General features: G+C 34.8%; 3 protein-coding genes and 1 long non-coding RNA gene across 7 annotated transcripts; all 4 read left to right on the top strand.

The window, feature by feature from the left end:
* Nucleotides 1-75,073: 75,073 nt before the first annotated feature.
* On the top strand, nt 75,074-106,751 carry LOC109606566 (histone H2A). 4 transcript variants are annotated; one of them, XM_049967263.1, is made up of 3 exons: nt 75,074-75,197; nt 76,606-76,720; nt 106,380-106,751. In XM_049967263.1, exons 2-3 carry the CDS (start codon nt 76,612-76,614, stop codon nt 106,637-106,639), a joined length of 369 nt encoding a protein of 122 aa, XP_049823220.1. In that variant the 5' UTR covers nt 75,074-75,197; nt 76,606-76,611; the 3' UTR covers nt 106,640-106,751. The 4 variants fall into 4 exon arrangements, with proteins under 4 accessions (XP_049823220.1, XP_049823219.1, XP_019879535.1 ...); XM_049967262.1 differs by lacking the exons at nt 75,074-75,197; nt 76,606-76,720 and adding an exon at nt 95,575-95,713 and having other exon boundaries at nt 106,265-106,751; XM_020023976.2 differs by lacking the exons at nt 75,074-75,197; nt 76,606-76,720 and adding an exon at nt 103,109-103,247 and having other exon boundaries at nt 106,265-106,751.
* A 14,304-nt stretch (nt 106,752-121,055) lies between these two features.
* LOC109607218 (activity-regulated cytoskeleton associated protein 2-like) lies at nt 121,056-122,070 on the top strand. The gene has a single exon (XM_020023737.2). The coding sequence runs from the start codon at nt 121,061-121,063 to the stop codon at nt 121,808-121,810; it is 750 nt and encodes a 249-aa protein (XP_019879296.1). The 5' UTR covers nt 121,056-121,060; the 3' UTR covers nt 121,811-122,070.
* Nucleotides 122,071-125,350: 3,280 nt separating this feature from the next.
* On the top strand, nt 125,351-125,845 carry LOC126265537 (uncharacterized). The gene is made up of 3 exons (XR_007548030.1): nt 125,351-125,404; nt 125,457-125,552; nt 125,611-125,845. It is a non-coding gene; the product is annotated as an uncharacterized LOC126265537 (long non-coding RNA).
* A 14,165-nt stretch (nt 125,846-140,010) lies between these two features.
* Nucleotides 140,011-140,784, top strand: LOC126265595 (uncharacterized). The gene is made up of 2 exons (XM_049967521.1): nt 140,011-140,295; nt 140,464-140,784. The coding sequence occupies exons 1-2, from the start codon at nt 140,011-140,013 to the stop codon at nt 140,782-140,784; spliced, it is 606 nt and encodes a 201-aa protein (XP_049823478.1).
* Nucleotides 140,785-144,179: the final 3,395 nt, after the last annotated feature.

Here is a 144,179-nt window from a genome sequence, read left to right as displayed (position 1 = left end):
GGAACTCCTCAATTTTTTAACAATTTTATAGCTGCTGCCAAATTAATAAGTGGCTATGATCCAGAAAAGTACACTTTTAAATCAAGTAGTTTCCTTTACACATGGGAACTACTCTTAAACAAATTTGCAATGTAACCACAAAAACGGTGATAAAAAAAAAGTTCACTATCAGGACCATAGTGATCAGGTTTATCCGCTCTTGGGAACCATACCACATTCCGCCATTGTTTTACTTGCTTGTAACAAGTCATATTAAGTAGCAAATCCATCTACAATTAGGACAATTAGGAACTGGCTTTGTTTGGAATCATTTTGTGGAGAACGTTGTGAGAGAATTTAAGGTAGAGAGATAATTATGTACGAAAATGTCATGATTTATTAATATTATTAGTAAAAATAGTAAATGGATTCTTCTTCTATTAGGAACCATTCCATGTTCAATTAATATTAATAATATAGGCATAAATTCCCCAGTTTTGCTAATAGAAAAAAGAACATCTAAATGGAAGAGCAGCAAGAAAACGGGGATCCGCTTCAATCTAAAACAAGTATCAACAATTCAGTTCCATTGAGAACTCGCAAGAAGAATATCATTCAACTACAACCAGATCAAATAAAAGAAAAATCATGCTGACGACAGTATTGGTTTTCATGAAACGAATGAAATGAAGTTTATGTCCAGAAGAAATTCAAAATATATCAAAGTATATTAAAGGAAAACAACCAAGGAATGAATGCAATTTAGAAAATGACGACATATCTTCATTAGTCTCAAACAATTCAGAAAGATCAATTTATTTGGTAAATTTCAAAGAACTGAAGAAGTCAGTTCATCAAGAGTTTAAGAAGAACAATTCATTGGACAATTTTGAAATATGAAGGAAATGCTATAAGAAATTAGCAACCATCACTGGAACTGTTTGAATAAACTGAAACCAAAAACCATTACACGTATATTAATGCATCCAGTAATAATATACTCCAATGTTTGTGGAGCAGCAGGTTATAAACCTTAAATTGACACTGTTGCAAATTATATGATTTATGATTAAAAAAACAAAAATGACAACTTCTTGTCTGCTGAGCAGATTTTTATGTTTTTAAGAAATGGTGCCCAAGCTTTATAAAGTTTTATGGTTTCTTATGTTTGTAGATCTCAATGGCTACTCAAACCATTTTGGTATGATATCCACTTGTCAAGGCAAGAAGTTTTGTTTCATGGAATTTCATGTTTCCACATAACAGTGCATGTTCAGGTCCAGAATGTTCAGTTTTAAATATTCATCTCGTTGAACATTCTTCAGATGGATTCAAACTTTTTATCGTGTATTATTGTACAAAAATTCTTCTGTTAACTACAGTTCGGACTAAAGATAAAGAGGTTTAAAAGAATCCTTGGATGTCAGACCCCATGTCACATCACACCTGAAACAAAATTAAATAATAAATAATACATTATTAAGATATTACAACAAAAGTAAAAATCTTCAGTCAATATTTCACATTTGTTTAATGTGGGAGATATTTTGGTCCTCATTGAATATTTTAGTCAATAATTTTGTATTAGTATCAATTTTCTTTTAGTTTCTAGTATCATCATTTAATTCGAGTTCGACACTTTTCCATTTTAATTTTAAACAACGTGAGTCAGTAACTTTTGAAGTACGTGGAATAGAATAATCTTTTAATATGATGGTAACTAAGAAAATCTCGTCAAAAAGGGCAGCCTAAATTACATTCAGCTTACTTAGTTGGACTGGGACAAATTAGTCCTAACACATTAATGCTAATTTTTACATCCTGTATGATAAAGGCACAACAATAATATTTTTAAACAGCATAAACCTTAAGTTAAAAAGAGGTACTCTTGATGTCTTGAATATTATCGATATTGTGACGCTAGTTATAGAAATTAAGTTATTAATTTTGAAAAATATATGATTAAATTAAAATATATTAGTTTATTTAAAATTTATATATTTTTTAAATATGGTTAAAGAAGTATTAAAATTTATTATTAATTACACAAAATGTTCTGAAGAGAAAAAGAAAAATATAAAAAATAAAATAGATTAAATCTAATTGTTACATTTGTAATATTTTACAACACTTGTATTAAAAAAACGCAGAATGTGAAATTAAGCAATAAAACTGTAAATTATTTTAAAGTAATTGTTTGGCCATATTCAATTTCTTATTTCCTGAATATAATTAGATTATTTTTTTATTAAAATGAGTTATTTTCTTTTTAGCCCAAAACACCAAAAATATTAACTAAATAACTAATTTAGATTAGTAAAACATTTTTTTAGAAAAAAATTATTAAATTAACCCTATTTTTTATATTTCAATAAATGTATAAGTGCTTTCAATCTTACTACAAGTATACAAAAACGTTTAGTTGCTTAAAATTAAATGGTTTGGAATAAACAAAGTAACAATGTTACAATATATTGATAATAGTAAATCTTAAACCAGTAACATTTTCGCAAGTCTGATTGTATAAGATATAATATATATCATTTGAAACATTGCCATTTTTCTACAAGAAACGAAAAAGGAAGTGTTCACTTAATATTTTGTGTAAACAAATAAAATTATTCATTTGAAATATCATGATTCAACTGATTGTAAGAACCAAATCAAAATATTTGTAAAAACTTTCTTATTTAAAAGTAGTTAGGGCAAAGCGGTTTCTGGCGCACTGACCAATCACAGCGCTCGCCCCTCCCCTTTTGTGTGGATGCCACGCCCCCTGCTCTGTTGGAGGTGTGGCCTATTGTTGTAGACTAATGAGATGTAAGGGGGGGTGTTACTTGTTGTGTATGGAGACCAATAGGGAATTAGTTTTATTTGCATTCCTGGCCAATGAGAACTCTTGAAATTTTGCAAAGTTAAGTTGTCGAGCAATGGGAATGCGTGAATAATTTGACATGTGACTTATCCCCCCAAAAAAGTTGATGTCACTGAACATGTGTGACTTATATAGAAAGCCCCGCCCACTCAACGACGAATGAGAAGAAAAAAAAGCATAATAAAACACACACAATTATTTAAATACATTTATTTCAATTATTATTATTATTAATTACACACATACACAACCTTCAATGCTTCCTTTGACATAAAAAATCTGTATATTAATTCTTTAAAATTAACTAATTCAACATTACTAATGTAAGGTACAGCACACACACAATTATAATAATAATAATAATATTCCACAGTCTTTTCCTCCACTCCAACACTACCATCTTCAATGTTTCCTTTGACATAAAAAATCTGCATATTTATCCCAAATCCTATCACTTATGTCTATTAATTCTTTAAAATTAACTAATCCAACATTACTAATGTAAGGCACATAATTATAATTATTATTATTACTTATATATTCCTGACAAGTATCTAATAATTGACCACAACCACAAGAACAGTACAGTGCTAAATTTACAATATAATCAAATTTTTCTTTACTTATTTTTTCTTTCAGTTCCTCCAACTCATCCATCCATGTGTTGTTTCTATCAAAATCTGCTGCTCTTGTTGCTGCTGCTGTTCCTCTTCCTTTACATCTGTTCCATTTTTTTAAAAACCTTTCTAAATTATTTGTTTGGCTTCTAGTTCTAATATTCATGATAATTTCCGCACGCACCTTTATCATGCACTAACACCACCACCACCACCGTCGCTGCTGCTGCTGCTGCTGCTGCTTCTGTTGTTCTCCTTGTGCATATTTGACTGCGAATGCAATTAATACGTACCGGAGTACCTTGAAGCACGTACACCTGTTTATTAAGAGCAATGATCCAGACACATAATAGAACAAGTTGACCTCGATATTAAAATGATACGTTTATTTCTTGTCCTACTACTTCGTTATAGTTATTTATATTGATCGATCAGATCATTGGCTTTTTGAATACATATCCTTATGTGAAAACAATTGCATGTGTCGGGACCGTCGATGGCGTCTGGAGTGGACCAGCAACATCCAGTAAAGTGAAATTTCTGTTGATGCTGTTGCTCCGATGACTCCCCATCATCATAACAATGTTCCAGTTGTTTTTTAATATAAAGCAGTTTATTTTTTATACAGTAACACAATGATTTTTCTTTCTCCGTTAATAGTTGTTCTATTTTGCGAATCGTTTCACTCACTGTTTCCATGCTTGCTTGGTTCATCATACAAATTTATAATTTTAAGTTTCTTAATTTCATCAACAACTTACGTTTCAGTACATATAAATTAATGTCTTGTTGAAGTTTTCTCAATTTTCCCAAATGTATTTCACTTTTAAATATCAATTCTCTTCTTCTATCAGTAGTTGTAGTAGTAGTAGGATACATCAAAAACATACTGAGAAAAAAATCAATAAAGCATCATGTATTTATTGAATTCGTTGAACTTTTGTTTTCTCCCCACCACAGATCTTTACACTGTCATGAGTATTCTTTTCCTTTGCACAACCAATTATTCCTTTTAAGAAATTCGTAGAAATATTTCACCTCCATTTGTGGGCAGTAGGGAGGTGATTTAGTTCTAATCAATCAGCTACGGTGGCACTGTGATTATAAGTTTTAATTAATATATCTAATTTTGGACATCCAATTTCCTCAATATTAAAACTTATATGCCCATAATTTATTTTATTTAAATAAGTCTTTTCACAAGTACCACCTTTGTAAGCTATCTTCCCATTCACAGACTCGGCGGTACGGCAAAGGTCCTCCAATATAGAAAAAAATTCATTAGATTCCAAATCATCTTTGTAATCTTTGAAATGTAATTCATGCAGGTGATTCCTTAACCATACCGCCGTTCGGCGATCTTTATCAGACAGGGATCTGAACGAACCCACTTTAAAGTAATGTAAATACGTACGTTCAGTATCCGTGTCTAGTATAGCCAATTCTTTGGGAAGAAACTCTTTGTTCACGTTGAACCCATCCATATCTATAATGTACTTGATATACATTTTGCTGCTGTTGCTGTTGCGGTTCCTGTTGCTGTTGTTGTTGCGTTTGCAGTTGCTGTTACTGTGGCGGTTCCTGTTGCTGTTGTTGTTGCGGTTGCAGTTGCTGTTGTTGTTGTTGTGGTTAGCACATACGTATGTACATACACTTACTGTGTGAATATTTTTTATGATAGTAATTCTGTAAGTCTGGGCTCGCTATTTATATAGAAATATGGTCCACAAAAAAGAAAAAAATTAAAAACCAGTGTAAATTGGATCCATAACTTGATTAATAAATCGTACAGCAGCTGCACTTGCAGTGTACTGCTTTAAAATCTGGTTTTATTAAAAAAAGAAAAAACGGTAGGTAGCATCTGGGAGAGCATGCAGATATAAATTGAACACATTTTTTAGAAATGAATCAGTTCGAAGAGAAACAAATATCCATCGACAACAATTTTGCAATTGTCTGTATTTGAGTTTGTATCTGTCTGTGTTATAAACATAAAAATGTAAGTATTTTTTCTTTTTATTATTTTTTTTTGTGTGTTTTATATGTCTCTTTAGTTACAATAAATATTTGTAGAACAATGAATATAAACGCAATTAATTCGAAGGTTCAATTGAAGAAATATTCACCAATAAGAAGTTTGGAAAAACAAAAAAAATATATTATAAGGGATATGCATATAGTGGACAGTAAATATGGAAAAACAGTACAAGTTGAATTGGATGATGAAATAGTTTATCTACCCAAAAGACTAGTACCCATAGTAGAGGCTGAAATCTCCAAATTTAAACCTGACAAATATTCACTTATATATAAAGCAGACTTGCCTCACAATACGGTTGATATTGAAATAATAGAAAATTAATTTATTTTTAATTGTAAAAATATGATATCCAATAATAATAATATCTGTGAAATTAGTAATGTATGCGATGAAATAGTTAATACAATTAATCATGCAGTTACTATAATGAGTAAATCACAAATTGAAAAATGGAAAAAAATAATTAATAGTAACATTAAACTAATATTGCAAACGATAAGACAAGAAGATTTAAGTATTAGCACAAAAAGAAAGTTATATGCTAATATAAACTTAATGAAAACATATAAAAAACAATTGATATTTAAACAACATGATGCCACGAGATGCGATAAAAACGAAAAAAAAAATCGTGTTTGTTGGCAAATGTTAAACACATGCTTTAATTCTCACATACAAACAGGTATTATTATTAATTTGCAACATAAAGATGTTATTCATTTTTTCAATGATAGCTTTCTTTTATTTAGACGTAATATTAAAAAATTGCTTAAAACAGGATAATAAAATTAAACTCCTGTTTTAGCGGCGCATTTCTTAATTCTAATGGGGAAAGTCAAATTAAATATTTCAATACTAAAAATGAGATTTTGGATTTAGGGTCTGACTTAAAAAAATGGTTTGTTGAACATATTGTAGATAAAATTTTGAATAAATTAGAAGAGTTTCAAGAACGTGATAGTGGATGGGCTTTACATAGGATTTTAAACCTTGAAATAAATGTGAATAAATATGAAATGGGAAATGGTGGTTCATCCTTTTTACAACTACCTAAATTCATAAAAAATAGAAAAGCTTGTATTAATGTTCAAAATTCAGATGAATTTTGTTTTGCATGGTCAATAGTTTCAGCTCTGTTTCCACCTCGAGGTAAACCATATAGAACATCCTCATATCCACATTTTGATGAAGTTTTAAATTTATCTAACATTGAGTTTCCAATTTCAATGAGAGCCATTGAAAAATTTGAAAAAATGAATAAAATATCTATTAATGTATATACTTTAGATGAGGATGGGGGTGGTAAGAAAAAAAATAGTTCCATAATGGTGGTTCCGTGTCGTTTGACTGAAGAAAAATTATATAGACATGTTAATCTATTAATATTTCACAATAAATACAATCAATCTGAAATTGATGATGATGATGATGATGATGATGATGATTTACGATATCATTATGTCTATATTAAAAATCTTTCAAGATTAGTATCGTGTCAATTATCCAATAGTCACAATCAAGTGCACATTTGCGATCGATGTTTAAATTATTTTAGTAATACAAATAAATTAAAAGACCACATTGAATATTGTAATAAAAAAAAACAAATATAAAATAAGTTTTCCAGATTACAAATATATAAGTTTTAGAAATTATATTAATAAGGAAAAAGTTCCATTCATTATTTATGCTGATTTCGAAACAATTCTCTCACCATTTACTGATGATGATGATGACGGTGAAAATTTGATTAATACTAGACGTTATCAAAAGCATGAGTTGTTTAATGTAGGATTTTATGTTAAGTGGTCATATGGACGATAGTTTATCATTTTATAAAAGTTATCGTAGCAAGAGTGATTGTATGCTCTGGTTTAATAACCAACTGAAAACAATTTCTCAATTTGTAAAGGAAAAAATGATACATATTGAACCCATGATCGACAATAATAATTTATCATCATCATCTTCTTCTATTTGTCATATTTGTCAAGTTCCCTTTATGCAACATTCAATTGTTGTTCGAGATCATTGTCATTTTACAGGAAAATTTCGCGGTGTGGCTCATCAACATTGTAATTTAAATTATAAAACCAAATTTATGATTCCAATTGTCTTTCACAACTTAACCGGTTACGATGGACATTTTATAATAAAAGAAATGGCAAATTTTGATAAAAAAATAACTGTGTTGCCTAAAAACAAGGAAAAATACATTTCTTTTTCAATTGTTGACGAGAATACAAATATTACATTTAGATTTATCGATTCATTTAGATTTATGTCAACAAGTTTGGCAAAGTTGGCATCAAATTTAGAAACGAAACCCATTCTAGATACGGAATTTGCGAATGTATCTGATGAAAATTTATATTTGTTATACAAAAAGGGTCATTTTCCATATGACTATTTGGATTCATATAATAAATTGTCGATGGAACATTTATCATCCATCGAACATTTTACAAACCACTTAAACGATTGTAATAGATTTAGCAATGAGGATTATCTACATTGTCAAAACGTTTGGCGTTCATTTAACATTAAAAATTTAGGTGAGTATTCGGACCTTAACGGATGTATTTGAAGAGTTTCGCAATAATTGTCATAAAAATTATAAATTGGATCCTGCACACTATTATACATTACCAGGATATTCCTGGGATGCTATGTTATATTATACTAAATGTTCGTTGGAATTAATTCAAAATGTCGATACTGTGTTGTTTGTGGAGAGGGGGTTGAGAGGTGGAATCAGTCAATGTTCTCATAGATATGCGACTGCTAATAATAAATATATGAATGAAGATTATGATTCAGAGAGTCCAAGTAAATTTTTGATGTACTTTGACGTAAATAACTTATATGGTTGGGCAATGTGTCAACCTTTACCCTATAGAAATTTCGAATGGATCGATGTCAATGGTGATTTCGATGTTTTACAAGTTGCCGACGATTCGGATATTGGATACATTTTAGAAGTTGATTTGGATTATCCTCAACACTTGCACGACACACATTCCGATCTGCCATTTTGTCCGCAATCTCTTATACCACCAAATTCAAAATTACCTAAACTACTTGTCACTTTACATCCTAAGAAGAATTACGTCATTCATTATCGAAATTTAAAGCAAGTGATGCGTTTTGGTCTGGTGCTGAAGAAAATTCATAAAATTTTAAAATTTAATCAATCTTGTTGGCTAAAACCGTACATCGAAGTAAATACAATGTTTAGACAGCGAGCTCGAAACGATTTTGAAAAAGATCTTTTTAAACTTATGAATAATGCAGTGTTTGGAAAAACAATGGAAAACGTACGAAAATATCGAAATATTAAATTGGTTACATGTTGGGAGGGTCGTTATGGTGCCAAAAATTTGATTAGTAGCCCCCGTTTCCATAGTCGCACCATCTTCCATGAAAATTTAATGGCAATAGAACTTAACAAATTAGATGTGGTATTTAATAAGCCCTTTTACATTGGCATGTCCATTTTAGACTTATCAAAAGTATGTCTTTACGAATTTCACTATAAGGAAATGATTCCTCATTTTAATAATAATAATTTAAAATTATTATATGTCGATACAGACAGTCTTATATATCGAATTGAATGTGAAGATGTCTATAAGGATTTTATCAAGTTAAATTCAAATTTATTTGATACCAGTGACTATCATGCAAACAATGTTTACAATATTCCTTTGACTAATAAAAAAGTGGTGGGTTTAATGAAGGATGAATTAAATGGAAACATCATGACTCATTTCGTTGGTTTGCGACCTAAAATGTATTCATTTAAATTTATTGAAGGTAGTAGCACTAGCAGCAGCAGCAGCAGCAGCTGCTGCTGTCATGATGATAGTAATAACAAATCTGTTAAATGCGTTAAAAAAGCTAAAGGAGTTAAAAGTAATATTATGAAAAATTCTATAACTTTTGATGATTATGTGGAATGTCTAAATAAAAAAAATGAACTATATATCAATCAAAATTTAATTAGATCAAATAAGCATAATGTTTATAGTATTACACAGAAAAAAATTGGTTTATCATATTTTGATGATAAAAGATATAATAATGTTGATGATGATGATTTTGCTACCCTATCTTGGGGGCATTATAGTATAGAAACACATGTATAATAATAATAATAATAATAATAACAATATATGTATGTATTAATAAAATTGTTAATAAAAACACTGTTTTTTTTTATATATCTTTACACATGTATAATAATAATAATAATAATAATATATGTATGTATGTATGTATTAATAAAATTGTTAATAATAACACTGTTGTTTTTTCTTATATCTTTATTTAAATTATTTACAATATTCCATATCCAATAGCACTTGATCCTTGAAAAATATCAAACATTCGGTGAAACAGAAACTTTCAAGACTGTCATTAACATTGGAAAAGACTTCTAATGCCTTAATCCAAGGTACATCACCACCATCATCACTATTCTTATACAGATCATTTAAATTTCGTAAGACATTATAATAATATTCGTAGAAATTAAGATTTCTTAACAGGTTCACCTTTTTTGCTACAAGATGTTTGTATGTATTTAGAATTTTTTTCACATCTGACACATATAAATCGAAAAATATGTTGTATTTTTCACATATTTTAATTATTTTTTTATGATGATGATAATGATGTTGATCATTGGTTAATGAGACACAAACATAAATGCTTTCGTTAACATAACATTCTCTCATAATGTTGTTGTTGTTGTTGTTTTTCAGTTGTATAAAGTCTTCACATATCGCCTCCGACAATATTTCCATGAGATCATCCCATTCTACTGTAGTAAATGAAATTTTTATATCTCTGTTAAATTTATCCTGCAGTTCTATAACAATTCGAAAATTATTGAATTTATTCAATCCACATGTAAGTGTAAGTGAGTTGTCTGATTGATATCATAAGTGGATTTTATAAAAAGATTTTGCGATGGATCATAATTATCATCACCATCATCTTGCAGGTTTTCATAATCTCCTCTTCTTTTTCTTCTTTTTCCTTCTCCCCCTCCTCCTCCTCCTCCTCCTCCTTGACTCATACCATCACTTTTAATATCACCACAAGTTTGAAAAGCAGCAGCAGCAGCAGCAGCAGCATCAGCATCAGCAGCACTATCCATCATCATTATTATTATTAGTATTATTTCTACGAGCGACGCTACTAGACTGTGAAATAAATCTAAATAAAATTATTAATTTTTTCATGACCCCCCCACTTCCCTTCTTCCACCACCCCTCTCTCTCTCTCTTTGTTTACAACAAATCGTTTTTATTAACCCAACTGTTTTGGTTGGTTGGTAAACCAAACCATTTCACGTAGGCCTTATTGCCCTTTCGTTTAAGGACTTTTTCCACAAGATAAATGTCGGGATATTTTGCTAGTTGCAATTCGTGTTCGTAAAATCCACCCATTATTCGATCTTGATGATCGTCTTGCAAAATATACGTTGTAGGATGGGTCAAATTGACTTTTTCTACGGTGAAAATTTCGTTGGACCAATTCGGTGTGTAGCCCTTGTTGAATGCCTCTCGGTATTTACTAACACGCACTTTATCACCCACTTTAAATTTACTTCCGCGATAGATTTTTATGTGATTAAATGCAGTTTTCAATAGTGACTGTTCATTTTTAGTTGTGACATCTATCGGTTTCATTCCAATTGTAATGTGTTTAGTTGAATTGTACTTTAACACGATTTCGGGTAGAATTTTCAACCATTTGTAGTTGCCTTGAAAGCTAAATTCTTTTCACATTAACGATTTTAATGTACGATTAACACGTTCGACTACCGATGCTTTTTTCGAACTGTACGTTGAATAGTGATTAATTTTCAATTTGCTCATTAACATTTTAAAATCTTTATTATAAAATTCCTTACCCATGTCGGTTTGTAGATTGACGGGGACATTATTTGTTGAAATTAGAATTTTTTGCATTGCCTTTGTTACGTCTTTGGCGGTTTTATTCTTAACCGGAACGGCCCATACAAATTTAGAGAATACATTGATAACAACCAAAATATAGCGAAATCCATTGTTTTGTCGTGCATACGGTATCATTTCCACCAAATCGGCCTGATACAAATCATTTAAACCTTTCACTATTACATGTCGTCTTTTAAAAGTTTTCCGTGCCGGTTTGTGTAATTCATTAATAATCTCACGTTTGTAACTGCAGCTGTGGCTGCTGCTGCTGCTGCGGTGTCGTTGATAATTTTCTTTTGCTTTTTCATTTTTTTTTTTTTTTTTTTAATTATTTAAGGGTAAGTTAATAAGCAAAGTTACCAGTGATCTTTGACCTACGCTACCTGGTCTCGAATGCGTTATTATGATAGATTGTCCTTTTTTAAATTTTTTACCGATAATATTTATGAGGGGGTTGTTTAACTTTTTCCCATCAATGTAGAGGGTTAGTGTAGATGGAAATATAAATGCAATTGATTTTATAGTTAAATCCAATGGAACTTTGAACTCTGTCAAACCGCTACTTAACTGAACGTGATAATCATTTTGTTTATAAGGGTTAGCCGTCAACGTTCCCTCGAGTGCAATAAAGTCAGTGGAATGGGATTCTATGATTTTCGGTTGTTTCTCAATTACAATTAGACGATCGTGTAAATCCTTTAGCATTTTCTCAAGACTTGGAATAATGTTTGTCAATTTAGAGTCCATTAATGATTCCACATCGGATTTATCGAGTATTGATGTGGTTAAATTTTTAATTTTATCATCAATTAGTGATTTAACAAAATCTTCACTTAACATTGTCGATGTCTGCTGTTGCTGCTGTTGCTGCAGCTGCAGCTGCAGCTGATGCCGTCCAAACTTATCAACTGACATTTTCTAAATGACTTAATGTTAATGATTTTTATTCAATTATATTGGCTTCTTTTAGTTCTTCAATTATGCTGTTTATTTCGTTGGTATGATTATTATTTCCAGCCATTTGGGAAGCAACTAACAATTTTAATCTTTCCACCAATTCATTTGGATCATCCCAGTGTACATATTCTATGGGTTTTTCATTAAACCGCATTAAAGTACCAATTCCCTTTCCTTTTCTTATTCTTCTTTTTATTATTCTTCTTTTACTTTTTTCTCCCAATCCTGCTCCTTTATGATGATGTATTCTTAATTTCATCTTTTTGTGCTGTTTGTCTGCTTCAATCTGTTCCTCTGCCAACGCGTTTAACATTGGTTTAATTACAAATTTGTATTTGTCACCTCTGTATCCAGCCACTTGCTCGTCTTTTTTAAAGTTCCTTTTATGAGCATTTGTTTCTAAAAGTATTTCTTGAAAATTCTTTATATCCTGGGGTGAAGCAGAGTTTTTCGGTTTATTTAAAAATATCAAGTCATATAGACCGGGAGTCCCTTCATAAATTTTATTCTTAATCGTTATATTGGGACCTTTAAAATCCATTTCTAAATCGCCAAATTTAAATTTATCAGTTAGAGGATCGTGACTTAGATAGTGATGATCAAATTCATGATTGGTGTCCCTAATAAATCGAGATATATAAATTTGTGGTAATTCATGATATTGTTCCAAGTATTCCATAAAAGATTCTTCAGGTATAGATTCAATGATTGATCTACTATTTGGATTTCATCATTATCATCATCATCGTAAATGTAACTTCCCTCATTGTTGATAGTATTATTATAATCATCATAATAATCGTCATTATCTGATTCAGGTGTATGTGTAAATGTTACACTATCATCTATAAATTGTACTTTCCTTGGAGAAAACGTTTGTTTCTGTTGTTGTTGTTGTTGTATTGGACTTGTTCCAACATGTTTTGTTTTCTTATTTTCTTTTTCTTTTTTTCTCATTTCTTTCTTAGGTGTAACATTATTATTTTCTTCTTGTTTTATATATTCCTGTTTGACGGTTGAAGATGATGATGATGATGATGATGATGATGGTTCAACAGATTTTGTAATAATTTGACGTAATGGTTGTAAGGCTCGTTCAATATTAATTCGTCCCGATTTTAAAGCATTCAATTTATGTCGAATTTTCTTGCGCACCTGCACCAATTTTTTCGTAATAGTTGTTTTGTCACGGTCTTTATCATGCTCCATGGCAACAACGTTTTTTCTGAATGAAGACATTTATGTATGGGTATATTATTTATAATAAAAAATACTATAATGCAATAAAAATATCAAATCCCTTCCTATAGCGACCGCAGTTCAAATCAAAATCTTTACAGATTACCAAAAATCCATGTTTTGTTGTTGTCCAACACTCTGAACACATATCGTAGAATATTTCGAATGACATGTCCGTATTGACGTGATCATTATAAATATGTTTTAAATTCATATTGTCTTGTTTGAATAACACCAACATGTTCGCATTGTCACGTAAGTACAAGATGTTTGGGAATGTGAGCGTAGGTTTGCGTTAAATAAAAGGAATCGATCAAGTTATGTCGACCCATTGCGAAAAAATCTCTCATTACACTCTGTTTTTCACATGCCACATCGTTAAATATGAAAATTGAATTTTTTCTCGCTTCAGAAGGCCTCATAATATTTTCGTTATCGTTAAATTCAAAGTACTTAATATCTTTGATGGGTGCGAGTAGTTTTTTCAAATATTGATAGATGGGTTGGTAGAGTGATTTTGAATAGACATATACATTTTCAAAACGTAAGCCGTTAATGTGTTCCAACAAATTTAGCATTAGGTTGGTTTTTCCACAATTCGAAGGTCCCGTAATTATACATCTGATTGAGTTGGGAAACAGCACACCGTGACGAGCAGGTGGTGCAGGTAAATGTTTGTCTTGTTTTGCGGTGATAAAATCGTCAATTTTTAAACTATACGGCTGCTTAAGTAAACGCATTCTAATAAACTAAGATTTATTAATCAACACTGTTATATATACACTTTTTTTCATTTCATCACTAATCAGTGTGTGTGTGTGTGTGTGTTGGGGTACAAAATAATATAATAATAATAATAATAATAAAATGCGATGTGATCGCACAAATGAGTACACTCGTAGAAAGTCCGCAGCTGTGAAGAAACGTACTGCTGCTGGTGTTGATGTTGCTACTAGGACTGCAACCACAAAAAATAAAAAACAACAAAAAACAAGAACAGGTTACGGTTTTCTAAACAAACTTATCGATAAATTGCCTGTTGAATTACACATTCCCGGTTATAATTATTGCGGTCCCGGTACGAAATTGGAGAGCAGGTTAAGTCGAAACGATAAGGGAATAAATCCGTTGGATGAGGCTTGTAAGGCGCACGACATTGCCTACTCACTGAATTCCGATCTTTCCAAACGACACGAGGCCGATCGAATATTGGCGCAGAAAGCAAGTGAACGGTCTAGAGCTTCTGATGCAAATTTCAAAGAAAAATTAGCCGCCTTTGGAGTTAAAGCAGCCATGAAAGCTAAAGTTAAACTTGGTATGGGTATTATTAAAAAAAGTGGTGGAACAAAAGTGAGAAGAGGAGTAGGTAGCGCAAAAAAAAAGCGTAGTCAAAATCGTATTAGCAAAGCTGGAATAAGAAGAGGAGGTGGTGGTAGTGGTGGTGGTGGTGGTGGTAATGTTGGCATTTCATTTCAAAGTGCACTGAAAAAAGTACGTCGAGTTTTACGTAAAAAAAAACCGAACGATGTTTCTTCTGCAATCAAAATTGCTCTTAGAGAGATTCGAGACAGTAAAATAAAGAAAGAAAAAAGAAGTAAAATGTCTAGAATAATTCCTATACCAAAAACGGGAGGTTTTCTTCCGTTAATTCCTCTTTTTGCCGGTCTGAGTGCATTGGGAGCGTTAGCGGGGGGAGCGAGTTCGATTGCCTCGGCCGTGAATAAAGCCAAATCAGCTCAAGACCAGCTAAAAGAGAAACAACGCCATAATGAAAAAATGGAAGTGATCACTATGGGAAAGGGTTTAGTTTTAAAACCACATAAAAAAGGCTTAGGTCTTTTTGTAAATCCCTATTCGTGTTATGCTGGAACTGCAACAGAAAAAAATTTTCCCTAGAAAGATTACCAAAACGTGCTCTAACAAATCTAGATTTGATTCGATATGTTAAATTATTAAAAATTAAAAATTTTCGAGGTGTCTTTATGCGAGACAATTTACCAAATAAAATTCGTAAACTCAAAGAATGCGGTATTGTTAATCTCGATTGTGAACAAGGACCAGGCACCCACTGGGTTTCTTATATAAAAAAAAATAAAGAGTACATCTTATATTTCGATAGTTTTGGTAATCTTAAACCACCCAAAGATATTATTGATTATTTTAATTCATCCGATTTTACAACAACAACAACAACAATTGATTATAATTATAATAATTTTCAGAAATCCAATGACTACTACAATTGCGGTCATTTATGTTTGGAATTTTTGTATAAGTATTCTTAAAAATATAGTTTTTGTTTAGTATATAATTTGTGTTTTAAGAGAGAGAGACAGAGAGAGGGAGAGAGGGAGGTAGAATGAGAACGTTCAGTTTTACAGGCACCGAATCTGTTTTATCAGCAGACTTTTATCCACCCTTAGATCTTAGAGAATACGAAGATGTTGATGATGAAGATGGTGGTGGTGGTGGTGGGGGTGAAGACTTTGCTTTAGGCTTTTTAAGTTTAGAAGTATACAATTCAATTCCCAACATTTATATAGGTAAAAATAAATTTTATATAGACAATCATACGCTTGAAATTCCAACAGGCACCTATGATATTAAAGACATTAATTCAAATCTTTTAAATCAAATTGATCTGTTAAATAAAATACATAAAAACATATGATTTTGTCGATACATCCCAATTTAAATACATTGAAATGTGAAATAAAATGTACACATGTTGTGGACTTTTCCAAACCAGATTCCATCGGAGATTTATTGGGGTTTGAGAGTAAAATCTTGGATGTAAACAAACTAAACGAATCGAAAAAACCAGTTAATATAATGAAAGTGAATGCAATCAAAGTACTGTGTAATATTATAACTGGTTCCTATGATAATGGTGTCATGAGCCATATTTTACATGAATTTTTCCCAAGCGTAGGTGCTGGTTTTAAAATTATAGAATCCCCACAAAATGTCATATATCTTCCTTTAAATACGAAAATTATCAACAACATAACATTTAAATTGGTCGATCAAGATGGTAAACTGCTCAATTTTAGGGGAGAAACGATAACATTAAGAACTCATCTGAGAGCTGTCGATCGATTGAAAAGTAAGAGAAAACAAAGAAAATGGTTATAAAATATAATAGATCTCAATCTAGAATTATTCAGACACAGTCATCTGAAGGGTTAACAACTAATAATATCGCTTTTTTAATATCGCTGGGATTCAAAGTTAAGAAGCAGCAGCAGCAGCAGCAGCAGCAGCTTCAGCATCAGAATAAATACCATGGATATTTTAACTATAAATAAAACGGCATTTTTCGACAATTCCATCATTAATGCAGAAAAACATTCACATCTACCATACATTTCCAATTCTTTTAACAACAACGACGAAATAAGAATTCCGATTCAACAAACCGACTTGTACACCTTGCCTTGGGACAGTTACATTTATATTGAAAGTAAACTTTTGGACGATCAAGGTAATCCCGCCAAAACAGCTACATTTGTAAACAACTTTTTTCCTTATCTATTTGAAGAATTGAGATATGAAGTGGGAGGTAAGGTCATTGATCGCGTTAAAAATTCAGGAATTACTTCCACTCTAAAAGGTTATGTTTCATTCAATAGAAACGAAGCGACGCGTCTGTCGTGTGCCGGATGGGCTGAAGAAGAGAGCATTGTAAGTGTTGACGATTCAAACACGGGCTCTTTTAATTTAAGCATCCCTTTGCGTACACTCTTCGGTTTCGCTGAAGACTTTAGAAAAATAATTGTTAATTTACGGCAGGATTTAGTACTAATTCGTAGTAATTCCGATTTAAATGCCATCTATAATACTGACCCGAAAGAGAAAAACAAAGTAAAAATTAATAAGATTATTTGGAAAGTTCCGCATATCGCGGTGTCGGACGTTGAACGTTTAAAATTACTATCGACCATCGATAGTGGTAGAGAATTGGAAATTGGTTTTCGTAATTGGGAACTATTTGAGTATCCTCTTCTACCAAAGACTCAAAGTCACACGTGGAGCGTAAAGTCGGCAACGCAGCTCGAAAAACCTCGATTTATAATAGTTGGATTTCAAACAAATCGTAAAAACAATTCCCTTATTAATTCCAGTATTTTTGATCACATTAATTTAACTAACATTAAATTGTATTTAAATTCAGAAATTTTCCCATATGATAATTTACAAATAAATTTCGATAAAAATCAATATTCCATGTTATATGAAATGTATTCAACCTTTTAACAATCCTATTATGAACGATCAAACGAACCTCTATACAATCATCATCAATATAGAAGAATTTGTCCTATAGTCGTTATCGATTGTTCAAGGCAAAATGAAATTCTAAATACCGGTATGGTGGACATTCGTCTCGAGTTTGAAACAAACAAAGATGTACCGGATTTAACATCTGCGTACTGTTTAATTCTACACGATCGCATTATGCGATACTCGCCGCTAAACGGGAATATAACTACATACACATGGTGGTGGTGGTGCCGGAGGCGGTAGCGTTAAAGATGGTAGTGTAATAGTAATATTATTATAATTGTGTGTATGTGTGTGTTGTACCTTACATTAGTAATGTTGAATTAGTTAATTTTAAAGAATTAATATACAGATTTTTTATGTCAAAGGAAGCATTGAAGGTTGTGTATGTGTGTAATTAATAATAATAATAATTGAAATAAATGTATTTAAATAATTGTGTGTGTTTTATTATGCTTTTTTTTCTTCTCATTCGTCGTTGAGTGGGCGGGGCTTTCTATATAAGTCACACATGTTCAGTGACATCAACTTTTTTGGGGGGATAAGTCACATGTCAAATTATTCACGCATTCCCATTGCTCGACAACTTAACTTTGCAAAATTTCAAGAGTTCTCATTGGCCAGGAATGCAAATAAAACTAATTCCCTATTGGTCTCCATACACAACAAGTAACACCCCCCCTTACATCTCATTAGTCTACAACAATAGGTCACACCTCCAACAGAGCAGGGGGCGTGGCATCCACACAAAAGGGGAGGGGCGAGCGCTGTGATTGGTCAGTGGGCCAGAAACCGCTTTGCCCTACTTTTAAAATTTATTACAAACCTAGCTTACTTACTGATTTGTAATGTAGTTCTTTTTCATGTATAAACAAATATTTAAAAACTATAAACAATTTGGGATTGACCTAAGTGAACACATTGGTGAAAAGTATATTCATTTAAGATTTTACTTCAACTAGTTCAATTATAATAAATAGGAAATAAATTCTACCACTCAGTTCACGGCAATACATTCTTCTAGATTGTTGAGACATATACATGTTATCGTAAAACACTAATGTAACAAATTGAAGTGTAAGAGTAGACTAGTGTGAATTATTAAGTATTATACTTTGATATTGTTTTGTATAACTTACTTCAAATATCCTGTGATATGTGTGTTTTCTAAACCACACAAGTCACATATGTGGCAACATAGATGAAGTTACTCATCTAATATTTTGACTCGTGACTCATTTGAATATCAAAAAACAATTCCATTAATTGGTCTTAGGTTTCTCAGATATTGATATCTAAAACATAAAAATTATGAATATAATAGAAATAAATCTGTTTGACAACCCCAAAAATAAAAATGTAAGTAAATCAATTTGATTTTTTAGTTATATTTGTGATGTTTTACACAGCATGCATTAAATAAAACACAATATGGAAAAGTAAACAATAATTAAACAACCTATAAATCATTCTACAAAAATTATCTTGTTACAAATTTGTAAATCATAGAGTAGATAAATTTTAAATTTTACTAACCTGGATAATGGAGTACATGTTCATCAATTATAAAATGTCGAAAGCATTTTCATTTACTGGCTATGTCAAAAAATTTGTCTGTACATATATTACATATTTCACGAATCTTCCAAGTGCTGCACGGATTTCATCTGGTGTCACACACAATTAAACTATTTTTACCAAGTAGTTACTTATTGATTTTTGTTACACTGAACCGGCCTGTCGTCTACTCTTTATTGAATATTCAGAAGAATATTGCATCCAACCTTGCCATACTTAGTAAACATTTTCTTGTTTGACTAGACATTTTAGTTTGAAATTTGGTATTAACCAAGCATAATTATACCAATAACCTTGCAGAATCCTCGACTTTAAGGAACATTTTTTGACGCATGGTTTCGCGCTTCTTGAAGAGTTTACAGTGTTGTCGCTTCGTAACGGTGAAGATATTCGAATTGTTCTTTGTAAAAGTTTTGTGTTCTTTTTTGTTTTTTAGTAAGTATATTCCTTCTTCTAATTTAATGATTAGAGTTCATTAATTAAAATATTTTACATTACAGGTTATATTCCTGTGGTATTTCTAAAAACAATGTATTATTCTTATTCTTCTGTTAATTACATTTTTAATTTATTGGTATGCTCATTTTGTATATTTTGCTTTACAGATTATTTTTATTTTTAAAAGATTATATTTTTATTCCTTTGGTATGATCGTTTTTAATTTATTGCTACTCGTTTTTTTTTAAGTTATTTTACTTTACTTGAGTGCTGTATTTCTAAAACATTACATTTTTATTACCATTATTTTTTGGTACAATCTTAATTTATTTTATTTTATATATAGTCGTATTGTATTTAATTTAAAAATGTGTTTTTTAATTAATTTTAAATTTTAAATTTTGTAGAGTGGTTAAATTTATATTATTATTTAAATCATATTATTGTTAATTCAGTTTGTAACCATGAATACTTCGATGTCATACGGGTGGCGTGCTCATCAGGTAAGATATAAAATGGTGTTTTTTGTCGTCCACCTACGCATTGTTCAGTTATCATAATAAACCATGTGTATAAACTATAAGATACCTTTAATGACAACAATATTATGTATTAAATAACCAATACTGTATTTTTAATTATAACATCGGCGCAAGAAAGGAAGATGCTTTCCACTAGTTGTAAGTTTCTTGGGACAAATGAGATATTAAACTGAATAAATTTTTACGAAGAAAGGAAATGAAAAGAATGGGAAACGTAAATATAAAAGGTCAGTCTCATATTTATTGTAAACTAATTTTGCTTTGTATGATACCGATTGTGAATTTTTATAAATATAATTACAACTGTCCATTTTTGTGTTGTAAAAATATAAATTTTCATTAATATGTAATATTATTTAATAATGTAAATAATATTTTCATAAGTAAATGATGAACATATAATTTAATGTATAACTAACTAATATATAAAATTAATTTGAATAACATATATCAATTTTTGGTTTTTAGCATTTAACCAAGAAACTAAAAAGCTTCTTACCACGTTGAAAGTCCCTTAGGACAAATAAAAAATTAAACTGGCATGTTATTTTATGAAGAAAGGAAATGAAATGAATCAGAAATGTAAATATATAAGGTCAGTTTCACATTTACTATAAACAAATTTTGCATAGTATCATATCGATTGTGTGTTTTTAAAAGCACAATTACAATTGTTCAGTTTTTTATGGTAAAAATATAAATTTTCATTAATATATGGTTAAGTAAATGTTGGACATATAGTCTAATAAACTTTAAATTTTATCTTATTGTACTTAAAGTTATCTTACAAATTTTGACTGTTCACAATTGTTGTGCAAATGTTTAATTTAAATATGTATGATGAGCAATTATTTTTGGCTATTTAAATATGATCAGTTATCACCAAGGTGTCTTTTCTGTTTTTAATATTGTCACAATTGGTATCAATCTTCAGGAACTAATTCCAACAAACGTCAACCAATAAACCTGAACAACTATATATATGAAAACTATGGTCACAAAAGCCTCAACCTTTAGAATCTACAATATTTTTCTCTCATAATAATTTAGCGTATGAGTTGTACTATTCTATATTTTTTAACTTAAATGTAACTTGAAATTTTAGCAAAAGAGAAAGTTAAATGAATTAGAAACACAAATAGAAAAGGTCAGTTTCACATTTACTATTAACTTATTTTGTCTATTATTATAGTGATCGTGTGTTTTAAGAAGCGCAATTACAATCGTCCAGATTCGTATTGTAGAAATAAATTTTGATTAATGTATGAATAATAGGATATAAAGATATTGGACATATAGCCTAACAATTTTGAAATTTTATATTGTCATATTTAAGCCAATATTACAAATTTTAACTGTATATATAAATTATAATATATTCTTTCAATTTATCTATTATATAAATGATAGATTACCGACTGTTAATCTGTCGTTTTAGTTTGATTAAAACAGAATCATAATAATACGCTTTATTACAACGAACGTACATTAACCCTCGACATCTAAAGCTTAATTGCCCGGTTCTTTCTTAAAAACTGCCCCGATTACCAAATGTAAACAAATCCTTCAGATTTGCTTACGAAATAAAATAGTCTAAATAGATGTGAGCCCGTCACAAGTTAAATTAGTGTATTTAACAGTTTAAATAAAAATTTATTTTCTACAATTTACACCGTCAAGTATAGATGCTTTAAGTACAAAAGTTTCTGCGAGACTATGGTCCACCCTTATGGATGGTCCTATTTAAGATAGTGAATGTTTACATAAACCCCATTAAGAGGTATTCTTAATTGGTAAGCGAAAACATTCCCATGCCTAAACCACTTAGATATTAGATAACTATATATAAACTATTTCTAACATAAACACTAATACATTTAACTCGCATCGGTCCATTGGTGAACATGATGACTTAAGCTAACATAAATAATTAATATTGATTTTTGCTTTTAACATTGGACTAAGAAATTAAAAAGCTTTCCATCAAGTTTCTGAGAACAAATGCTTTGCTCATTATTATGTTGATTGTGTGTTTATAAAAATACAATTTAATTGATTATTTTTAATTTTAATAAGCTTAGTATTTTAAATTTTATAATTTTGTTCTAATATTATTTTTTTAATATTTAAAATAACAATTTTAATTTTGTTAGAAAATTGATTATCTATAATTTTAACCGAAAAAAATTGTAATGAAAATATGTAGAGCAACTCTTTTAGTAAAAATGTGTATCCCTTTTACGTATTTTAACTGTCATAATTATTTTCAGATTAATTAGAGGAGAATTTGCTCCGAGGGTCAAGTTTTTTAAGGGGTTAATTACCACAAACCATATTTTGATATCCTTTTCTTCAGACTTCACTCAAAAAAATATATGTTCAACATTTTTATTTCAAATGGAATAATTAAATTTAAAGTTTTTCTAAAAAGTTCTTTCAGCTTAAAATTCTTATATTCTTATTATATATAATTTTCAAATTTGTTTAGTTTAAACCGTATTTGATGATTTTTGTTTATATAATCAATTAAATTTTTTATATTTACTTTTATTCTCGGATTATGTTGAAAAATTTCACCAATTTTAAATTTTCATAGAGAATATCAAATTTGAAAGCATTTTAACAAACTTAAAGATATTCTTCAAGTAATTTGAATATGTTCAATATTCTTTTAGTGATTTTTGAAATTTGATGATTTTTGTTTATATAATTAATTGATGTTGTTTCATTTTTATCTTTATTTTCGTAGTTGAAGTTGAAAATTTTACTAATTTAAAATTTTCTTACTGAATTTCAACTATATTAGTGTAATATACATATTTTTTTAATATATTTTTCAAATAATATGAATTTTTTCAATGATTTTTGAAATTGTAAAATTACAAAGTAAAATTTGTCTTATTTTACTTTGTAATTTTACAAAATTTTACATTAATTTCTATTAATTGTTTAGTTACTTCAAATAAAAAAATATTAAGTAACACTAAAATTTAATAAATTTATATTTTTCTATTTATGTCTTTTAAATTTTACCTTTGAAAATAATTTTTAAATATTTTTTATAAATTCTCAAGTACGTAAAAAGGTATATTAATTAATTTCTATGAATTGTTAAGTTGAGTTAGTTTCAAAAATGCTAAATAAAACTGAAAATGTCTAAATTAATATTTAGTTTACCATAAATAGTTTATTTATGCATCTTTTAATATTACTATTAACTATAATAATATATAATAAAAATTTTAGATTATGAAAATATATCCTGCGACGAAAATATTTCATTGCGACTACCTTCGAGTAGTTCCCCATGACTTTTGAATAGGTTGTGTAGACTTGTCATACATTATTGAGATCTTTTTATTTTCTCTTTTAAAAATTAGTATTCGAAATATAATTAAAATTAATCATCTTAAAATATTGTTACAAATTATACTCAGTTACTAAAAATTTAACAGTTCTAAAATTTTCAGTGTGTTGTATTATGAGTTTATTTTTTATGTTTTTTTGTAAATTTGAAAACAATAATTCAAATTTATTTTTTTATTTTTAATATTAATTTTTGATACACAATTTTTAAATTGGGAATTAAGACATTCTCTCTACAGTCACTTCCTCTTGAAACATTTAGGAGTTATTTCAGGTTGTCTTTGACTCATGTTATCGTTCTTCTCCAGAATCACAAAGAAATTTAAAATTTGTTAACTACTTAAAATTAGAAGATAATTTAGCAAATTGAAATATATTAATAAGTATATAGTTACAATATTTTCTAACGTTTGTGATCTTTTTGTGTTTTAGGTATTAGGATCACTTACTCGGAAACCACTAATCAAGTTTTACTTTCTTCCATCACTCGAACCAATTGATTGTGTCAATCTACTAGCACATCAAAATAATTGGGAGATTTAGGGTTCGAACTCTTAGAATAGAATATATTAATTTGGATAAGCACGAGTTACTGCGCCAGTTGTTGACTTTCATAAGTAATTTTATGTACTCTAGTTGGCAAATTTGTAACAATGTAATTTATTCCTTCAATAGTACATATCCACTTGTGTACTGGTTCATTTGTCTCAACTAAGGTTTATAACCTGCTGCTCTTTGAACATTGGAGTTGATGAATTGACAATTATAACAAGTATCTAATTGTTGAATTTAGTTTAAAATATAATTGTTAAAGGTTATCCGTTACAATTGTTATGGTTTATTTATCTCTTATGAATTAGTTGGATTTAAGATATTTTCTATTTACCTTAGGGAAGATTCAGGAGTTCCTTTTTAATGTGTTTTTGGTTTAACATACGACACTCATTATTCCCTTGTACGTAGTTTTACCTCTTTTATTAGCCTATTTACTATGTTTATTACTGACTTCGAAATTTCCTCTTTTCGATTTCGCTTTGAAAACGTTAGTGCTGGGGTTTTTAAACGATCGTCTCTTAAGAATAGAGTTGTTACTTCCTCTTGGGGTAATAATGTATGATCTATTATTCTAGCGTAGAAGTTGTTGGTTAACGATAGGAATCCATTTCAATGATTCCCGACTGCACATAATTAATTTTTGTTCCGTTTATTGCTAAACAAAGTGTAATTGCTTTTGCTTTTCCTGCTATAGTATCCGGTCCGAATAAATTTGTTGACTTCTTCTGTTTTGCCCTCATACTCTTGTTTATAGTATATAATGACGTATCGACGTCATACAATTTTTGATTGTTGTATTTTTGGTTTAAAACCAGGCAACCAAAAAAGTTCGTGCGGTTTTGAAGGTTAAGAAATAACACAAAGAATGGGTTAAACTTAGATTTATTCTGAAAAATAATCACCCTCAGAAAATATTACACGTTCCCATCTAGACACAAGAGCATATATCACAATTTTGTAAAAATCTTGCTTATGAAAATTGAAGAAGTGTATCATCTCGTTTTCCAAAACTGGTTAGTACGGAAGGTGATATAGAACTTTGTAGTTGCGCTATAGTTTTCTGGATTATTCTTGTTGTGTGTGGTCTTGCATTGTCCTGCTGGAATATCTTAACCATTTAATGCGAGAGTTTTTCTTTGAAATGAGCTCAAAAAAAGCATTTTTTTTTAAATTATAGTATTGATAAAGTAGAAGACATAATTAAAATTAAAAAACAATAAAAAATTGAAAAACGTTAATTTTATAATAAATTAAAAATTCAACTTTGTGTGATAAATCTTAAAACAAGATGTTGTGTATGAATGAAAATATCGGTTTTCTAACTTAATGTTTATTAACGTAATTAAATTTCTTTGTTATGGCATAAAACAATATAATAAGACACAATTCGTACAAAAGTGACATTATGCTGTTTTTTACTAATAACTAAAATTATGTGATAGTCAGAGACCTCTGTCAGGTAACATTGTACACTAAATTAAACGCGAGCTATTCAAAATAATATACATACACGACACAAGGTCTCCAACATAAACCCACGTTGCAGTCAGGGCTATAATACCGACTTTCACGCTGAATTTTCTTCCCCTTTTCATTTTGTTTACTGCAACAAACGGCACATCTTTTTGTTGGAGCTGATTTTTTTTCGGTACTTGGAATTGGTTCCAAGAAGTGACGTTCTGTCAATCTTAATGCTCTTGCTTGGACAATCACCTTTTGATGTACATTGTAAATCATGGTACATTTCTACATATTCATCGATTAGTAGTAAGCGAAAATTTAAGTTACTCTATCTATCACCTCCCATGGTGAAATTCTAGTCCATAACTACTTGTGGTTTACTCTTTCTAATATTTTTCTTTAAATATTTTATGGAGTTGCTGCCATGTATGGTAGAGAGAGAAAACACATCCCTCTTATCCTCCCATTTCATCACCATTATTTTTCTTTTTCGATATGCTGATAAAAATCCCGGCCCTACTTTTTTTGAAACCGTTAAATTTTTAGGATTTCTTTTTCTATTAGCTATTTTGGTTCCTTAGGTATCGGTGGTATGTAATGCTAATAGATTTGCTAATTCAACGGACGAATAATGATGTTGTTCCCCGATAATTGTTCCTTTCCCTATATATATATATATATATATATATATATAGGGAATATATATATAAGTGATGACCATATATATTCCGATGGATGTTTGTTTTGAGTGAATAAAATTCAGTAGATATTTTAACTGATTTATTACACTAATCGTTGGTAGCTTACAATTAGATTGTTACAGTTTAACAACTAAAAGGCAAGTGCCGATGTTGCATCTGCCGGATTCGACGCAAGTTCGGTACGTCCGGTTGTCCAGGGTAAAATGCCTAGTCAGACTTAAGCACAGATTCCAGATCCTTAAGAGTAGGCCTCTGCTTAAAAAGGAGATGGTTGATGCGCCTTCTTTTCTTAATTAATATATCTGTAACAATTACTAGAAATATAATTATTATTAGGGTGGCCCAAAAAGAGTAATGAACTTCTTTTTGTAAGTGGATGTCTTCTAACGGTTTGAGTTCAAGTTCTGCAGAGATGTGCATCTCGTTCAGGTCGGCTATTCGTCGAGCACTCAACGGGACGGAACGAATCAACGGTGTCCTCGTCAATATATTTGTGTTGTTAGTAGAGAATTTTTTCGTCATCAATCAGGACATCGCAGGGGCTCGTTACTATGAAGGCATTACACACGGGGATGATTTTATCTCCAATGCAGTCTTCATTAAGAGACGTAGCTTTGTATACTAAGACTCCAATGGTTTGAAGCTGGCACCTGATTGGGTGTTTGATGTATGCTGTCAGACAGTATTCTGGTTTGTCGAGTGAACACTTGGAAAATATCTCTTCGGTGCAAATAAATTCTTTAGTCCCTTGGTAGCAATTCTTAAACGATTTGTCGTTAGAATAATATTTTGTCGGTGGAATAATCATAATATCGTCAGTAGAAGGAAAGGAGAGAATTTGGGATAATGTGTAACTTTATTTTGTGAGAATAGGAAATTTTAGAATTATTGAGATTGTCTGATCCGAAATAATTACAGTAGTTTTTGAATTTTCGATAATTTCATAAGGGTGTCGTTCAGAAACTGGAAGTTGTTCCTTTGAGTAAAGTGACATCAATGACGATTCTATTGAAATAATTTCATCGAGTTCAAAAATTTCTATGTTACTGTATCTCAATCGTGAAAATGAAGTAGTACGAAAAAGCATTTCAATGAAATTTTGTAAATGATTATAATTTTGAATTAGCAATTGAATTCTTGGCGATTCATCAAAATCGTGTCGGTATTCTGACCAAATATTTTTAGAAATATTAAATGTCTGAACAATCTTGTTGTATCGATCAGTGGTTTATTCAGCAATGAGAACAAGACTGTTAATCTGATGATTCAAGTTATTGTTGGCATTCTTCAATGTTTCAAATTTTGTGTTAATTAAATCCAGATCTGATTGATCTAGATTACCAGTAACAAATTTAATTGTGGATCCAAGTGCATTGATTAAACCTATTTTATTTCTATTTTTTGGTAATTTTTGAAACGAATTTCTTAGATTTTGGAGAGCATAATCGTGAAGTAAATTTAAAAATTGTGAACTGGTATTGGCAGGGGGAATATTAGAAATGCTGTTTTAGATAGTGGAAGTGTTGATCTGTGTAATGATCTTATGAAAATGTTTTATTTATCTTTGTTGTCCGATTTTTTCTTCATAGTAACCGTTACTTTAAAGACATTTGCTATGTAGGGCTAGAGTTTGAAGAGCTACCAGTAGAAGAATCCTGTTGACAGCGGCAGTTTTGGATGTTGGTTTTGAGTGAATAAAATTCAGTAGATATTTTAACTGATTTATTACACTAATCGTTGGTAGGTTACAATTAGATTGTTACAGTTTAACACATAAAAGGCAAGTGCCGATGTTACTGCTGCCGGGTTCGACGTAAGTTCGGTACGTCCGGTACGTCCGGTTGTCCAGGGTAAAATGCCTAGTCAGCAGACGTAACTTGCGGTGCCTCTTGGAATTTCCTATTTAGGTGAAAATATACTAGCCAAATTTTGTTGAGTTTTGGCTATGGATGTATAGTGGGGTCATATGTTGCATTATTTGCAAAATATAAGTATTTTTTTATGAAAATATATTTTCGATGTGACATCAACTTGGCATAAAACGGTGTGAAAATTGACGGTCTTCTAGTCCAGTACAATTTTTCTTCTGGTTTTTGGACAATACTCATAGCAATGGTAACGACAAAAAAAATCCTCATTTCTGAAATGTTGGTAGACCATGTTTTATAGACCACACATTCAGTGCCACCCGACCATCAGGTGGTTTTCTTGGCAGTTCACATACCTAGCCGGTATGTCCCTTGACTTGGTGCAGGTGTGTGTGGGACGTGGCTCTGCACACTTCAGGCACCTGTACTGCCTATTACGGTTGAATGTTGCGTAACCCCATGCCTGGCATCGGTGGCATTGGATAACGCTTCGCTCCGTTTTGCTCCTCTCCCAGAAAACTCGTGTATTGAGGACATGCCTCACTTTAGTGCAAGAGTTCGTAATAACTATATATAGGAATCGGAACTGAGTTTTAATTTTGTCGATATTGTGTATCTTTATATTATAATCTTCAGTATATCTTTTGGTCCGAGTGCGGCGTCGAACGAACAAAGGCAAAACTAAAAAACTAAACTAAAACTAAAATATACTTTATTCGTCTTTTGATAAAATACATATCATTGTTTCGTACAACTCGAGTCTCCTGTGGGCATTATGTATCGTATGCTCCGTTCTTGGGGAGGTGGGTTACCGAATGGAGTCCAGGGTTGTCCACCATCTGGGAGAGTGGCTTGGCCAATTGCCGGTGTAGTGGTATCTCTGAGCGTCAACAACGATTTTGAATGTAGAATAGGTCCATGACCCCCCTCACATGGTCGTAGCATTTCTGGGGGCATTTTGTTTCCAATATGAATTAGGTAATGGGATTTGTAAACTAAGATAGCAAAAACTGTTGTTGAATGGCCCGTTCTGTAATGTAGTGTGTTCGGCAAAAAACCCGTTGAAGTATTTTGAGGGAGATTTCGCGTTGTTCGGATAGTGTTTTGTGATTTAGTGGGTGTTTTAACGTTTTAAGTAAAAAGTTTTGAGTGTGCGGAAGACATTATGGTGGGAGTTTATGAAAAATTGGGAGTTTATAGTAAAGGGATTTGTGTTTGTGATTAGGGTCAATATTGTGGTTTCTGACGTCAGTTATGTGTTTTGTGAGTATCGAATGGTGTATATGTTTTTCATAGAATTTATTAGCCTCTTGAATGATATAATCCTGTATATATGGTATTCTAGTTGTGTCGTGTATGTGTCGAGTTCTGGTTCTTCGGGGTGGGCTGATTGCCATTCTCAGCATTTTGTTTTGCAGTCGTTGTAGTATGTTTATGGCAGTTATTGAGGTTCCACACCAGATGGGGCATGCGTATGTCATGATGGGTCGAAAGACTGTGGTGTATAAGTTAATTTTGTTGTCTCTACTCATGGAGCTATTTGCAGAGATTAGAGGGTATAGCGGCATGATTGCGCCAAATATTTTTGGTCTGATTTTGTCGATATGGGGTCTAAAGGTCAGTCGATTGTCCAGATAGGTGCCTAAGTATTTCACGACTTTTTTGCATGGAATGATGGTTCCGTCTATAGTGGATGGAGAGAGTATTATTGTGTTAGTATTTTTTTGAAAAGTTGATTATTTCTGTTTTTTCAGGATTTATTTTAATTTTCCATCTCTCAAAAAACGCAGTGAGCATGCCCAGATGGATTTTAATCTGTGGAGTGGTAAACTGTGAGCTGAAGGACGAGCTGTAGATGGCAGTGTTATCCGCGTATAATGCCAAGTTAGTGTGGGAAAACTTATGGATGTTGGAGGTATAGAAGTTGTAGAGTTTTGGTGCAAGCACCGTTCCCTGTGGGACTCCTGCCGAAATGTTTTGTGTTTCTGACAATTCCCCGCTGATTTTCACCTGAAAGGTCCTTCCTCGTAGATATGAGTCGGTTAGTTTGACCAGACATTTTGGCAGTTTTAGCTGGCCCAGTTTATACACTAGTCTATCCAACCATACAGTATCGAATGCTTTCTGCATATCTAAAAAGAGTGCAACTGTGTTTCTCCCGAAGTTCCAGTGCGTCTAAGTGTGCTCAGCAATTCGCACCACCTGCAGGACTGTGCCATGTTTGGGGCGGAATCCAAACCGCTCGGGTGGTGTTATATGTAGTTGTGAGTCGGCTGTTTCCAGGCGTCGCAGTATAACTCTTTCGGACACTTTGGAAATAGAGCTTAGCAGCGATATTGACATGTATGAGTTGGGGTTATGTGGCGGTTTACCGGGCTTTAGTACAGGGATAATCACAGCGTGCTTCCATTGTTCTGGGAAGTATTGCAACCTAATAATACCGTTGATAATATAGGTTAGATGGACCAGTGTCTTCCTTGGTATGTTTTTTAAGAGGATATATTGGATGCCGTCTGGTCCTGGAGCTTTGTTGTTTGGCAGCTTTCGCAGAATTTGCTGCACTTCACTCGGCCTTGTGAGTAGTTTAACAAGTTCATTGTTTTGAATTACCTTTAGTTGAGCCTTGTGTATATTCTGAGCCATTTGTTGTATATAGTTTTGCTCCGGTGCAAGGTTTGTCGTATCAGTTTTATCTATTTCTGCGAAGTTTGTGGAGATGAATGTAGCTTTAGATTTGTTGGACATGTGTTCGATGTTGTTATAGAGGATGGTCGGGTATATAGGACGTTCGCTTTTTAGCTTCCTTCCATATCTCCATAAGGAACAATCCGTGACTTGAAGCCTGCCCAGAAGATCCCGTCACACGTTATTTCTGTGTTGCCCGATTTTATATGTAATTTCGTTTTTGAGCCTATTCATTATTTGTTTGTCATTGTCGAGTCTGTATTTGTGCTAACGTTTTTTGTGGTAGTTTTTTGCTTTAATAGCTTCTGTTATGTCATCTGGAAGATCATCTGCTGGTAGTTTGGTTTTTGTTAGCTTAGTAGTTTTATTCCTGGCTATCTTTAGATTTAGTGTGAATGAATCCACTTTTCTCTTTAATGATTCCAGATCAGTGATGTGACCACTTAGGACCGTCAGGGTGTTTAGCTCGTGTCTGTACATGTCCCAGTTCGTTTCTCGGAAACAGAATTTGGTTTGTTGTAGGACATTTGTTCTTATTTATTGGATATTAATTAGCACTGGGACATAGACGAAGTCTAGTTCATGGACTACAGTTGGTTCCGTCACTCTGCGTACTCCATTATTTATGACTAGGTCTATTGTTGATGGAGTGCCCCCGTTATTGGGGTAGTGCGTATCTTCTTCAGGAAAAAAAAGGTCAACGTCCGAATTGAGTATATAATTGTACAGGGTGGCTCCGTTGATATTGTTTCTGTGGTAGTTCCAGGCTGTGTGCCGAGAGTTAAGGTCTCCTAAGATTATGGTTTTATTATACTTTTTGCAGAGTTGGTCTATTTGTGGTGTAGAAAAATTGTTGGATGGAGGGTTGTATGCGCACATTATTACGGTTCTGTTGGCTAGTTTGATTGATATATTCTCTACATAACTAGGTATACTATCTATTTTGGAGTGCGCGATGGAGTTTTTAACAAGGATTGCAACTTCTCCGTGTGTGTGACGGGTGTGACCTGGGTTGTATTGCCTGTCTTCAATGTGAATTTGATAGTTTTTAATTTTGAAATTATGTCTGCTGAACAGTTTTGTTTCTGTTATCCAGATTATGTCTATTTTATGTGTGTACAGAAAATTAATTATACATGGTATTTTGGTATTAACACTGTTAGCGTTCCAAGTGCAGACCTTCAACCTAGATGTCATAATTGTTTACATCAAAGATACAGAATTGTAGGAAAGCCTGGAATTTTTCTTGCTTGGTGTTAACGTTGGACATTCTTGAGGTTAGGTCGCGGAGAGCTTGCGCCATCGCCTTCATGTTAACTGTGTTTCTGGCCACCGAAAATAGGACTCCCATGTCCTCAGTGGCATCAATGTCATTTTGCTGATGCCCAGTTGTTTGTTGGGCGTTGTGTGCGGAGCTGGTATCTATACTATCTTCGGTTTTGGGTTATCCACTTCGTTTGTTGGACGTTACAGGGGTGGGTTAAGTACTCCATTGGTTCCCCTGTTATCACGTCTGGGCAGGTCAGTTAATGTTTTTGGGCCGGTTAATCGTTGACCTTTTGGGTTGTATTTGTTGTGTTTACGGCGTTCCTCTAGTTGTTGCAGTTTGTATATCTATACAGGGCATTTGACACTGTTTGCGGTATGTGCCTCCTGACAGTTAGCGCATTTGGGGGGTTCTTCCCTCGGCTTGGCACAGGTCTTCGTCTCATGTTGATTCACTTCAGACACTTAGGATCCTTATTACAGTTACTAGTGGCATGACCCCACAGTTGACATCGATGACACTGTATCATTTGCTTTTCGTTTTTCCTTCTCTCCCAGAAAACTCTGGTAAGAAGGATATATCTGCAAGTTGTGTTCAGCCAATCGCAGGTAACTGTAGAATCTGTGGACGACCTTGTAAAGTGGTCTTTTCATGGACCTGAGATGATATACTTGGTGTACTATGATATAGTGGTTTGTTTTTATGTCGTTTACTATGGTGTCTGTGTCTGGCTCACCATTGGCGGCTATTAGATGATTTTCTTGTGTTTGTCTTCGTTTTGTGGGTTTGCGGGTTGTTCTCAGTTACACTGTCTTCCGTGTCAGTATAATCAGAGTTTCTCTTCTATTTTTGTATTTTTTGGTTATGTCGTGCAGAAGTGGAGACAATCTTTTTCTTTTGTTGAGTAGTACTCCCGTTTCAATTTCGGGTTTGTTCAGTGATTTCAGCTTCTCAAAACGATTATTCAGCATCAGTTTGTCTTCCATGACGATGCGCTTTGTCATAATCGTATTTAATGACGTTATTTTTCTCGGTTTGAAGAATTTATCATTGATGATGTTTTCTCTAATTTCAGTTTACGACGGTTCTAGTGGGTTTGTTTGGGTGGTTTCTACCGTTTCAATTATATCGTAGTCCATAGTAACAGGTGTTTTAACTTTTTGTTCTCCATCGTATTTTGATTTTTGCTTTGGTGAAATTGTCGTGTTGTCATTTATAACTTGTATTTTGTTATTGTTTACATGGTTGGTGCGGGCTACCCTAGTTTCTAATGCTCCGTAACTGTTATATGTGTTGTTATCGGGGCTGGGACCTTGACCTGGTTGCAGAGCGGTGTACCAGAGCCTCAACCTGCATTAGGCGCTGGGGTGTGGGTTGTTGGAATCCAGACTTGGTTGCACAGATGTGTCAACAACCTCGGTAGTCACAGATACTGACTCCGAGGAGTTATTCCCGAGGATTGGGGGGTGGAGGCTTTCTGGTTGGTTGTGTAGGGCACCTTCAGGGTAAATTTTACTCTTCACCACATTGATAAGGTATTCCCTTTTTGTTATTTGGTTTTTCTCGTAGTCTGACATATATAGATCAGATTGGGAAATATTTAATTTTGGCGTTTGTTTGTTTACGTTTCAGCTATCATTTATTTTGCCTGGGGACGTAGCAGATGATAGAGATACATTGGTGGTCGAAAATTAATTTTCACGTTGAGGTTCGTATGCGAAGTACAAACTTGAAAACAGAATTATATTAAAAGTTGGTAGAATTGTGGAGAACATTAGCGAACTGGAATTAATTTTAGGAACTGGTATTGTTTGGTAAAATATAAATTCAATCACGTGAGTGACTGGTATGAAAAGAATAAAAGTAATGCGATTATTGCAAATGTAGGATTCCTCATTGATAACATTCTCTAATTGATAAATGTTATCCAAACTTAGCGAAATAGGTAATTTTTGTGTTATCAAATCGAATTTATATATTTCTGAAAGCAAATATTTTTGGGTGATAATGGTGAAATTTAATTTTTGGTTTTTCTAAAAAGTTATGAACTCTTCTATTTCGTGAAGTTTTTGAAATATCGTTCTGTAGATATTAATTAGTTGGAAAATAACATCTCTAACCACGATGTAACCGTATTCTTCGTTTTGTCTTTCATTACATTTACGTAGAATCAATAATTTTAATTCTAGTTTATTCTGATGATGAGAAATTTGATTTGTGTTATTATTGAAATTATTTATGAGAGTTTTCGAGATACTATGAGTTTTTAGGATTTCGTTTTGAAGTTTAATTTGGTTATCGTTTAGTTTATTTTCAAAATGTTCTCCATCGCTAGCATCTAAATTACCGGAAATGGCTTTGAAAACAGAACCTAAGGGATTGACAAATCCTTGTTTTGATCTATTATTGTAAATATTGTCTATTTGTAGAATTTCAAAAATTTTGTCTTCTCCACTTAGTTTTATTATATTGAGGATTTTGATATAATTAGAATTCCTGAAAATCTTGAAGACCGGGTTTTGCCCTTTGGCACTACCAAAGGGCATGCGCTTAAATTCATAATGCCCATTTTCTGCGTTAAAAGCTGTTTTAGGAATGTCATCAGGATGAACTTCAATTTGATGAAAACAGAAGGCTAACTCTGAAGTTGTAAAATAATTAGCTTTGCCTAATTTATCAAAAACGTCAGATATTTGTCATCTATGGTTTTCACGTTTAATTTTCGATAGTCGATTACTACTCTCCATTATCTTTTTTCCGGACGCGTCAAGTTTTTTCGGAATAATCCAAATAGGAGACGACCATGGGGATTCTCTATGTTGGATAATCCCTTGCTTTAACAAGTCTTGTATTTGGTTTTGTCCTCCTTGTTTATGTATAAATGGATACCTATATGATTTTGTGTAAATTGGTATCTTATCCTTAATTTGAATTTTGTATTTTACTTGGTTAGTGAAAGATAAATTGGAGTTTTCGTTGTAGAGTATATCTGTGTATGACTCCAAACGTTTTAGAATTTCTTTGTGTTCTTATTTGTTCAGATGGTCAAGTTTTAATTTTGAAAAATGTAGTTTTTGTTTAATAACATTCTTTTTGCTTCTTATTTGGTTTTATTATACAGTGCCAAAAATGCTCTTCGTGTCTGGATGTTGTAAGAGATGGATGCACGACAAAGACAGAAAACTTTCTGCAACTCTCAGAGACGATGCGCCGTGCTAGTGCGCGCTTGCGAACAATATAAATTAATTTTTGCGAATGCATTTAGTAACTCTCCATATGCGTAGGTTAAGTATATCAAAAACAAAAATAAGTATTCTAAAAATAAAGTTCTTTTTTCAAAATAAAAATGTATCCCAAAAATTAAATAAAATAAATCAATGCATAAGTAAAAAAACTAAAAATAAATAAAATGTTCAAAGACACCGACTCGTCTGCGGAGACGAACCGCATGCTAAACGCAGCAAAACCAAATGATCCCCTCCAGTCAGTCCGGCCCGCTCACATAATTGCATGTATATCTTTCTTTTTTGTTTACAAAGGGGTATTGATGTTCCGTCTCAATACGCGAGTAGACACGTTCATCATTTTTGATACTGTATGTTAAATAGTTGAGTGGTTTCCAACTTATCTAATTTTTCTGCTCTGATTTATAAACGCAGAATTTTTTAGTCTTGTCCGTTTTGTTTAAGATTGTAGTTATTGCCATATAATTTTTGCTTACTGTTAACGTCTCAGGAATTTCACAATCAAATAGTTTTGTATATGGAATAACGATTTCGCCTTCCTTAATGTGTACGGGAATTTGTATAGTTTTTTGTGTTCTAGCGGTAATATAATATAGCATTATCCGTGGTTTATTCGATCGAATGTACGTCATTGAGATACTACAAAATGGAGTTTCTAGAAAAGAATTTTCTAAATCTAGTTTCGCTTTTAATTTTTGTAAAATATCGACTCCAATAAGTTCGTCAAAGTATTCATGAAATTTTAATAAATGAAATTTAATGTCAATTGGATGTGGAAAATCGAAAATTGAAAAAGCAGGAACTGATTTTGGTACAATGTTTTCCTGAAAAATTGTCGTTATTACTATAGGATCGTTTTTGATCATTTTTGAAAAGTAGTTGAAAGCAATATTGGTATCGAGAAAAGAATTCGAACTGCCAGTGTCTATTAGTAGTTTTAAATTTAATTAACGTTGTGGAATTCAATTACGTCCATTCGTTTATGTCTGTGACTTGTGGAAAATTTTCATTCTCGTTCTGAGAATCTGTAGTATTTTGTGGAATTAATTCTAACTCTTGAGTTTCTGTTTGATCATTTTGATAATATTGTACATTACAGTCTAATTCAGTAGGGTCGTAATTATTGGTTAATTCTGTATTATTCAATGTATGTCTTTTATTCGGGGTTGGTTGATAATAATTTAATGGTCTATTTTGTTTAGTAGAAATAGACATAGGTGTTGGTTTAACAAAAGGTATGTACAGTCGCCAGCAGAATGGCATTACCACCCTAAGGTCGAGTTTCGTTTGCGACGCGAACAAGCGGGCTCGCATAAATTATCCCAAAATTTACATTTATTTGTATTTTAGTAGGTAAGTAACATTTTGTGTGACCATCTTAACGCAATAATTGTAGAATACTTCTGTAAATTTAAAGTTTTTGGTGTAGATGTATAATTATATTATTATATAATATATTATTTATAAATTTACATCGTAAAATTGTTGAGTTATATATATTTTAAATATGAAACGATATAATTGGAAGTATCTGATGATCTTTATACATGTTATATTCCTATTCTCTTAATAAAGTTTTGTATATATTTTACTTACCGAAATACTAAGTTCTCGAGCTATTTGAGATATATTATATCCTTCATCACTGAGGAATATAATTATCATACGTGTCTCATCATCTATATTTCTTTGCATTTTAGGATTTGTGGTGAAGCCCGTGTTAAAGAAAACTGTGAACTATGATACATTTTTGTAGATGGTTTAGGTATTTATACATATTGGATTAAATTTTAATACCTGTCGCTATCGTTTTATAGTTAGTTTGATGTCAATTCTGAGTATTGCGTTCAAAAATTTTTGCGAAAAATTCTTATCATAATTCATTTTCGGAATCGGTCAGTCTGAGTTATGTTCCTACTATTCAGATACACAATTACGAAAGGCAGTAGTGGTTGCTAATATAACGTAAAGCGTAAAAAAAAGCCGCTATATAATTAGAAGGAGTCGTTTTATTCAATTCCCTGAATAGAGTGAAATCATGACCAATGACCGCATAATAATTTATTATCCCAATTGCTTACAACTAAAAAGTATGACTATATTTTATATAGTAGAAATAATTTTATACATTTTTATTAGTTTTTATAAATAGGGCTATTTTATTTAATTTATGTCTACCTGAGATAATAATTTGCAAAAACTAAATTTTTTCAAGATTAAACAAATATTTCTAAAAATATGAAATACTTATTATATCGATAGAAGTAAATATTTTGACCTGGTACCATTGACCCTTTGTTACGTCTACCTGGGTTTTATGGTTATTTTTTTTGGGGTTCTGGGCGAGGCTTAGCGAGAGCGGGTCGCAAGGGATTTTGTTTGGAAAGTGGTAATGCCATTCTGCCGGCGACTGTAATTTCTTTTTGATTGGAAAACATATTTTTGTTGTGATGATTGCTTGAAAACTTGTTGATTTGTCAAAAATCTTTGTTGTACTGGTCTTGTCAGTAAATTAATTGGTTGCGAAGGAAAAGTCTGTCTTTGTGTGTTGGAAAATTTGGGTTCATTATTCCAATTTGTTTAATTTAATTATTTTTGTTGGAAAACTGGTTTTTCTTGTAAGGAACGTTTTAAGTTTCGATAAGGGTGTGTTGTAATTCTTGATATAATTTAAATTTTTTTCCTGAATGATAAACAGTGACACTTCGTTTAAATCATTCGGTCGCATATCGCGTATGATTGTGCCTAATGGTTCACGAAGGTCTGTCAAAAAGGTTCTTAATGTTAATATTTTATATAAGTCTCTCTTAACACGTTTTGTTTTTGGTGTATTATTAGGGATATCTAAATATGAACACAATGTATTCAAAATTTCAAGGCATCTATCATAAAATTGTCTAAGTGACTCGTTATAATTTTGTTTCATTAGAATTAAATCACGTTGGTCTGAGAAGTTAGTGCTAAGAATATCTTTCAATTCTAGTCATTTTGAATATTTGTTACTATTCTAGCTGTACCGGTTAATTTATTTAAAATCGAGTTTAAGATAAACTCATTTCTAAAGTTACTGACATCAGTTCTGTCATAAAAATTATTATTTATACTTTCACTGCATTTCGTCAGTTTTATTATTATTGTTAATATTACTTGTTTTATTTAGTTTACTTAAACTATTGGATTTATTAGAATTATAATTCAATTCTTCCAATTTTGAATTTAATTCTTCAATAGTTTTATTAATATTAGTCATAAGAAATTATTCTTTTAAATGAAATTGTACTCACAATAACCTAAACGCAATGCAAATATACTATGGATTTCTCTGGTCGAAGTCGGATTATTGAGTCCTCCTTCCGGTTCCCGGAGTTCGGGAAGAACAATTATTGAGTTGTCCTTCCTTGGTTTCCCTGTAGATATCGATCCAGGGCAGGTCCACCGAAGTGAAGTCGGATCTCAAACATTATCGAATCTTTGCTGCTGGTACAGACGGACGTTATATGGATAAAGTCCCCGGAACACCAACTTTGCCGTACTTTTCTTGTTTTTGCCGATTAATCGAGAGTCACGAAAAGAAATAATATTGGTTATTTCTTCAGCAAATCCTACCACGACTGCGCCAATTACAAAGTTCTAGGCGGTAAAAAAACGTACAAAAGTTTAGTTTATTGGAGTACAACTACCTTCTACTGAATACAATTATAAACTATACTAATACAACAAAACATAAAGTGTAATACATGCATAAAAATACAAAGAGGCTATTGTTATTGATACGGTAATTCGTAAACACAGGTTTTTGTTTTGTTTTGGTTACGGTCATTTTTATCAAAGCTGTTTTTCTGCACAATCGCGCCACCTCTAAATTTCTGCTTGAACTTCGGGTTCACATACATGGCGGCACCACTTTCGCCACTCGACTTTTGACTTCTCGCGTTAATTTTGATCTTTAAAGCTTCCGCGTTGGGTAAATTGTCGCGGCACTCAATCGCACAACGGAAACTTTCAAATCTACTCGGCAGGCTGTATAACAGCATAATGGAGAGAAGATCGCCATTTATTTCGATTTCCATGGCTTTCAGCTTATCCACGGCATCGAAGAATTGAGCGAGATGCACCTGAGGTAGTCGTCGTCTTGCATTTTCTGCTGTGTGAACCTTTTGAGTAAGGCTGCCTTTCTTGCGGGGTCTTTTGAAGTGTAAATAGATTCGAGTTTGTCCATATCTCGTAACTGTAAACTGTAACTGTAAACTGTAACTGTAAACTGTAACTGTAAACTGTAACTGTAAACTGTAACTGTAAACTGTAACTGTAAACTGTAACTGTAAACTGTAACTGTAAACTGTAACTGTAAACTGTAACTGTAAACTGTAACTGTAAACTGTAACTGTAAACTGTAACTGTAAACTGTAACTGTAAACTGTAACTGTAAACTGTAACTGTAAACTGTAACTGTAAACTGTAACTGTAAACTGTAACTGTAAACTGTAACTGTAAACTGTAACTGTAAACTGTAACTGTAAACTGTAACTGTAAACTGTAACTGTAAACTGTAACTGTAAACTGTAACTGTAAACTGTAACTGTAAACTGTAACTGTAAACTGTAACTGTAAACTGTAACTGTAAACTGTAACTGTAAACTGTAACTGTAAACTGTAACTGTAAACTGTAACTGTAAACTGTAACTGTAAACTGTAACTGTAAACTGTAACTGTAAACTGTAACTGTAAACTGTAACTGTAAACTGTAACTGTAAACTGTAACTGTAAACTGTAACTGTAAACTGTAACTGTAAACTGTAACTGTAAACTGTAACTGTAAACTGTAACTGTAAACTGTAACTGTAAACTGTAACTGTAAACTGTAACTGTAAACTGTAACTGTAAACTGTAACTGTAAACTGTAACTGTAAACTGTAACTGTAAACTGTAACTGTAAACTGTAACTGTAAACTGTAACTGTAAACTGTAACTGTAAACTGTAACTGTAAACTGTAACTGTAAACTGTAACTGTAAACTGTAACTGTAAACCGTAACTGTAAACTGTAACTGTAAACTGAAACTTTAAACGGTAAACTGTAACTGTAAACAGTAACAAAAAATTTAAAACGAAAAACTTATCTGCAATATTTTATATAAACTACAGTTTGTTATATTCTTTTTTTACTACCTCGGTCGAAAGTACGTATTTTGCTCCCCGGTTCCACGACAGAAAATTAGTATTTTACACTACAAGGGAAGAAAGTTTGAGATTCCTGCCCTGCGCGCCATATTGCCCGAGGCGTAGCCGAGGTAGTAAGAAAAATAGTATACACTACACGGGAAAAAAGTTTGACGGCTACGCCTCGGGCAATATGGCGCGCAGGGCAGGAATCTCAAACTTTCTTCCCTTGTAGTGTAAAATACTATTTTTTTCTCTGCTTGAAACTAATGAGTCACATCAATTGCATTGACCTTTTAATTTTGTGAAGTGAAAACTTCTTTAGGCGCGTTGGGCACTTTTTGGTAGAGAATAATATAATGGGTTCGCGTCACCGACATGCTCGTTCAACAATTGTTGGGTTAGGCAACCAGGGAATAGTGTTGATAGTAATGATGTTGTTTCAGTTCTTAGTTCTTCGATTGTCTGAATTTAGTTAGTTACTATATTTGAACAAAAGAAAAAAGTTGTTTGTAAACAACTGTGTAGTGTACGGAAAAGACATGGCGAGCGAAAAACTCAATAAAACACAGAAATTTGCAGGCGCTTTAACTAAAACTATACCTAAAGAATAAAAGTTACCATGAATGAACAAGCTAAACAGTAAGCTGTCTGCTAGACTAGAGATACCATCAGTAAACCCTGGTACATCTCACATAGTTCATTTGCCCAAATACGAAGATGGTCTGAGAAGTTTTCGACCTAACAATGAAAGAACAATTTATTTCTTAAATTTTTCATTTATTTTTTATTTCTTTAACTGATCCAAAATAATTGTTCACAAAGGTAATCACCTCCTCATTTGACGAAAATCTCTGTCCTGCGTGCGCAGTTTTTGAGAGAACAAAAAGAAGTCGCTTGAGGCCAGATCTGTTGAGTAAGGTGGATGGTCAAGCAGTTCAAACCGTAATTCGTGGATTACTGCGTGATGATTTTCTTTTTCTGCAAATGTAGATGTTTTTCCGCAATTTCTGCCTTCAGCTTGTCAAGAAATAATACGTAGTATGCTCCTATAATGGTTTTTCCTTTTTGAAGATAATGAATTAAGATAACTCCATGACTATCCCAAAAAACAGTCACCATTACTTTTCCATCCGAAAAAATAGTTTTTGCTTTTTTTAGAGCCGGTTCCCCCTTTTCAGTGCACTGTTTTGACTTTTTGTATTGTTGTTTCGGGTGTAGAATGGTGTATTCAAGTTTCATCTACAGTAATTAATCGGTGCCAAAACTCGGATTTAACTACGCCAACAGAGCGTTGAAAATGCTTACTCGAACAAGTTTTTGCTCTAACGTGAGCAAACACAGCACCCAACGCACGGACGACTTTCTCATGTCTAAATCTTAATTTAATATGTGACAGACACGTTCTTTGGACATTTTCATTACCTCTGCTATCTCTCTCACTTTAATTCGGCGGTCATTTAACACTATTTGATAAATTTTGGCTTTTTGGTGAGTAACTGTCAAAAGATGCACAACTACGTTCACTGGCTTTTATTGTCGAGTGCCGCCTCCTTGAGGTCGGAAACTTTTCAGCCCACCCTAGCAAAAAGCTAAAAACTGAATACATTATTTATTATGTTGTGTTCTAGCTTCTAAGTGGACTGTATTTCTTTTTGGTTGGATCGATGATACTGACACACACAGATTTGTTGATATTTAATGCTTTGCTGTTGCTTAACAAAGAATTATATGTAACATTCGTGCACCTCGCACGCATGTCTACAAGCCGACTCCTTGTTGCACGCCGGCAGAGATACCTCTTGCGCCTTTTTTGTGCGCATAAACACAAATGGGTTACATTACATTAAACTAAATACAATTTTTGTATATATAAGGCATTTTGGCCTTAACACCGGCCGCCTTGACAAGTGCAAGCACTTTTAAGTCAACTTAAAACTAACTTATACTAACAAAAATCGTCATTCTTCCACCGCATTGTCCGGTATCGGTAGTACACAGATCTTAGACACTGCATGTTTAGTTTCTTTACCTTTTACCACAATACTCACAACACGTATCACATCATCGGGAACAGGATGCAGCTTGGTGACTCGACCCAATTGCCAATGTAACGGTGGCAGGTTGTCCTCCTTTACGACGACTATTGTGTCAATCTTTAATAGTTGTGGATGGTGTTTCTGCCACTTCACCCTGGTTTGTAACTCGGTGATATACTCCTTGTGCCATCTTTTCCAGAAGTGTTGGATTAGACGTTGTAAAAGTTGGAACCTATCCAACCGATTCTCGGGAATCTTCGCCAAATCATGCTCAGGTATTGCTGATATTGGCTTGCCAATTAAAAAATGTCCAGGGGTCAAGGCACCAGGATCATCAGGATGTGAAGACAAGGGACACAAAGGACGGGAATTTAGAATACCTTCTATTTGAACTACTACGGTGGTAAAATCTTCGAAAGTTAAATGACAATTACCTATTACTCTTTTCATATGAAACTTCATACTTTTAACCCCTGCCTCCCAAATAGAACCAAAATTAGGTGAATGACTTGGAATGATTTTCCATTGAATACTGTCTTTCGACAACGAAGCAGCGATTCCTTTCGAATTATTTTTTAAAAATATTGAAATTTCTTTCAAATAGTTATTTGCTCCAACAAAATTGAGACCATTATCGGTAGTAATTGTAGAAGGTTTGCCTCTTCTAGCAATAAATCGTCGCAAAGCTGCCAAAAACCCATTAGTAGTTAAATCAGAAACAATCTCTAAATGAATAGCCTTTGTACTTAAACAAATCATCAAGCAAACATAGGTTTTTAAAAGCTTGGCACCGCGAGTTTTTCGGTCTTCTATTAAAAAAGGTCCAGCAAAATCAATACCTGTATTATAAAATGGTACGCATTGAGTTATTCTTGCAGGGGGTAAATTACCCATTATGTAATTAATCGGTGCAGGATTCGCTTTGAAACATTGAATACAATTTCTTACAATTTTCTTACACAAATTACGTCTATTAATAGGCCAAAACCTTTCGCGAATGGAACTTAACAATAATAAAGGACCACAATGGAGTAAACGTTTGTGCTCTCTTTCAATAATTAATCTCGTAACAGTGTGATGCTGAGGCAAAATTAAAGGATGTCTTTTATCATATTTGGAGTTGGAAAGTTGTATTCTTCCACCCACGCGTAAGACTCGATTACAGTCGATGAAAGGATTTAATCTTAAAATCGAACTGGTTCCTTTTAACGGTTTATTATTGAGCAAGTTCGAATAATCCTCAGGGAACCATTGTAACTGTGCATTTTGAAGAAAAGCAAATGTTGCCTTGTCCAGCTCTTGATAAGAAAGTTCACCTATTAAACGATCTTGTGTGGGTACCCTTACATTGAATATGAATCGCAAAACATACGTCTCGCAAACTCTTTGTAAACTGGAATAATTAGAAAATCTTTCAATGAATTGAAAACCTTTAATATTGGTAACATTACAAGTCGCAACCTTGCGCACCTCAACCTCACAATTGTTATGTAAATCATCAATATTTATCAAATGTGACTGAAGATCGTCATTAAATAAAAAAGTAGGCCCAAATTTAGAAATTAGCTCCCGCTTATTCGTTGCCCATTTATGCAATGGGAAACCTGCGCTGTTCAAAATATGCAACAGCTGTTTTTGGAGCAAGATAAGGTCGTCTTTCTTGGCAGTACCAGCGAGTAAGTCATCAATGTAAAAATCATGTTTAATGACCTTACTGGCCAAAGGAAATTTCTCTTCGCAATCCTTACCTAATTGATATAAACATCTTACCGCAAGAAACGGTGCTGAAGTCGTCCCGTAAGTGACCGTATTAAGCTGATAAGATTTTACTTGATCTTTTGGATCCGACCTTCAAAAGATTCTTTACAAATTTCGCTGATCAGGATTCATTTCTATTTGACGATACGTCTTAGAAATATCAGCCGTCATTACATAATGGTGAATTCTAAATCTTAAAATTATTGACAAAAGATCAGATTGTATCGTTGGACCGCAATACTGAATGTCATTTAGAGACAAACCATTGTCGCATTTCATACTAGCATCGAAAACGACGCGTAACTTTGTCGTAGTCGATGAATTTTTAATAACCGCATGATGGGGTATATAATAACACAATCTAAGGTTTGTCATAACGTCTTCATTACTAATCTCTGACATGTGATTTAATGAAATATATTCTTCCATAAATTGAATGTATTCTTTATGCAAAACCGGTGATTTAAGAGTCTTTTCTCTAGCTTATAAAAACGTTCTAAAGCGTGCTCTCGAGAACTGCCCAAATCGGAATAATTACCCCTTAACGGCATCGAAACCTGAAATCGGCCATCCGGTAATCTGGTGTAATTATCCATAAAATGATTTTCGCAAAATCGATCTGAATCCGAATAATAAGTAGTGTCTTTTAGTTCTTCTATTTGCCAAAACCTTGACAATTGCTCGTCCAATTGTGAAGTGGTTAAATCAAAGTTGAAAAACGACTTTGAATACGAAACTCTATCGTTGGGTTTAACGTTGACATTTCCAGCAGCTACCCATCCGAACGCAGTTTTAGACAAAATTGGCATTTACACCCAATAATAGATCAATTGGACTGCTCTTAAAAAAAGTGGGATCGGCCAATTCAATATTCGGAAATTTAAATTTATTCACATCAAATGACACTGATGGCAAATTACTAGTAATTGTATCCAAAATCAGACACGGGAGAACCTTTTTATAATCATTATAACATGACTTAATATTTATATTCGCGAAATTCTTTATATTCGCGATTTTCTCACCAACTCCCATCACTGTGAAACTAGTTGGATTAATTGGTAATCTTAATTTCTTAAGACATTCCCTACTAATGAAATTACTTTGTGATCCACTGTCAAGTAGAGCTCGACATTTGTGGGGAACACCCTGTATATCGGTAACTTCAACAATTGCAGTTGATAGAAGTACCTGTAAACCTGCAAAACTTGATGCTGTTACACTTGCATTTTCTGTTGGTGTTGCAGTAGCCTCGCTATTTAAGTGAAGCAAAGAATTGTGTTTTTTATTACACGTGCGACAACCAGCTCTTGAACATTCCGTTGAATAATGTCCGGAACGAAAACAATTCAAACAAACCTTAAGCCTTTTGATCTTCTCAATCCTCTCTTTAATTGACAATTTTAACGGCTGTATGCATAGTCGTTCGCCGGAGATTCGCCGGAGACTCGCCGGAGACTCATCCTGGCGGGCGGACGGCGACTCGCCGGCGTGGAGATGGAGTAAAAATTGCGTTGCATAGTCGTTCGCCTCTCCGGCGAACCGCCAAATATCTCTCACTCACTTTTTTCGCTCGCTCACTCACTCGTTTCTCAATCTGTCCAGTAACCCAGACACTCCTCCCACCCTCATTTACACTCTGACGTACTTAAGGGCACATGTATGAGATCCAAACTAAACCAACATGAAAAATTCATTTAAGATATCAATTTTCCCTAATCATATTTACTTTGTAAACGCATAACTTATCAGTTATCACCCAATTATTACAAACTCTTGAGTTTGGGGCTATTAGAAAGCATCCCTAAGATAAAAAAAAATGAATATTCTGCTCATATGTTAATAGTCCTAAATTAAACATTACGTACCGTTCACGACTATACAATAATGTAACGTTATATATATATATATATATATATATATATATATATATATTTATATATTTATAAACTTCAAAACATCACTAAAGTACAATATTTATATTTATTTATATTAATATATTTCGGAAATCCAGAAAGTGCAATGTAAATAAAATAAATTAAATTTAATTTATGTATGTATGTAAATAAATTTGAATCCAAATAATATGGGAATTTCCCTAATGTGCTCTAAAGTATTCAGTAAAACTTAATTATAACCTAATCCACGAAATTTCCGTCGATACATGTCAGAATATTTGTCGGCGAATTGCGGGAGATGGTCATATGCATCTCCGAGTAATCGCCGAAAATTTTAAATATGCGCATGCGTTATTCCGATGGCGAATGACTCTGCAACGCAATTTTCGGCGAACGTACGGATATCGGACGGCGCGGCGCCGGCGAATCTCCGGCGAACGACTATGCATACAGCCGTAAGAAATCCTTGCATTTATAAATGGTATGAGACCCTTTACAACAATAACACGTAATCGTTGTATTAACAAAAGAACCCGACGCTTGATTTTTATGTTGAAGGTGTTCTTTTTGCAAAATTAGGCAATTCAATAATCGGCAATTTTACCCTCTGCAAAGTCTCCCCGCTAGATACTGGCACCTGAGAACTTATTGATGAGATAGAATTGTTGTAACCAAAAACTACCTGTTCTATTTTTGAAGAAATATTATAAAACGTGTTTTCAAAAACCAAAACTTCGGTTTCATCACTTGTATCGTCAAGAAACGCTATTTCAGAATTTACACTATAAAATTCGTCCAAAATATTATTAAGTCGCTCTAATCTAAGCCTTAATTGGGATGCAATTTCCCCTGTTACATTTTGTAAATAAATCGAATCATAAAAAATTATCAAACGCGATAACCTCCCTTTAATATTCCCACGCATAATTTTTAATTTCCTAAGCTCTTGAGTTTCCGACATCGTAGCAATTCAAAAAAAAGTATTCAAAGAATAAGAAAGGTAAACTCACGTGATACAGTTCACGCCTTTCAAATTTGGCGCGCGTTCCGAACGTGGCGTACTTCACAATGCCCGTCTCTGCGCTTCCCTGGGACGCTTGCCGTCTTGCTGGTGCTATTCTAACACTGCTGTACTCCTAATTTACAGCACTATAGTAACTGAATCAGGATACTTCTGGAGTCGGCTATTCCATGCACAAAATCCGAAATCGTCGAGACCACGTGGCGTGTAAGACCAAATCAGGACACGAATGGACCAAAATGTTGGGTTCTAGCTTCTAAGTGGACTGTATTTCTTTTTGGTTGGGTCGATGATACTGACACACGCAGATTTGTTGATATTTAATGGATTTATTTGCTTAACATAGAATTATATGTAACATTCGTGCACCTCGCACGCATGTCTACAAGCCGACTCCTTGTTGCACGCCGGCAGAGATACCTCTTGCGCCTTTTTTGTGCGCATAAACACAAATGGGTTACATTACATTAAACTAAATACAATTTTTGTGTATATAAGGCATTTTGGCCTTAACACATTATTAATATTCAAAATAAATAAAATAAATTTTATCAGTAGGTTTAGATGGAGATCGTAGTTATTCAGGAAATTCCAAACGCTGTTATGTTTACAGGGTTTCAACTAAATATTAAAATTTATAAAATCCTAAATGAGAATATGCCAATGATTAATTACATATTATTAAAAAGGCATATGAACATGTAGATGTGTTATGTCCTCATACAAATAATAATGATAATTAATGATAATAAAATTAATAGTTATAATAATAATAGTAAGAATAATAATAATATACTCATCGATCGATATAAGTAATCATACATTTTTTAAAGTGCATCTGTTACTACATACGCAGAAATCCTAATACTGATGATTGAGCTATCTTCTTGAAGCCCCCACAAAATGGCGGTTGCACAGTTTAGGTTGTTATTTGCACAGTTACTTGTTTATTTTTAGTTTTTTTTACTGATTTTGATGAACCGGCCATGAACCGAAGGTAATTCTTATAGAAACGGTTATCATAACATTTCATTTCTGAATATGTTTGCGTATATCCATTTATTTTGTGTACTATTATATTTATCTTTAATTTATTTCCGTGTTTAATATTTTGATTTAGTTTAATTATTCATTGATTTATAGACAATTTTATTGTGTTTGAGTTGTGTGATTTATATTAACTTTGTTGGTAAGTAAAAAATTATTTATTTATTTGTATATTATATTACATTGTGTTTCAGCTATAGTTTAGTATTTTTAGGTATTCATAGTTTTATTTTAATTATAATATCAGTCATGAATAATAATTATAATGAAAGAAAATTGTTTTGTTTTTTTTTTAAGATTTAAGCTAACATAAATTGTTGACCAAGTCCTCACAAGTGAAGAAATAGAATTAGAAAATCATTAAGAGATTTCCTTTATTAAAAAAAAGAGATGATGGTGTGGTTGGCTCGAAGGGGATTAATACGGAACCAGTTCTTTCAGGATTCTAAAAAATTAAATTTTTTTAGAGAAAAATTAATTTTAAATTTTAAAAATTCTTTTTGCTGTTTTTGACGTTTAGAGGCAAGAAGAATGTTGTATATATACATAAAATAGAAATTAACATTTATATTTTCGATCATTCGAATATGCCTAAATCTAAGGACTTGTAACGGATTCAGTACTCTTATAAACAAGATGATAGATGGCGCAACTTTATGATCATCATCATTATGCAACTCTATCATCAGTATACTTAAATTATTATTAATTTCAGTTACAATTTACAATAAATACACCAGAAATGACGTGACAATTGAAAATACAGCACTCATCACTCCACATTCTGTCGTGTAAAACTAATTCAATTTAATTAATATTTATTACTGTAATCTAATTTTTTAATTCAGTTTTCAAAGCTTTCCCGTATCTAAGGCAATCGTTGCTATTATCGTTGCTTTAGCAAAAGAAGATTATCAGGATGTCCAGAGATTATGGTTGACTTCCAGAAAAAAGTTAGAAGAGGACACACGCTTAACACTGGTGTCTAACTACATTTTCAATTATAGTATTATTTCAAATATAGTAATTACAAACATGAATCATATATTGATTCGTTTAATGAGTTTTCACATCGTAATTAATGAGGTTACCCTGCTTCAAACCCTCAACCAACCCCCGAGGTGCGGCCTGCATATTCTGCCTGTTCAATTCTACACTCGTATATTTCTAGCAAGTACTAATATAATTGACCGCTGAATTATCCAGTTTACAAATGTAATATAATTGTATATAACATTAGTACTAATGATCGAGTAAATCCCAGACCAAAACCGTCGAACTTTAACGCCCGTCTCCAACAATTGGTTCATAAGCCAAAAGCAGGATTTGCAGCAGCTGTGACCGATAACGCACATCCGGATTGGTTGGTTTGCTATGCCTATTTGGTTAGAAACAATAAGAATTTATATGTATTAATATTCAGATATAAGAAACATTTAACATATGCTATGGATTAGATTTAAATTCTATAAGGGAAGTTTTTTATTATTATTATTACTGTTAATGAATTTTACATGTGGCGAAGGAAGAGAGCTTCTACATATGATTCAATGGTTTAGATTTTTCATTATAATGTAATATTTGCTTTCAAGTATTTTAATTTTAAATTATTGCAATCGAGGATGATTTAGATTTAGAATTGCACGTTTTTGTTTACTACGTTCAGCGGTATTGGTTTTCGAATCGAAATGCGACTGCCGTAAATTATATATTAATTTTAAACTATCTATCTATCAACAACAATCTTGGAGATTTGCAGTCAGTTTTATATATTTAAGTTAAAAATAAACCTATATGAAAAACACAAAAATAAAACACAGCAGTAACGTTCCAATTCAGAAACCAAATACAAAATACACACTTTACCGAAATAATTAAAAAATTGAGTTCTATAAAAATATGAAAAAAATACGACGTAAATTATCGAACAATCCAATATATACAAAGTGATATGATTGTCTGAAAAAATTGACTGTTTTGGATTCAATTACGTACTTCATATATTTTTTTTTTGAATTGTTGGAGATTTTTTGGTAATTGTACTATTTAGAAGTAATACACATCTGTGTTTTTGATAACCGACTTCACCATAATGAGTCACAAATGAGTTATTGAAGTGAAAACTTCTTTAACCGCGTTATGTACTCTTTGGTAGGGGATAATCTTATGGGTTCGCGTCACCGACATCCTCGTTCATCAATTGTTCAATGTTTGGTTAGCAACCAGGGAATCGTGTTGATAGTGACTTTTTTTGCTTCTATTGTTTGTCTTTCTTTTGTCTGAATTTAGTTAGTTTCTAAATTCAGACAAAAGAAAAAATTTGTTTATTTGGCTGATAACCTCAGTTACAACAAAGCATTTGTCTGCCGCCGTTTCAAGAGGTACCATAGAGGAGAATGCCGTCTGAAATGAATCTCTCTCTCTCTCTCTATATATATATATATATATATATATATATATATATGTCGGAGGGTTCATGTGAAACGCAAGTAGTACTATGGGTCAAGCTCCATCAGGGAAGCTGTGTAGAAGTCTTGGCTTGGCTTGGCATAACCGTCGGGATCATCGCGTGAGTGATTTACTCACTTTTTCTGACGAAGAAGAATCAACGTAAATAATAGTTTAAATCTTAATTTTATTCATTTTTTATATTTTATTATTATTTTATCATTGGAGTGAAAACTGTGTGATCACTGGTTAAGTGATACTTTTTGTTGAGAGCCGTCGCTGGTTAAGTGACGAAGAGATTTTATCGCTGGGTAAATCATAATTTCTAGTGAGAGCCGTCGCTGGTTAAGTGGCGAAGAGATTTTATAGCTGGTCAAGTGATAATTTCTATTGAGAGCCGTCGCTGGTTAAGTGACGAAGAGATTTTATCGCTGGGTAAGTGATAATTTCTGTTGAGAGTCATCGCTGGTTAAGTGATGACGAGTCTGTATTGCTGGTTAAGTGATGCAGATCTTGAGGTTTTCATGTCCATAGATAAACTCTAGTCTTATATTCGAAAATATCGTAGATGTAACACGCATTGGGGCAAACTTTTATGCTTTTGATTTGAAAAGTTGATAAAACTAACGATAGTCTGATATTAGTCAGGAAAAGCCGAATGAACTGTTACTGTTTGAACTTAATTTGCAGGAAAATTACACGAGGACGTGTGACTTGTCAGAATGGCCGTGTTAGAGGGTTCACGTGAAACGGAAGTAGTACTATGGGTTGCATACTTATAGTACTTGGGTGGAATCAGCGGAAGTGCTAAGCAGGGGATGGTACTCGAACCGAGGGTGACGGTAGAGGAGACCTGCGAGGGCGGACAGTTAAGTTCCGTCAGGGAAGCTGTGTAGAAGTCTTGGCTTGGCTTGGCGGCACCGCGTTTCATACGACTCCTAATTGTTTGACTATTAGTTATAATCCTGTGCCTGTTAGTTCAATTACATTGTAAGGTCTATTTGCGTGTTATTTAATATTCGAAATGGCCGATAATCCTGACCGCGCTGCGACATATATATATATATATATATATATATATATACATACTAGATCTCGAGATTTCAAAGATTCTTGAGCCCTTAACAATGAATGACGCGTTCTATCTAATTGAATCGTTCATTTCTCTCAGAACTACTCTCATTCGACCTAGACATGGACATCCGTAATCTACAATTTGTAAGACGACTTCCCCTTTCTTGTTCAGATTCATTTTCACGTCGCAATCTTTGGCTCTAAGCCTATCTCATGTTTTTAGAGAGATTTGACTTTCTTTTAGGTACAACTAAATATTAGAAAAAACAACTATCTGCGTTACTATCTAAATAAAATAACCTATAAATAATTTATCAATTTCAATGTAAATCTGAATATTGAACACAAATGTACTTAATTTATAATTATTTATAATTATTACTTAAAGGTAAAAAAAGAAAGCAGTAAAAATGTAACAAAATATTTTGAATTAAGTTAAGATAAGATAAGGAGAGAAATAATTAAGCTCTGAATACTTTGGGCTGGAAACGCTCAATAAAGTCAACCAATTTGAGACTATGTAAATCACCATAATTAAAACAAAAATATATTAAAGAAAGTGTCTTAATAAGAAAAAAGATTTAATTAATTTTGGCACAAATTTATTTTTAATATCTTTATTCCATTGTTTTAGGTATTTGACTATTTGCTAAAAACGGCTCATCAAGACTGATTTTCTTCAGCCACAAGAGGATTAACATACACATTTAACATGTTTTAATTTTCACAATAATGCCAATATCACATCAGATATGGTTCTTCGAGTGTATACATATTATGTATATACTAAGATTTATCATTCTGTTGTGTTAATTTTATTATAATTCAGATCAATTCTGTTGCCATTGTCAAGAATAAGGTTTATAACCTGCTGCTCCTTGAACATTAGGGTTGTGCTTTTTGTGCTCTCATAACTTATGTCCATGAAACTGTCTATTTATTAATCACCTGATATGACTAAAGAATATTGTCAGTGGTCCAACACTCAATAAATAGAAAATAATTTCTCTTAGCTGAGCTGAATAAGGAAGTCATTACTAGTTAAAAATCATCATTGTTGTGTTTAGAACAGGAAACAAATCTATGTGTCTATGTGAAAGTCTAGAGGTTTCTTCTGGGAGCGTCTATTCAACAGTTTGCTCCTGCTTTTCTCTTTGATACGTATTTAAATATCACTAGTTATACGTTAACACGGAATCTGCACCAACGTAGGTAGTCGGAATATATGTTTGAGGGCAAAGCTTGTCTAGCGATGAATCTTTGTAACATTTGAAAAAATGCCTCTATGGCCAAATTAGTCAATAATTCCAAATGGATAACCTTTGAAGCCATACATAGAAAGACACAAACATAGGCCATTTTGAGTTTAGCACCTCTTGTTATTCTATCTTTCAACAAGAATGGCCCTGCGTAATTGCAAACCAACTTTTGTAAAAGGAATGAACTGATTGACATTCAGGCAAATTACCCATCAAATAATTCCTTGTTTATCGGATTAGCATTAAAACATCGAATGTAAAAGTCTGATATGTTCATTCCTGACAATCAATTCTGTTAAAACATGACTTATGCAAAATGACTAATTTACCAATCGACCATCCATACGTATTAAATTGTTGTTATCATGAAATGGATTTAAAGACAATAGTCGGCTTATTTTCCAACGTCATGGAACAAATATAGTTTGTACAGCAAAACGACCATAGAATTGTTTAATTCAGAAGAACTCAAGGGCCAGATAATTTTTCTACTTTACAATTAGAAATAAATCTCAACATTTGTGCAACAATGCGTTTTAATGTTGTTATTAACGAATATCGCCTGAAAATGGATTTGTCCGTATTGATTGATTGCAAACAAATAGTTTTTTGTTCTGGAATTATATTGGGCTCAGATAACGTGAATTTTGGCTATTCTGATTAATAATCTTCATTGAGCCACTGTGGGCCATTTGACCAAAGTGTAGATAGATCTGAATTCGTTACTCGTGACAATAAGTCAGCAGGATTTGACTGAGATTTTACTTGTTTCCAATATTGTTGTTTGGTAAGTGATTGATTTACACCCACACGATTCGCAACAAAGGTGTTAAAAAACAGGGAAAATCTGGGATAAATTAAACACACTGTACTAAACTTTTTTATATATCAAAGTGTTGCCACATGTACAAAAGAACACTACATTACTCCCTCTCTAATGGCGGAGCCATGAAATAAAATATTTAAATACATCAAAAATATAGTGTTCTTCTTTCATAGTGTAAATTTCATTTTTCTGGTATGTTTATGTGAGTCATTGTTGTTTATTTGGGTTGCTGCATAGCTGTGTTCTATGGATATGATGTCATATTTGAGTAAATATGCGGGTTTTCCGTAAACTAGTTCTGCCGGCAATATCTGATAATCGTTTCGTATCAGAGCTCTCAAACCTAGTAAAATGGTGGGCAAAACTGAATTTTTTAGCGTCGTATGCTATCATTCTATTTTACCATTTGTCTGTGGGTGATATGGGCTTGTTTTGACTCTCTTTGATCCAATTAGACAAGATAGGGCTTGAAATAACTGACTTTCAAATTACCTGCCTGCCTTGATCTGTTATGATCTTTGAAGAGCAACCAAATCTCCTGAATCAGCCTGCATAGAATTTTTCAGCTACAGTTTCTGTAGCCATATCAACCATGGGGATTGTCACGTTCCAACAAGTATATACAACATGTGAGACAATAACTGTAACCATTCGATATGGTAGAGGTCCAACGATATCGATATTGATTTCCTGAAAACGTTCTTTTAGTAGTCCAATTTTAGTAAAAGTTTTGATTGTGTGTCTGTGTATTTTAGATTTCTGACACTAGATGCATGCTTTTGTCCATGATTTAATCTCTATATTCATTTTGGGCCAGACGTATCGGTCTGTAATTAAGTTAATTGTAGCTCAGATCCCTGAATGAGATAATTTGTGGTTTCTCAGAAACTTTACTTCTGAAGCTTTGTGGTACAAATGGTGTAATCTTGTTTTCCTCTGAAATATCACAGTAAATTTCTATAGAATTTGGATATACAGTCAGACTCCGCTTAACGCATAGATACATTCCATCAAAGTAGAGCGTAATGCGAGACAGCGCTAAACGAGGCTATTTTAACATGTAAGGGAAAGATGTATAGAAAATTGGTTGGGTCTTAAATTTAATAATTATATTTTTTTAAATAAATGTTTTTAATAAAAATAAAAACAAAATATTTATTTCTTACAAAAATAAAAACAATATAAACGAATATACTCCAAAACATTTGAGATACCTGTTTGTCATTATATGTTTTAATTTTTGTTTTGTTTCTAAATGTTTTTGTGTGATCTTTTAGCTGCTCTCGTAAATTTTTGTATTGTGCACTTCAACTCGATATATTTCTTATTTAATCTGGTTGCTCTCCTTGGACCTGAAAATAAGGTTTAAATTAATAAATAATTAATAAGAAATTTTTCAATGAAGCAAAAATATGATGTGATAATTATAATTGATCAAATCACAAATTTAACTAGTCTTTGGCTTTAAATTTAATTTATTTAATTTTTATGAAAAATATTTTAAGAATATAAACAAAAAAGTTGTCCTGCAATCTGGTTTATGAATGCCAAAATGAAAATAAAAAAAATAAATTAAAAATGAGACAAATATATATTTGTCTCATTTTGTTAGTAATTAGTATCTACAATCTATCCCTGCCATTAATATACATTAATATATTTTATTGTGAATGACACTTCTTTTGGGAAGGGTTCGTAGATATTCTGCTGCTATCATAATTGATATATTTGAAGTTAAAGGACTTTCAGGTTCTTGGATAACAGTTAATCAGTGTCATATTCTATAACACTGAATATTCGTTTTTTGCTAAAAGTTTTTGTAGGTTTTAATTCCGATTTTAGTGGACTAAATTCTACATCAGGAGAAGTAGGTGCGATTTTGACGGGACTTTTATTGGCAGGTAGCTGATGTAATAAAGAGTAACTTAGTAAATTATTTTAGAAATTTTTTTTTATATTAGAAAAATAAAGAAATGTCGCAAGGTCCAAGTACTGTCCAGTACCACGTGCAGCTCACGCGCATGCCTCCACTGGGCCGTCACGTGTTGCGCCTTCCACCACTTCTCCCACCAACGATTGATGGATAGTTTGATTTGATTGATAGGTATCTTTTATAATTATACCGATCCGTTTTTCTTAACTTCTGGAAATTATTCACTCCGATATTTGTGGACCTATGCGAATGGAATCCAAAGGGAAGTCGAAATACTTTGTAACCTTTACAGACGACGCATCGGGTTGGCGGCAAGTAAGATTCTTAAAATCTAAAAACCAAGTACTTTCCAAGTTTATCGAATTCGTTACCAACGTTTAGAATCAAACAGGAAAACGGATCAAGTATCTGCAATCAAACAACGGTACTGAATACAAAAACAAACTGTTTGACGAGTATTTAATGAAGAAAGGCATTGGGAGGCGGTTGTCTATTGCCTACAATCCTGAACAGAATGGCATTTCTGAAAGAAGCAACAGAACGTTACTTGAAACCGCGAGATGTTTATTGGTACAATCCAAACTTCCCGCATCTTTTTGGGCGGAAGCCATAAACATGGCATGCTCTATCAGAAATCGCTGTCCATCCAGAAGATTGAACGGAAAAACACCTCTTGAATTGTGGAGTGGAAAAATCCCCAACCTGAACGAATTACATGAATTCGGAACTCCAGTTTATTGTCTGAATCGGAATTCAACGAGAGGCAAGTTCGACGAGCGAGGTAGAAGGGGGATCTTTCCCGGTTACTCTGAAAATCAGAAGGGATACCGTGTTTGGCTTCAGGACGAAAGAAGGCTTGAAATCTCACGTGATGTAAAATTCGTAAGTGATGAATGCGAACCATCATGGAAAATAGCTAATGAAATTGAAAACGACTCGATTGAAATTATTTTCGAGGAACCCCGAGCTATTGAAGTAACTGAACGACCAAACCCAGTAGAAAACGATCTTGAGAATGGTGAACAACCTCTAGTTAGGAGAGGTAGAGGAAGGCCAAGGATCATGCGGACAGGAAATCCAGGGCGACCAAGATTAGGAAGGAGGTGAATTAATAGTATTTTACACTACAAGGGAAGAAAGTTTGAGATTCCTGCCCTGCGCGCCATATTGCCCGAGGCGTAGCCGAATTGAGAATTTGGTGCTGCACTTGAGTATAGTTTTTCACCCTCATTTTTCGTATTTCATTAGGTAGGACGTGATCTTCTGTCAACTTTGAAAACTGACTAAAATTCGCAATTTTCTGGTTTATTTTATAAATATCTACTATATGTGACCAAGAAGCAACTTTATCCAACCCATCTTACTTAAAATGTAATAATTTATTTAATAAAGAATTTCGGACACCTTTTACCAAGTGGGGAGGATCAAACAAATGGACAATTTCTTTGCCATCAATTAAATAGCCTTGAAATTTTCAATATTTTCTTTTATACAATAAGTATTCGTCTCTTTTAATAAAACATTAATGGTGGCGTTATTTGTTGTTCCTTAATCACATACTGTAGTGACAATTTTCAAACCTGATTAACGAACATATCTTATCACTTCTTTTAATACCCACACCAACTCTACTGTTGCAGTAGTATGGTCACAAAAATAAAAACAAATAGATAGTTCCCAACTTCAGCATGAAAACTAATGCGTGATTAGCAAAGTTTGCTCGTCTATAATTTGCTCCAAAATCGACAAAACCTTCTATAAAATCTTTTTTAGTACTCAAAAAAAATTTGTCTAACATTACGAGTCAGTAAGTATCAATTTTTTTCATTCTACCCACCACACTCTAAATATTTAAAAAACTTCTCATTAATTCCACAATAGAATGGAATTTGGCTTAAAAGTTTGGAGAGAGTCTTACGGCTAGGGAAACTAGTCTTACTTCCATAGTAAAGAAAGTTTTAAATGAAGCAAAAATATTATGTGATAATTATAGTTGATCAAGTCACAAATTTAACTAGTCTATAGCTCTAAATTTAATTTATTTGATTTTTATGAAAAATATACCTTTACTAACATACCAATAATTTTAAGAATATAAACAAAAAAGTTTTTATGCAATCTGGTTTAAGACTGCAAAAATAAAAATAAAAAAAAATAAAAAATGAGACAAATCATAAAAACATACTGGTATCTACAATCAATCCCTGCCATTAATATACATTAATATATTTTATTGTGAATGACACTTACTTCTTTTTGGAAGGGTTCGTTGATATTCTGCTGCCATTGTTCTATCATAATTCAGCATGGGGGCTCAAGCCAGTGAAGGACTTTCAGGTTTTTAGATAACATTTAATTCTGTGTTATTTTCCATAGCACTGAATATTCGTTTTTTGTTATAATTTTTTGTAGGTTTTAATTCCCATTTTACTGGACTAAATTCTACATCAGGAGAAGTAGCACCCACAATTTCTAACATAAATATGATATATTTATATATATTTTTGGCGTTCTATAGTGGATTGAACACTAAGTTATATCTGCTGGATTAAATAATAGGTGTTTCACCAAAGGACAAAGCACAGAGACATTAGGTATCACTTTATTAGAAATATCATTTCAAAAGGAGATCTTAAATTAGGATATATGTCGAGTGGAGAGATGCCCACCGACGTGCTAACCAAGGTATTTCCCAGACTCAAGCATTATAATTGCTTATTTAAAATTGAAGTACGAAAGAGTTTGTAATGAACTCAGTGAGGGAGCGTGTGAGGAATGGAGACAATTCGTGCACTCTGTATATATATAATAAATATAATTAATGTTGCAACTAGAAATGTATATATAGAAAATATATTAACCTGGTGTGTGATACATCAAAATGGAAGTGTCTGAATTAAATCTCTTAATATTAACGTTCAACCATAATTTCCATAAGATCATGTGAGTTAAGGTGATCTAATTTTTTATTCCATATCTGAATGTCCGCCTTAGTTCCGTATGTTTCCGCAATCTATGTCGCTTCCGCTGATTGTCTAAGGTAATAGACCCAATTCCATCAGCTACAAACCTCGTACGACAATTTTTTATCTCGTACTATAGCTCTATTACGTATGAATATGACTTCACAATCCTTATCAAGAATCTTCGTATTGGAAAGGAGGTTTACATTTAGATCTGGAGCGTACAACGTATTCTCAAGATCAATTGACCTTCAGTTAGCATCAATAGTAGCTTGAAGCATAACAGTTCCTTTAGCTTCTACCGCTGTACTCGCTAAACTCAGACTTGACTAAGCTTCCCTTTGCTTAAAAAATTACTTAAACCCTGTATGCGAGTGTAAACAGATATACCTTAACAAAAACCTTTATTTATTCATTAACCTTTTTTATCATTAAATTCTTGTAATATATACGCTTTTTTATTTTTTAGCAAAAATTTTCATGATTTAAGCAAACATTTATTAATGTTTACACATCCGTTGTTTACAATATATATTACACTATAATATGTGAAATTATTATATTTCTAATTAACAAAACTTTAAATTTTTCTCTTTTTTCTGACATAATTCTTCGATTAATATTACTGTAACCACATCACTAAACTACTAATACATCTATTGTACATTTTTATGACATTGTGAATGTGAATAAATTTTGTGTTTGATTTTATTAAATTCTATATATGAGAATTAAATTCTTATTAATATAACTCTAGATGTGAATTTTTTAAAATGTTCGAAATGTCTATTCTAGTCTAATAAAAATTTAATTAAGATGTACATTTTTAACAAAATTAAATTATTCATTTAAAAATTGATTGAATAAGATAAACATCATTAATAAAGAAAATAAATTAATAAACTAAACTCAATGCATTAGTATTTACTGGGTATCAAAGATAATTTGGTTATTAGTTTACTTAATCATCACAGAAAGTCCATTTTCAAATTAAGTATTTTAATGTAATTGTTTAAATCATTTGATTTGTTGTATTTTATTCCATCTTTTCCATGTAAAGCAATTAACTAACTTGAAAAACACTAATTTTCATTCATAAACAAAGATAAATAAATGTTCACTGACTTCACAAAAAAATTAAGACCCAAATGTTCTTCGTTCACAAAACTTCCAGTTAGTTCCATGAAAACTTTTAACCTATTTTCACCTAAAACGATAAAACTTGTGTGTATGTAATTAATCAAAAGTTTACATTAAAATAGTGAAGTCACTTCAGATGACTATAATGTCAACCAATATTTTAAAGGGCAGTGCCACAATTGATTTTTTAAATATTCAAAAATATAAAAATTTTAAAACAAGTTAGCATATATTTCTTTGTGTGAATACTCAAGTTATTTTCAGATTTAAGACCAAATTAAAAGAACATCATTAAGTATTTTTCCTTCGTATTGGCATCACTTTTGATATTTCTCCTTTAAATCACCTGTTTGAATGAAACTCATCTAAAAAAGTTATTTAAATCAGACATGTAAAAACCATCAGTACATGCAATATAATTTATATTTCAATAAGAATAAACCATGTATAATATTCTGATAGTGTACTACCTACACTTCTGGATAAGGATAACATTTGATAAAAAGAAAATAAATGACATATGACATAATTAAACTTACCCCTAGGGTGCACTAGATTCTTATCATTTACATCAATGGAATGAATTCTTTTATTTAAATATATATCACGAACTATTAAAACAATTACGATTTTAAGGTACTTCATGTTTATTTATTACTCAGCAACTCAACATGCTAAAGGTAAATTTCGAACAGCGGCTACATGTGTGATCGTGCAGTCTCTATTTTATGACGTTTTAAAGAGGATTGCTCAAATTTTAATTTAAGTTTTCTAAGCATGTCCGAACTCGATGACACAAAATTTGAATAAGGAAAAATAAAATAATAAAATTTTTAATAATTTTTGAAATTTCTTTAAAAATTGTTTTTAAAAGTATAATAACTAAATCAATTTATTGATATATGATTATTAAAAAATGGTTTGTACAAATTGAATATTCATCGGCGGACTAGATCTAATTTATTGTAGCTACAGGACTTAAAATGAGATAAAGAAATTCATGTAATTTGAATCCTATATATAAGCAAGTTAACATTTGTACTAATTACATAACACAGATAAGTAAAATATATATTAAACTGCATGAATACTAGATTACTATTAAATAATTTTATATTTATTCATGTAATTTCCTTAACCTCGAAGAGAAATGTGTTTTGTTAAACTTATGTACTTAAATATAATTATCACTAGTTTTTAAATTAAGTAATAAACAGAAAATTATATTTTAACTTTACATTGTTTAAAATGAAATGTTTGAAATGTATATTAAAGAACATACGATGCATTTTTTATCATAATTAATTAAAGAAAAGGTTACTAACCTAATAATTCATCTGGTAGGCTGCATAAATTGCAAGTACAACATTATGACATCGCGTCTAGGAATTTATTTTTAAAACCTCCAATTTAACAGATATATCTTTGCCATCGTCACTTAAAATTATTACTAATTTACATATTCAAATTGATAAATTAATATGAACTAAAACAACAAATTTCATTGAATTCCTCCGTATTCTTAATTTAGGGCGTCAGGAGATTTTCAGATGGGTTGTCTTCGAAGAAATCGCGATCCTTTGACACTAAAGTTTTACGCACCAACACGTGGTCCTTGGTTTTCCTCATTGTCAAATTACAATACTTAAATTAAAATGCAAACAAAAAATACACAAACGTTATATACACTTATTTATCTCTACATTTTAAATTCGAACATTAAAATATAATATTAAAAATTACGCACGGGCTTGTAAATATATGTGATACAACAAACGTACATAAAATTAAACTAATGACTAATATTATCGTATACTCAGGATATATTAAATTAAAAATTTAACTGATATTTGTTACTTGTCTTAAAATTATCCATAAAAGTGGGACCATTTGAATTATGTTCTTTGTTTTTAACGAAAAATCGGAGCAGTTTAACCTTTTTAAATATGGATAGAAACATATTTTAAAAGTAATTCTTTATTTTATGAATTGTACCATTAAACCTTTCAAATATATAAAATTATTTTGAATATTCTTATTAGCATTGTAATAAATGTTTTAATTTATATACATGAAAAACTATGTCAATTAACTATTAACATACATGTTTCTTCATAAAATGTCACGTGATTATAATAAATAAAATTTTAAACTTTAAGAGCGGCGTCTCACTGTATTAAATTCCCTATACAAACACCGACGACGACTTGGAACAAATCTCAAAAACTTTGCAATCAATCTATTTCACATTTTGGATGTGGATTAATAAATGTTTGATCTATGACATGACAGTTTTGAAGTCATAATATTCTTTAATAACAACAGTAATGGTCATTTTCTACCATGTTTGTACAGCAAATCCTAACCTAACCTAACCTAACCTGGTCTTTAGTGAAGGACGTAGTTTGCGTTTAAAGCTAACCATACTAGTGGCCCTTCTGAACAGAAAGCAGTCTGGAACCGCGCGAGCCTTACTTCAGAGTACTCTCCTGTCTGACCTTTTTTTTTTAATTTTTTTCCCTTGCTTATTATTTATCTATTGTATAATACAAACACAATCTTAATAACTTAATAACTTGATACCTAACTAATGACTAGAAATGAGGCAGACAATAACACTTACATTCATCCCTGACGGTGTGTCCTTTCGAAATCCTGTTTCTCTTTCATAATGCTTCTAATCATGGTAGAGACACTTGACCATATGTTGCTAGTTGTGTTGTTTCGTTTCAGTCGTATCTCGGCTGTCACTCTGTGTGTGTTCCATCTAACATACACGAATAAAATGTGTAGAGGGGTATCTTCATCAGGACAGAACCAACATCCTGGGTTATCTATTATTTTTTTATACCGAAGGTACCGTGGTCAGTTATGGCCTGGGTTAGGTAGTAATCGACCTGTCCCCATTTCCTCTCTTTCCGCTGCCTCACATCCCTAATAAATGTCTTTGTTCACCTTTGGTATTCGCTCCACCTGTCTGGTCAGACTTTCATGGTGGCAGCCTTTATTTCCTCCTGTGGTAGATCTCACTTACCTCTGCAAGCTTTAGGTCGATTGGAGGTGAGGAGGATATAGCTAAGACCGCTTCTGTCGGCGCTGCTCTGTATGCAGAGCAGATCCTGACTATCATCTGTCGATTGACCCTCTCTAGCATAGTTTCATAGAGTTTCTACTTGGTCGCCTCTGCCCATATGGGTGCACCGTAGAGGACGATAGACAGAACAGATGAATCCAAGACGGCCAGGGTGTTTATTGCCTTCTTTGACATTTCGCACACTTTCTTAATGGGCTTTGTCATACGTATGTTTAAGTCTATGTAAATACCCATATATTTAAGGGCTGAGGTACTGGTTACCCCTACTCCATTAATGTTTATGTGTAACTCCTTTATCGTTCTTCTCGCTGCTATTAGGACCATTTCGGTTTTGGCTGGGGCTATCTTTATGCCCATACTCTTTAGCTCTGCGCATACCGTATTTACGACGTGGCTGGCACTGTCCTCGAGTTGGGTGCTGTTTCAGGCTGTGACCACGATAGCCAGATCATCAGCATACGCGACCAGCTCTACTGATTCTTCCATTTCCATCGACAGGATTCTGTCATAGAGTAGATTCCACAGTATTGGGCCGAGGACAGAGCCTTGTGGTACTCCATAGGACATCTTCATCCTGGTTCCGCCTTGGGTTATAATTGTCCTGTTTGTATGATAGCACTGAGTCATCTTAACTAAGTATGGACTTTTCGATTTTTTGTTTAGGGCTCTTATTATTTCAGATCACGGAGCCGAATTAAAGGCATTTTCGATGTGAATTGTAATCATAACACAGAAGTCCTGATTTTTTGTTTCCTTTTCCTGAATTTTTGTTTTTATATTTTTATATGCTTTAGTGAAACGTCCCCGTCTGAATCCATACTGGTTGTTATGTAGGAGTCCCATTTCTTCGATTTCGTCCTCTAACCTTCGTTTCATGAGTATTTCCAATAACTTACCTAGTGTGTCCAGTAGGCATATGGGCCTACAGATACTGTTGATTCCTTTCTTGGTTTGGGGAGCCGGATCAGCCTTGCGATTTTCCATATGTCTGGGAAGTAGCCCTTGATTAGGCAGCTATTCATCATTGCTGTTATTACTTCCTTATTTTTTAGTACGACTTCCTTAGTGACCTTCCTAGGGATAAAATCCGGTCCTGGGGCCTTACTCGGTTTAAGTTTGCGGGCTGCTGTCGTTATTTCCTCTTCGCTGAAGGGTATTATATCTTCCCTTGGGATCTCGATGTAAGGCCACGGCCTGATGTTGTGTACGGGAAAGAGTTTTTTGACTTGAGCCAGCGTCTCCTCTTCGGAACGGTTTGCAAATGGCGAAGTGTTAAGCTTGCCAGTTACTATCTGGTAAGCTTTACCCCAGACGTCTTGGTCCAGCTCTTTACACAGTTGTCTCCTTGATTCTATTCTGGAGAGTCTCTGTGGCCATTGTAATGTCTATAATAGATGATTGTCCGCGGGAATTAGCAAACGTTGGGCTGTCACCTGTGTTGATGGGAATCAAAAGGTTCTTGGCCATCCATTCCTCCTCTTGTTCGAGGCCCGGGATCCAAACAGGGGCGATTTGGCGTTAAGGCCAATAACAGTGGCCTTATTTGTTTCCTCGAGTCTTCCCAATAAGTCACTGTAGTCGCTCACCTCACTGTTTGATGAGAAATAACATGAAATCACACATACATCTTCAAGTTACACGGATACAAATCCACGATCACTAACAGTTTTTATCACAGATAGGTTTTTTGATTTGCCAATAAATATTTATTTATTTATCACAGAGAAGGTTGTTCACTCTTTTTTTATTTGGTCCTTGGCCTATGACGATATCGATACTGTCCTCCGGGATCTTTGGCATCATCATGTCGTGTGCCGCATGGCACTGATTCATGTTTTGTTGTAGTATGTTAAGTCTGGACATGTTTAGAGATTATTCTGGCGGTCAATAAGGCCTGTATTTAGAGCAAACAGTAGTATTACCTTTGTGCTTTTCCCCGTCACATATAACGCAGTCGATTTCGTTTTGACAGTCGTTGGCCTTACGTCCTTCCTTGCCACATCGGTGACATGTGTTGGTCCGGACTGGTCCCTTACAGCTATTTGTTTCGTAACCGAATTCGTGGCATTTATAGCATCTGGTTAGATTAACCCTTTCTCTAATGCGGCATTGACCCAGGCCTATTCTGATGCTTCCTTGTTTTAGTAGGGACTCGACCGTTTTTGTTGTTAGAATTGTCGCCTTTTGGTTCCCTCTATATGTTGGTCTGAGTGATTTTATTTCTATGTTCTCTGTAGTGAGTTGTTTGATTGCCGTATTTATTTCCTCAATGATCGTGATCTCGTCTATACCGGAGAGATGCAATACGGTGCTCAGTCTAGTGGACTTTTGTGTTAGGGTTACGCCATCTATGCTTGCCTTGATTTTTGCAACTCATGGGTCCGATTGTCCCTTATTGCCAGCCAGCCTTACAAGCATGTCTCCTGTCTTAGTTTTAGTGACGGTTTTTATTGCATCCAACTCTTCTGTGTTTGTGATTTTGTTTTTCATTTCCTTTAAAAGTTCTGCATAGCGTTTTTCCCCGTGTTTAATGATCATTACATCTTTTTCCTTATTTTCTTTTTTGCGCTGTTTGGATTACATATAATATAACCTTTATGTCTTTGTCCTGGCATATGAATTCTAGCGCCTTTCTTAAAGTGACCCATTTATTACCTTTTGGTTGTATTATTATTATGTGCTTCCTAACACTAGTGGCTATTGTAGATGCTAGGTTTACCAATGTTTCATACCATTTTTCCTTATCCTATTCCGGTGGCATTGCGTAAATGAAGTGCTCGTCCTGTTTCACTCCCATGATTTTGGTTGCTCTTGAGAGATAAGCAATTTTCCCTGTTCCTTTTGCCAATGATATGATGCTATCCAAGACCGGACCGGTTAGTCCTGCCATTCTAACAACCTCGAGTTCTTCCACTCCGGGATATATAGCGTAGTCTTTTCCTTCTTCGGTTTTTCCGCCTGCAATGCCTGTTTTCTTATATATGTTGTCAGGCCACGGTAAATCCATAATGCTCCAGAAGTTTTCGAACGTTTTTTGACCGTTTAGGATTTTTTGGATTTCTTCCTCGTCCCGGATTTTAGGTTATTTCCAGGTAAAGGTCTGGGTTTCTTGTTCCCTGGTCTCTTTCTTAACGGATTTGTCATCTTCCGTTTGGACATCGATGTCCATAGTCATTTTTTCTGGTATATCATATTTGTGCTTCTTAAACCACTCCTCGACTCTTTTTAATGTGGTTGTTTGTCTTTTAAGGCTCCTCGTAATGTCCTTAATCTCTCTCTTTGTATTTTGTTCGATGTATCTTTCCAATTGGGTTGTGAGCTTTACTATCTCCTCGATTGCTTCTGTTATGATAAAAGCCGTGCTATTTTAAGTTTTCCTTAGGATTCAGGGTCCTTCGAATTCCAATGAAGTGTCTGCGATCTTTCTCTTCTTTCCACCTTCTGAGAGGGAGTTACTCCTCATTATTCTATAATGGATGCCTTTCTTTTCGTTCGTTCGTTTTATTAGCTCATTGTCCATGTCCTTCTCTACTATTAGTGATTTGTCGACAGATTTTTGAGCTTCTTCATCTCATAGCAGGTCAATTGATATGACCGAGCTTAAGAAGTCCCTCCTTTCATTCATTCCACCGACACCGACCGGAACTGTGGTATCCCTCCCCTGCTCCGTAAACACTTTCCCGCTTTTGGAGTCCATGTTTGGTTTTTTAAATGGTTTCCCTCCTACGGTCAGGTGATGATAAACGGCCGCTCCACCACTGGAGACAGACGACGACCTAACCTAATCTAACCTAACCTAACAAAACCTAACCTAACCTAACCTAACCTAACCTAACCTAACCTAACCTAACCTAACCTAACCTAACCTAACCTAACCTAACCTAATCTAACCTAATTTATCCTAACCTAATCTAACCTAACCTAACCTAACACATACATCTGTGACATTATTCATTGAGAACTATTGTCAAACAGATGATTATTCAAAGTAGTACTTAGAATCCCTTAAATATATACCGTCGAAATTAATTTCTATTTATGTTTAATTATGTACTAATGATTAATCAAATCTTTTCTAATGCAATCGAGTGCAGTATGCATTCGTAGAATATTTCGTTACTTCTTCACGAAAACTCGTTGTGTGTGGTTGTGTTCGCTATTTTTTTTCGAAATGGATCGTATTATGGAGGTGATTGAGAGTAGAAGCAATTCTACCCTGTATTTTCATAGAGAAACTGAGCATGCATATTACCGTCAGGTTCTTCCGGGTAATGTTGTGTATTTTTACTGTTGGAGGGAGACGAATAATTTGATTCTTAATAATGTCCATAATCACGTCGTTAATTGGGAGGTGATTGAAAATTTACGATTTAAGCAAATTTTAAGAGACCGTGCCGCAAGAGAACTTTTGCCACTTCGTGCCATATATGTGAAGGAGGAGGCAAGGAATGTTTGAAGTTGGTGATGAATCCGTCACGGACTTCCACAGTTCCAACAATCCCTAACTCATTGGACAAGAGGTACGTATGGCAATGGTACTACTCCTTCTCCCTCAACACAATTTTGTGGCTGGCATTGAGGAAGTGAAGGCATGGGTGAGGAATGGCGTCCAAGGACAGGAGCAAATGATTGCCGCATTTGTTACGTACCTAAGACGCCAATGGACCAGGGCAAATGTTTCGGTATTTGGCGAAGAGATGAGAACGAATAAGGTAATTAATATATTTAAGAAGTTTGTTGAAAAATCTAATCTGTCTATACCGTGCGAAAAATGCTCTTCGTGTCTGGATGTTGTCCTACTCTCAGAGACAATGCGCCGTGCTGGTGCGCGCCGGCGCACAATGTAAATTAATCTTTGCGAATGCATTTAGTAACTCTCCGTATGCGTAGGGATGTAGTTCGAGTTCTTCGGATGCTCCATTTAAATTCCGTAACTTTGTATAATTTTCGATCTGTAAAATGAAATATTTTTTGAGGGTATATCAAAAACAAAAATAAGTATTCTAAAAATAAACTACTTTTTTCAAAATAAAAATGTATCCCAAAAATTGAATAAAATATACTAAAAACAACGTCTGCTGAGACGAACCGCATGCTAAACGCAGCAAAACCAAATGATCCCCTCCAGTCAGTTCGGCCCGCCCACATAATTGCATGTATATCTTTCCTTTTTGTTTACAAAGGGGTATTGATGTTCCGTCTCAATATGCGAGTAGACACGTTCATCATTTTTGATACGGTATATTTTGTCCCCGTTGTCCTCCAGGATACAATTCTGACACTGCGACAACATTGAAAGTCCTCCAACCGTAAGGTAATTGATATATTTAAATACTTTGTTAAAATGTTTATGGTGAATATGTATTTGTATATATGTTTTTTAGTCCCGATTTCCCACCACCATCACATTGTACTGTGAAGAACATAAATCTGTGTTCATTTGTTCAACTTAAGGTAACTAAAATTAACAAAACATATAAATATGTATTTTAGCACCGGTTCTCCTCCATTCATCTTTGTACTGTGACAAAAGACGTTCAATCGGAGGCAATTAAAATTAATCAGACATATTGTTGAAATTTGGCACGGCACTAAGTTTAGAACTAAATTTGTGTATAATTACGAGGCAAGATCTCAATCAATAAGATAATTAATTGTATAAAAAAATGGTGAAATGTCTATTTTGAACAAGTATTTCAGCTTCGTATAATAGAGGTAATATGTATATTTATTTTCAATGCTTCAGATTATTATTATTGATAGAATATTTTATATTAATTATATCCCAATAAAAGGTAAAAATTATTAGTCTAATGGTTTTAGATTTACTTTCTTATGATGATTTATTTAGTTTATTAAATTAACTTACTAATAGGATTGTTTAACAATCTGTTGTTAATTGCTATATTAATTGTTGTTGCTTACAAATTTTAAGTAAAATTATTACATGAGTAAAAATGTCCTTTTACTCTTAATCCCACCCAAAAATGTTTCAAATTACATACATTCTTCATTAACATGTTCGTTATATATAACTGTACATCTAGCAAATAATAAACATTAATGTACTACAAATAAGTTTGTTTTGACTTTATAAATGTTAACGTTATATTAAGATTTAAACCCTGTGGTAAATTATCATTTAGAAGTCTATCACAGATTAATAACCCAATACATACAACTGTTATATTATTCATTGACAACTATTGTCAAACAGATTGTTCAAAGTAGTGCTTACAATCCCTTAAATGTATGCCGTCGAAATTAATCTCTTTTTATATTTGTTTATTAATTTTAGGTTAAGTTGCATTACGAATGATTAATCAGAACTACCACTGACAAGAATCTACATGTTTAACAATTGTCAACACTTAATTACTCAGGGGTGGGCAAGCGAATGGGGACGGAGGGGTAACAGCCGATCATAGACGTTCTGAATCGCCGAAAACGTACGACATTTTTGTCTCGGGATGCAGACTATCGAGAAATGGAGAGTTGGGGATTTGTAATATTTGATTTTATAAACTGGTAACAGAAATTCCCCAAAATTGTCGAGATGAGCAGGGATATCTAGTATCTTTAGTTAGAGATTTACTAGATTTCAGAATAGTGAGTCATGGACGCTATAACTTGGTAGATTTTAGGTTATAGAAGACGACACATGATGTTTTTGCTTTAAGAAAATATATTTCTGATAAGAAACTTTTTATATAACCAACTTATCTAATTTAATTGTTTGTATTTGTAATTTTTGATTATTTTATAAACCATAATGTTAATATGTTCGTTTATTTTCATTCACTGAATTTGTATTAATTCATTTCATGCTTCCTGCTTAGTTATTGCAAAATACAGAAAGTTATTTTAACAGCAGTTATATTAGTTATAATTATTATATTATAGTTTTAGTTTAGGCAACACGGCATTCAAAATGGCAACATCGCTGCATACCGAGATCGTACGATGAATATTTTCCATGGAACAGTAATGTTTCTTGTTTATAACATTGGGTTGGTACTTTTTAGGTTTTCTATGGGAATCTCGAAATTGGACTCAACGTTGCCGCTGTGAATTTATATATACAGTATCAAAAATGATGAACGTGTCTACTCGCGTATTGAGACGGAACATCAATACCCCTTTGTAAACAAAAAAGAAAGATATACATGCAATTATGTGGGCGGGCCGGACTGACTGGAGGGGATCATTTGGTTTTGCTGCGTTTAGCATGTGGTTCGTCTCCGCAGACGAGTCGGTGTCTTTGAACACTTTATTTAATTGTTTTTAGTTTTTTTTACTTATGCATTTATTTATTTTATTTAATTTTTGGGATACATTTTTATTTTGAAAAAACAACTTTATTTCTAGAATACTTATTTGTGTTTTTGATATCGCAAAGATTAATTTATATTGTGCGCAAGCGCGCACTAGCACGGCGCATTGTCTCTGAGAGTGGGGATTCTTACGACCGGGCAAAATTTTTCTCTCTTTGTCGTGCATCCATCTCTTACAACATCCAGACACGAAGAGCATTTTTCGCACTGTATATATATATATTCAATATTTCATTTCTAACCTGTGTTCGTGTTTATTAATTTGTGTTAGTCTGATTTATAGACAATTTATATTGTGTTTGATTTGGTATTATATTAAATTTGTCAGTAAGTAAAATATTAATTTAATTGTATATTATATAATTAATCTTATTTCAACTATTTTAGATTGTGCTATAGCTTTAGTTTAGTATTTTTAGGTATTAATATTTTTATTTTAATTATAATATCAGCTATGAATAATAATAATTTTAAAACGAAATTGTTTAGTTTTTTTAAGGATTTGAATAATAATAGTGCCAACAGAAATTGTTGACGAAGTCCTCACTATTGAGAAAATTAAAATTGAAGATCATAGATTAAGAGATTTCTCCGAATCGAAAAAATAAATGATGGAGTAGTTGGCTAGAAGAGGTTTAATAAAAAACCAGTTCACTTGCCATATGTGTGACATTCCTATGTCTCTTAATAAATATTCAGGTGGAATAGATGGTTGTCGGTGAAAATGCCGATTATGTACCACCCGAAAATCGATAAGGTTTAACTGGATTTTTTTTTCACTGAATCTTATTGTAAATTATTAATAATTTAGGCATGGCTCTTTTTTTTGCTAACAGCAAACTTAGTTTGCTGCAATCGATAATTGTCATTCATTGTTGGAGCAGAGAAATGTCACACAATGATAAAAGGAAGGCTCACCTTGGATCAAATTCCACCCACACGATAGTGGACTGGTGTTCGTTTTGCCGGGAAATTTGTGAGTTGGACCATATAAACAATCCGGATGTTATTGGGGGTTTTGATGAGGAAACACTCGAGCTCAAAACGGTGGAGATTGATGAAGTTTTTCCACCACAAATATAATAGAGGTCGGTGGACTGAGGGAAAATGAGTATTTGGAGTAATCGAAAGAGGGACAGGGAAATGCTTCCTTGTTGAAATTCTAGATAGGACAACTGCAACCCTCCATGAAATGATTCAGAGGTTTGAATGTATTTCTGATAAGGGCTTTGTAAAATATTTGATAGCTTAAAATTGATGAATGCATGCTCATTTCTAAATAAATCCATATTTTCCATGGAACTTTCTCGATTTATAAAGAAAATTGCACTGTAGCAAAAATTTATGGTAAGTGATGTTTTAAACAAATATATGCCAAGCCAGGAGGATGACAGGTAACACGTTATTAGTTTAAGATTTTAACAATTATGTTTAATTATAATTTTAGATAATACCTTTTGTGTTTATTTTATTATTATCTTACAGAATACCTTTTGAGTTCTTTTTATTTATAGTTTCCTTTTTAAAATTAAAAGTGTCATGATTCTATTGGTATATTTTACCTGAATCCCATATCATCTCAGCTGGTGGAGGGCATACAATGGGATAGATGCAATTAGGCATAGGATCTACACTCATGATATAATCATTCATGAGAGAAATTTTGTGGATTCTGATAATGCCACCATCGATACTCAGAACATCGAAAATATGTGGATGAGGGCAAAAAGAAAGTTGCAGCGCTAATTTGGAACATCAGAAGCCTTGTTTGTTTCCCACCTTCATGAATTTGTGTGGCGGAATAAATACAGAAGAAACGGAAATTTTTTTACTTCGATTTTAGTTTGCCATAGAACACAATATATTTTTAACTAAAGTGTTTTATTTATTTATAATTACATTTTCTGCTCATATGGGAATATCTTAGAGAAAAATTAATTTTAAATTTAAAAAAATGCTAATTGTTGCGGTTTTTAGATGAAAATTTTATTAAAAAATTTTTCTATATTATATGCCTATTTTTTTCAAAATTTCATTAAAAACCCACATTTTCATTTCTTATATTTTTCTATTGTATGTTCTATTTTTATTCGTAATGAGAAACCTGTCTTGGTCAATTGAAAAAAAATCAAAAATTTTTAGAGAAAAATTAATTTTAAATGTGAACAATACTTATTTTTGAGATTTTCCCTTGAAATTTTTATGAAAAAAAAAATTTCCACTGTATGCCTATTCTTTTTTCAGGAAGTTTACCAAAAATAGAATGTTTTCAAAAAAAAAGAAATACCTAACCGAACCTAACATAATCTATTTAGTTCATCAAAAAGAAAGAATATTGTCAAAATAAATAAACAAGATAATAAAATTCCAAAAATATATTATATAAATAAAAAACAATTAGCACCAACGGTGGTTTACTTTCAGTAAATTTAATCGATAATAAATATAACTTTATCTGTGGTGATAAAATTGTTTAAAACGGAAGTTTACATATTTGATTTTTTTTTTCAATCAAATTTTTTCGTAAATTATTGAAAATTAATAATACTACAAATATGTTATAATGAACATTTTCTGCTCATGTCGGAATATGTCACAAAATATCACACTAAGTAATAAAATATCAGATACGGCAAGGTTGTGAGAATTCTTGACGCTAATGCGCCTGCGGGAACTACCAACATAATTTCAGTTCGCTATAATGCAACTTTATCGTACTATTGTCCCCAGGATAGATCCACCTTATCGTGGTCCTGGGGCACAGTACCGCTCCATAAGCCAGTGGCAGTGGGAAGCTAACGGATTTAACTGTAAGTCCAATCCATCCCCAGGAGGATCTCGGATGTTCCTTAAATTGGACTTGTTCTTCAGAACCCAATTGAGAGGGGTCTGGCATCTTTGTCAGTCCCACGTCTTCTGGTTCAGCATACCCCGTATATGCAAATATAAGTTCTTTTTCTCCATGTATGATTTTATCATACATAATAAGCACTACGGCTGATCTTCGGATTGGTGCCCGGAGAACTTTTCCCTCTTTGTCCCCCCCCCAAAAAAAAACCGTACTATTGTATATAGGTGGCAACAGAACACCCAAGAAGTACCAACCTCTACTAAAAATGGGAAACAGCACTGGACGATAAATTGATTTGTAGTTTCCTGTATTTGACATTTGACAAAAATAGCGGGAATAATATCAAATTCAAATTAGTTTATATATAATTACTAGGTGTTCTGTATATTACCAGAAATAGAACAAACTATGAAATTCAAACATTTTCATTATAAATTATTTATTGTACATTATAACATAATACATAATTTTTCTTAAGCACTATATACAACACAAATAGAACAAAATAAATACAAATAAAAATATAACAAAATTTAACCCATTGCCATTATCAAAAAAATTTAACCTACTTTGGAAAGGAAGATTATAATGTAAATTAACTGAATGACTGTAATAGTGAATAACTCAACCATTGCAATTGTTAAAGTGATTACTTAGTGGAAGGGAATTCAAATAAAATATTTAAGGGAATTATAAAATTCTGATTAGAAATAGAAGCACTTGATTCAGAGATGGGGGAAAGACGACAAAATTTAACCTACTAACATAATCTTCAACATTGTAATTATTAGAAGAGGTATTATAATGAAACTATTTTGGTTTAACATTATGAATTTTTCTTGTTATAGAGAAATCTGATGGAGAAAAATGGTTTTCGCAGAGTTAAATGTTTTGATATGAGGATTAATATTACAAACTGAACGTCATACTAAATTTAATTTATAATCCGAATACGAATATTTTTAAAATTAGTATTTTGAACATATCTATAATATGCATTGAAACATGGTGCGGGAGCCTATTTAACCTACAATATAACTTTAATATACCCAGTAGTTAAGATAAAGCACATTAATATATAAACAATCTTATTCAAATTTGAGGTTATTTTATTTCTAATATGATATTAAAATATATTATGAAACTATTACCTAACCTATTTAATTACAAAGCATAAAATACAACTACGATTTTAGTTAGTAAAGGATTATACGAAATAACTTACCTAAAACTAAAAATTCAAAACATTTTAATTTATTCAATCCTCCTGGCATCTTCGAATAGAAAACAAATGCGCAATATTTAAAATACTGCCCTGCAATTGGTCAATATATACACCAGCAGATCTAGTTAAATAACCATTACCAACTGTCATACCAACATTATAAACAACAAATCAATTTTAAAACGCGGGTAACTTCGGGAACATTTGGCTGTTTCCATTTAGTCCTATTCACTTGCCCCCCATGTAGGTGGCATCGTATATTTTGTATTTGAAAAATATATACATTAAAAATAAAATGACATGATAAATGAAAAATAAATATATAGGTGGTATTGCACTATTTGTTAATGTTGTTTGTAGTTTAGCAACGAAATTAGTAATAAAACAAACGAATATTATTTAATGAATCGGTTTGATCAGTGTGTTATTTGTGTTCAGTGTCTTGTAATTTAAAGAATAAGGTATGTAATTCATCAGTTAAATGAATCGTTTTAATGATTAATTAAATTTCGAATTGGGGCAATAATAGCAACAGTTTTATCTCTCAATACAACACAATTTCTTCGAGGTAACAATTTATAGAAATATTTCCGGGGCAGTTTACGTTAATTATGGAGGTTTTATTAATAGTGCGCCTTTGGTTATTTTATTGCCGAAAGGAACTTTAATTAATGCGGATTTACACCTTCCAGTCTTTATTTATTATGACATAATTTTAATATAAATTAATTTTTATATATTTTTTTTATTTTACCGACAAAAAACTTACTTCTCACTATATTTTACATATTTAAATAATTTTAATTTCAAGATGTCACAAAGTTTATGGCAAATTATAGGTTATGAGTATATATTTTCTTTTGGTCACAATAATGTATATTCTTGATTGTCATTTGTTTTTATTGGAAACATAACAGAGTATATTGAACATTAAAATAAATTAAATAAAGGAGAACGTTGTTTAATTTGAGCCAAATCTTATCGAAATCGCAGGTTCTGCTTACACTTTCACTAATGTTAAGACTTTCGTGGTCTTATTTGTTGACATTAATTTTTCGTCAGAGAATAATTTCATAAAATGCCAGTCCAAAAACTAGAAAATGATAAACATGTTGTATTTATATTTGTTAGCGTTTATTGGTCGACTTTTGTTGGAATTATTTCCTGACGTCTCGCTAGCTCCATTGCTAATCCTTCCAATCGTAGAATTTATTGTTCCAAATGAAATAACTTTGGGGTGTTTCAGACGTAAAGTTGTAGTAATTTGGTAAGAACTATGTATTTTTGGTTGTCCAAATAAACAAAGTTGGTTTGATTAATTGTTTTTGAATATCCGTTGATATAGACGATTTCCTCATTACTATCCAACACAGAGAACACATAGTGTTGAATCTTTAGCTACTTCTCGATTGTTTGTCGAATCCAGGATCTTCAATCTTGTATTTATAATCCTCGAATTTCATTATCATTATTGCATTTCCTTTATATGCGCGTAGAATTATGATTTCTGTCGGTATTTCAGGAGTAATGTCAAAGTTTTCTCCTTTTGCAAGTGCAGACGTTTCCTTAGGTGTCCAAGTACAATCTGTGGATCTTTCTCCTTCTCTATGTATAGATGTCAACATACTTACTGAATTACTTGTCGAAATTTTGTGTTTCGAGATATGGTCTAATACAATCATGATTAGATTTATTACTACAAAATTTGTGTTTCTACAGATAGGTAACTAATAATTTGTTGTAGTCCGATTACAATTGTTTCAATTAACCCAAAATTTTAAACAAATATACAGTTTATTCATAATAGCGCGCCAACAAAGCTTGCTTCGTATGTTTCAAACATATTGTAATATTACCTTTTGTCTACAGTACACAATGTCTGGACGCAGTAAAGACAGTAAAATGAAGGGAAAGTCAAAGTCGCGCTCCAGCCGTGCCGGTCTTCAATTTCCCGTTGGCCGTATTCACCGCCTTCTTCGCAAAGGTAATTATGCCGAACGTGTTGGTGCCGGTGCTCCAGTTTATTTAGCAGCCGTAATAGAATATTTGGCAGCCGAAGTTCTGGAATTGGCAGGCAACGCTGCCCGTGACAACAAAAAGACTCGTGTCATCCCGAGACATTTACAATTGGCCATCAAAAATGATGAAGAATTGAACCAACTGTTGTCGGGAGTTACAATCGCTCAAGGAGGCGTATTATCAAACATTCAAGCCATTCTCCTACCAAATAAGAGTGATAAGTAGATTTAAGACGATAATAAAAACATGACATGTTTTCAACTTATTCATCTAATGAAATGTATATTAATTTAATTTAATTAAAACCAAAAATAAATCAAATAAAACAATACAAACTATTTTCTTTTATAGGTTATTATTAACATTAACAAAATTAAATTAATTAAAACATTATTAATATTATGCTATTATGGCGGTAATTTGTGCTGACGGAATTGTGGTCAGTGAGTCAGCACAGTCACTAATTCCGCTGATACCACACGGGAGTCCATATGAATACCTGGCTGAAGAATTAAATCTGCGTACCGAAGAAGGTGAGTGCAAAGAGAGAGGTTCCCTACTTATGCATACAATTCGGAACAACAGCATTTTGCCTAAGAGTTATTCAAATCCGATTAATGTTACTGTCTTGCTGAGCTTGATGGCTTTTCTGGAGTTATCTGCAATTAGCCTAGCAGAACGAAAACCCTTACCGTTTAGATGACACTCTCCCTGCAATTTATGTACAACTACTGAAATATTTATCCGTGTGGCCTATACATTAACTAATTAATTTGTAGTAGATTTATTTATAATACATATATATATATATATATATATATATATATATATATATATATATATATATATATTATACAAATATTAGGGAGTATCACATACATAATATATCCCTGACATTTCTCGAAGATTTGAATCAGTAATCAGTACAAGAATAATTTCCACTGCGGAGGAAAAAATGAAGGTAGTTCTCCATTTAGGGTAATAAAGTGTCTACAAATTTTCAAAAAGCCACGGAATTATTGCGATCCCAAGAATGTTAGTGTAAACTATAAGGATACGTAGCACTTAAGTGCACCTACATAGAACACCCATTGACTTTTTGAAAAACAAGTATAACAGAAAAATGCCATAAACTTGGTCAGAGATCAGGAGGTTTCGGTGTTTTGTATGATTTCACTTCTTTACCTTTTGTAACAACAATAGTTAAAACGTGATACAGTCACACGTTCGCATAGTAATTCAAAAATTAAAAAGTAAACAAATATACAAAACATTATATAGTCAAAGCACATACATCGAATAGTTGTATAAATAAAACTTAGCCTAGATTTACATATAGTCTTAAATTACGATAACAATTGAAAACATGAGTATAACATCTCTGAGACTGTAAAAATGAATATAAATAAAAATTAAGTAAAATACTTAATCTAACAACTTAATCTAAAACACATTCTACGAGTAATCCTATAAACAAAACCTAGCCTATATAACACATAGTTGAAATAAAACAAACAGATAAAAGACCATAAAATACTTTTTGAGGCGTTAATAGTTCATTAATAGCATTTAAATACCTTATTTGACTTCGCGTCCTCAGTTTAGTGGGACACGGACCAGACAAAATGTAAGTGGGACCTGAAACGTGAACTCCACAGACTGTGGAGATTCAGGTGGTTAAACTAAAGATAATCATTCTGCCGAGTCTACTTTACTTCTAATTTAGATTAATAAACCAATTTTTTGTTTTTAAACAATTTATTTTATTTTTTCCATAATCAAGTATACATACACGAACGCTTAAATCTGCTACTACTGTCATGGCCTGACTCACACCCTAGAACTGATTGGACTCCGATTCTTCTTCCGTCCGCCCAATGAATATCGTTTTTGCAACTTTTCTTTTGAATTTTAATTTTTTTGGAGTTTCATGATACGAAGGATTATGTAATTTCGGATCCGTGAATAGATTCCATCTTGCTGTAACGGGTTCAAATTTTCTAGGCCGAAATCCTGTACAACTTAAATTCTGATAGTACTTATCAATATCCATGATCCTGATAATATTTTTCAATCACCTTAAATGAAATATTAAATGAAAATATAAAAATTCACAGCGGCAACGTTGAGTCCAATTTCGAGGTTCCAGAATTGCCAACCTAATCTTAGGCCGCTATAATGCAGTTTTATCCAAAATAGCGGTAATTACTCGATAATAAAATTCGTTTTAGATTCTGGAGCGATTCAGCATATCAGAAGATGTTCTTTGATAAATTGGAACCAATTGACGATGTTAAGGCCAAAGTGCCTTATTTTTCCAAAAAAATATATTTAGTTTATGGTTTGTGTAACTGATCACCCTTTTTGTTTATGCGCATGGAAAAGGCGCAAGTTGGTACCTCTGTAAGCGTGCAACCGTCAGTCGGCCTGGAGACATGCGAGCGAGGTGCACGTATGTTTAATTATTTGTTTCATGAAAATAAATCATTTAGTTATTAACAAATATGTGTGTCATTATCAACGGCCCTTCAAAAGGAAATACAGTCCCCAAAAGATCCAGAACACAACAGACGAAATAAGCATTTCGGTCGCCAAGAAAAATCAAAGCATCGTTGCAAAATAACGTGGTGACATTGTCGCTTCATGATGGTGACACATCGGTAAAAACAATGAAAGACGTTCTATTTGTGAATGATTTAAACTGCAACCTGATGTCAATTCGAAGACTAGCACAAAAGGGATATCGAATTGTGGTTTAGTGTGATTATGCCTATGCATCGCTGAATAGCATCGAAAAGTTTGTGGACGCGTAAACGGAAGACTGTATGAAGTTATTTTGTACGTTGACAACAATGTGTTTGCGGGATTCACTAGAGAGAATAATTTGAACAGTCGCGTTCTAATAAAACTGGAGAAATCCACAGCACTAATTTGGATTGTGTTGGTAACGGCATGCAGTAGAACAACGGCGTTAATTTAGATAACATTGGTATCAGCGAGGTGACTCAACAAAAGAGGGACGTAGCAAAAAAGGCACCGCAACGTTACGGTGATTGGGCAACTGAATGTGATGCGCATATGGCACTATTATCTAGCGAAGGTGAATCACTTGTGTTATCAGCAGAACGATTTGTTGGTAACAATCCGTCAACAAAATCGGAAGCAAAACGTCGTAGCGACTGGTCAGAATGGCAAAAAGCAATCAATTATGAGATTCAGTCGTTGGCAAAGAACAACAGGCAACAGAGTCTAACTGTTTGTGACTTACCTAGGAGAAGAACAGCAATCACAAATATAAGTGGGTCTTCAAGTTTGCAAAAGGTGATACAAATAAATGTTCAGATCATCCATATCGTGAATTAATTGGCTGTCTGACTTACACTCATTGCACAACTAGACCAGATATATAAGTGGCAAGGGGTATCCCCATTCGTTTTAAAAGTTGCTTCAATGAAAGTCATTTCAATCATGCAAAGCGGGTGTTAAACTATATCAAGGCGACCATTGATTTGAAGATGATTTTTAAACGAAACAAAAACGCTGAAATACTGTTCGGATATAGTGATTCCGATTGGGGGGGGTGACAGGAACGGCTCTAAATCCACGCCAGGATACATATTTAAGTTATTTGGCAATACGGTCAGTTGGGCATCCCGTAGACAACTACGGTGGCGAAATTATCGACCGAAGCATCACAATTCATGAAGACACATCATGTATTCGAATTGCGATCGAACCACGCGAATATAAGTGGATGAAACATATCAACGTTAAATATATGTCAGTTCGAGAAAAAGTTGAAAAGAATAAGTATGACATCGTTTAAATTTCAACGGAAGATCAAACAGCTGACCCAAGCATCGAAATAGTTTACTGTTATTGACAGATGTCAGTAGTAGTAGGACTAACACTTAAAGATGATGACCTCGTTGCTATTACTGTAATTAGTAATGTGTACAAAGTGTAAATAAATAAAAACATCTAATCAGCACTTCATTTCACTGTGGTAGGCAAACACTAACATAAACAGTTAGAAATAAATAATTGATTCTGACCATAATTGGATACGTATGCGCAAAACTTATCCACAACGCTTAAGTTCAACAAGTAATTTCAAGTTTTTCACCACAATGAAAATTGGTCACAAGGAAAAAAAAATGTCGATTATGTTAAATCGGTATTATTATAACGCAAGGGCGAAATTCATAATGAAAAAAGTAATAAATATTAATCAATATGTGGAATGTGATCTTCAATAAACTGGATGAAACAAAGGGCATCCCCTGCAAAATGACTATACATTTGCAACGTGTAGAAAAATATTTGAAAATGACATTGGTTCAAAAAATGTAAGTACATTTTTTACTTTTATTTTATTCAAAATAATGAAATGATGAACTTATATACTCGCGTATTGAGACAGAACAGCAATACCCGTTTGTAAAACAAAAAAAAAAAAGATATACATGCAAATATGTGGGCGGACCGGACTGACTGGAGGGGATCATTTGGTTTTGCTGCGTTTAGCATGCGGTTCGTCTCCGTAGACGAGCCAGTGTATTGACAGCAGAGGTAGGTTTTCTTTAAATAAGCTCATTTTCAACAATAAATACGCTGCAAAAATTCAGATTGTTACGTGGCACCTTACTGGAAGTTCCAGTTATCGCATTCGCCATCAATTTGCGTAAATGTTTGAAAACAGATCGATTTCTAACCGAAACACTATTCAACGAGTTGTAGATAATTTTCTCACGTACAGTTGTGTAAATCTCAGCAATCACAGGAATGAACGTTCGCCCCGACGATTTTCAACATGAGGCACGGGACACTTTGATTTGTGCAAGTATTAAAAACAAACCAAATCAGCCGATTAGCCAGGTTACACTGGACTTTAATCTTTCAAGTGCCCAAATACGAAATGTACTGAAATCTAATGGATACCGCTCCTACAAATTGAAACGTGGAAATGAAAATTTGCCAGCTGATAAATACCGCCGCTTGGCATTTTGTGAGACCATAACGGAAAAGGTAAATGGCGACAACAATTTTATTAGTAAAGTACTTTTTACTGATGAGTTGTCATTTCCTTTACGCGGCCGACACAATCCCATGGTTACGCGGTATTGGTCAAGGGTAAATTTAAGAATATTATATGCCGACCGTACCCAGTACCCCCAAAAACTAAATGTTTGGGCTGCTATTTTGGGAGGCAACATAGTGGGTAATCTCACTGGGCAAAAATACCTCGATATTCTGCAAAAACAAATTGTCCCGACAGTCCGCCGATTAGAAATACGGCACATGTTAGAGAATATTTACGTACCACTTTGGGCGAACGCGTCATTAGTTGTTACGTAAGTATTCTTTGGCCAGCTAGATCACCGGACCTCGCACCTTGCGATTTTTTTCTGTGGGGTTACCTGAAGTCCAAATTATACACTTTCCTGGAGAATAATCTCAATGAATTAAGAGGCCGTATAATTAATTTATTGGAAAATATTACTCTTGACACTCTGGCAAACGTGCGTGAAAATTTTTATAACAGGTTGGGGTATTGTACCACTGCGTATGGAGACATTTTTGAACACCTTATTTAGTTTAATTTATTTATGCATTTGCATGCAGAGTTACGGAATTTAAATGATGCATCCGAAGAACACGAACTACATCCCTACGCATATGGAGAGTTACTAATTGCATTCGCAAAGATTAATTTATATTGGGTGCCAGCGCGCACTAGCACAGCGCATTGTCTCTGAGAGTGGGGATTCGTACTACCAGGCAAAAATAGCTAACCGAAGTTGCGGGACAAAAAGGGAATTAAACTTTGGTATGTTAGTAGTTGAATTACTAAATTGGGAAGATGTCACAATGGACGCTACGGATTTGGTTCGATAGCCTTTTGTATCTATCGGAATCTCGGGGAAGAAAGTCATACAGACTGGAAACCTCCGGATTGGGGTGGTTGGACAGGGATTTCCGGAGGTTTTGGGCATATTTAAACCTGATTTTCGCCAGCGTTGGGATACCATATTCGTAACGGACTTGAATGCTATGCACTGTCGCGTTGAATACGTGTCGTTTAGTACTCGGGGAAATTTTCTTCGCATGAAAGGACTTGAATGAGAAAAAGCCTGCCAAGGGTTTTTGCCTGGTCAGTTTCATTTGCTGGCGGAAGGAAAGCTTCTTGTCTAAAATAACTCCCAAATATTTAGCGGACGCAGATGTGGAGTTTGGGAGGCATTTTCTGGCGACTAAAAAAGAAGACTGCATCAGATTTGTTCGGATTAATGACTAGTTTTCAGTGATTGTATCAGTCAAGCAGTGGAGGCAAGAAATTACGAATCTGGGCAGCAGATGACAAAATCTGTCTGTTGGCGCTAACAAGAGCAATATCGTCAGCATATAGTGCCTTAACGACTCTAGGACCGGAAGGCATGTCACAGCAATACAGATTAAAAAGAATGGGAGATAGACGGGAACCTTGGGGAACAGGGATTTGAGAGTGGACAGTTCTTTTCCTATTCGGGTTCGAAACGAATGACCGGATAGGAAAGAGCGGATTGTGCCTATAAGGTAGGGAGGGAAATTTAGGATGGATAGTTTATGGATCAAACCTTCGTACCAGATACTGTCGAAAGCTTGTTGGACTTCAAGGAGAAGCATGGACACATGTTTACCTTGGTTGCGTAGGTCGACGATGGTCTCAGTCACCCGTAGAAGCTGGTGACCGGTGCCGCGCGCAAGACGAAACCCAAACTGATCGTTCGGGATTAAGTTATGGACAGTAACATGGTCGTCAATCCGAGAGCGAATGACACTCTCGGCGACTTTGCTCAGGGTAAAAAGGAGACTTATGGGACGGTAACTGGAGGGAATGTTGGCAGGTTTGCTAGCCTTGGAAATGGAGATTACGGTGGCTTGTTTCCAAGCCACTGGGAAAAGTTGAAAACGTAGGATAGCGTTAACTATGTTTGTTAACATGGTGATATGGATAGGAGTGAGGAGTTTTAGGACGTGATTAGGTATATGATCAGGACCAGGACTCTTACGGTTTTTCAGGCAACGGATATACTTAGAGATTTCGTTGGGAGAGGTATGATGGATGTTTGGGCAAGGGAGTGGGAGAGCCATCGCATTGATGATTTCGGAGATGTTTTGGTGAGCACTGAGCCTTCACAGATTCAGCAAATGCTTCGGCTTTGTTGGCATCAAGGGTTAGAAGGGAACCGTTGTGGAACCAACTGGAAAATGGTTGGGAGTTTCCGTTGTTTCAACAGATAAACCATGTGCCAGAGCGGAACTCAGAAGCGAGTTTCCATTAGGAGAAGTGGTGGTACAATTCCATGCGCGATGGTTGCTATTCAGGTCGCCAGCAACAATAGTAGGGTTTCTGACGTGGAAGAGGGATGGCAGATTGAACTCACCGATTCTGTCAGCGGTAGTGACGTACGCAAAGATGATACGCAGGCGTCCATGATCAGGTCCCAGGTCAATTCCAATGAATTCACCAAAGAAGGTGGAAATATCGATTCTATTATAGCGAATCGAATCACGTATCAGGATTGCAACGCCTCCACCAACCTGCATGATCCGGTCATTCCTTAGGATTCGGAAATCAGGTATTAAAAACGCAATATCCGATTTAAGAAATGTCTCTTGAATACATGCAATGTCGACATTGTTACAATGCATGAACTCGGACAGCTCGAATGCTTGACATTTGACGCTCCTAGCTTTCCAAGATGGTATCCTAAGGGGTTTATTAGGCATTAATGGTTTGGCCAGCTGCTGGTTGAACTAGGAACGGCTGAAACTAATTGTGTTAGGATAGGTAACTCGTTTGTGGAAGACAGAATGAAGTAGCTGGGGTGACAGAAGCAGCTTACGGGGAGGCTGTTTTAGCCTTAGCAGTAACTTTAGCAAATGACAACCCTGTGACCACTTGTTTGACTGCTTGGTTAATTTTATTAGGTTGAGGGACACTATTAGGTGCTAGGGAGTCTCTAGATTTGGGTGCTTGGGGGCACCCGCGGTGAGTAGCTCGATGCGCATCGGCGTTTGGTTCCATCAACAGATTTCTTACGGCATTCAGCCGAAATGTGTGATAGTGAGCAGAAGCTAATCACAAACTTTGCGGAGCAGTAGTTGGAGATAAGGCCAAATTTAAGGCATCGGCCACACTGGAGAACCACCAAGGATTTCCTCTTCGCTTCCATTGTTACAGAAAGATCTGCAACCGTACTGACGTCAAAAATTGAATTAGCGTACTCTGTGCGTTGAAGATGCACCGACATGAGTGGCCAGATGTTGTTGCCACGTCTCATTCGGTGCACATTAACAACGGGGAGTCCCTTGTTGGATAGTTCAGATTGAACTTGGTCCTCATGGACTGCTTGGTTAACTCCTCTAATGATAACTACTAAAAGTTTATCCTCTGGGTGCTGGTGGATATTATATGGAATCTTCTTAAGTTCTATCAATTTTGTGATCCGTCTATTATCAGTAACCCTCTCAGGGAATATTTTCATCCCTAAAGATGTGTTTTTAACTCGACGGTAACGGATATCATCACCAGCTAATTTCTGCTAAAGCTCTGGCCATACCGTGTGGTTGCGTACATGTATCGGCACAGTTTTTTCAACCGGGGCATCATCCTGTTCACAGGTGCCCTCTGAATCAGTGGATACAGAGATTAAGGGCGACTTAAGGGTACTGAGGGTTGTCAAGGAGCTGGAAGTGGCATCGGGCAACGATGAGGGGGAAGGAATATCCACAGACATTTCACAATCATTATTATCGGATCGAATAGTATGTGGCGAAATCTTGAGTTTCTTAGGGTTAGGTGGTGTACATGTAGAATCAGAAGGTTCTAGGGGAACAGCTGGGGAACTGTTCCTGACAACTGGCGAAACTTGGCTGTGCTTGGAAGCAGCAGCAGTTACAGAGGTAGCAAAGCTGCGAGATTGCTTATTTGCTTCAATTCCGCAAAAAGAGCAGCAATTTGACTGTTTTGGGACTCAACGTTGCCCTCTAGGGCTGCGATTATTTCCCGTTGAGCGGATATGATTTTCTTTTTTTGGGCATTATGCCCAAGACAAGGAGCACTATTCTACACTATCCTAATAATAGTCTATAGTCTAATTTTATACATACAGTTTGTAGGAGAACCCAATTCGCCCGATCGCAAACGAATTCTTGACAAGACACTAAACACTAAACAAATGTTTGTTGACACTGGTATCACTGATAACTGACTAAACTAGACAGTTGGAGAACGTCACTATGGCACTGGTTGCTATTAGCAGCAGAGTGAAAACACACGTCTGTTCACCATGACGGTTATGCGACGAATGACTGAACACCAACTAACATTGTTTAATGACTTGTTGTGTTTAGTATTCTAATGAAAATCATTATTAATAAACAGTTGGTAATCGTGCAATTGATTATACACCGCCACAACAATGACCACCTGATTGCTACTGAAGCACCTAGAGCTAATGGCCGAATTGAGCGATACGTTGCTACAGTGTTAACGTTGTTGACAATCGAAGTTAGAAATGGGTCAGAATGGACGAGTGTCCAAAAATCAACAGGGTTTTCACCACTGAGACTTCTAATAGGTGTCAATGTTAATTCCCTCGGCGTACGGTTATTGGCTACCGACCTAGAGAAACAAGATAACCTAATCAATCTTCAAGATAGACAAGTGGCATATGATAGGTTTAAGAAAAATTCTATTAACCATAAAATCGCGTTTGATGATAAAATGTGCCCACCTAAGGAGATCAATGTAGGCCATTTTGTACTAATTCAGCAACAAAACCCGAGGCTGAGCGGACTGGCTCCTGGGTTCAAAGGTCCATGTGAGGTGATAGGAGTCCTCCCACAAGATGGATTTGAAATTAGTTCCAAGCGCAAACAAGTTTTTCCAGTAGATAAGATAAGTTGTATGAAGGGGACTGGTCTAAAAATCAGATGAGCTCTGATGAAGACAGTGATGAAGGTGAGAAAATTATTTTTATTTCTTTCTTTTTTTTTTGTTTTGATACTGAGTCCTTGTACGTAGAACAAACCATTGGGATTTGTCACTGACTCCTTGTATGTGGAACAAACCAATGGTATGGTCCCTGCGTCCTTGTTTACGGGTGTCTGAGAGTAAAGAATGTTTTTGGTCTATTTGTGTGACTTTTATCTGCAAGGTTACTGAGTTCATATTTTTGAAACAAACCAAATTAAGAAAGAAATAGGTTGATTTAAAAGAACTTCCTATAAGATTTTAGTTTATTACTGCAATTGTTTTGTTTTAGAAGTATTGGAATCGGTACAGTTTTGATCAAAAGTACAATATTTAATGGTTGAAACCTATGATTTTATTTCAGTGACTGAAGAGATTAGCAAGATTACAGACGTATCCCGAGAACGGGATACAGATCAGGAGGGCTGTGTTAGAAATTAATTAATAATTGTTGTTGTTGCTGAGGTGCCATCTATGGACCACCGTCATTATTGTTTAATGACTTGTTGTGTTTAGTATTTTAATGAAAATCATTATTAATAAACCGTTGTTAATTGTGCAGTTGATTATACACAGCACTGAGTTACAGGAATCTGTTAAGTTCAGCGAATTTTACGTTCATGTTAACGTCAAGATGACGATCTACAGTGCCTGCATACAGCGCATGCGTTAATATGTGGTGTGAGCTGTGTACGACCGATGTGCAGCAGTAGTAATCTGATATTGTATTGTAAATTAGTCGTCTCGAAGTGTTTTATTTGATAGCAATCGTGCGTGGACGATTACATCAGAAGTGGGATTCTTCTCAAGTGCCTACAGGATACGCGTTTGAATTAATTCTGGATAGAGTAGGAGTTAAATGTAAGCGTTGTGAAATTTTCGTCGCCTTGTGTGGACAGGAACAGGACTGAAAAAAAAACAAAAATCTCTTTCTTTCTGTCTACTTGGCTATCTACAATGGATCAATCCGGAGAGGCAGAATCAGAGAATCGCCCTGGCTCATCTGGTGAGAATAACGAACATCGAAGTAATAGCGAAAGTGCGAATGATGCTGCTAATTTTCAAGGTTGTTTGGAACTGTTTTTTACGCAGTTAGCGGAGGCAACCCAGTCTACATCCCAAATGCACATTGAAGCCAACCGTTTGCCTAGTTTTCAATAGGCGCGGTTTAATCCTGATGACAGTAACTATTCTATGGAAGAGTGGTTATGTGACGTTAATGAAGTGCGAGCTAAAACTAAATTAGATCATTTGATAATACTAAAAGTTGGAGAGGCATTGCAAGGAAAAGCTCGTAGATTCTATGAAAATTGGAGACCAAGAACGAGGAACTGAAATACTTTCAGGAAGATTTAATAACGGCGTTTCGTCCAGACCACGAAAATTACCACACCAAATTGTTACGCGCAGTGAATATGAAAAGTTCAGATTTCAGTAGCATAACGAAATATGGAATTGAAAAAGTGCGAAGCCCGTACAGATACTATCCGCAATTGCCATGGGACAGTGTGCTTTCGCCAGTTGTAGGAAGTATCAGCTCAAGTGTGATTCGAGAGAGTATACGACTGCATCAACCAAAGAGCCAAAAAGAACTTATTCTACTGCGACAATATGAATCAGAAATGGAAGAACCGCCGCATAAACAACCCAGGTTTAATAAAAACCGTTTTGACGGTAAATGCCATTCGTGCGGTCTTACTGGTCACAAAAAGTATCAAGTACCAAGTCAGACGCGCCTTTGACTGACTCTGGTGTAGATAACAAATGGTCCAGTACAAATGAGTGCACCTTTTGCAAAAAAGAACATACTGAGGACAAATGCTTTAAAAAAAGTAACCTAAAACATAATATTCATTGTATTAGAGAAAATTAGTGCAGAGTTATGCCTACGGCATTCATATCAGGTACCACGAAATTTAATTACATTGTGGACTCAGGTTCTGATATTTCTGTCATTCATCAGCATGTGGTTAAAAAGGTTGGCTCAAATGTAGTCATCTCAAGTAAGCTACTCCAAGGATTTGGATATGATACAATCAATTCTATTGGCATGAGCAAATTATATGTGGAACTTCAAGAAATTACAGTGGATGTCGAATTCATGATTGTACCCCATAACACGATTCCCGGAGTCGACATTATAGATTGGGATGTAATTAATCGGCTTAAGACCGCAACCACAGGTTGTGAAGAGAAACTATGGCTTAGATCTTCAACTTCAAACTCCACTAAAAATTCATTCACCGTAAAGCGCAAAAATTGACGTCAGGATTGAACGAGCAAAGACAGATGGAATTAGAACAATTAATTAAATCTTAGCAAGAAGAAAAACTCGAGACTGTGACCACAGGAAAACATTTGAGAAAAAATGTTGTGTGCCTCAAACAGGGCGACTGCAAGTAATAAACTCATACCATGACGATGCAGCGCACATTGGGTTTGACAAATCTATCATTCGGATGAGAGAAGAGCTGAATTGGCCAAGGATGGGAAAATGTTTGAAGAAGTATGTGCAAAACTGTAGATCCTGCACCATTGGGAAGTCACATTTAGGTCGAAAGGATGGCCTCTACCAAAATGGTGAAAACACCAATAAAATACTTCAAGTTTGGCATATAGATCACGCTGAACCACTGGTGAAATCAACCGGTTGTACCAAAGTATTGGTAACAGTGAATGCTTTCTCGAAATATTCAAAAATGTTCCAACCAATTAAGAGCAAAACAACTGAATGTTCAATTGACGTGTTAAACAAGCTTTTCAGAAAAATAGGAAAACCAGCGCAAATAGTAGCAGATCGAAGACGAGCATTCACATCGACAACATAAATTTGCATCTCATAGCAACGGGTGTCCCTAGGCCAGGTCGAACAAATTATGAGAACACTGTTTAACCTAATGAGAAGTATTTTATCAGACGAAAAAGAACACAAATGGACTTCCGTCCTACCACAGATAGTATGTGTACTGAATGAAACTGTAAATTCGACAATGGGTGTTACACCAAATGCCCTTATGTTTAGTACGAAACAGAGATGGAAGAATGAAGAAGAGATTCTAAAAGGAATTCCTAGTAACAGTGCAGTTGACTTGAAAATTGTTAGAAAACAAGCAACAAAGAAAATGGCCAAAAGTCAAAAAAGAAGTTAGGAGAAAATGTTTATCGAGAAAAGGCTAAAAAGGCAGAACTTTTTAAAGTAGGAGACCTAGTTGTCGTCCAGAATACACAATTGGCTGGTTCTGGCAAGTTGAGAAATAAATATCAGGGACCTTTTGTTATCCAGAACCTGTTGTCTAATGAAAGATACGTATCGAAACGGAAAAATGGTCATTCTAATGTAACTCGAGTGGCTGCTCACGAGTAACTAAGATTGTGGTTTGGAAATTAAAATGCTCAGGTATGTTGTCAATGTTTTGGACGTTAAATGGTCAGGACCTTAAATGGTCACGGTATTTTATGTTGACAATGTTTTGGACGTTAAATGGTCAGGACCTTAAATGGTCACGGTATTTTATGTTGACAATGTTTTGGACCTTAAACGGTCAGGACCTTAAAAGGTCACGGTATTTTATGTTTACAATGTTTTGGACTTTAAATGGTCACGGTATTTTATGTTGACAATGTCTTGAACCTTAAATGGTCAGGACCTTAAATGGTCATGGTATTTTATGTCGTCAATGTTGTGGACCTTGAATGGTCATAAATTTGTGTATATTTTGTTTTCTTAGGTTAGAGAGGCCGCTTTTCAGCAGGATGGCCGTGTTAACGTCAAGATGACGATCTACGGTACATGCATCGACGCATAGGTTAATATGTGGTGTGAGCTGTGTACGACTGGTGTGCAGTGCACACTGTGCACTAGCAGTAGTCTGATTTTGCATTGTAAATGACAGAGTCGAATAAATTAGTTGTCTCGAAAAGTGTTTTATTTGATAGCAATCGTGCACTGACGATTACATCTATATATACGAATTGCAGGTATGTTTACCTGGAATGTGAACTCTACAGACCCTGGAGATTCAGGTGGTTAAACGAGAGTCTTCTTTACTTCTAACCTTCTAAATAATTTGGATTAATAAACAAATTTTTTGTTCTTAAACAATTTATTTTATCTCTTCCATAATTAAGTATACATACACAAAACACTTAAATCTGCTACTAGTGTCATGGCGTAACTCATCAAATAACGTTTTTGCAACTTTTCTTTTGAATTTTAATTTTTTGGAAGTTTCATGAAACGAAGGATTATGTAATTTCGGATCCATGAATAGATTCCTCCTTGCTGTAACGGGTTCAAGTTTTCTAGAGCGAAGCAGGTACTTTTAAAGAAGTTAATTAATTAGAAAATTACACCTTACAATATTAAAAAAACACGATGATCGGTTCAATTTTTCATTCATTATTCATAATTTGTGTAACCATAGAAAGTGATTACCAAAATCACACACGAAAAAGTTGTTGTGAATTTTTTTAACGGTTTAAAATAAAACATTGCACATAATATTATCTATTTATGCATTTTTAACAATATGAATATGATATAGGCCTTTTAGTTAATTATTGTATTTTAATATTCCAATTGGTTTCAGCCGATTATGAAATATTTGATGAACATTTGTCCCAGTTATTTTTTCATGATACATATCTATAATGAATTATTTTTATATATCATTTAAATTTAACGGAGCAAACATGGGTCGTGCGAAAAATTACTCATTCAATGCAAATGCATTAAAATATTCCAAATGTGTCATTGTTACAATTTTAAGGAAACAACAAATGAAGTTATCTTCTTTATCTTGTTTAGTGAAGAAATAAAAATAAATGTTTATGAATCTGATGGAAAACATTATGTTAAATGGGGAAAAAATGTATAGTGTATAAGTATATAATTCTGAAAACACAATATAAACTGTGAAGCACGGCGGTGGAAATACTAAAATGTAGCTTTTTTTCCTTATTCTGGTGTGTACGTTATACTGAATAAAAAAGGATTTATAAAAATAATTATGTTTACCATGGCATGATAAATATGCCTTTAAAGTAGAAGAATAATGATCTAAAATACAGAACTCAAATAGTAAAGCAGTGGTTCGTAAAGAACATAATATAATAAAAAGTTTTCGTTTAACATTTAAATTAAACACAATATATGTTTTTCAAAATATCTATATACAATAATAATATTTAAAATCAGTTCAATCAAATAAATGCTACAAGCTTTTTCTCTTTTAGTTTTTATTAACCTGAACTAAATTGTTATTATTATCATTGAACTAGTCGTTATGTAAAATTAATTAATTAATTAGAGGTCATTTTATAATTCTATTGTCACACCCGTGACTTATTGAGGGTTGGGGAGTAGCTCAGACACAGACACCAGTACAGAATAAATATAATTTTATTCATATCTTGTCTGACTTACAGTAACAAGTAAGGGACCATCTTCAGGGCTGCTCTAGGGGTTGAATGGTATTCACCGGGCGACTCGTGACCTGTGTTGTAGTTCACACACTTCTGTTACTTGATCTTCGTCGCACTTTTATTTATGGTCTGATATTACAAAACATTACGATGGTTTATTGACACCTAGTAAAGCATGACCCAGATATTCCGCTGAGTCTTGGCAAGTCAGCGGAATATATTGGTGCTGACAATGCCAATCACGACATTATGCGAAAGCAATAATCGCACTAGGGGCGATGTTTGTTTGTTGATGCTTACGATGAAGGATTATTTATGTGTCCTATCGTCCCTATGTGACATGTCCCCCCGGCATCCTAAAGTTGGCCCCCAACTTTAAACTTCTATCCTATGTTGACAAGGTCCATATCACGTAATCACAAGATTATAAGTCCTTTCACACTAATTCCTCTTGTAGTGCCTGTGCCTCCGCCCATCTTGTGGCGTAATCCGTTGCTATGATTATTACGGTGTTTCCTTTTTTGCTCTTTCGAAATGGTCCCAATATGTCGATCCCTACTCTTACGAATGGTGTTTTCACCGGTATGGGCTGTAAGAGTCCTGCGGGTTTCTTTCCTTCTAGCCCCTTCCTCGCTTGACATTCTGGACATCCCTTGAACTTTTCTACATCTTTGCTTAAGGTTTCCCAGTAGTATCTAGTTCTTATTTTATGTAGCGTTTTTGCTACTCCTAGATGTCCTGACAGTGGTTCCGAATGGTGAGAATGCAATATTTCTCCCACTAGGTGTTCCGGGATAACCAGCAAATTTTCCTGGCCTGTTGACATAGAGTTGATTTTGTATAGTACGTTATCCACCAACCGAAAGTTTTTTGCTCTTTTTGCTGTTCCTATAGGGCTGTTTGACGGATCCTCTATTGCTGATATGATCTCTTTCAGTCCAACATCCTTCCGTTGTTCTTGTGCCAGGTCCGTAGGCATAAGTAAAAACGTTAGGATGTCGTCGATGTTTTCCTCTGCTTCTTCTGGTGTTAGGACCTGGTTTCTAGATAGGCAGTCCGTATCTTGGTGTTTAGCGCCACTTTTGTGTACGATCGTGTAATCGTACTCGGAAAATTTTAGTGACCATCTCGCTAATCTTCTCTGGGATCCTTCAATGACCTTATCCAACATAGCGTGTGGTGAACACGAATTATCTTTACTGGTCTTCCGTATATCAGATGTCGCAGCGTGCCCATATCGCTGCTAGCCCTTCCAGTTCCGGGATTGTGTAATTCTTTTCCGCCTTGGACAGACTTCTGCTGATGTATGCTATTGGTTGTTGGTTCTGATCTTCTCCTTTTTGTAGTTAAACAGCACCTATTCCTAACTTGCTAGCATCCACATGTAGTTCCGTACCTTCGTTTGGGTTGAAATGTTACAGGACTGGTGCAGACAAGAGTTTCCTTTTTAGGGTTTGAAAAGTGTCCACATGCTCCTCCAACCAGTTGAATTTGCCATCCTTTTTTTGTTAACTCGTGTAGCGGTCTTGGGGTCGTGGCGAAGTTATGGACGAATTTTCGATAAAAGTTGCAAAGTCCAAGGAAGCTCTGGATCCCCTTGACATTATTCGGCCTAGGGAACTCTCGTATTGCTTGGAGCTTTGCGGGGTCTGGGAGTATTCCTTCTCTGCTCACTATGTATCCTAATGGTTTCACCTCTTCTTTAGCATAAGAACATTTACTGGGCTTAAGGGTGAGTCCTGCTTTTCTCAGACGCTGGAAAACTTTTTCCAATTTCTGTAAGTGTTCCTTCAGTGTTCTACTGAACACTACGATGTCATCCAGGTATATTAATACGTCCTTCTACTTCATACCCTCGAATACTTTATCGGCTAATTTTTGGAATGTTGCCGGTGCGTTGCACAGTCCAAAGCTTAGGACATTGAACTCGTACGAACCATGTCCTTGCGCTACGAATGCTGTATACTGCTTTGATTCTTCTTCCAGCGTCACCTGCCAGTTACCACTAAACATGTCTAAGGTAGTAAAATACTTTCCGAGGTATGTGAACATAAATGTATTATCGATGACTGGGATTGGGTATGATGATTTTTTGGTGACGTTGTTCAATTTCCTGTAATCCACGCAAAATCTTGTGGAACCGTCTTTCTTCTTTACTAATACTACTAGGCTGGCCCACGAGGAATGGCACGGATGGATTATATTGTGATCCAACATCTCCTTAATTTGTTCGTCTATGATCTGTCTTTCCTTCGGAGGCGACTTTTTATGGGCTCCGAGTTTTCTACTTATATTCGATGCTTCGTTAAATTTGTCATTCCCATGTCTTTTGTGGCTTTGGAAAACACATCATTGTATGCCGTCAGTAAGTCCTCTAATTTATGTTTGAATTCTCCTTCCTGCAAATGATCCAAGTTGTGATCTTCTGACGTCACCCTGTCGTCACCTTATATTTTCTTCGAAGTCGTCTCTTTGTGAAGAATTTATCGGTTTCCTGGAAGTTGTACTTTTTCATATTTACCCTTCATCTGTCCTCCAAGTTTAGTTTAATGCGTTTCGTCTTGCCAGCCTCCAAGTACATATCCTCCTTAACCGTTACTCTAATACTATAACGGTCTGTATTTTGTTTATTTGATTTTTCCTTTGTTGTGCATTTTGTATCCAGTTTTCCCATTTGCGTAATATCTTCTTCGACGGTCTCTTTTTTCTGTGCTCCTATACTCATAGTTAAGCCTAGTGTTCCTATGTTTATAGTATCTTGTTTCAGATTGATGGCGACATGGTTTTCTACCAAAAACTCCATTCCTAAAAGAAGCGGGTATGTCAGCTGTTTAATTACGTTGGCTACACAGGTCATTTCTCTTCCCCCAATTTGTATCTTGATTTCTGCTTTTCCAAAAACTGGGATTCTCTTACCGCCTGCTACCAACAATGGTCCTTTTCCACTACTGTCGAAATTTTTGACAACCTCTGCCGATACCACATTCCTTTCTGCTCCTGTATCCACGATTGCTGATATTTTTGCATTGTTTATTATGCAAGGTATGGTTAAGATGTTGTATTGTTTTCTGTCGCCACACCCTCTATTCGCGAGGACGACGGAGGGTTCTAGTTGTGTCGTCTGCTTCCATTTGGGTGTTGATAACTTTGGTGCGGGTTATAGTTTTCTGGACAGGAGACGGCATAGTGACCCACCCTGTTGCATCTGAAACAGCGTGGTCTTCCATCGATGTTCCGTGTTCTTGGCGTTGGTACATAGTGTCTGTCTTGTAGTCTTGTCTGTCTAAATGATTTTTAATAAGTTATTGTAATTGTAGGTACTATAGATGGCATACTTTTTGTGTTAAAAAATATATACTTTAAAAATAAAATGACATAAATATATAGGTGGTATTGCACTATTTGTTAATGTTGTTTGTAGTTTAGCAACGAAAGTAGTAATAAAACAAACGAATAAGATTTAATGAATCGGTTTGATCAGTGTGTTATTTGTGACAGTGACTAAAGAATAAGGTATGTAATTCATCAGTTAAATTAATCTTTTTAATAGTTAATTAAATTTCAAATTTGGGCAATAATAGGTAATGTTTTGGCTTATTAATTTGACATTAACTGGAAAATGGTTTTTATTTTTACAATTAAATATTTAACATAGTTTTATCTCTCAATACAACACAATTTCTTCGAGGTAACAATTTATGGAAATATTTCCGGCGCAGTTTACGTTAATTGTGGACGTTTCGAAATTATTAATAGTGCTGCCTTCGTTTATTTTAATTTCGAAAGGAACTTTAATTAATGCGGATTTACACCGTCCAGTCTCTATTTATTACTAGCTGTACCCGCGACTTCGTCCAGTATAAAATTAAGCAGTTCTGTTTCGATTTTAGCATATACGTCAACTAAGTATTGATTAAATAATTGCGGCTCAGGTAGCAGTTGAATAGAGTTCAAGCGTACTTTTCCAGATGAACAACAAATGTCTTTTGACTCTTCTTTCCACCTTAACGCTTTACATTAGTTACAACATACATTCATAGGGCCTATCTCAGAAACAGCAGAATAATTTATTTGGGCATCATAATTGAACCCACTGATGTTTTTCTCGCCGAAATTGAACAACGTCACCAAAAAATCATCATACCCAATCCCAGTCATCGATGATATACTCACATACCTCGGAAAGTATTTTACTACCTTGGACATGTTTAGTGGTTACTGGCAGGTGAAGCTGGAAGAAGAATCAAAGCAGTATACAGCATTCGTAGCGCAAGGACATGGTTCGTACGAGTTCAATGTCCTCGACTCGTTACAAGTTTCGAGGATCCGCTCCCGCGTTGTTGGAGTATTTACGGTTTCCCTACTAGGTGATCGGGACAATCTTGAACTTCTTTCAAAGGGGTTTTGCGGTACGCCAATTTCCGTGCTGCGATATTTCGGTGAGAACTGTTCCTTGTCTGTATTCGTTTGAACTGTTATTTTCAAAGCTGCTGAGATGGCTCGGGTTACTACTTTGTTTGCCATAAAAAAGAAATGTTAAGTACAGACCAGGAAAGAAAGGTTAGATTGTGCGAGTTCGCATTGTTTGTGAAGCGCTGCTGCTCCTGCTGGAACCTAAATTACTATTTTCCCTGTAAGAAAAACAACACAACCACAATTTTCCTACGGGTGTGCCGGCCGGGAACTAATTATGAGGAATTAGCCCTAACCGAAACCTTAGGCGCCTCCACCACATGTCATACCCGTGACTTATTGGGGGTTGGGGAGTAGCTCAGATAAACACCAGTACAGAATAAATACAATTTTATTCATATCTCATGTAGAAAAAAACACATTAAAAATTGTCTAACTTGCAGTAACAAGTAAGGGACCATCTTCAGGGCTGCTCTTGTAGTTGTAGTTCACACACTTCTGTTACTTGATCTTCGTCGCACTTTTATTTATAGTCTGATATTACAAAACATTACGATGGTTCATTGACACCTAGTAAAGCATGACCCAGATATTCCGCTGAGTCTTGGCAAGTCAGTGGAATGTATTGGTGCTGACAATGCCAATCACGACATTATGCGAAAGCAATAATCGCACTAGGGGCGATGTTTGTATGTTGATGCTTACGATGAAGGATTATTTATGTGTCCTATCGTCCCTATGTGACACTATAAAGTACAAATGTTTAACATTTACCAGAAATTTTATTAATCTGAACTAAATTGTTATTATTATTATCATTGAACTATTTATTAATAAATTAAAAATAAATTATTCACACTCACTTTAATTAAATTAACTCTTAATAATTCTGTAAAATATTTGAAAAAGTATATAAAAGATATTTTCTCTTTTGGTTCTCATTGACTTAAATTGTTATTATTAATAATATTGAACCAATCGTGCTGTGGAATTAATATAGTCTACACCAAATTTATTCTAAAAATACTAATGTTTGATATTTACCAGCAATTTTATAATTGAATATTATTTTCCATATATATATATATATATATATATATATATATTAGTATTGTTTATATATATATATAAACAATACTAAAAACTGCATGCGGATCCACGTCAGTCGCCTTTCGATTCGGTAACCGATACGTGCCGAACGTAGTGAACGAAAACGAGCACTCCAAAATCATCATCCTAACCTAGACCCGGAAATGTCAGTTTGCCGAATGGCCACACCACGAAGTATAGATATAAGGAGTCCGAACGTAATGTTAAATAAATGGTAGCATTTTAGGGGACAAAAAGAATCTTTTGCCGGTAGAGCGCGCCAGTTTCGAAGAAGTACTCGTTTAAATCTTTACGCGGGTAATCTTGTTGATACTGACAGCTCTGAAAATATTATTTCGAAAAATGTGAAGTAAAATGTAAGTTTCAGGAAATTTTGAATCAAACTATATTATTAAAAAAATAAATTAATGTTATCAACAGGTTTTTAAGAATTAAAATTATAGTTTATTTTTTGTCTCTACGTGTAAAAATAATATACCAGCACAATCTTGTGAGCATCTACAAAAATAAAAAACAAAGGACCAATGCAATTTTTAACTTAGTATTTGAGATCTTATTTGTCAGAGAGTGATTGTATTATTTATTATTGATTAATTAATGTGTCTGTGTTTATATTTACTTTTTCTTATCATAGCCAGTTCCACTACAAAAAAAGGTTCTTTCCAAATCGCTCATTAATTGTGAAACACAATCCATTGAAGAGATATTCACACCCATATCAATCGGAATATTTGTTTTTGCATTGGTAATCTATAACATAGTAATAATTTCAGTGCTATTCAAGTCATTAATTCTATTTCAGCTTCTTACTGTAACTTTTAAATTTATATCAATTTTTGCATGACAAACTAGTTCCAATTTCGAATTTACATATGATAAAGAAATATTCGCATTTTTAATTATCCAACTCCAATTTTTTCTAGTGGTTGAGCTTCCAGAGTTTTCTTTATGAAATGAAAAGAAAACTTCTCAGGCTCATTGATTGTCTCAGGCTCATTCGTTGTCTCAGGCCCAATTACTTCGTTTAGAGGTTCATTAACAATACTTGTCTCAATAGCATGTAAGCTACAGTCACTAACTACATCCTCGATAATTATATCAGAAGTATTTAGAGAAACATCATCTGATAGCAAGCTCACATTATTTTCTTTATCGTTATTAGCTCTATTACACTTTGGTACAGTTTTTTTTCATAGATGAACTTTCTCATATTCATACACGTATATACTACCATCCGCTAAAATCTCCTGATTACTTTTAATCACATCTTCTGGATTAAAATGTAATTCGCATACGTAACTAGTAGTTTTTAAATCTTGATTAACAGCAAAGTTCCATTTCTTACACATTTCATCATCCTATAAAAAAAATAATTACTTCTTAATTACACAAGATACATAAAATAATAATATTTTTCAAATTATATTTTAACATAGCGCAAATTTATAAATAAAATATTTATTAACAACACTGATTTTTAATATTATTTTTAGGTTACTCACTTTCGGCACTTTGAATAAACCCACTTTCCCTACATTTCCACTTGCCTTTCGGCCACTGAGGCAACCATGAACAGCACAACACCTTCCCATTTTTTTATTAAGACTATTTTTAAAGAATTAAATTAATATTTTAATAATTTCAACATTTGCGAGCCAGCGCGTATTTACGTGTGACAATAATAAAACATCGGTACGTCCTGAACATTTGCGCAGCCAGTGGCAGAAAAGAGAACTATGATCTGGGTTTAATTTTGTATACCACGAATACTGCGGAAGAGCCTATACCGTTCGGACTCCTTATATCTATACTTCGTGGGCCTTTTTTTTTTTTTTTTGTTTTTGGACTAGAGAGTGGAAAATCTTAATAGACGCACTCCTGAACGGAATTCGGAGGCTAGTGTCCGATTCTCACGGACTAAAAACCACTCTCCATCGGGGACCAGCTCTAAAAGCTATAACCCAGAAGGGCAGATGGGAACTTAATCATTCAGACAGCCAAGAGGGAGGGCCTCTTGTATCTGTCTGGATAGTTCCGGGGGCGATAGTTTACCAAACCCGAGATTTCGGGGTTGGAGTGGGCAAGGACAGATGCACGGAGATTTCTGGCGAGAATCTTTGCAGAATCTGCCAGGGAAGTGATCTGGAGTTCTCTCCTGATCTGAGAGTTACGAACGTAATATGGGATGCCCAGGGAATTCCTGAGCAATCGCATATATGTTCCTTGAAGAAGGGGGAGACTATCTGCGGTACCCCAGATTGGGATCGCATAAGTGGCAATGGGGTGAATGATTGCTTTGAAGGTTCGCAATTTTGTGGGAAAGGAAATCTTCTTACACTTGAAGAAAGAGTGTAGGGAATTGTAGGCGGCAAGAATTTTGTTTCTCACAGCTTTAATGTGGGCTGACCAGGAAAGTTTCCGGTCGATGATGACGCCAAGATATTTGGCTTGGGGGCTCCACTCAATGAAATGATCATTGATGTGGATTTTGGGAGGGGTGAGTCGCTTATCCGAAATGAATATAGCGACAGATTTGGTGGGGTTTATTTCTAAACGCCACTTAGAGTACCAATCCAAGACTTCGGGAAGGAAGCGTTGGATGTAGTTTCGGGAGTATTGGTATTGGGGTGTGTGGGAAATTAGAGCAACATCGTCTGCATATGCAGCTGTGAGAACTCTGGGGTCGGTCGGGAAGTCACAACAATAAAGATTGAAGAGTATGGGGGAGATTTTGGAGCCTTGGGGGACTCCGGCAAGAATTGGTTTGGGGTTGGATAGGTCATTTTGGACGCGAACTTGGAAAGTTCTGTCCGAAAGGTATGACCTAACAAGGTTGGTGAGAAGCGGCGGAAAGCGGGGTTGCATCTTGTAGATTAGACCGTCATGCCAGACTCTGTCAAAAGCCTGTTTGACGTCTAAAAGAAGCATAGAAACATGCCTGCGTCGGTTCCTGGCATCGACAATATGCTCAGTAACCCGCAACAGCTGGTGGCCAGTGCCATGTTCCTTTCGGAAACCGAATTGGAAATTGGGAAGAAGATCATTTTGCTGGACGTGGTCAACGAGGCGAGCTCGAATGACCTCTTCAGCAACTTTACTGAGGGTGGAAAGGAGGCTAATGGGTCTGTAGCTGCTTGGGTTGTTGGCAGGTTTGCCTGCCTTGGGAATGCAAACGACCACAGCGTTTTTCCAGGGAGCTGGAACTTCGTGGGCCACACTGCAGGCAGCCTTTGTAATATTGATTCGTTGGTGGGATAAGTGGTGGGAGGCGCCTGACATGACGGCCCAGTGGTGGCATGCGTGTGAACTGCGCGTGGTACTGGACAGTACTTGGACATTGCAACATTACTTTACTTTTCTAAAATAAAAAAATGTTTCTAAAATAAAAGTAGCCTAAGTTACTCTTTATTACATCAGTTGCCTGCCAATAAAAGTCCCGTCAAAATCGGTTCAGTCATTTCAGAGATTAGCCGGAACAAACAGATAGACAGACAGAGACGCACAAATTGTAAAACATGTTATTTTAGTGTATGTACCGTATTTATAAATACGGTATATACACCAAAATAACATTTTTTACAATTTTTGCCTCCCACCACTTCTCCCACCAACGATTGATTTATAGTTTTATTTGATTGATAGGTATCTTTTATAATTCCACGGATCCATTCTTCTTATCTTATCTTATCTTAATTCAAAATATTTTGTTACATTTTTATTGCTTTCCTTTTTTACCTTTAAGCAATAATTATAAATAATTATATTATTGAGTTCAATATTCAGATTTACATTGAAATTGATAAATTATTGATAGGTTATTTTATTTAGTTAGTAACGTAGATAGTTTTTTTTTCTAATATTTAGTTATGCCTAAAAGAAAGTCAAATCTCTATAAAACATGGGAAAGGTCAAAAGTCAAAGATTGCGACGTGAAAATGAATCTGGACAAGATAGAGAAAGTCGTTTTACAAATTGTAGATTACGGATGTCCATGTCTAGGTCGAATGAGAGTAGTTCTGAGAGGAATGAACGATTACAATTAGATAGAACGCGTCATTCATTGTTAAGGGCTCAAGAATCTTTGGAATCTCGACATCACCCTCTAGAATACGATGGTATTCAACACGATATCGGACGAAGTCGTGAGTACAGCTAGTTAATTATAAACAACTCATATATATTTCAGATATATGTCTCCATTTCATTAAGAAAAGCAATACGCATACGCGTTTCTTCTCTTACAATAAAAATTCACACTGAATCGACAACCCATTTGGGAATCGCATCTTACGGAGTGGTGGGAGGTTCACAGTGCACGGTAATATAGAATGTGAGCGATCATCGTATGCGAGTAGGGTGTGACGTCAATAAAGCGGCAGACCACTTATGCAAGCGATAGTAACACAACATCATCATAACAACCCTTTTACACAATACCACCCCCAATTGACAACAACAACCCATTAGAACCATAAACCATTATACCCATGCCGACAAAGGTCATAAATCTATCCAAATGTATGCCCAAGCACAAGGAACCATAAAACCCATGACTTCACTGTCTGTCTAAACAAACGGGTATTCTAGTAGTAGCTATAACTTTGTCCAGTAAAAAATAAGAAACGAATGATCTTCTCCAATGAATACAATTAAATAGATAAGCTGCATCTTGGACACAATAACAAAAAAACAATAACTGAAATCCATTTCAAGTAGTACAGCTCATATTTTTAATACATTTTAATTAGTTACTATAGTTATGACCAGTACTATAGACATCATGAAAAATAAAATGGCACAAAAGTATAATTGGCATTGAATACTTTGTTGATATTTTTGGGGCCAAGCAGTGACAGTAATAATATTTAAGAATAATAAAACAAATAATGTATGTCAAACTTTTGTTTAATTCACCAGTCATGCAATGTATTTAATGGTATATTAAATTTTCGAATTATGACAAATTTTTTTTTTTTTTTTTTTTTGGGGACAGAGAGGGGAAAGTGTAAACCCCCCTCCGGGCACCGATCCGGAGATCATAACCAATTGGAAACCATATGTGCTAGCACATATGGGGGAAAGGGCGTATATATACATACACGGGTGAAGTTGAACCAGAAGACGGGACTGACAAAGATGCCAGCCCCCTGTCAACTGGTTCCCGGAAGAACAAGCCCAATCTGAGGAAGGTCCTAGAACCTCCCTGGGTGAGGATTGGGCTTGCAGTTGATCCGTCGGCCTCCCGCCACCACTGGCTTGTGGAGCGGTACTGCCCGAGAGATGATGACAAATGATTTTTAATAAGTTATTGTAATTGTAGGTACTATTGTATATAGGTGGCATACATTTTGTGTTTGAAAAATATATACTTTAAAAATAAAATGACATAAATATATAGGTGGTATTGCACTATTTGTTAATGTTGTTTGTAGTTTAGCAACGAAAGTAGTAATAAAACAAACGAATAAGATTTAATGAATCGGTTTGATCAGTGTGTTATTTGTGACAGTGACTAAAGAATAAGGTATGTAATTCATCAGTTAAATTAATCTTTTTAATAGTTAATTAAATTTCAAATTTGGGCAATAATAGGTAATGTTTTGGCTTATTAATTTGACATTAACTGGAAAATGGTTTTTATTTTTACAATTAAATATTTAACAGTTTTATCTCTCAATACAACACAATTTCTTCGAGGTAACAATTTATGGAAATATTTCCGGCGCAGTTTACGTTAATTGTGGACGTTTCGAAATTATTAATAGTGCTGCCTTTGTTTATTTTAATTTCGAAAGGAACTTTAATTAATGCGGATTTACACCGTCCAGTCTCTATTTATTACTAGCTGTACCCGCGACTTCGTCCAGTATAAAATTAAGCAGTTCTGTTTCGATTTTAGCATATACGTCAACTAAGTATTGATTAAATAATTGCGGCTCGGGTAGCAGTTGAATAGAGTTCAAGCGTACTTTTCCAAATGAACAACAAATGCCTTTTGACTCATCTTTCCACCTTAACGCTTTATATTAGTTGCAACATACATTCATAGGGCCTAGCTCAGAAACAGCAGAATAATTTATTTGGGCATCATAATTGAACCCACTGATGCTTTTCTCGCCATGCAATATTACGTCTATTAGTTCTTCTTATTTGGTCACCATTTAATCGTTGTCGTCGGTTTGCATCAGTTTCAATATCCCATGGAGCACGTGTCGTTTGTCTAGCACTATCCAGACGCCTTTCTCGATCAAAATTCGTTTATGATTGACGAATGATATTCACACTTTCATGTAGCTGAGATATGCGCTCGATTCTTTGACTTTGTGACTCATGATATCGAACGCATTGTTCTGAAACGCGGATGTCATGCTGTTCTTGACTTTCCAATTCACGTTGATTTTGGTGATGACGACGATCATTCTCTAATCTTTGCTCTCTTGAATCGTTCGATTCTAGGCTTTGTGAGACGACAGACGGTCATCTCGAGATTCCAAAGATTCTTGAGCTAGCACTTGGACATTGCAACATTACTTTATTTTTCTAAAATAAATGAATTTTTCTAAAAAAAATAGCCTAAGTTACTCCTTATTACATCAGCTACCAGCCAATAAAAGTCCCGTCAAAATCGGTTCAGCCATTTCAGAGATTAGCCGGAACAGACAGACAGAGAGAAAAAAAAAATGTTATTTTGGTGTATGTACCGTATTTATATTCATATGCATGTAGTAAAAAACGGTTATTTCAATACTACAGACACCAATTTTATTTATATGTATAGATGCCATAATTTTAATATAAATTAATTTTTATATAATTTTTTATTTGACCGACAAAAAACTTACTTCTCACTATATTTTGCATATTTAAATAATTTTAATTTCAAGATGTCACAAAGTTCGTGGCAAATTATGGGTTATGAGTATACATTTTCTTTTGGTCACAATAATGTATATTCTTAATTCTCATTTGTTTTTATTGGAAGCATAACAGACTATATTGGACAATAAAATGGAGGAGAACGCATTCTGCTTATATTAATGAAAGTGTTAAGGCTTTCGTGGTCTTATTTGTTGACATTAATTTTTCGTCAGAGAATATTTTCATAAAATGCCAGCCCAAAAACTTGAAAATAAAAAACATGTTGTATTTATATTTGTTAGAGTTTATTGGTCGATTTTTGTTGGAATTATTTCCTGACGTTTTGCTAGCACGTCTGGCTAGGTAGTTCGTGTCTCTTAGACAAGTGATGCTTGAGAAATTTCGTTCTGTTCTGTGGCCGTTCATAATTGATTGCAAGTAGATATCATGAAATCCATAAACACGGAAATAATTTTAACAGAAAAGAAGAAACATTACAACTTGAAAAAATCCAAAATCGCTAAGCAGATGTTTCTTATAATTTTTTTGTTATGATTTCGATACCAAATACATGCTTTGTGTTTGGAAGTCTATCGCTTTTTGTTCAAACTTTTCTATAAAGAAATTAACGACTATTAAGCCATTGATAGTCCTTCCAATCGTAGAATTTATTGTTCCAAACGAAATAACTTTCAGTAAGGCACGTACGGAAAAGATCCACTATATATAGAGAAAATATTTCCGATATCATGTTTAAGGATTCATTGACAGATGAATAATGACGTAGTGTCACTGTGTGGTGAAAAGTGACACTACTTCGAAACTGATCAGTGTACCATCTACATTAAGATGTAATCCCCTCAATAACAAAATGAGTGATATATTTGATAATGGTTGGGATGTTTCAGTCGTGAAGCTGTAATAATTTGGTAAGATACTTTGTATTTTTGGTAGTGCAAATAAACAGTTGGTTTGATTAATTGTTGTTGAATATCCGTTGATATTGACTATTTCTTCATTATTATACAACACAGAGAACACATAGTGTTGAATCTTTAGCCAATTTTCGATTGTTTGTCGGGTTCAGGATCTTCAATCTTGTTTTTGTAATCCTCAGATTTTATTATTATTGTTGCATTTCCTTTATATGCTCGTAGAACTATAATAGTTTTATCAAAGTTCACAATTCGGATCGCTTGGCACTCTATATTTGATAGATTTTTTGTCGGTGGCTTGGCTTTCATTAGAATGTTAAATCTTTCTATGCAGATTTCTTGGCCTACATTATCTGGTAAAGTTTTAGTGGTAGCCTCAGTATTGGTAATTATATCTTCTGTCGGTATTTCAGGAGTAAGGGCAAAGTTATCTCCTTTTGCAAGTGCAGATGTTTCCTTAGGTGTCCAGGTACGATCTGTGGATCTTTCTGCTGCTCTATGTATAGATGTCGACGTAGTTCAAAATTTGTGTTTCGAGATATGGTCTAATACAATCATGATTAAATTTATTACTACAAAATTTAGATGTTTCTACCGATAGGTATCTAATAATTTGTTGTAGCTCGATCACAATTGTTTCAATTAACCCAAAATTTCAGACAAATATACCAATTTATTCATAATAGCGCGCCAACAAAGCTTGCTTCGTATGTTTCAAACATATTGTAATATTACCTTTTGTTTACAGTACACAATGTCTGGACGCAGTAAAGACAGTAAAATGAAGGGAAAGTCAAAGTCGCGCTCTAGCCGTGCCGGTCTTCAATTTCCCGTTGGTCGTATTCACCGCCTTCTTCGCAAAGGTAATTATGCCGAACGTGTTGGTGCCGGTGCTCCAGTTTATTTAGCAGCCGTAATAGAATATTTGGCAGCCGAAGTTCTCGAATTGGCAGGCAACGCTGCCCGTGACAACAAAAAGACTCGTGTCATCCCCAGACATTTACAATTGGCCATCAAAAATGATGAAGAATTGAACCAACTCTTGTCGGGAGTTACAATCGCTCAAGGAGGTGTATTACCCAACATTCAAACTATCCTCCTTCCAAATAAGAGTGATAAGTAGATTTAAGACGATAATAAAAACATGAATGTTTTGAACTTATTCACCTAATGAAATGTATATTAATTTAATTTAATTAAAACCAAAATTAAATTAAATAAAACAATACAAACTATTTACTTTTATAGGTTATTATTAACATTAACAAAATTAAATTAATTAAAACATTATTATTAACATTATGCTATTATGGCGGTAATTTGTGCTATTATGGCTGGAATTGTGGTCAGCGAGTCAGCACAGTCACTAATTCCGCTGATTCCACACGGGACTCCATATGGATACCTGGCTGAAGGGTTAAATCTGCGTACCGAAAAAAGTGCGTGCAACGAGAGAGGTTCCCTACTTCGCATACAATTCGGAACAACAACATTTTGCCTAAGACTTATTCAAATCCGATTACTGTTACTGTCCTGCGGAGCTTTATGTCTTTTCTGGAGTTATCTGAAATTAGCCTAGCAGAACGAAAACCTTTACCATTTAGATGACACTCTCCGTGCAATTTATGTACAACTACTGAAATATCCATCCATGTGGCCTATATTACTAATTAATTTGTAGTAGAATTATTTGTTTATATATTTTTTTTATTATAAATTTAGACAAATATTAGGGAGTATCACATCATAATATATCCCCTGACATTTTTCAAGATTTGAATCAATAATCAGTACCAGGATACTTTCCACTGCGGAGGAAAAAATGAAGGTAGTAATAAAGTGTCTACAAATTTTCAAAAAGCCACGGAATTATTGCGATTCCAAGAATGTTAGTGTAAACGATAAGGATAAGTGCACCTACAGAACACCCATTGACTTTTTGGAAAACAATTATAACAGAAAAATGCTAGAAACGTGGTCAGAGACCAAGAGGTTTCGGTGTTTTGTATTGATTTCACTTCTTTTGAGTTAATTTTAGGTAATAACACAATAAAACCTTTTTGTAATTTCTATATTGTGACCTTTAAAATTGCTGGACTTAATTGGTTCGAGCTTGGGGACAGGTACTGGGACCTTTTTGCCCCACTCTTATAGTTATATAGTTAATAGTTATATAAATAAAACTTAGCTTAACATAACAATTAAAAACATGAGTATAACATCTAGTTCTGAGACTGTGAAAATGAATATAAATAAAAATAAAGTAAAATACATAAGGGTAAAAACTTAATCTAAAACTCATACTACGAGTAATCCCATAAACAAAACCTAGCCTATATAACACATGGTTGAAATAAAACAAACAGTAACAAAAAATAAAGGACCATAAAATACATTTTCAAGCGTTAATAGTTCATTAATAGCATTTAAATACCTTATTTGATTTCGCGTCCTCAGTTTAGTGGGACACGGACCAGACAAAATATAAGTGGGAACCTGCACAATAAGATGTAAACCAGTGTTCCATCATACGTTGTGACATCAGTTGGGTTCCAGGTAGCCCCTGACTCCTCTCAAGGTAGGTTTTCTCCTTGCCGGGTCGTAGTCGAATGTATTCCGAAGCGCCCGGCTTGTCCCCAACTGGATCTTTTCGGCTGTTTTCTTGGTCTTTTGTCTTACAAAGTTCTTTAGTGGGATTATGCCCAGTTCTTTTCTAATTTTCGTGTTCCGGACAAACCATGGCACCCCCAGGATGCGTCTCATCTTATTCTCCAGGGTCTGAAGCTGGCTCTTCCTGCACGTGGAAGCCGTCGCCCACGCCTGGCAGGCGTAGGATACTATGGGTCATACTACCTGTGTGTATAGAGTTGACTTGTTTCTGATAGATAACCCACTTCCTGGGAGTTCCTTGAGGGCCACGTTGGTTATTTTATCTGCACCGGGGGCAGTCCTGGCCCTCGCCCGCCGTATCTCGTCCATCACCTCTCTCTCGGTCGTCCTCTCCATCTCCTCTCCATCTACCGAAACTGTGTACTCCTCCACTTCTCGCCTCAATTCTCTGTCCTCCCTCCTGTATTGGTCCACTGGTTCACCTGGAGTGAAGGTGTCCTCTAGGTGGTCGGCGAACACCTCCGGCCTGGCCTCTTCATTGTACATTACTCCCCCACGGCCATGCAGTGAGTGCTCCCTTTTGTTTTTACCTCTCGTGAGTTCCATGGTTAGACTCCAGAAGCCCGTGGCTCCGTGCTTCAACTCAGCCAATCGTTTGTTCCATGTGGTGCTTCTGTGTTCCTCGAGCTTTCTTTTTAATCCTGTTGTCAGGTGGTTGACGGTCCTTTCGTCTTGGGGGTCCTGGGTCCTCTGGTGGATTTTTTTTGCTTTACTTTTTTGTTTAATTAGTTTACGTAGAGGTTCCGGGAGGGTTTCCTCTTCATTGGGATGTCTGGTTACCGCCGCTGATGCAAAGTTTTGGGCCTCCTGAATGTCTGAGGACAATGACTGGGCCATTCTGTCCAGTTCGGAACTACTTGTGCATGGTTGTGCTTCTCTGTGTTTCCGATCTAGGAGCATGTAGAACTGGACCCAGTTTGTCCTCATTTTTGCGTGTAACGGTTTAATTGTAGGTCCATTGTCTATCACCAGACAGATCGAGTTGTGGTTGGATGAGGTCTCTGTCACTGCTGTTATCTCACTGTTGAGTTGCAGATTGTTAGTAACCGCAATGTCAATGACATCTGACCTACGACCCACCTGGCAAATGGTAGGTTGGCTCGGGCCAAGAACATCCGAATGTTCGTTATTGGCCAGGCCGCTCAACAACCTTCCGTATGTGTTTTCCACGTTACTCTTCCATTCCCTATTTTTTGCGTTGAGGTCACCCATTAGGATGGTGTTTGGGTGACTCCTCATTACCTTCTTCACCTCCTCTGATGGAAAACGTCCTCCTGGTGGTATGTACGCTGAGACCATCATTGTTTCCCCCAGACTGGTCTTTAGTACCGCTCCCACCGTCTCTAGAAACTCTGTTCTTGGGAGCACCGCTGCCACATGCGAAATGGTATCCTTAACCAGGATCATCACATGTTCGTATCTCAGTACTCTTGATTTCACTCTCACTTCGCTTGTAGGTACCAGAACGGGAAGAGATGAATCCGCGTAATTCAAATCAGGAACAGCTACCATAGGTCTTAAAAAGTGAGCAGGTGTAAGTCTTTGGGATCATTTGACAAGTGTGTCATTGGACCCGAGTTCAATATTGCCTCCAATTGTACCAGTAGTGTTTAATTCTTCGAACGTTAATGGCATTGTCCATAACCAACTTTAAACGTATTGGGTTGTTCGGAAAGTAACTTCGTTTTTTTTTCTCTCTCTGTGAGAGCTTCGAGGATAATCTCAGGCCAATTTGATAAATTTAACCTCAATCCGATCTCATGTGTTGTTATTCGCCGGTTCGCATCAACTAATGCCCGCAACTAATGTTGCTCGGATCCTGGACCGTGGAGATTCAGGTGGTTAAACTAGAGATTATCATTCAGTCGAGTCTTATTTACTTCTGACCTTCTAAAAAATTTGGATTAATAAAGAAATTTTTTGTTCTTAAATATTTTATTTTATTTCTTCCATAATTAAGTATACATACTGTCACACCCGTGACTTATTGGGGGTTGGAGAGTAGCTCAGATAAACACCAGTACAGAAGGAATACAATTTTATTCATATCTCATGTAGAAAAACACAAACATACAAATTGTTCTAACTTACACTAACAAATAAGAGACCATCTTCAGGGTCTTGGGGTTGAATGGTATTCACCGGGCGACTCGTAACCTCTGTTGAAGTTCACACACTTGTGTTACTTTATCTTCGTCGCGCTTTTATTTATAGTCTGATGTTACAAAACATTGCGATGGTTTATTGACACCAGTAGTAAAGCATGACCCAGATATTTCGCTGAGTCTTGGCAAGTCAGCGGAATGTATTGGTGCTGACAATGACAATCACGACATTATGGGAAAGCAATAATCGCACTAGGGGCGATGTTTGTATGTTGATGGTTACTATGAAGGATTATTTATGTGTCCTATCGTCCCTATGTGACATGTCCCCCCCGGCATCATAAAGTTGGCCCCAACTTTAAACTTCTATCTTCTATCTTAAACAAGGTCCATATTACGTGATTACAAGATTATAAGTCTTTCCACACTAATTTCTCCTGTGGGTTACCATCTGGCTTCCCGGATTGCGCGGGCAAACGATTGTTCTTCTACACTTTCACACTAAGTCACTCTATCCTGGCCTGTCTCATTCTGTACACATTGATTAGTCCTTTCTTAAACTAGTTGTGTTGCTTCAGATTGTTGGATAGAGTCCTTTAGTGAGTGTATTAGATTAGCTTGGCTTCTCTTCCGTGTTAGAGCCTTACGTTGGTGAACCTCAGGATGAGTGTGGATTGCTTACTATAACAAAATATTTTTCACGCAGTATGTTGTTTACCTATTAATGTTTATGGTTGACTTTGCATTGCTGTTTATTATACACTATTATTAAAACAAAGTCTATTTAATTATGCTAAAAATTTTTACGATCTTTACATTAATTTATATTCTCTAGTACCAGAACGTTCAGAGTATTTGACTCGCGATATTCCATTATTATTTTCTACTTACTCTTTTCCGTTATCCTCTTCCCCTTCTTTCGGCTTCGGCGTCCATGGGTCGTGGTAGATTAAAATCCTACTTACATGTATCACCTCTTTTTTGGCATTACTAGCCTCACCTTTCCTAACCTCATAATCCACTTCTGACACTTTCTTAGTAATATAATAAGGTCCAAACCATCTCAGCAGTAGTTTTTCACTCCGTCCGACTTTTCTAACCGGTGTGAAAACTTTAACTTTGTGTCCTATTGAGAACTCCACATGTCGGTGGTCCTTGTCATACCTCCCTTTGTCAAAGTTCTGTCTCTTCCTAATGTTTTCCACCGCTTCACTCCTCACCGCAAAAGCCTTTTCCCTAATTTGTTCTGCATCAGTTGAGTTGTAGGGTTCCATCAGGTTCGCTTCGGTCGGTAGGATTGCTTCTCTGCCGTAAACTAAGATAAACGGTGAATACTTTGTGGTATCCTATATCGCTGTGTTATACGCAAATGTCACGTGGGGTAAATATTGTTGTGTACTGGTTGTACGTTCCTAATCTGCTGACCACCTCCCTCACCAGTTCTGACCTAAAATTGGTGTCTGGTTATAATTTTTTCCATTATAAATTTGTATACGTTCCTTGCTTTACCATCCGGTAGCGCCTGTGTCTCCGCCCATCTTGTAGCGTAATCCGTTGCCACGATTGTTACGGTGTTTCCTTTTTTGCTTTTTCGAATGGTGTTTCCACCGGTATGGGCTGTAAGAGTCCTGCGGGTTTCTTTCTTTCTAGCCCCTTCCTCGCTTGACAGTCTGGACATCCCTTGACGAACTTTTCCACATTTTTGCTTAGGATTTCCTAATAGTATCTAGTGGTTCAGAATGGTGGGAATGCAGTATTTCTCCCACTAGGTGTTCCGGGATAAGCGGCACTGGGTTAATTTTGTTTAGTACGTTATCAACTAAACGAAAATTTTTTGCTCTTTTTGCTGTTCCTATAGGGCTGTTTGACGGATCCTCTATTGTTGATATGAGTCCAATACTCTTCCGTTGTTCTTATGCCAGGTCCGTCGGTATTAGTAAAAACGTTGGGATGTTCGCATCTTGGTGTTTAGCTTTTGTGTATGTTATATATATATATATATATATATATATATATATATATATATATATATATAATCAGTTCCGTGATTGTGTAATTCTTTTCCGCCTTGGACAGACTTCTGCTAATTTATGCTATTGGATGTTGGTTCTGATCTTCTCCTTTTTGTAGTAGAACAGCACCTATTCCTAGCTTGCTAGCATCCACATGTAGTTCCGTACCTTCGTTGAGGTTGAAATGTTGCAGGACTGGTGCAGACAAGAATGTCTTTTTTAGGGTTTGAAAAGCGTTCTCATGCTCCTCCAACCAGTTGAATTTGCTATCCTTTTTCGTGTAGCGGTCTTGCGGTCGTGGCGAAGTTGTGGATGAATTTTCGATAAAAGTTGCAAAGTCCAAGGAAGCTCTGGATCCCCTTGACATTGTTCGGCCTAGGAAACTCTCGTATTGCTTGGAGCTTTTCGGGGTCTGGGAGTATTCCTTCTCTGCTCACTATGTATCCTAATGGTTTCACCTCTTCTTTAGCTTAAGAACATTTACTGGGCTTAAGGGTGAGTCCTGCTTTTCTCAGACGCTGGAAAACTTTTTCCAATTTCTGTAGGTGTTCCTCCAATGTTCTACTGAACACTACGATGTCGTCCAGGTATATTAATACGTCCTTCCACTTCATCCCCTCGAATAGATTGTCGGCTAATTGTTGGAATGTTGCCGGTGCGTTGCACAGTCCATAGCTTAGGACATTGAACTCGTACGAACCATGTCCTTGCGCTACGAATGCTGTATACTGCTTTGATTCTTCTTTCAACTTCACCTGCCACTAACCACTAAACATGTCCAAGGTAGTAAAACACTGCGCGTGTCCGAGGTATGTGAGCATATCATCGATGACTGGGATTGGGTATGATGATTTTTTGGTGACGTTGTTCAATTTCCTGTAATCCACGCAAAATCTTGTGGAACCGTCTTTCTTCTTTACTAGTACTACTGGGCTGGCCCACGGGGAATGGCACAGTCGGATTATATTGAGATCCAACATCTCCTTAATTTGTTCGTCTATGATCTGTCCCTCCTTTGGGGATACTCTATATGGGCGATGCTTCTTTAAATTTGTCATGTCCCATGTGTTTTGTGGCTTTGTAAAACACATCATTATATGCCGCCAGTAAGTCCCAAAGTTATGTTTGAATTCTCCTTCCTGCAGATGATCCTAGTTGAGGTCTTCTTCCGTCACCCTGTCGTCCGTGTCCCTGTTGAGCAGTACTATGCCCTCCTAGGGTTTTACTTTTCCTCTTGTATGTAAGAAACTCACTGCCATTCCTTTCAGGATTTTTTCTCGCTGATGACCAACGCACACCACGCGCATCCAGTAGTCGCCGCGACGAGATTTTATATTTTCTTCGAAGTCGTCTCTTTGTGAAGAATTTATCGTTTTCCTGGAAGTTGTACTTTTTCATATTTACCCTTCATCTGTCCTCCAAGTTTAGTTTAATGCGTTTCGTCTTGCCAGCCTCCAAGTACCTCCTTAACCGTTACTCTAATACGGTCTGTATTTGGTTCATTTGATTCTTCCTTTGTTGTGCATTTTGAATCCAGTTTTCCCATTTGCGTATTGTCTTCTTCAAGGGTCTCTTTTTTCTGTGCTCCTGTACTCATAGTTAAGCCTAGTGTTCCTATGTTTATAGTACCTTGCTTCAGGATGATGGCGAGATTGTTTTCTACCATTCCTAAAAGAAGCGGGTATGGCAGCTGTTTAATTACGTTGGCTACACAGGTCATTTCTCTTCCCCCAATTTGTATCTTGACTTTTCCTAAAACTGGGATTCTCTTAGCCTTCTCTCTCTTAGCTCTCTTGCCGCGGTGGTCCATCCATGTGGTTGACTGTGATGTTGGCAATGGTTACATCCAAACTGTTGCGGTTCAGTGTTTCCAGTTGGACGGGCTTCTCTTGCAGGTTTGCGTTGTACCACATGATTAATCTATAGCTGTTGTAAAATTCTTTGGCCATTCTGGTTTCGAAGAATTTCCTGAATTCTTCTACCCTGAACTGCTGGTCGTATACGGCGAATAGCTCTTGTAGTTCGAAGTTGTACGACTTAATAGACTGAGTTGGTCCTTGTTTTTTCTCATATAGTTTTCTTTTCTGGGATCGTTTCGTATCATGATTGCCATATTCTTTTAAGAAGTCCGTCTTTATATCTTCCCATGTTTTGTTTTGGTTATCCTCGTCTATCTTGTATCGTTGGTACCAGTGGTCAGCCGCACCTTCCAGAAATGTGCCGAAATAAGTCATTTTCAGACTGTTTGTCCATCCATTTGCCATCGCCGTTTTTCGTAGCTTCTTATGTTCACTGTTGCGTTTCCTGTACATGGGTTGAATGTTGGTGGGCAGAGGAATTTTGGTAGTGCAGGGGTTTTGTCCGGTTTCAGATTCTCAGCGATTGTTTCGTCCATATTGCTTCTTCTATTTTCTTCTCCTGCTTTTGATAATTCCTTCTGGACTACTTCCTCCGCTGACTCGTTACAAGTTTCGAGAATCTGCTCCCGCGTTGTTGGAGTATTTACGGTTTCCCTACTAGGTGATCGGGACAATCTTGAACTTCATTCAAAGGGGTTTTGCAGTACACCAGTTTCCGTACTGCGATATTTCGGTGAGAACTGTTCCTTGTCTGTTTCCGTTTGAACTATTATTTTTAAAGCTGCTGAGGTGGCTCGGGTTACTATTTTGTTTGGCATAAAAAAAGAAATACTAAGTACAGAAAAAGAAAGGGATGTTAGATTGTGCGAGTTGGCATTTTTTGTGAAGTGCTGCTGCTCCTGCTGGATCCTAAATTACTATTTTCCCTGTAAGAAAAAACAACACAACTACAATTTTCCTACGAGTGTGCCGGCCGCGAACTAATTATATAGACACCAGTAGTAAAGCATGACCCAGATATTCTGCTGAGTCTTGGCAAGTCAACGGAATGTTCTGGTGCTGACAATGCCAATCACGACATTATGCGAAAGCAATAATCGCACTAGGGGCGATGTTTGTATGTTGATGCTTACGATGAAGAATTATTTATGTGTCCTATCGTCCCTATGTGACAATACACAAACACTTAAATCTACTACTACTGTCATGTCCTAACTCACACCCTATAACTGATTGTGTTATCCTCAAATACTCCGATCCTTCTTCCGTCCACCCACCGAATAACGTTTTTGCAACATTTCTTTTGAATTTTAATTTTTCGGAAGTTTCATGATACGAAGTATTATATAATTTCGGATCCGTGAATAGATTCCTCCTTGTTGTAACGAATTCAAATTTTCTAGGGCGAAGTCCTGTACAACTCAAATTCTGATAGTACTCAACAATATCCATGTTGCTCGGATCCTGACAATAATTTTCATTCTCCTTAAATGCATCCGTACTCATTGATAGATCTATCGAAATTTCAAAATTGTCTCTCTTGAATCTTTTGCTCGGCACATTTTCTTCCTCGTTCATTCTTTATGTTTCCCGTAAACTCGTTTAATTGTAATCGTTGCTCTCGATCGATATTTGTGGAGGGGATCATTTTGCTTGGTGTGCTCGGCGCTACGCACGACACCAGACCGAATTTAGCGATTAAATCTTATACAATACGATTCATTCTTTTGGGATTTTATTGTTTCGTTTATGAATATTTTCTTTTCCGTTCGTGTTAGGGCAAATAAATTGATGGTTACTAGTACAACTTATTTATTTAGTCGGAAGTTACAAATGTTGTGGTGATTAGTTTTTCAAAACATTGCTTGGACTATAAAATAATTATACTAACAGACACATTTTTCAAAAATATATATACGTTTTAAAATGAACTATTTTAAATTGTATCAATACTTGCGAACAACCAGTATAAAACTATTTATATCACACACATGTATTTTTCAAAAACAATCGTTTTAAAACGAAAAAAAAAAGTATAACATATTTATATGTTATTATTGCTATTTCATAAATTTCGATTTCAGTACAATATTTACTAATGAAAAATATAACAAAAATATGATATTCCCGAATAATCAAAATAATAAATAAATATTAAAAATAATTTATTAAAAACAATTTTAATAATTGCTGTGACCACCATTGGCGTCTATAACTGCTTGTAAACGCTGGCCCATGGAAGCAACGAAATTCACACAATAATTAGTGCTCCTGACGTTCTCCCAGACCTCCAAGCAGTGTGATTGCAAAGCCGGAGAGTTGCGTTCATTCCTGTTGTCTCACCTCTGAACAATTAACCCCCAAAGATCTCAATGGGATTGAGGTCTGGTGACTTTGGAGGCCAGTTAATTCGATTAATTTCGGAGTGTTCAAGGAGTCATTGTCGAACTATGTGTGCACGGTGTATTGGGCAGTTGTCATCAACAAAATTGATGATTGGTAGATCTTCTGCCGAATACACCGCGCGTACAGAGGGTAGCATGACATCCTCGAGAACCTCAATATAATCATGAGAGATGGCACGACCAGGAATAAAAGCAGGCTCTCCTGGGCCAGCATCACTCATCCAACCTCAAAAATTGGCTGATATACGGCCGGATTGGTGATTGCTAATAATATTATTTTCATCATAACGGGTACCATTTCGGCGCCACAGTTGAATTCTTCCTGTTTGAGAGACTTGAAACATTTTTCATCAGTTGAATCCCTACGGTAGGCAGTGTGTTGGTCCTGAGATGGATAGACCTGAGTCACGTCCCGTCCATCTGTTGGATCGATAGTGACCCAGGACCTACTGGATCGGTCGTCGGAACAACGCTCAACCCCTGTTGACATGACAGCCATCTGTCGGATCCTCGCCATGATGGTCCCTAGCCTCTCCGACTGCATCACCCCCAGGGTGGTAGGGTCTCGGCGGTGAGGGCCAGAAGTTGCTGAGAGATTGATGTCCGCAGTTCCATGATACCCAGTCCCCCGTCTCTGACGCTGGCATGAAGAAGCGCATCAGGTGTGTGGATAGGTAAGTGGAGGATCTTCTTTACCGCGGCCTTGATGGTCCTATCCGCGTCATTAAGAAGGGTGCCTATCGTCTTGGTGTTTTGCAGGCCGTAAAGAAATTTGGGTATCAGGAACTCCCTCAGCAGTGCAATCTTGTAGTCCGGCTTCAGTGGGGCCCGCAGTTGCAGACGGAGGGCTTGTTGATTCCGGTTGGACCAAAATGGTGGCCCAAGTATTTGAAGGTGGACAATACTTGGACCACAGGAATCTTCTTGGAGTCCACCATGAAGACGGGCTTCTCAGCGGTAAGCGGTTTCTTGTTTCCATGTGCTAGTAGAGCCGAAATCGATGTTAACTTCTCCTGGTTAAGCCTCATCCCACGTCCACGGAAGAAGGCTGCAATATCGTGCAGCTTCTCCTGGCTGTCCTCCATTAGCACTGAGTCGTCCGCGAATGCCATGGCGGCGATGGTGCGGCTACTGGCTATTGTTCCCCCAGCGTAGTCGTGATTGAGTTTCTCCATGAGTTCATCCACAACGAAGTTGAACAAAAGGGGACTCATGGGGTCGTTCTGCCTCACTCCCCGACGTATGCGTATGGGCCTGGTAGACACGGTAGCCTACCTTGATGGTCGTGGTGGAGTCGTCGAACGTTCCCATGATGTATCTCAGGGTCGACACCCATGCGCGTGAGGGCCGGGAACCAATGTAGTGTTCCAGAACAAGCGTGTTGGCCAATGTTCCGTCCACCTCAACGAAGCCTCGTTGTTCTTGGTGAAGCGATGCAGCGTCCCGTAGTCGCTTGTGGAGAATTCGGTGGAGAAGTCTCTAGGCCGCGGAGCCGATGGTGATTGGACGCCAATCGGTGGTCAATCGGCGGTCACCGTCCTTCAGGACGAGGACGGTTCTGAGTTCCTTCCACGAACTGGGGGGACGTTCCGGCAAAGGATGGCGGACAGGACGATGAACCAATGGAGGCTACGTAACTTTTTGGCGGCCGCGATGGTGAAGCCGTCTGGTCCTGGTGCAGACGTGCGTCAGTTAGCGCACGCCTGTTGGACGTCTTCTTCGGTGATGGGGACGAATGTGGGCGAGGTCGTCTTCGGCTGGCGATGTGGATTCGTAAATTCCCCGTACAGATCCAAGAGGCTCTCGACGGATGGCAGGTCGGGAGCGTCGTACATCTTCTTGCCGCTGAAAATGATAGGCCGGTGTGATAGGGTTATAATGATTTTTTCAATTGTAAAGCCTAAAAATATGTACTAATAGACAAAACGTCACGTTTATTTAACACACAACTATAAATAATTTTTTTATAGAACATCTAACTATACGTGGAGTAGATTGTGAAAAAAATAAAAATCATAATCTTTTTACGAATTTATTTTTTAAATCAAATAATCTACACAACTTGCAAAAATTGCACGTATCTTCTTTTCCAAGAATATAAGAATAATACTACATATGTATATATATATATATATATATATATATATATATATATATATATGCAACGCCTTCGCGAGAGCGTTCAGTGCGGAACATTGTTCAGGTGTCTACGAAGCATAAAACCCCGTACAGACTTGAACAAAATTCCGCGCCGAACGCCATCGCGAACTGCGCCACGGGGTGATTGCGCAATCGCGCGCCTTTTTATGATTCAGCGAATGGTTCGCAACGATCCATCGGTTGTCGGTTTTCTTGTACCTTCAAAGGAAGCGCGCAAACCAGTGTTCGCAGAATTGGACGGGTCCTTGCTTTCTTCTTTACGACGGGAAAAGGCCAAAATAAAAAAAGTCAAGGCACGGGAAAAGGTAAGTAAATATTTTACTAAATTAATATTTATAATAAAACATTTTACATAATTTTAAATTATAAAATATAGAATTATATTTTTTAAAACTACTATTACGGGAATAGTAATTTGAAAATAGTGAAAGTAATAAATTTTCTATTTTGTAGGAAAGGATGAAAGCAGTTGGTTTGCATTTGAAAAAATGGCCCTTTTATGTAACAAAAACGAGCCTAGGGCAAGAATTGACACGGTAAGTTTTTATTATTATTTATTTATATTTAATGATTGGTTAAAGTAAATACATGGGTATTTTATGCATAATTGTCCTGCCAATTAATTCGACCTTCCGTAGTAAAAAAATATGCCAATTCTCTTCGAATATTTTGGGCTGCTTGACTTGATCTTTGTAGAATATTTGAATAAGCTTCTGTTTTCTTCGACAGTTGATCGCCCATTTCCTGGAATCAAAGCTCTATCTGTCTCTTGATCAAATGTGTGTAATAATTTGATGATATCTCATTTCTTCGCAAGAAATTGTGTAAGTGCGCTGCTGTTAAAACAATTAATTGCGCTTTTTCTGGATCAAGCAGCAATGGTTTTCGTAAAATTCGAAAAACACTTGACATGATTCCAAATACATTTTCCACTACTCTTCGAGCTCGACACATTCTATAACTAAAAATTCTTTGGAAACTTTGTTTAGGAAAATATCCAGAAAAAGGTTTTATTACGTTGTCGCTTAGAGCAAATGCATCGTCACCAATAAAAAAATGGGATACATTTTTCTCTCGATTCTAAAGGAGCCGGTTGTGGAAAATGTAAATCATTTGCTTTCATTTTTTTTGTGTAATTGGGTAAAGATGCCTCCGTCCGAAATTCGTCCTTGACAACCTATATCAGCAAATAGTAAATTATAATTAGCATCCACAAGAGCAAAAAGTACTATGCTAAAGGTAGATTTATAATTCATAAATTCAGTGCCACTGAGTATAGGTTTTTGGATCACCACATGCTTCCCATCTAAAGCTCCCAAACGGTGTGGACAATTCCATTTCTTTTCATATTCTTCTGCAACTGCAAGCCATTCCAATTCTGTTTCAGGCATCTATGAAGAGTAAAAATATGCAGTAAAAACATTGTTTCAGATTGCTGATACAGTTTTAATATTTGTTTGTAACATTTTTTTTTGTTTAGGACTCTCTTCTCAAACATATTTGTGATTAACGAATAAAGCAAGGTTTCGTTAATTATAAATAGATTCAATGTAAAAGCATGAATGACACCATAAAACGATAAACAAATTTTAAAATATGTACAATAAATTTTAATATTTTTTGTAAACATTACAAGTCTTCTTGTTATTTTTCAAAATACAGGTAATAATTGTATTGTCCAAATTGGGTTTACTTACTACAAACAATGGAAATTAGTAATTACCACACAATAATAAAAAGAACACAAAAGAATAAATTTCCCATTTTAGAATTAATTGACATTATTATATGTATAAAATATCCCCAAAATTAAATCATTAAAAATTATTTTAAAAATTTCCTAAGATAATAGCATTTTGTAACCAGAGTTGCCTACCCGAACAGGGAAGAAACGTCAAGCTGTCATTGTATGTCAAGTGGGTACCCAACGTGCGGCAAATGTGATAAATAGACAGTGCGCGTTGTAGTACGAACAATTAATTAAAATTCGTCACCGGTCGAAAGAACTGTTTTCCGGATATTCCACGTGGTTGGTGCTGTGCTGTGTTCTATCAATCTTTTGATTGCAATTCGAGGTGTTCTCGAAGCATTCCTTCTGGATATCTACTGCGTACGTAGACTCTAAACTTTTCGAGTGCGGTTCGGAAGTTTATAGTGTTTTCGCGAGTTCACCTGTTCAACGGTGCTGGATTTCATATCTATGAACAAAACCGAAGTAGAAGGTAGGGATAATACAAACCCCACTGATCAAGGATACGATCTTCGGTCGAGAAGATTCTGAATCAGATTCCAAAACTAGTACAAGCTCATCACCAAAGATGACAAATGTAGTAATGACACAAGAGATGCTACAGCAGCTACTGGCTGGTATGATCGCTGCAAATCAAAACGCATCACCGCCTGCTCCTGTTTATGATGGGAACTTTACCGGTTGCAAATCGCGATTCGCGGGAAAACAGGGCGAGAGTGTCGACGCGTTCATCGACGCCGTAACGGTATATAAACAATGTGCACGGGTTTCTGACGAAAACGCGTTATTGGGTCTTCCGATGCTTTTAGATGGAGATGCTGCTACGTGGTGGCAAGGTGTAAAAGCCGGAAATACCACATGGGCCAATGCAATTGAGGCAGCTCGTCACGCGTTCGGTCGAAGCAAACCCCCACACCAAATTTATCACGAACTTTTTGCTTCTGAACAAGGCAAAGAGGCAACAGACATTTTTGTAAACAAGGCGCGAGCTCTCCTCGCAATGCTTCCATCAACGGATGATCCGATTCCAGTCAAAAGTCAAATAGATATGGTTTATGGACTTTTGCATGCGCGTATTCGACGTGGTGTACCGCGTGATACGTTCGATTCTTTTGAAATATTGATAACAAAAGCGAGATCAATTGAAACAAGTTACATGGACAGTTCAGTAGACGTGAACAAGTCGATAAAAGTCAAGGAAGAAGAGAAGTCCAAAACACTACGCCAAAAGTGCTCATTTTGCGGCTTCTATGGTCATCTGATTGCAAATTGTCGCAAACGTGCAAAGGAAGATACTGTGAAGAAATCAGAACTTGTGGAAGTTACTACTTGAGTTAAAGAAAAGCCAAAATTCTCTTGTTATGGGTGCGGTTTATCCGGATACATTAGAAGTAATTGCCCGAACTGCAAAAGTGCAGACCCAAGAAACACTCCCACTCAGTCTGTGGAACTTCTTCAGTTGGACCTGTGTCGAAGTGAATTCGATACCAATGGTGACCGCCCACTCATGGACGTAGAGATCGAGGGACTCAAAGGAAAAGTGATGGTGGATACCGGTGCTAGATGTAGCATTGCAGGTGAGAGATTATTTCAACACCTACCGACTTTCAGCTACAAAAACAGTGGTTACGATTTCGTTCGCCGACGGTGAACCGCGGAAGGTTGATGCAGTCGCATTTGACACACATGTGCGTGTGCGCCACAAAAACATTCCGATCAGATTCATCGCTATGCCACAATATACTCGTTCGAACTCACTTCTCGAAGTAGATTTTATTAAAGCTGCAAACGTCATAATTGATATCCCTCGTATGCGGTGGTTTTTCGCGGAAAGTTCGAATGAAACATAGGAGTTTCAAAACATGTTGCCAGTGCCGACAACCGAACCAACACTAGATATTGCAAGCAGTACTTCACTGAAAGATAATGATGAAGTTAGCACGACTGCGATGAGTGCAGAACAGAAAAGTCAAGTGCAGCGGCTGATTATGGAAAACGAATCCATCTTCAGGCCATTTGATGAACCAACACCTTACGCTGAACATTCAATAAGACTTACTGAAGCAGAACCCATCTCAGTACCACCATACCGTATGTCTCCTGCACAGCAAGCTGTTCTTAGGAAAGAATTGAATCAGATGTTACAAAATGACGTCATCGAAGAGTGCGAATCCCCGTATTCCGCTCCAGTAGTCCTAGTGCCCAAGAAGAATGGTAGTTTACGTGTATGCGTAGATTATAGAGCACTGAATCGCATCACAGTAGCTGACCGCTACCCACTTCCTCGAATGGATGATCTGCTCCAGGCTGCGGGACCGATGCCTTTTATGTCAACCCTTGACCTTCGCTGCGGATAATGGCAGGTTTCAATTAAGCCACCAGATCGAGATAAAACGTCGTTTGTTACCTCATTCGGTATGTTCCGTTTCAAGCGGATGCCTTTCGGTTTGAAAACGGCACCCGCGATATTTCAAAGACTTATCGATAAGTTCCGTTCCGGTTTACCCGACGACCCAATTTGTCTTGCGCTCGTAAGAATCGTGAACGTCGTCAAGATGCATCCAAGGCAGCTAAGGATCGACATCGCCGATGTGCGGATGAGTTTGTCCCAGGCGAAAAGGTTTTGATCGAGGTACATACCCTTAGTAAGGCCTCTCTAGGGTTTAGCAGAAAGCTAACTCCTCGTCGTGATGGCCCATATATTATAGTCCGTAAAGCCTCCCCGACTACTTATCAGGTCGCTTCGACGGACCAGTCAAATGAGGTGTTAGGAACATATCATGTCTCCGCTATTCGTAAGTTCGTGCTGACGAACGAATCGGACTCAACGCCAGTGGTACCAATTCGGAAGAGGGGCGACCAAGGAAAAACCCGTCCCAATAGTAGAGTTCGACCGCCTAAGTGTTGGATCCTGAACGAGGCATTTTCAGAATCCAAAAGGGGAGTATGTAACCAGAGTTACCTACCCGAACCGGGAAGAAACGTCAAGCTGTCATTGTATGTCATGTAGCTTCCAATAAAACTGTGTTTCTAATTGATCGTATTATTCTACAACGTCCTGCCTTTACAATTTTAATTTTTTATGAATAAACACTTGAATATGTATTTCTTTGTATTAATTTATTATAGATCGTCGAACCTGCGTCTCCAAACGAAAGTTCGATGGAAGAGGCGCCTTCATCGAGACCACAGACTCCCAAAAAAAGCGAGCGAGGGTGTCGGAGGACGCGAGGCTGGATCATGCATTTAATTTACTAGAGTAGTTGGCAAGACCGTAGCAAGAAACCGAATGCCAAATTTTTGGTAAACTGGTTGGTAAAAATTACAAAATTACGGTAATGAATTACGCACAAACGTACAAAAGGAGATTTTAAAAATTATGTTCTAAATAACTTATTAAACTCCCGCCACCATGCGTATCTTGGTGTCTATACATATTTGTTTGCCACCATCTTCTGCATTTACGTTTTCTTTTTCCGGTCAATGCATAATGACTATATATATATATATATATACGCTGTTGCTGCAACTTCCATGATCACACTAATGACTGACAACTCACTTTCAATGTAAGAATGAAAAGATCAATAAATATGTCAATATTACCAGCAGAGAAACTGAATCTGATAACGAAAGAAAAATGCAAATTTTCAGCAGTGAAAATGAAGAAAATGTTATAGGTTTAAAAACAACTATAGGAAAAGCCACCAAAGGAATAGCAATAAAACGGAAGAGAGACGAAAATTCGATAAAAGACTGAAGAGATATTAAAAGTGAAAAACGTTAATTCTGAAATGAAAAATACGAATAAAAAAGCAACAGTTTATGATTAATGTGTAGAATGTTTTGTAAATTACAATTTTACCAAATCAAAATCGGATTGGATCCAATGTGTGATATGTCAAATATGGTTGCATGAAACTTCAACATTCAAAAAACAATGTCTAAGATATGGAAAGCTAACGGCTGTATGCATAGTCGTTCGCCGGAGACTCATCCTGGCGGGCGGACGGCGACTCGCCGGCGTGGAGATGGAGTAAAAATTGCGTTGCATAGTCGTTCGCCTCTCCGGCGAACCGCCAAATATCTCTCACTCACTTTTTTCGCTCGCTCACTCACTCGTTTCTCAATCTGCCCAGTAACCCAACAACACTGCACTTCAAAATGTTCAAGAAGCGCGAAATCAGCGCCTCACGACCCATGCGCTAGATAATGTTCCTTAGTAACGGATTCTGCAACTTTACCTAGTTTGTATATTAGTTAGACAGTAATCTTATTTTTCTAGTTTTTGTGTAGTTAACATCTAAGCAGTGAAAATTGTGAAAAAATAAAATGTCAACGAAATATTCCGTTCACGACAAAGATCTGATTATCCAGATTTTGGCGAGTCATCCCATCATTGAGGATAAAAAAACCGATCAATTTAATATTGAAACAAAAAAAAGGCATCGGTAAAAATTGAACAAGACTTTAATGCGGCGGCCGATGAAAAGGTAAGTAATATATATTATTATTATAAATCGCTGGTAACTTACTAAATTAAAATATTTACAGAGAACAATCATTCAATTAAAGAGGTTGTGGGATAAAGTTAAAAAGAAAAGGAAGAGTGAATTGGCGGAGGAAAGGAGGGAATTAATGGCTACAGGCGGTGGAGGAGCATCATTGTCTCCGAAACCTCAGCCTGTAATTGACAACCTCCTCTCTCATATGGATTTCGAAATTTCAAATCCAAATGATTCCGATGGCTTAATTTTAAGTCAAATTTCGAATGGTATGTAAATTATTTATATTATATATATATATATAATATAAAATATATAATATTTTAGAAGATGGGGCAACTTGTAGTAGGAGCGGAGAAGTTTCCAAAGAGTGTGAACACCAACAGGAAGTGGTGTTGGATCATCCAGTAGGAAACATACAGGTAATTTATTAATAAATTCATTATTTTTGGATAAATTTTAAATAAATTGAAGATGGGGCAACTTGTACTACAAGCAGAGGAGATTCCAAAGACCAACAGGAAACACCAACAGGAAGTGGTGTTGAATTAACCAGATCGAAACATACAGGTAATTTATTAATAAATTCATTGTTTTTGGGTAAATTTTAAATAAATTGTTGTTTCAGTTCCTGAAACGCTAAGAAAAAGAAAAAAAGAAAAGTGTTATCAAGTGTTAACAAATGAACGTATGAAGTTCATTGCACTGGAGAATGAATATCGCGAGGCCAAGTACAGGTTGGAGGAGGCAAAGAGAAAAGCAGAGGAGGCCTCATACAGTTTCCAAGAAACTAAAAAAATAAAAAAAGCGTTACTAGAGGAGGCAACGTTTAAGGTGGAGGAGGCGAGGTTAAGTTTGGAGGAGAAAAGACGTAGCCTAAATCTAAATTAGTAATTAGTAAATTAATAAAATAAAAATTAAAATTAATAATATGTATTTTATTTTATTTATTATTATTATTTATTATTATTATTTATTATTATATTTATTTGTTATTATATTTATTTATTATTATTTATTAATATTTTATTTTTTTATTTATTTTTTAAGTAATTGATTGAACAAATTATTTTAATTCACTAGAATTAAATGTTCTAGATAAAGTAATTATTTACAACATTTTGTCTAAATAAATTACCTAAACCATCGTTTGGTACGGGCATAGGTACGTCTATATCATCATTATGTATATCAACATTCATGTCATCCAAATCGTCAATCACGCTGATGAATAATTGCTATATTATACAAGATTGCACATGCAACAATAATAGAGCAAGACGTCTCTATTTTGTTACCCAGTGTTTTGGACAAACATGAGAATTTGCATTTTAGGACACCGAACAGTCGTTCTCGTCCTTATGTGTGCTCGGCTGTATCGTATTTCCCTCGATGTACGCGGTTGCCGAAATGGAGTCAACAGATACGGTAAACAAGGATATCCCCCGTCTCCCAATAAATACCCAGGGAGTTCTCTTCTCTGAAACATACCTTTAACAGAACTCCTATTAAAAATGTGACTGTCATGGTAACTTCCTGGATACCGAGCGACAATATTGTAAATCTCCAAATTCGGTCCACCTACTACTTGGACGTTAATCGAAAATGTGCGTTTTCTGTTGCGAAAGAGTTCTGCATGGGGTCCCCCTGGGTTTTTTATAGGGACGTGGGTACAGTCAATGCATCCTGTTACGTTTGGAAAATTTGCAATTCTGTTAAATTTTCTGTGAACCTCCTGGAGTTCCTCCCCAACACGAGGAAATTTGATGAAATTTCGACTTTGTGCCGAAATTCTGTCGGTAATCCTCCTTACTACTCGACTTACGGTGGCCTGATGAAGTCCCCTAAGGTCACCACACACAATCTGCAATTTAATTTAATGTTTTAATTTAATTTTATGTTTTAAATTTTTATCTATCGCAAAATTATTATCACCTGTAAACTACCGGTTGCATAAAAACGTAGTGTTAACAAAACACTCATCAGAAAAGGCACAGGCAATCCTCTATTCGTAATTGGCTCCTGCTGTCCTATCATGGATAGTATTATATCGTGCACAATATCCTTTTCCATGTCACGGATGTATCTAATATATATTGATATAATATATATATATATATATATATATATATATATATATATATATATATATATATATATATATATATATATTATATCAATATATATTAGATACATCTATATATATATATATATATATATATATATATATATATATTATAGAACAGTTGCGACTATTTATTAACGAACAACGATTAATATTCAACGACACTTATCTGGGAAAACCTTTGTTATTGGAGCCTACCAACCTACAACCACTCGTCACAGAGAAGGATAAACTTCCCCAAATTAACTTAAAACAACTAGAATTCACAAAACTGTCAAACAATATACAACAAATAGAACCAGCAAGTATACAAACGCTCGACGTTTACCATCTATCCGGAACCACCTTTTTATACGTTTTGCTACTAGATGTAGGAGTTTTCAATATATACGACTACGATGGGAGGAATTACATCGCACAATACGATGACTCCAAAGGAAACCCGAGACCGCTTGATCAGCAGAATAAAGTTTATATAATAACAATGGCTTGCCATTGTTAAATAAAGTCTTTTTAAAAAGTCAATCGTATAGAAGAAATATAATATTTCTGTTTTGTGAATCAAACATTTTGGTTTCATAATTAATTGATAGTTATGAATATTTTGGCTTATCGATAAAAAGGGTAGTTTATTAGGGTAATACGATGCGATTCTGTTGAGTTCTTTAATAAGTTCAACTTTCGAAATTATGCTTGGGTGAATAGAATTGAGATTACAAAAAGATAAAGAATTCTCGATATCCTGAAATATATTCAAAACAATGTTAAATAACTGAATAAGCTGATTTAGTGTATTTCCTGTCCATAAAACATCTATATGTTCCTGGGAACCATTTAATAATTTTTGTATCAAATATATATTTTTTACAATAGACTTTTCATTATGTTGAATGTCTTCAACAGTCCGGTTGAACTTACGAATGATTTCAATGTTGACTGAAAATTGGTTATTAATTTGGTGCACTATATTTTCTTGATTTTGTTTTATGTGATCTACAATATTTGTTATTCTTTGGTTATCTTCTGCATCCATATTTCCAGTAATTTGTTTTATTATAGTTCCTAGTCCGTTTACTAGACCTCTTTTAGTTCTATCTGAGTTTTTAAATAGGATTATTTTTTCGTCTATAAGATTAATAAGATAACTTAAAACTTTAGTGTAGTTTTCGAGTGCATTTTTGTATCTAGAACTATTATTGATTAACATTTCTGTTTCTTCATAATAATTCACTAATTTTTTGTAATTTGCTATGATTATAGAAGTATCATAATAATGTAGAAAAGTGTGAGAAAAGTTTTGCAACTTGGCTGTTCCTAAATTTATTGAGAGTATACCGGGGTTATCACTTATATCTGTTTCTGCCATTATGGTTGTCCATTGGACGATGACGAACCTTCAATCGGAAATGTTTCATCTTTAGTTGGTCTCTTTACATTTTCCAAATGTAGTTTGTTAAATTTCCTACCAGTTTTGATTTTAGGAATTTCTGGTTTAAATGTTTTCCTTTTTTCGTCGATTTCTAAAACCTTTTCCTTTTTATATTTATTTCTTTGTTTAGATCTAAAATTGCTTTTTACAAAGACCGTTTCGGGGATTTCGGGTGGATCTTCGCGAGTCTCGTTTAATTTATTAATAATTTTTGTTTTATTCGTTAAAAGTCGTTCGTTTATGATTTCGTATAGAGCGACCAATTTTTCTTTATGGTTTTGAACAAAATTGTTGAGAATAGTGGTTTCTAAATTAATATCTAAAGGTTCTTGCATATCGTAATTTAGGATTTCGAATGGTGTTGGTTGGTTGTACTATGAATTGAACTATTGTAGGCTATGGTTGCTAGAAGAGCTTTAATCTTTAGAGAATCATCAGAAAATTCTGGTCTATTGTTTAATATGTTCAAATGATCCAGAAAGGTGGAATGAAATCTCTCTATTAAGCCATTACTTGCGGGATGATGTGGACTGCAAAAATGTATTTTTATCTTATGTAAAACAAGGAATTCAGAGATAAGTCCGTTGTCGAATTCAGGGCCGTTATCTGATACTATCATGGTGGGTGTTGAATGATGTGAAAAGAAACTTAATAGTTTTTCCATTATCTCTATTGCTTGAGATGTTTCCAAGTAATATACTTGTGCGTATTTACTAAATGCATCAATTATTGTAAGAAATTTATGGTGTTCGTATTTGAGAACATCTATGTGCACAATTTCAAATGGTTTCGTAGGTGTGGGGGTAATATTAAATTTTAATTTCAATGGTTTTCTATCGTATTTAACAAGCTTGCAAGTTTCACAATTATTTATGTAATTTTTGACAGACTTTTGCAAATTGGGCCAATAATAACGTGATGAGAGTTTTAGAATAGTTTCAGTGATACCTCGATGGTTGTATTTTCCTTCGTGATAATTTTTCAACAAATTTTGTTGGTCATCGATTGTTTCTATATCAGTTAGGATTTTGTTACATTTTCTGAATTTGAGATTTTTGTTAAAGTTTTGTGCTAGGATTGAACAGAATTGTTCATACAAAGTATCGTTGTCAAAGTAGCAATAATAATTAATTTTTGGAGCAACATATTCTTTAATGAATTTATTAAAATCGCTTAGATAATTAGTTTTTGAAATTTGAACTGTAATTCTTTGTTTTGTGTTATCGAATAGTCGCATAATAGTAGCTAATTTTGGTCTTGTTTTGACGGACATAAAGTGGATTTGATTTGATCACACATTAAGGGGTTCTTCGGAAATTGGCACACAAATTGGTTTGTGTGGATTGTGTCATTGTATTCCTCCATTTGCTGTTCGTTATCAGGAGGTACTTGAACGATTAAAGAAACGTTGTCATCAGCTTGGGGTTCTGTAGTACTTCCAGTGAGATTTTCATTAAACTCTTGCATATATTGAAAAATGGGGTCCGATTCTGAATTTGTCTCAAGAATGTTTAAACTAGGTGGTCGAGAAAGTGCGTCTGCATTGGAATTTAATTTGCCCTTCTTATAAACGATTACATAATCGATTTCTTCTAGGCGTAAACGCCATCGCACTAATTTTGAATTGAAAATAACCATTGTAGAGGTTTATGGTCTGTTACTATAGTAAACTTTTGTCCATATAAATACGGCCGAAAATATTTTGTAGCCCATACTATTGATAACAACTCTTTTTCGATGGTGCTGTAATTTATTTTGTGTTCATTTAGTGTTCTAGATGCGTATGCGATAGGTAAGTCGGATCCGATTTTTCCTTGACTTAGGACCGCGCCTATTGCATAATTTGAAGCATCGGTAGTCAAAATGAATGGTTCTTCAAAGTTCGGATATTGAAGTATTGGATCATTGGTCAATAGTTTCTTACAAAAGTTTATACAATTAATATAATTTTGATCTTTAACGTTTATGTCATTACCTTATTTCAAACAGTTTGTGAGGGGTTTAGTTATTTTGGCAAAGTTTTTTATGAATTTTCGGTAATATCCGAGTAATCCTAAAAATCCTTTTAATTGTTTGGTAGTTTTTGGAATTGGATATTCAGTTATTGCAATGATTTTTTCGGGGTTTGGTTTAATTCCTTTCGTAGTTACTACATGACCTAAATACTTTACTTCTTTACGTAAAAATTCACTTTTATCTAATTGAATTTTAAAGTTATGCTTCCTGAGGCGATCAAAAACTAATTTTAATTTGTCTAAATGTTCCTGAAGGGAAGTAGTATATATTATGATATCATCTAAGTATACGAAACATATTTCGTTCTGTATTCCTCTTAAAATGTTGTCCATAAGTGACTGAAAGGTGGAAGGTGCGTTTTTAAGACCGAATGGCATTCTTACGAATTCATAATGGCCATTATCCACTGTAAAAGCGGTGTTTTCTGTATCCCTGGGGTCGACTTCGATTTGGTGGAACCCAGAGGCAAGATCTAGTGTTGTAAAATATTGACTTTTGCCTAGTTTGTCTTAAATATCGGTAATATTGGGAAGAGGATATTTATTATTGATAGTTTGTTCATTAAGTTTGCGGTAATCCACAACAATACGCCATTTTATTTTTCCTGACGCATCTTTCTTTTTAGGTACAACCCAAATAGGGGATGACCACGGAGATTCTGATGGTTTGATAATCCCTTGTTCTAGCATATTCCTAACTTGGCTTTGTACTTCTTGTCTATGAATCTGGGGGTATCTGTAGGTTTTTGTATAAATAGGGGTTTCGTTTTTTAATTTTATTCTATGTTTTACTGTATTGCTAAAAGTTAATTTGTTAGAGTCAAAGTGGAATATGTCTGAGTATGATTTTAAGAGTTTTATAATTTCGGTTTTTTCCTCTTTATTCATGTGATTTAATCTGACTTTATTTAAATCGAACTCAAATTTCTTTACGTTGAAATTATTTAGATTTTGTTCAAAATCGGGAGGGTTAATATCAAATTCAGAATTTGGGATAACTTCAATTGGATCAGATAGATTGACGGAAATAGTATCTTCCGAAGCGTTTAAAGCTGTTGTAAATGCTTCATTATTTTTGATATTAATTAAACTTTCAGGGATCTCGACATTGTGAATTTTTTGATGGGGTAAAATTGCAATACCGTCTTTAACATTTTTTACACGTACTTTAACCACATTAACTGATCTGGGATCGAGAATGGTATGAGTTTTAGATCGAGACCTTCCAATTTAATGTTAATTTTTGTATTAGGCAGTTCTAATTTCCTGGCAGGTATGTTGATGTTTGCGTTAAGCAATATGAGATTATCTAACCCTAATAGGCAATCAAAAATTTTATGAAATTTAAAAAGGTGAAATTTAAAGGATTTATTTTTGGTTTTAAAAATTTCTGGCACGGTCATAGTCATGCTGAAGTGTTCATGACTGGTGCCATGAGCCGTTGAGATTTTGTATGGGTCGTTCTTTATGTGTTCAGAAAAGTAATTTTTCGCAATCTCAGGGTTGATGAAAGATTTAGTAGATCCAGTATCGATTAAGCATTTTAAGTTTACATTTCCTACTGGTATAGATATGTAAGGTAATAAAGGTTTTGAGAATTCCGTGTTTAGTAATAATAAGTGACTGGTTCCGAGGCTTCGAACTCTAAAAAATTCTGTTCATCGGTAGACTGTTCGTTCGATTTATGGAATTCTTCAGATAGGTCAGTTTCTAAGATTTCGGTATCCGTCTCCTCCTCATTACTTTGATCTTCAGAAGTATTTATATTGTGTAGCTCTTCAGGAGGATTTCGATTTTTTTGTCGGAAGTTGTTATGAGGGTTATTATTTTTTGTGAATCTGGTTGACTGTACAACACTCATTGGTGTTGGTTTGTACATTTGCTGGAAATTCGGATTTGGTCTAAATACATTAGATTGGTTTTGAGTATTTTTGTATACGACGGGCAAAGGATTTTGTTTTGGGAAATTTTGTTGTTTTATGTTAGCAGGTGTTCTATCATTAATATTGAAGTCATTCGTAAGAATGTGTAATGCGGAGTTTAGCGATTCAGGGTTGCGAGTTGATAGATAGTCGCCCAAGTGACCATTTAGATGTTTCAGGAACACTCTTAGAGCAAGTTTCTGAGAATGGGTTATCAAGATTTCTTTCTCTATAGCACTTTCCGAATGATTATGAATGTAACTAATTTGCAAATTCAAATTAGTCTGAATTTTATTAAAAAATTCAAGGGGCTTTAGGTTTCCCTGTCTAAGGTTGCATAATTCCATTATTAATGTATGTAAGTCGCGTTTATCAGCGTATGTGGCAAGAAGTGCTGTTTTTAAATCAGCCCACGTTGTAATGTTATATGATGCTATTGCATCCGCGGCGGTGCCTTTGACCTTGTTTCGAATACATCTTAAAAGAAATGTATTTTGAAACGAATTAACATTAACTTTGTCATAAAATTGATTAATTAATTGTTCACTAGTTTGAATAAATTCACTAAGAAGTGACTAATTGCCAGTAAACTCAGGAACAATTTGGAGATATTCAATTTTAAAGTCTGACATGCTTATTTGTTTGTTAGAATTATTTAATTCTGTATTAAGCGTTAAATTGCTTATTTGTTTAATAGTTTCTTCAGAAAGCGAATCGTTTTTTGTATTAACCCTAGTAGAGCCAATTTTATCGATGCCTAAATTTTTAAAAGCGAGTTTTCGTGCCTCGTGGTTTTTAGGTAATCGAATTTTAAAATTATAGTCGGATGTAGTTTCCGATTCCGAATCGCTACCACTAACTGACATCTATGACTTACCAGTACAAAAGTCGCCACATTAAGCCTGAGGTTCTGCCGATTTTCCTTCGACTGTCTGAATTTCCCAGCTGCTGTGGAGTCGTCGTAGTTTTTCAGGAGCTTCACTGAGTGAAAGTCAATTCCAACCAAATGTTCACTACTCGAAGACCTCGTAAGTTCTTGTGTTGCAAAGCTTTGAAAAGCACCGTTTTGTTACGTGAAAGTCCACGGTGGGTTCACTCGCGAAACCAGATTTTCGGGTTCAAAATAAGGATTTTAAGGTTTCCAAAACGTTAACACATCCGATCCGACTGCGCCACTTTTATTTTCGAAAAACACGATTGACTTTTTAAAAAGACTTTATTTAACAATGGCAAGACATAGAGTGAATTTACAACGGAAAAAATGTTATTATATAAACTTTATTCTGCTGATCAAGCGGTCTCGGGTTTCCTTTGGAGTCATCGTATTGTGCGATGTAATTTATATATATATAAATATATATAAATATATATTTAAAAACTTCAAAACATCACTAATGTACAATATTTATATTTATTTATGGAAGACCACGCTGTTTCAGATGCAACAGGGTGGGTCACTATGCCGTCTCCTGTCCAGAAAACTATAACACACACCAGAAATATCAACACCCAAATGGAAGTGGACGACGAAACTAGAACTCCCTCTCGTCCTCGCTAATAGAGGGTATGGCGACAGAAAACAATACAACATCTTAACCATACCTTGCATAATAAACAATGAAAAAATATCCGCAATCGTCGACACAGGAGCAGAAAGGAACGTGTTATCGGCGGGAGTAGTCAAAAGATTCGACAGTAGCAGAAAAGGAGTATTGTTGGTAGCAGGCGATAAGAGAACCCCAGTTTTTGGAAAAGCAGAAGTCATGATGCAAATTGAGGGAAAAGAAATGACCTGTGTAGCCAACGTAATTGAACAGCTGCCAGACCCGCTTCTATTAGGAATGGACTTCCTGGTAGAAAACGATGTCGCCATCAACCTGAAGCAAGGTGTAATAAACATAGAAACACCAGGCTTAACTATAAATATAGGAGCACAGAAAAAAGAGACCGTCGAAGAAGACAATACGCAAATGAGAAAACTGGATACAAAATGCACAACAAAGGAAGAATCAAATAAACAAAATACAGACCGTTATAGTATTAGAGTAACGGTCAAGGAAGATATGTACTTGGAGGCTGGCAAGACGAAACGCATTAAACTAAACTTGGAGGACAGGAAAACGATAAATTTTTCACAAAGAAACGACTTAGAAGAAAATATAAGATCTACCACCGTCGAGGCGACTACTGGATGCACGTGGTGTGCGTAGGTTATCAGCGAGAAAAAATCCTGAAAGGAATTACATTGGGATTCTTACATACAAGAGGAAAAGTAGAACCCGAGGAGGGCGTAGTACTGCTCAGCAGGGACACGGACGACAAGGTGACGGCAGAAGACCACAATTTGGATCATTTGAAGGAAGGAGACTTCAAACACAGGTTAGTGGACTTACTGGCAGCATACAATGATGTATTTTCCAAAGCCACAAAACACATGGGAATGACAAATTTAACGAAGCATCGAATAGAAGTAGAAATCTCGGAGCCCATATAGAGTATCTCCAAATGAGAGACAGATCATAGACGAACAAATTAAGGAGATGTTGGATCACAATATAATCCGACCGTGCCATTCATGATGTACTCCTTTACAGTATGTGAAAAGAGTTTATAAGTTTTAAGTCTATTTTATTTCACAGAACACTCGACCATCGAAACACAACACAAAGTATTACAGAAAAAAGATCATATACACAACATGATAAATCCAGAATTTAACAACATCGGTTTTATCACATTCTTATAATAGGGAAATAGTAAATCCTTTTAACAACAGAACTTTGGACCGAACGTCATATTTCATTAGTATTTCTTTTAAGTCGTGCTAGACTAAATTCATCAGATGCTACGATAAAAGGTAAGTATTAATTACTTACATTTTAAGCTCTTAAGACTGTGGTATCAAAATTACTTGCTTTATTCAAAATTTTGAGAAAGAAATTGTGGAGGGGGTTTGTACACTGGAAGTACCACCCATCAAAGGCAAATATTCAAAACGACCGTACAGAAATCCAGAGCGGCATATATATGGAAAGCATATGATTGAAACATCCACTGCACCATCTGTTTTCCGTAAAAATTTTGTAAATAGTGTAATGTACTTTGATGGAAAAGTACCATCACACATATATAGCGAAACAGTTATTAAACAAATTAAAGTAGAATTTGTAAATGAATCATATATTCAAGACCACTAACTGCTTTGCCAATAATGAAAGCTACCACATACAAAAATCCAATCCATTATATTGGAGCTCATCCATTTTATGTGAATTACATTTCAGTACAGCAACTTCACATTTATTTTAATTATTATAAGAATGACAATTGGTCGAAAATTGTAATTGATGCTTCTGGACAAGTATGTCAAAATGTTCGATTTGCTGATGGTTCTCGCTCAGGTATTACATTAGCTTACTTAAAATTCTAAATGATTGTCACATTTATTATTACAAAGTTATTCGTTTTCATGTGAACATTTGAAATAGGTCACATATTTTTTTATGAAATAGTGATAATATTTCTGTGTGCCAAACGGATTCCGAAAAACATACCACTTTTCACATTGCAACCTGGTTGAGGCACTGGATAATGCTAGGAACTCCACCACCCAAAGAAGTCGTCACTGATGACAATTACAGAGTATGCCAATGCTTGCTTCACCCAAAAACACAATTTTTGTCATATACACACAGACGTAGCACATTTTCTCCATAAATAATGCATATATTTAAAAAATCACCTGCCACTTATAAAAAATCTTTATAATCGCGATTGGTCACATATTATTGTCGGAATCTTTAAATGAGGCGAAATCACTGTTAAAATCGGTTTTTATACTCTGCTGTATTTGAGTATTATTACAAACACAATATCATTATTTGTTCTGCCTATCTTTTTTTTTTGTTCCACAGAGTATTGAACCTTTTGTACATTTTTAGTAGAATTATGGCAGAAGTTAGTTCAAATAAAAAGTTCGTTAAATTCAATGACCATTGGCTCAAAGAAGTAGGATATTGCATTAAGAAAGATCCAAGTAACAACTATTTTTAATATTGTAATGTTTAAAAAAAGTCATATAAAGTGATGATTTTGTCTACTATTAACACATTAAAGACGGGAGTCGTAGTACTACGATTTCTCTCGATTGCAGCTTAAATGCGGGGATGGTGTTGGTACAATTTATCTCGACTGTAGCTTAAAGACGGGAGTCGTATTAGTAGGGTTTGCAACCACATTGCGCAATCCATGCGTCATTTTACATGTGTATTTAGTATGTTTTGTGGTTTGAAGCTGTTCGGTTGTTCAAATTCTACTTACAATAAATTTTGAAATGCTTTAATATGGTTTCACTCGAAAATGAAGATGTTTATGTAGACGATTTGTCTGAAGTTGATTGCGATGAAAGAGAGTTAGTATTGATAATAATGTTAGTGATATTGACTATAATGATAGTGATAGTTCTATACGACCTATGAGAAGGACTCGAGTTTTTCCACTACCAATTAGCGATGATGAAAGTGAAAATGATTATGAAGAAGAAATTATACATCAATGGACTGACGTAGACATTCCACCTACCGTGGAACTGTGAGAATAATGAAAAAGAAAGAATAGAAAGAGAAATCACAAATTTAAACACTGCTTCGCAACTTGAAAATCCAGATAGCCTAAACGGAAAACCTGATAAAAAGACCCAAATATAAAGCAAAATACTGAATAAACAGTTATTGCTCTCGATAAAAAGAAAGAAGACATTGGAAAAATCAGAAACTCAGTTAGACAATCTCTAAAAAGGCAAGCCAATAAAATGTTAGCTTTATCTTCGGTAAAATATCCCGCTGATCATACTGGTGATAAAGTAGTGGTAAAAATTCCCGATGTAGACATTGCCAAAGCCGATGATAGAAACATAATAGCTATTACAATTTCTCATAAGACAAAGGAATGTATAAGTTAGGCGCTAAGCATGGGATTCTAAATCAACTTAACTCTAGGAATCAGTTCACTGTCTTCAATAAAACATTTATTACACTTGATATTGTTTCTCAAAACGAAGTTTCCATCCGAGAATGTACAAAAAAAAGAGTCACATCTTGGCTGCCATTTCAGCATTGCAACTGTACTGGCGAATAGGTTTCTAAAAGATGCAAATGTAAGAAGTTAAGCCTCTTGTATAACTCAAAATGTCACAAAAGCCTAACTTGTAAGAATAAATTATTATTATTCTATTAACGTTGTTTTTAAATATTTTATTATTGGAATCGTTAAACTGTGATACCAAATACTCATATTTATCTCTGTTGTTTTTTTATTTTGTGTTATGGCTAGTGAGCTTTTAATTTATAAGTTCTGCTTAAGTTACATTGAAATAAACATTTATAATCTTCACCTATACTTGTTTTATTCCTTTATCCAAGTCTTCCAAGATAGTATATAAAATATCTGGTTAATATGATTAATTCTATGTCATTTATCACTTTGACTAAATTGAGTAGATATTATACATAACGACTGGATAGTATATATAAATCCGGATTTATTACTTTGGCTTTACATATACACCAAGAAGAGAGATTTCACTGGACGAAAGCATCATACCATGGTGTGGAAGATTGGGATTTAAAGTTTATAATGCCTCGAAAATTATTAAATATGGAATCTTGGTGAGAGTTGTGGCTGAATCGAAAAGTGCTTACATTTGTAATATGAAAATGTATTGTAGAGAAGAAAGGAAATTGGCGGAAACAATATCAGATATTCTTACTCCTTATAAAGACAAACATTATCATGTGTTTATGGATAATTATTATAACAGATATAAACAAAACTCTTTCAGAACATAAAATACGAAGTTGTAGAACAATACGAGTAAACCGAGGACTTCTACATGAATTAAAAAATAATAAGTTGCAACGCGGACATTCAATTTTCTGGAGAAAAGGAATTATTACAAATTTGACAGTCAAAGAGAGAATCTCCAATACAGATTGGCACACAAATACAAAAATAATGAAACCAAAATCCGTAATATAAAACAACAACTATATGAAAGGTGTTGATTGGGCAGACCAGTACCTTTCGTATTACTCATTATTGCGAAAAACAAAGTGGACTAAGCGGGCAGTAATGTATTTGTTAAATTGTTCATTTTTCAATTCCTATTTATCATATATCAGTAGCTTGCCATATAAAAAATATATATTAGAATTATCACACTGTCTTATAACTGACAAAAAAACTGAATATCTGGAATTGATGGACATTGAAGAGCCACAACCTGATACATGGAACTTGGCACCACGGATTCCACGATATAAAATTAATCCGCCTGGACGTCTTTCGCTATACATCAAAAAGCACAAATTAATTCGGATAGACAATAAAGGCCAAAAGCTATATGCCCAACGAAACAGCGTAGTTTGTGCGGCACATAAAAAAAGAAAGTTGACTTGCTTCAAATGCGAGTTTTGAAATGAACCTCTTCACCGTGGCGAGTTATCAACATTATCACACTCATAAAAAATACTAGATTCTTCTCATAAATATGTACTTTAAAACATTATTTGTAATTAGTGTTTAGTTTTTTTTATTATTTCTTGTAGTTTTAAGAGTTTAAATAAACATAAAGTCACATAGAGTCTAAATAACAGACACCAAAATATTGCATGTGGAATTCGTGCAAATAAAAAGTTTGAAGCAAATAAAATTACAAGTTCAAATTTCAGTGAACAGAGGACCCCAAATCAAGAAAAAGAAGATCCAAACTATATTCATATATTTAGATGTAAAAACGACAAAAATGGATGCCATTTCAATGTTAAAAAAGAGACGATGAATGTTCGAACAGATCCGTTGATAGTATTGAAACTTGACGCAAAAAATACGACAGCGGAATGTCTGAAAAATCATTTTTTGTCATAAATAATAAAATGCCAGATTCTATTTTTCAATATCTACCCACTGTCTTCCAATAATGCATCTGTGATGACTGGAAGCAAAAATTCATTTTTTACACTTAGTATGGCTTGTCCCAATGCGACTAAATTTCCTTGCCCTTCTCATACATGCAATGTAATTGTAAAAACTGCTTTTAAACAAATGCCACCGTGGATTCATGAACTGTTATCCTTTCCGAGAGCTCATGTGAGCTATCGGGACACGCCCCTACATTACCCATGCAGTGATAATGTTGAGCCAATTTAACAATTATTATAGCGAAGCCCACTGACAGTCCGCCAAAAGGATTTTAAGATATTTAAAGGGCACAATAATCCGGAAGTTGGTTTATATGAATGTTGAATAACTTAATTATTTTTTTTTTTGAGTTTCACGCTCTGTGTTGGTGTTTTTGTTTTTGTTAAGTTGTAACAATAAAAATGACATGTAATGATAACTGTCAGTTTTCAAGTTTGAAGTATGTCTTACAATAAATTGCTCTAATTATATAATATAACAGGTTATGGGCCTAGTACGCTTCCACTGCGACATTTAGTAAGACATACAACTTCGCTTATAGTGTGTGACTCACTTAAAAATGGCGGAAGATAAGGTTGGGGTTCCCCATTTTGATAAGTTAGATGGTAAGAACTTTACATTGTGGAAACTTCAAATGCAAACTTTTCTCGATGTTTATGGTCTGCGAAAGATCGTCAATGGCACCGAGAGAAGGCCAGATGGGACCAACGAATCTGGTGATCAAAATTGGATTAAGAAAGATGCTAAAGCAAAACTGGCGATTTTAACGGCAATCAATGTTGATCAATTAGATTATGTGTCGGCCTGTGAGACTGCAGAGGACATGTGGATCAGTTTGTTGTCGGTATATGAACGAAAAAATACAGCCAGTAAGATGTGTGCGATCCAATCGTTTCATAAGTACAAGTTTGATGGTGGAAGTATGGCGAGTCATATTGCAAAAATTGAGAATCTGGCCAAGTAATGTAAACTTCAATCACATACCATTGACGATACAACGCTAATGTGTAAGATTTTAACCGATCTTCCTGATGACTATGAAGTAATTGTCGATACCTGGGATAGCGTAGCTGACAATCAGAAGACCGTTGCAGCACTTAAAATGAAACTATTGCAGCGTGAAGTGCGAATTGAGGCTAAGGCGAATAAAGAACCTCTACAAGCTTTGGTTGTGAGTAAAAAGTCAGTTGGTAAAGAAGAAAAGAAGATTGCTAATGGTGAAAGACAGAAGAGAAATGTGAAGTGTTACAAATGTCAAAATTTTGGACACTTTGCTTTGAGTACCGTTCAAAGAAGAAGCACTATGATCGTCATTCTAACTCTGGTGGAGTAACGTTTAATGTTGAAGAGGGTGTTATTTTGTCCGCAAACTCCGATGACGCTTGGTTGGCGGATAGTGGCGCTTCATTCCACATGACATCCCATCGTGAATGGTTTGGTAAATTTAAATTAGTATCGCAAGCAATGAATTTACCAGATAAGTCAGTGATTGAAGTTAAAGGGGAAGGTACTGTTCCAATTGAAGTATATTTAAATGGTAAATGGAACAAGGCCACGCTTACAAATGTAAAGTTTATTCCTGGATTGAGTAAAAATTTATTTAGCATAGGTGCAGCTTCTACTTTGGGTATTTCCACCATGGTTCAAGGCGATAAAATGTTTTTTAGTCTTAATGGCAATGTGGTTGTAAATGCAATACGTCACTCAAATAACACTTATCGAATGCTTGCTCGAGTACCAATAACCATCGAAGCAAATATTGTAGAAGACGACTTTAAGTTATGGCACGAGCGACTTGGCCATATTAGTCTGACTGCGATGAGAGAGACAGTCAAGCTTGGATTATTGAAAGACATGAAATTACCTGAGAAAGGTGAATTTGTGTGTGAAGCGTGTATCTATGGAAAGTCCAAGAGGGTATCATTCAAATCAACCGAAAAACGTACATATAGACCGGGTGAAATGATACATTCTGATGTGGTTGGTCCGATAGCAACTGAATCCATAGGTGGCGCAAGATGGTACGTTACATTTAAGGATGATACCACAGGTTTTAGATATCTGTATGTGCTAAAGCATAAGAGCGAAGTGCTAGAGAAATTCAAGGCTTTTGTTGAATTAATTAAAAATCAATTTAATCGGGTTGTCAAAGTACTTCGTTCGGATAATGGAACTGAGTACGTGAATAAAATGTTTAACAATTATTTAACAGAAAAAGGTATCATACATGAACGAACGGCGTCTTTTACTCCGGAACAGAATGGGCGAGCCGCAACTTGTCAAAAAAGTTTGTGGGCAGATACAGTCAATATGTAATGTAATGAATCGAACTGCTACCAGTCAAGCACCGAAATCAACACCGTATGAGTTGTGGACTGGCAAAAAGATAGATCTCATGCACATGAGAGTGTTTGGATCAGTAGTTTACGAACATATTCCAGTTCAAAAACGCGTGAAGTTTGATGCAAAAGCCAAAAAGCGAGTGTTTGTTGGATTTGAAGGAGATAGCAAAAATTATCGATTGTTTGATGTTCAGACCAAAAAAGTAACAGTTTCGGAAAATGTTATCTTTGATGAAGCTGAAAACTTCGACAAGGAAAAAAAAACAATTGGCCAGCCATAATTTACAAGAACGATGAAAATGAAGAGAATCTGATTGAAGCTCAGCATGATGAACAATCCGAAGATAAAGGAGAACCTCAAGTGGAGCCAATACGATCTAACTACAATCTACGAGATCGGTTAAATATACGCTTATCAAATCGTTACCTGTTAGAGGCAAACATGGTCGATGTATTTGAAATGCATGAACCAATAACTTTTGAAGAAGCTATGAGTGCATCTGATGCTGATAAATGGAAGATAGCTATAAAAGAAGAGCTAGCGTCACTTCAAAAAAATGATACTTGGCAGGTGGTAAAACCTGTAAGTGGCCAAAAACTAATTAAAAGTAAATGGGTTTTCAAATACAAACTCCACCCTGAAGGAAAAGTTCAAAGACATAAGGCACGCTTAGTAGCAAAAGGCTATTCGCAAAGGCCAAGCATTGATTACAACGAGACGTATGCTCCAGTGGTCCGATACGAATCAGTACGAACAATGTTAGCTGTAACTGCAGCCAAAGACTTCGAGATTGTTCAGTTTGATGTAAAAACTGCCTTTCTGTATGGTCAACTCGACGAGGAATTGTTTATGGAACTGCTAGAAGGTGTGTCGGAAACTGATCGAATAGTAAAGCTAAACAAATCTCTCTACGGTCTAAAGCAGTCTCCACGTCAGTGGAATAAACGATTTAATGATTTTCTGAAAAAGTATTCGTTTAAACCTGGTTTAGCCGACAGATGTGTTTACCATGGTGAAATTCTCGAAAAGGAAGTTTTGTTAGCTCTATACGTAGATGATGGGTTGCTAATGTCTCAGTCGAAGGAAGCAATTAATGATGTAATCAATTGTATAAAGAATCAGTTTGATATCACAATTGCTGATAACAGTTGCTTTGTTGGAATGGAAATTCGATGCAATCGCATGAACCATGAAATATTTATTTCACAATAGAGCTATTTGAATCGTTTGGCTATGAAGTTTGGTTTAACTGATTCAAAACCTATTGGTACGCCTTCAGAACCAAACACTTATTTGGATAAATCAATGGAACCCTTGACTACATTTTAAAAGGAAGTAATGAGGAATGTGCCATATCGTGAAGCGGTTGGTTCACTCATGTTTGCAGCCGTTGTATCAAGACCAGATTGCGTACTCAGTAAACTTAGTAAGTCGATTTCTTGTAAATCCAGGAATTCAACATTGGAAAGCCGTAAAACGAATAATAAGATATGTGAACAATACAACTAGCTACGGAATATAATATAATAATGCATCACTAAATTTAATGGGTTACAGCGATTCTGATTATGCTAGTGATAAAGATACTCGTCGATCAACAAGTGGTTTCTTGTTTAAGATTTCTAATGGACCAGTGTTTTGGATGAGACAACGTCAATTTGTTGTGGCTTTAAGTACAACTGAGGCAGAATATACTGCTGCAAGCAATGCTACTAAAGAAGCTGTATGGCTCAATCGCTTATTGGTAAGCATTGGAGTAAATAATAGTTGTCCCGTAGTGTTAAAAATGGACAATCAGGGTTCAATTAAACTCGTGAAGAACCCAGAATTTCATAAGCGAACGAATCATATTGACGTTCGCTACCATTATGTTCGTGATTGCTATGAGGATGGAAAAATTGAAATAGAATATGTACCTTCAAATAAACAACTAGCTGATTTATTAACCAAAGGACTACCAAAAGAGCAATTTACCCGATTGCGTTTAGAAATTGGAATGAACACCATGTATACAGATCGCTCAACTGGTGGAAGTGTTGAATAACTTAATTATTATTTTTTTTAATCCTTTCGATTTTGTGCATTTAATAATAAAAAAAGTGAAACGTATGTTGATAATGTTGAGCCAATTTAACATATATTATAGCGAAGCCCACTGGCAGTCTGCCAAAAGGATTTTAAGATATTTAAAGGGCACAATAATCCGGAAGTTGGTTTATATGAAAGACTGCGAAGAAGGAATCCTCGGATATACCGATGCTGACTGGGGAAGCTATTCCTTCGATAGAAAGTCCTACTCATGACATGTCTTCTCGTTATGTGGAGCTACAATATCTTGGGCTTCACGCAAACAGAGAATCGTGGCTCTTTCGTCTACCGAAGCCG

The sequence above is a fragment of the Aethina tumida genome, chromosome 5 (assembly GCF_024364675.1).
Source record: "Aethina tumida isolate Nest 87 chromosome 5, icAetTumi1.1, whole genome shotgun sequence".
In the NCBI taxonomy this organism is placed as follows: domain Eukaryota; kingdom Metazoa; phylum Arthropoda; class Insecta; order Coleoptera; family Nitidulidae; genus Aethina; species Aethina tumida.
Note: the sequence above shows the minus strand (reverse complement) of the source record. Positions and strands in the feature narration are given on the sequence as shown.

Coding starts and splice junctions, on each gene's coding strand:
- LOC109606566 (XM_049967263.1), top strand. CDS start 76,612: ATGTCTGGACGCAGTAAAGACAGTAAAATGAAGGGAAAGTCAAAGTCG. Junction 76,721..106,379: donor TCACCGCCTTCTTCGCAAAG/GTAATTATGCCG, acceptor TTCTTCGCAAAG/GTAATTATGCCGAACGTGTT.
- LOC109607218 (XM_020023737.2), top strand. CDS start 121,061: ATGACACAAGAGATGCTACAGCAGCTACTGGCTGGTATGATCGCTGCA.
- LOC126265595 (XM_049967521.1), top strand. CDS start 140,011: ATGGCGGAAGATAAGGTTGGGGTTCCCCATTTTGATAAGTTAGATGGT. Junction 140,296..140,463: donor TGTGGATCAGTTTGTTGTCG/GTATATGAACGA, acceptor CTAATGTGTAAG/ATTTTAACCGATCTTCCTGA.